The sequence below is a fragment of the Armigeres subalbatus genome, chromosome 1 (genome assembly GCF_024139115.2).
Source record: "Armigeres subalbatus isolate Guangzhou_Male chromosome 1, GZ_Asu_2, whole genome shotgun sequence".
Taxonomy (NCBI): Eukaryota; Metazoa; Arthropoda; class Insecta; order Diptera; family Culicidae; genus Armigeres; species Armigeres subalbatus.
Genome location: NC_085139.1, coordinates 314,683,143 through 314,827,321, shown reverse-complemented (window position 1 = coordinate 314,827,321; position 144,179 = coordinate 314,683,143). Strand labels below are relative to the sequence as shown.

Sequence of the window (144,179 nt, the reverse complement as noted above, 5' to 3'; positions counted from 1 at the left end):
GAAATTAATAGTGAGAAGTGAGAAGTGACTAGTGAAAAATAAGTGCTGTGAAGTTATTGGTGAGAAGTGATATGTGATATGTATATCAGGTATCAGGTATCAGTACGTCGGCTCAGGAGGTACGTTCCCCTCAATTTGGGAGATTTGTGCCATCGCCTTCACTGGCCTTTCTCATCATTTACCTGACGGAAAAGGAAGTGAAAAAGGGAAATGAAGAGGAAGTGAAGTTGGAAAGGAGAATGGAAGAGGTTTCTGGAGAAGGAGGATACATTTAATAATACATACATACTATGCGCAATGAAACACGAAGCATAAAATATACTGGACAAGGTTCACACGCAAAGACTAAAAGAGGTGCCACAAAAACACTGGAGACGTAACAATGGACGAACGTCAAAGACAAAACACAGAGTGCACTGTGAAAAACGCATAATGCAAATCCATATAGGTGACAATTTGTTGAAAAACTAAGTAAAACACATATTCATAGCCCCACCCTTATTTAACCTCAAGTTCAGATTGAAAAAGAGTAGCCGATTATCTCGGAGAAGCAAAAAGTCATGTTCCTTTTTGGACCACCCTAATAAAACCAATTTCCAGAGCAGTGCTTAGTTTGTGCAGCAGCTTGAAACTATATTTATTAGTTCAACAACGGAAAAAAGATATACAAGTTTCACTATAATTTTCATTTTTCTTTTCAGGTATTTCTAATATTATTACTTACATTTAATGGTTTTACAATAATTCTCTTTCTTCCCAACAGGTACGGCGGCTCACGGTCAGACCAACAGCGGCTTCCAATATCTTAAATAAAACTTTCTTGTATCTAGTGCTTTTACGATTTCAACTATAATTCACCCTCACCTTTGATATGATACGCACACAAAACTGCGGTTTCAATTTACTATTTACTACTCCAAACTACTTCAAATTTCTTCACTGCCTATTTTTTCAATGTCCTCTTTGTTTATGTTTTTACTCACAGTTTTTTACCTTCTTCTCCCTCTCACGCCAACATACTCACTGAGAATTATGCTCGCTATCATTTCGCCTCGTTTGACAACATCGTTTGAAGCGAACGGATGCACCACGCGCCGGGTGCGCACAACTCAGGGTTTCTCGATGCCGGGTGGTCGCGGTGCCAACATACCCTCCCCGTATCTCTGGTGGGGCCTCTGCAACGCCGGAGTTACCATCCTGGACCTCCAGCACCGCAAGCTTCGTCACCGGCCTCCTAAACTTACCCTTAACCGTCTGCATCATCGCTTGTCGAATTCGGCCGTCCGCCCTCGGGTAGACATCTAGCACGATGCCGCGGATCCAGCTCTTCCGCACTGCGTCGTCCGCGATGTACACCAGATCACCGCTTGCTATTGGTGGCACGTCAGTATGCCACTTAGCCCGATGATTTATCGACGGCAAATACTCGGACACCCACCGAGCCCATAGTTTGTCCGCCAAACGCTGTGACCGCTTGTATCGGTCTCGAAGTGCTTCGGCTTCGCTCGTAGGTGGAACAGGATGTTCCTCACCGATCGTACCGACGCCACGAACAAAATGATTTGGCGTCAACGCTTCTTCTGTTCCCGGTTCCAGGCCGACGTATGTCAACGGCCGGGAATTGATTAGGTCTTCAGCCTCCGCAATCGTCGTCAGCAACACTTCGTCGGTTATTGTTCTCCCGTCGTTTAGCACGGTTAATGCTGCCTTCAGGGAGCGGACCAATCGATCCCAGACTCCACCCATGTGAGGTGCGCTGGGAGGGTTGAAGTTCCAGCGGGTTCTGGAATCCGTGAATTCGTCCTCACATTCTTCTCCGATTTGCTTCACAATCGCCTTGCTCGCAGCTTGAAAGTTCATGCCGTTGTCGGAGTAGAATTCCAACGGTTTTCCTCGGCGGCACACGAACCTCCAAATGGCCATCAAGCACGCTTGAGTCGTCAGGCTGTGAGCGACTTTGAGGTGGACAGCTCTTGTAGCCATGCAGGTAAACAAACAGATGTACCGCTTCTCCGATCTTCTACCGACTGTGACCGTGACCTGAACCGCAGAAATCCACGCCTGTGTGGCCGAACGGTGGTAGTTCCGGCGTGACGCGCGACTCCGGCAATGGAGCCATTCTCGGTGTCCTCGCTCGGCATTTCTTCGGCAGACTTCCCGATCCGCTTCAACTCTGCTCGCAGGTTCTGAATGCTGAATCTTTGCCGGATTTCGTTGACGGCAGACTCCACATTTCCATGTGCTACTCGGTGATGGTAGTATTCTAGCAGCTTGTCAGTCACCAGATGCTGTTTCGGTAGAATTATTGGGAATCGAACGGCAGCGACGAACCTTGCGCTGCTCTACCTTCCATTCGCAGTACGTCCTCAGCGTCTAGGAAGGCACTCAGGTTGTGCAAATTGCTGCTCTTCTCTAATTGCTGCTGCTGCTGTAACGGTAGCTGCCGGTTCTTTTTGATCGTCTTGATTTCGTCGCCGAAACAATCGGCCTGGGCTGACCGCCAGAGGTACGCCTCCGCCTTCTGGTACTCTTCACGTTTCAACGGTACCGTCGTCGATCGTACAGTTTTTATAACCGCCTTCTTCACCGCTTCTGTAGTTGGAACTGCTTCGATCTTGAATCCATCTTTTTTCCTTCGACAGTTCGACGCGAACCGATAGACGCATGCCACCGTCCGCACTAATACCCTCCACTTAGAAAATCGTTGCAGATCTACTATCGACATGGTGATGGCGATATCGTGGAACTGGACACACGCTCGAACCTCCTCGGCAACGTTTGGTGCGATGCTGTCCTGCTTCGGCCAACAATCCTCCGGCTGGTACAGGAATCCAGGGCCAGAGCATCGGAATGCATGCTGTGCGCCTTCTCCCACTTCGTTAACGCGTCGGCCGCATTGCACTTAGTCGGCACCCAACGCCATTCCGCTATTTTCGTTAGGCTGTGTATCTCTCCGATCCGGAACGCCACGAACTGTTTATAACGACGGTGGTCGGAGTGGATCCACGAGAGTACGGTCTTCGAATCGGACCACATGAAACGACGCTTGACTTCTAACGTAAGAACCTCGCTCCTAGCGTTGCTGCTTGCAACTCCAAACGGGGAATGGACATGTGTTGCAACGGTGCTACCTTCGACCTTGACATTACTAGCGAGCATATCGGTCCCTAGTCTGTTTCAATTCGGATGTACGTTGCTGCTCCGTACGCGTCCTGGCTTGTGTCCACAAATGTGTGTAGCTGAAGACTGGCGTAATGCAGAGAACGTCCACCGCAGAAATAGTAACGAGGAATTCCCACTTCCTCGACTTCCGGAAGCCTCCTGATCCACTGGTACCACTTCTCTGTCTCTTCATCACCGATCTGCTGATCCCATTCGCATCCGCTTCGCCAGAGATCCTGAATCAGCAGCTTCCCGTAGAACGTAAACACGGAGAGTAATCCCAACGGGTCGAAGAAGCTCATCACGCAGCTCATCACGATCCTTTTTGTCGGCAGCTGCTCGCCGGACAGGAAAGGCACCAGGTCTTCCCTGAGCTTGGTCGAAAAGGAAACTTCGTCGTTTGCTGGGCTAAACACGATCCCCAACACCCGCTCGGAGCCGGACTCCTTATCCTCACCGAAAAGCACGCACTGATTTTCCTTACGTTCTCCCATGGCCTCCAGAAACTCTCTGGAATTGGAAACCCAGTTTCGCAACTCAAAACCGCCCTTGGAATGGACGTATCTCACATCCTTCGCAAGCGCCACTGCTTCTTCGATTGTATCTGAACTGTCGAAATAGTCGTCGACGTAGTGATTTTCGACGATGGCTTTCGCCGCCGCCGGGAATTGCCCTGCAAATTCTCTTGCATTCCAGTTCTTCACGTATTGGGCTGAACACGGTGAACTCGTAGACCCAAACGTCGCCACGTCCATCACGTACACTTCCGGTTTCGCTGATGGATCGTTCCGGAACAAAAATCTCTGCGCTCGCTTGTCTTCTTCTCGGATCCGTAGCTGGTGGTACATCTCCTTTATGTCCGCCCCGAATCCGACTTCTCGTTCACGAAACTTGCAAATTACCGCTGTTAAGGCAGTCAGCATATCCGGCCCCTTCAGCAGCTTCGAGTTTAAAGATACTCCTCTCACTTCTGCTCTTGCGTCCCACACCAGACGAAACTTCTGCTTTCTCGGATTGTAGACGATATTCAGTGGCACGTACCACACTTTGCTGCAACCTAGCGCTTCTAGCTCGAACGACGTCGCCTTGTGTGCGTACCCCTTGACTAGATAGTCGGCGATCATGGTCCTCACCTTGGCGTACAGTTCGGGATCTTTCCTGAGACGATTCTCCAGGCCAATCAGCCGCTTAACGGCCATGAGGTAGCTATCTGGGAACTCGGAGCAGTCGTTTTTCCACAGCAGTCCCGTTTCGAAGCGATCTCCTATTCTTTTTGTCGTCTTCCTCAGAATCTCTTTTGCTCTTCTGTCTTCTTCTGACTCGGGAAGCAAGGCCACAGAAATGCCGGATTCTTCCAGAGTGTACTGACTCTTCAGCAGGTCGTGCAGCTCCTGGTTAGTTACCGAGCTACAAGCGTGATGTCCGACGATTCCACCTTCCGTGGCATTCGCGCCGGTCGGTCCGTAGACAGTCCACCCCAATTTCGACCTGACTGCTATCGGCTCTTCCGGCCGGCCTATCCTAGATTCAATCGGAGCGTAAAGATGGATATCCTTCAGCCCGATCAGAATCTGTGGCGTTGTTTGGGGAACATCTGCGATCGGCAGATCTTGAAGGTGGCTGTACTGCTTCACCACTTCCGACACAGCTAGTAAATGTTGCGGAAGCTTGAGACTCTCCACCGTGTGGGCACTCTTGATGAGGAAACGTTGCGCTGATCCTCGAGCGGAAATGAACATGCTTACACACTGCGAGTCCTTCTCGACTCGTGAAACTCCAGCGGTCCACGTCACTCGTAGTGGTTGCGTTACACCACGAATTCTCAGTCGGTCGATCATCATGTTCTCCACCAGCGTATAGGAAGAACCTTCGTCCAGGAAGGCAAAGGTATTCACCGAGTAGATTCCGCTGTGCAGGGTGACAGGCATCATACGGAAAATAACGGATGGCTTTGGTTGAGTAGCGTGAATATTGCAGTTCGAGCAGCCACTGATCTCGGTGGATGCAGAAGTGGATTGTGGCGCTCCTTGCACCCGCCGATGTTGCAACGAAAATTTAACTTGCAGCTGACAGTACCGTGCTCGTTCAGACACAGCTGGCACAGCTTCCATCTGCGAACCGCTTCCCATCGCTCACTGTAGTGGATTCTACGGAACTTATCGCAGTTACGGATCCGGTGATCTACTCTTCCACAGATCCTGCACGGCCTTCTCTCCTTCGCAGGCGGACTCGATTTTATACTCTCCACCGCGTCATGCGCGTGTATGTATACTTCGCTTGCTCTGCTTCTTGGGTTCGCCTTCTTCGAACCGAGCTCTCCGGACCGGGATGCTTCTCCGTAGGCCGCCACTTCACTTGCATCCTTCACTATACGTGACAGGAAATTGGACAACGTTCGCAGCGTCACCACCTTGCTTTTTCTTCGGTATCGTACCCATTCCAGCTGCGTTCCTGCAGGCAGCTTCTCTACCAGCTCTTGAATAAGCATGGGGTTCACCAAGTGCGAAGTTAACCCTGTAGCTTCTAGATGGTCAGCGAGCTGTTGAACCACCACGCCGAAACTGATGAAACTCGCCAACCGGTCCGCTTTCGGAGACGCTGCGTTGCGCACTTTTGCAAGTAGCATGTTCAACAGACGCTCAGGTCTCCCATGCAGCATCTGCAGCGTCTCTATTATTATCGGGACTGATTTCAGCAGTAGCAACCTACTCCTGACCGCTTCCTGACCTTTCAAGCATTCCTGTAGCCGAGCCAAATTTTTCACGTCAGAAAAGCCGCACGCCTTCGTCGACGTCTCGTAGCTACTGACGAACATCGGCCATTCTTCCAACTTGCCAGAAAAAGTTGGCAACTTCCTGGACAGGAACTGACGAGCGGACATCTGCGCCCTCGTTGGTTCTTGCTGCCGACTTTGTCGACCTTGCCTGACTCCTCTTTGCTTCTGACGTGACCTCTCTTGCCTTTTCTCTTCTTCGGAACTCTCCGAATCTCCTCCTCCGTACAACCTTCTTCCTCCTCCGGAGAGCTCTCTTCCTCCTCGGAGGGAAGTCCTCCTTCCTCTTGGCTTTCCTCCTCTTCAGCGGACTCTTCTTCTTCTACTTCTTCGGAACTCGTTTCAGATTCCGACTCTTCTTCCGCTATCTGCCACTTGTTGCTACGCTTCACCTTTTCCGGTTTGGGAACCCCTGGGCGTCCGACAGGCGTCGAATTTCCATCGCGCCCGATCAGAAAACTCTCCGGCAAAGTTGATGGATCTCCAACCGACTTTGGTGCGAGTTGCTGAGCAACTGTCGGCGTCGAGTGTTTGCGGTAGGCTCCTCTCGGATCGTTGAATTTCGCAATCGCTACATCCGCTTTTCCGGGCTTTTTGTTCCCCGACTTTTTCTTCTCGAGGTTTTTCCCCAGCTTCGAATGCTCCAATTCCGCAATCTTCCTTGGGCCGCTTTTCGAGCTTCCCACTTTGACACCACTGACAGCTCCTTTCAACTTCTTTTCTCCATCGGCCGTTTCCGTTTTCCGCTTCAGCTTCAACTGCTGCAACTTTTCTTCCATTTCCATCCGCATTTCGTCCAGTTTCCTCTGGTGGGCTTCTTCTTCGGCGATCTTCTTCTCCATTTGTGCCTTCTCGAACTCCAGTTCCATGTCCCGTTTTTCTTTTTCCAGCTGCTGGCGCATCTCAAACAATTCCTGTTGGACCTCCAGGCGCTTCCGATGCAAAATCTTCTCTCTTTCCAGTTCCCGCTTCTGCTTCTTCTTCTCCTTTTCGAGCTTCTTCAACTCCTCTTGCAGCTCGGACGAACCGGAGTCATCACTTCCACCTCCACTGCACTTTTGACAGCACCAGGAAATGTCCTTTACTTCTGCTGTGACGCCAACACAGCCGAAATGGTACCACTGCTGGCAGTGGTCACAAAAAACCATTTGGGACTCTGCATCATCCGGACGATCACAAGCCACGCAACTAAAACCTGTTTTATCAGGACTTTGCATATTGGGATTTGGTCGGAACATCATTAAATTTTCAAGTTTGTTCCTTTTTGGACCACCCTAATAAAACCAATTTCCAGAGCAGTGCTTAGTTTGTGCAACAGCTTAAAACTATATTTATTAATTCAACAACGGAAAAAAGATATACAAGTTTCACTATAATTTTCCTTTTTCTTTTCAGGTATTTCTAATATTATTACTCACATTTAATGGTTTTACAATAATTCTCTTTCTTCCCTACAGGTACGGCGGCTCACGGTCAGACCAACAGCGGCTTCCAATATCTTAAATAAAACTTTCTTGTATCTAGTGCTTTTACGATTTCAACTATAATTCACCCTCACCTTTGATATGATACGCACACAAAACTGCGGTTTTAATTTACTATTTACTACTTTAAACTACTTCAAATTTCTTCACTGCCTATTTTTTCAATGTCCTCTTTGTTTATGTTTTTACTCACAGTTTTTTACAGGGGGAGAAGGCGAAGAAATAAAGCCCTACCCCGACATGTGCGACATCTGGATTTGGTTCTAAAATGTAAACAACAGTGTTAATTCTCTACCACCTTTTTGTTATGGCGAGGCAATTTTTATGCACACTTTTGTTTTCGATATTTTATCAAAATTAAACACTCAATCATGCAGCAATATAACGATGTTGTATGCTTGAGATACCTGCTTGAATATAGAGACTCCAAAAAGAATTTATTTGCAGTAACTAACCGAATATAAATATGTGCGCATTAACGATTGCGTCCTAACACCGGTTCTAGTCTTCGATGCAGAGTACACGAGCTTTGTTCGCCAGTGACAGGCGTATGAGGCCCTTGGTTTTTTACCTTCTTCTCCCTCTCACGCCAACATACTGCTCGCTATCATTTCGCCTCGACAACATCGTTTGAAGCGAACGGATGCACCATGCGCCAGGTGCGCACAACTCAGGGTTTCTCGATGCCGGGTGGTAGCGGTGCCAACAGTCAATTACGCCATAGCTCCGGTTAGCGCAGCGAGGGCTAAATACTGTGAAAGGGGCCCTGATGCTTCACTGATGCCTGATGTTCTTATTAGACCGCCCCTAACCATTCATTCGTAGGCACGGTAAGCATAAAGCCGCATTACACCGAGAATTAGGGGTCACCTGTATGGTGGACTTTTACCACTGGAACAGGCAATCCGTAATGTTATTCTTAGCCAGATAACCAGCTGCCGCACCGCACGGCTATCTAGGCTGTTCGTAGAAAGAAGTTGACATTGACTTTACGTTAACTCTCAATGTGGCTGAACAGCCAACAATTAGTTGAAATATGTTTCTGAATTAAAGCATGTGAAGTGAAAAAGTTATTGGTGAGTAGCGAAAAGAAAAAATGAGAAGTGAGAAACGAGATCTTCGAAGAACTAATGAATAGTGAGAAATGACAAGTGAAAAATGAGTGCTGTGAAGTTATTGGTGAGAAGTGAGATGTGATATGTAAGTAGTGATAAGTGAAATAGCGTGTTTCTTATGGGCCAAACATAATGGATACGTTTGCGTGCGTTTTGACAGTACGCACTCAAACGTATCAATTGTGTTTGGCCCATTACTACTTACTGCGAAGCGAGAGATAAGGATGAAGATTAAACAAATAATAATGAAGAAAATAGAAGAAATAAGGAAGAAGGGAAAACAAGAATAAAAAAGTAATAAGAAGAAAGAAGGGAAGAGGAAGAAAGAAGAAAGGAAAAGGAAGAAGAAAAAGAAATAAAAGAAGGAAGAAGAAAGACAAAGAAGTGAGAAGGGAAAATGAAGAAGGAAGAAGGAAGATATACAAAGGAAAAGCAAAAATGAAGTAGAAAGAAAAAAGATGGAAAAAGGTAGATCGCAGATAGAAGATCAAAGAAGGAAGAAGGAAGATGGCAGTTAAAGAAAGAAGAAGAAAGATAGAAGAGGTCCTTCGTAGCTTAGTTGGTTAGAGCACCAGTCTAGCGTACTGAGTGTCGTGGGTTCGAGTCCCAATACATTTTTTAAATCAATATCTTCCACATAGTGTACATATTCACATATAAGTTTTCAGAACATTGTAAAGATAGAAAAAGGAAACCCCAACAAACATTGGAAGCCGATGAAGAGCTTATTTCGTTAAAAATAAGCTTCTGCAGTCAGCCTTGCCAGCAAAGGTGTAGAATTGCAAATCCGGAGATGGCGAGTTCGATTCTCGGTCCGGTCTAGGATGTTTTCGGGTGAGAAATACTACCGACTCCCTAGTCATAGTGTATCCAATGTACTTGCCATACATGATACATACTCATGCAATGGCTATTAGAATAATATGTTGAAAAAAAGGCTAAATTCCAGTTGATATGTAGAGCTATTGAAGAATAACGAAGAAGGCAGAAGTTATCAGTTCTCAATTTACCTTTTCCCACATTTCACTTTTCACTTCTTACTTCATACTTCTTCTTCTCACTTTTTATTTTCTAACTTTTAACTTCACAATTTTCACTTCTTACAACTCACTTCTCACTTCATACGTGGCTTCGATTAAAGCCGTGGCAGCTTCGGTGGAGAAGGTATGGCAATTGTAATCCGAAAAGGTGATGTTCTGATCGTAAACTTGTGTTCGTGGTTTCTGTACGCTCCAGAGTTCTGCCACCGACCTTCTATATCCCTCTGAATTGTCACGAAAGCCCCTCACCCTATGTCAGTGGTCTCGAGCTTCAGGGGGAGAGATCGGTCATTCTCCAACGTATCCGTATTCGATCCCCTACAATAAATAGAGGGATTCTTCGATCCCTACAATAAGTACAGGGAGAGCGAAGCAATGAGAGTATTCGTTGAAGATTGGCGACAGGGTGTAGAGAATCTCCAAGTCCTAGACGAGACGGCTGATGGCTTGTCATATCCTGCAGTAACACGTCATGGAGCACATATCTTATCCGGCGAAGTATGAGCCTGAGCCGTGGTCCGGGCGGAAGGCACGTTGTCGGAAGCCGAATCTTCCATCTGATTCAAGTTTTCCACATAAACCATAACATTAACCGGCCTCTGATGGGACACGCAGAAGGTCAGCGAAATAGACTGGTATTTGGGATGCAGGTATTCGGGAAGCTAAAAAGAGACTCTATTCTTTGGGATAATTTATTCATACTTTATTTATTTATTTATTTCATAATAATCGTCATCTGACATCTGATGTCTCAATGACTATAAGAGTAAAAATGTTCCGAAAACCTAATTATAATACAAACATGGATATACAAATACTGGTAAACTTCGATATAACGTACTTATCGATTTCAAACTTGTACGTTATATCGAAGCATAGCTAATCATCCTTATTTTACACTATTTAAATGTTGTACTATCATGCAATTTATGGGTGAATAATATTTTTTTATATAAGACTCAGCTAGCAGTGTGAAACAGCTTTTCTTGTGAACAATTCCACAAACTTGTTCGTTGATAAGAAAAATGACCCGAAGAATTGAATTCTTCATTTTATAGGCTTTATAGGCAAGGCTTGCTTTTCGTTGCACCGTATGCATGAATATTTATTTATTGTGTATCCGCGACCTGTAGTGGATTTAAACAACGATGGGACACGTGACTTGTTTACGCCAACATTATTCTGAAAAAAAAAACTGATGTCACGCCAATTTTGATCAGTTTTATTCAAAATCTACGATGGAATTACTAGAGAAGTTCCTGAATAAAAGTCTGGAGAAATGTAGGATTTTTTCATCGGAAATCCTTTGATAATTTTTTCAGAGATTCCTTTAGAAATTCTTTTCTTCAATAAAACCATGCAAAATACCTGAATTCTATCCGATATTTTGTTGGATGTACTTTCCAGAAATTTTATTACTTCCTTGAAGGTATTCCCAACAGAATGTTTGAAGGAATTTTGAACAAAATAGTCAAAGATTTCCTAAAGGGATTTCCCAAGAAATTATTTATTTATAATTTGCTGGAGAAAGTTCTAAGGGAATTTTTGGAGGACTTTTTTAGAAAATCCTTATTTTTTTAAACTTTTTTTTAATTTAAAAATTAAGTTCAACGCTAACAGGAATTTCTGAAGAAATTTCTTAAGGTATTTGTGAAAGAATCTCCATAGGGATTTCCGGTGGAATTCCTGAAGGAACTCTTAAATGAATTCCTAAAAAAAATTAAAAAAATAAATCTAAAGCAACTTCCGAAGAAATTCCTACGCGAATTTTCAAAACCTTAATAATTTTCCGAAGGAATTTGTAAAGGAATTCCAGAACGAATCCCCAAAGGAATTTTCGAAGGAATATCCGAAAGAATTACCAAAATATTTTCCTTAGATATTTCTTCGGAAGGTATTTCCAGAGAACGTTTAAAAGGAATTCGTGAATATATTTCAAAATGAATTATTCGAAAGAATTCCAGGAAATTTTCGAAAGAATTCCAGGAGGAAGTTTTGAATTCCGAAGGAGCTCCTGAGGTAGATTCTGAAGTAATTCTTAAAATTAATTCTTCCAATTTTCGAGGAAACATTGAGGAGAAGTTTGAAAATTATTTTTAGATTTATTTCCGGAGATTTTTTCAAAGAAATCCCGGGGGGAATTTCTAACGGAAATCTTGAAGCAATGCCCAAAGAAATTCTTGGAAAAGAAGAAAAGAAGTTCTTTCCGGAATTCCTTTAAGAATCTTGTCTTGTCTTGTCTTAGCACATGCACCGAAATTCCTTTGCTTAGAAATGCATTCAGGAAACTCCTTCGGAAATTCTTTTAGGAATTCCTTCAAAAATTCCATTGAAAATTCTTTAAAATATTCCTCCAGAAATTACTTTACGAATTCGTTTCGAACATTTCTTCAGTTTTTTTTAAATTCCTTCATGAATTCAATAATTTGATAATTGATTTAAAACTCTTTTCGAATTTCCTACAAGAATTCCCTCACAAAATTCGCCAGACATTATTCGGGGATTAATTTAAATGCAAGAATTCTATAACGTAGCAATATCAAGTCTGTGTCTGGGAATTCCTCTATTTATAATTTTAATTGCCCAAACACAGAACATTCAAGAGTGGGACATACACAAATCCACTCAAACATTTATTACTAACATGCAAGATAAAATAAACCGTAACAAACGCTCACAGAAATATGAAAGTTATTATACGATGTTTGTGAAACAGAATGATGCGAATTGAGGTAATTAATTTTTCAATCAAATTATTTTTGGAGAAGGTGTCTGATATGGTAAATAATCATTCCCCCGAGAGGGTGGCCAATAATTCCCACTAGAGGGTGAACATAAATTTCCCCGAGAGGGTATCCCTGATAGGGTAAACAATCATTCCCCTGAGAGTTCACAATAATTCCCCCGAAAGGGTTGCAGAGGTACTTCCAAATGAATTCCTGGTAAAGTTCTCGATGTTATCAGGCAAAGATTCATTATATCAAATATTGTTATCTTGGAAAGAAGTATCAGAGGGAATCAATAAAGAAATTCTTAGTAGTCTCAAGTCCCAGATGAAATCTGAACTGGATTAGAAACAATTAGAAAGCCACAAAGTAGGGTTACGGATGGTACTCCCGGTAGAGTCCAATTCTCGGCACAGGTTCTAAAACCAACGATAGAAACATTATTTTGCCGAAACTCCTCCATAATCGTGCGTGCTGACTTGAAAATGTATTATGCAGCAAATTCAAATTGGTGCTATTGCGATTTTGGGGGGTATGCCAAAGCACAATAGCCCACCGTGAATACCTGCCGATAGCCTATGTGCCGAAAGAACTCCCTAACGACTTATCAACTGGAAACATGAAGTTTCTATAGGAGGTATTCCCGAATTACCTAAAAAGTAGCCAAATAGATTACTGGATAAATTTCTATTACAATTATTGGAAGAAATTCCAGTTAATTCCGAAGTAATAATTTCCGATCGATCTATCTTCACAAATTCAACCGACTAAGACGAGTTTAGTACTTTTCATTCAATTCCACTACGCTTTGTTATCTTTCCAGATACGTATTTCGTCCTCAACTGTGAGGCCGTCTTCAGTGTCTCGTACTTGACCCGACTAAACATCTATATTTATATATAAAAAAAAAATCTATAATAAAGTCCAATGTCACATTTTGAGTGTAACTATCCAGTCCAGTCAATGAATGAAAATCGTTAGTGAATGAACGAACTCCAATCGGCACAATTTTGAAAGAATACGCTCGCACTTCTCTCGAGGTCCCTCTCCTCGCAAAGAATAGACAGAATGGTAAAACCCCGTAAAAGATCCTCTCCAGACCAGACACTACACCAGCAGCGGTCTATTCTATTGCAGGTTTACTTTTGTACGGTATAAGGTCCCACCATGACCAGAGCTGCTATACCTACTTGGCATATTTCATATGCCCCATTCATACTCCAATGGCAATAGAGACGCTCACAAATCGTTGGGGTTTTGTTGTTTTTCATTCGACGATCAACGCTCGACCACCCATCGCCGCCGCATCATCGATCGGCTGCATGGTAACCACCTTATCGATTGATGCAACCAAGTGGCCATGCCTCTATTTGGAAGGTTCGATGAGCGGTAGACCACCACCGCAGTCAGTCCGTGGCCGATTCAGACTCGGAGCTTGGAATCGATCGAGTGTTTTGAAAATATTTACATCAACTCCCAAATAGGGATTCTGACAGAAACAACAACGTCGTTCGATTTGATTCGAGCCTCATAGAAGGCTGTGCGGGGTATTAGAAAATTGATCACAATGCAATTGAAGTGACCAGTCTCTCGCCTCGAGTCTAGCTGATGGATACGTTCGGGAGGGGGATCGGTGCGGACGGGAACGTATGGCCACTCGATGGCCAATAAATAAACATGTCACGCGTGATCTGCACCTTAGGACGGGTTCCATTTGGGCCCAGATGCGAAGGCAGCATGCATATGTAAGTAGGCGAACTACATGCAGGTAGGTAGGGAGCGTCCACTTGAAATCGACTCTCGTATTGAGTCGAGGTTCGAAAATGGGTTATTGATTTATGTGTCGATAATTTGTTTGTTCCGTTCTTCGGAGGGAATCTTTCCCGGGTATGTTTCCTGGCTGGTTAAGAGTTTACCTCAAGTATCTGTCAATTACGATATACGATGCGATGTGTACAAACGGTGCAAACACTGTATAAATATTTGAAGCTGACGACGTCGCTGGTGTTGTGGGGGCACTGCACATTGGGAATTCTTTTGCGTCGCACATGGTCTGACACATTTCAGTGACCGATGGATGAGTAGCGCTCGTAATTAAAATAGAATTTCCTAAGGAAATATAGAAGAATTTTCATTAGAATTTTTTAGGACACCTTGCTTATTATCATTATTAACTCTGTTCTGAAATAAAAGACAAGAAATTTGATTCACAATTTAGAATCAGTGTGTAGTATATCAGTATTACCAACACATATCGTATGTCGAGCAACAAATATTTGCTAAAATATATTTAATTTAGGTTTTTCGTAACCAATGTGGGTTCAAGTACACTGGAGTCGGTTTCTACGCGGGGATACGTTCCGCGTAAATCAAAACCGCATCAAAAAAACGCGTAAAAACGACTTTTAATAAAAAACCGGGTTTTCGCTATTTTTACGCGTAACCAAGGGTCTATCCACCTGTTGCAAATATTGTGCTACATAGAATAGAATGTGTATGAAGAATAACTTCTTGACCATTCAAGAAATTCCTGGAGTAAGGTCTTCTGATCTACACGCATAACCAAAGGTCTGTCGACGTGTTTCAAATATGGTGCATGCTCTTTGTACATGGAATAGAATTGGCACGAAGCATAACTTTATGGCCATCCAAGAAATTCCAGGAGTAAGGCTTTTTGATCTACACGCGTAACCAAAGGTTTATCGATCGCTTTCAAATATGCTCCTTGTGGAACATAGATTAGAATATATACACAGCATAACTTCATGGCTATCAAAGAAAAAAATCCTTGAGTAAGGCCTTTAGATCTACACGCATAACCAAAGGTCTGTCAACCTGTTTCGTATATGGTGCATGCACCTTGTAGTACATATAATAGAATGTGTACACAGCATAAGTTCTTGGCTATCCAGAAAAATCTTTGAGTAAGGCGTAACCAAAAGGTCTGTTGCCCTATTTCAAAATATGGTGCATGTCCCTTATTGTAGATAAAATAGAATGTGTACACAACATAACTTCTTGGCTATCCAAAAAAATCCTTGAGTAAGGCTTTTAGATCTACACGCGTAACCAAAGGTCTGTCGACCTGTTTCAATTCCTGCAGCAAGGCCTTTCGATCTACACGCGTAAGCAAAGGTCTGTCGACCTGTTTCAAATATATTGCCTATTCCTTGTGGCACCTGGAATAAATTCCGATATGTGCGTGAAAATAGTCACGTAAATAACGACCCGGGTCAGGGACGTTGTACAGGAGAGGAGAGCGACATCGGTATTCGACTCCAAGACCGACTGCCATAGCAGCTGCTGTAGCGCACAGTGATTAAGATTCAACTGTGTTGCTTGCATAGCTTCTTCTTGTTTTCCTCTCCATTGGGTAGAGGTGTGCGCCGGTCCGATATTTGTCGGCGGCGGCGTTTTCAGCGTCACGCCGAAAGCCATTTTAGCCAGCGGCGGCGGCGGCGTGAATCGGCGTGGCGATTTTTTAATTACGCATCTCAAAAAAAATACATTTTATCGGGATAGACTTTTATTTACAAAGGAAAAATCTTTTAAATTTCGCATGAAAAATCTAATGAACTTCTTCTTAAAATTCTATAAATTTTTCCTAAAATTGGAAATATTTTTCTGATTTTCCACGGGAACTACTTTGAAGTTTTGAGAAGTCTAGAATAATTAGGACGAATAATTTTGTTCCACAGGACACTCCAAGAAGTTTTCAAGGAAAATTTTCTGGAATATTCACGAAATTTGAACGAAATTTTCTTTAGAATTTGGTGTGAAAGATTGTTCAGAATGTAGATTTCAAAAAAAAAAATTGGATTTCAATGGAAAATTGTTCCGAATTATTGGATTTCTACGGGAATTTCCTTGTACAGTAGACGTTCGATAACTGAAAGTCATTTAAATGCAATGCTTTTAACTGCAATTCGATAGTTACATCAGTTTTGCAGTTCTCGGACAGCTGAACTTCAAAACGATTTAAAAGTCGATGATAGTTGCATTGCGCTGCACAATCGGGTGCATTTCATTTGACGTCGTCTGACAATCGTTTGACGTCTAAAATGTGTCGCAGTTATCGAATGGCATTCGCTAAGTGAAACGAAAACATGTTGCAGTTATCGAACGACTAGTGTATTGTCTATAAAAAAAATCTTAGGAAATTCATTGAACGAAAGCGACATACGGCTGAACTGGTAATTTGGCCAAAAAAGTCAATTGCCCTAACGTTTGGCCGAATAGGTCTTCAGCCCGAAAATGCCGTTTGATCGAAATGATCGTTTGACAGAATGGACCATTTGTCCGAAAATATCGCTTGGGCCAACAGGTCATAAGACCAAATGTCAATAATAGAACGGGTAATTTAGTCAAAAATATCCATCCAAAAATATCCATTATCAAACGACCGTTGAACGAAATTTCGTAACCTCTATACTTTTTAAGTCGATACTGGCTTTTAAGCCAAAAGTCATCTAACCAAATCTCATTAAACCGAACTGAGCGAAACTGTTATCATGTCGAAAATGGTTTAACCAAGAATGTAGTTTGACCGAAAGCGACCTACAGATGAAATGAACATTCAGTCGACCGGGAATTTGACCAAAAAACTCATTTGACCGAAAATGCCCTTTTGTAGGAATGGTCAATTGGCTCACAAATATTCTTTCTGCAAAACAACTCTTACGACCAAACGGCATTTTCTGCCAAATAACCTATTCGGCTAAACGTCATTGTGGCAAAATGATCAATTCAGCGAAACGACACTTTTCAAAAAAGGTTGCAGAAAAGACATTTTTGGGCCAAATGGCTCTTTTTGCCAAATGACAATTCTTACCAAAAGACATTTTTGGTCAAATGATCTATTCTGTCAAACGACTTTTTCGGTCGAACGGCGTTTTCAGCCAAATTACCTGTTAGGGCAAACAACTTTCTACACGTCCGGTCAAATGTTCCTTTTGGCTGTACGTCGCTTTCGACCAAACTACATTTTCGGTCAAATCAGTTTTGACCTGATAACAGTTTCCGTTAAAAGTTTGGTTTGCTAAGTGGTACTTGACTAGATGTCTTTTGGTCTAAAGGACAGTATCGATTTAAAAGTAGAAATTTGGTTCAATGGACAATTGACAAAAAGGCCATTTAGCCAAACGAGTGGCCATTTTTGACCATATTACCCGTTCAGTCATTGACATTTGGCAAAATGGCCCATTCTGTCAAAAATCCATTTCGGCTAAACGGCATTTTCGGCCAACAGCCAGACTACCTGTTAGGGCAAACGGCTTTTACCAAATTACCAGTTCGGTCGTCTGTCGCTTTCGGTCAATGGAATTTCCCAAGAAGTTCTCGAAAATAGAAAGAATTTTCTGAAGAAATCCAAAAAAAAATCTTAAAGTCACCGAGCATTTTTCCGTTGTTTCAAAGTTGGCTATGCCAAACTAGCCGTCTTGAATAGTCTAGATTGAGGAAGTCAACGTTAAAGCATCCTTTTCAAAGAATACTCAACAGAAACTCGATAGGAACTTTCCGTGGATATATTGAATATTTTCCTGTAGAAATTTGGAACAACTTCCCGTCAAAACTCTGAAGAGATTCTCATGTAAATTCCAAACAATTTTCCTTGGTAAATCCAAAGAGCTACTCTTGGTAATTCCAAAGCGTTCTCGAAACTTTAAAGTAGTACCCGTGGAAAATTTGAAAAAAAATCCAAATGAATATTCAGTAAAAGCTTGAACAATTTTCTGGAGAAGTTCATCAAATTTTCGAGGTGAAATTCAAAAAATTCTCCTGTCAATGGCTTCAAAATATCCAAAATGTCCCATTCAGCTATTTGGCCAACAGATTTTTTCAGCCAAAGGAACTGCTCGACCAAATGACATTCATGGCCAAATAACTTTAGGCTACATACCCTAGCAAAGTCGGAAAACATAATGAGAACATATTTTCATCTCATATTGCTGTATATTACTAAATTGAATGATACGACTTATATCAAACTGTGTACTTATTTTGTTGTCGGAAACCAATATCAAAATTAGTTTTCGATTTGTTTGCATCGACAGCAGGAATAGTTTTTTAATTTGGTTTCACCGTAAGATTTTTTTGCTATCCGTTTTGTTATTTTAACCGTTACAAGATATCAAATTAAGTGAACATAATCGATGATATAAAACAAGTTATCGATTTGTTCTCAAGCTTTGCGCGGGTAGGCTTCTACCAAATAGTCTTTTCGGTAAGCGACATATTCGGCCGAACAACTTTCAGTCTTCGGCCAAATGGCTTTTTGCCGAACTACTCTTTTCCGTTTAAAAATTCAATTCCAATGAGATTTTTTTTTGGATATCAACGGAAAATCCCTCGCAGTTGTCACACGAAGCTTTGCTTAGTTTTTACGGAGAGCCTTTCGGAATTTTGAAGAAAGAAGAAATTGTATGGTAATTGGTATCTTCACAAAAAAAAAGCCACTCCAGAGGCTTATTCTCTTCAACGTAATGTTGTAGAAATCTATCAGTAAATTATACGGAAATTCCACTGAATCTTCGGAATTTCCACTGAAAATTTTGCGAATTTCTTCAAATTTGATTCGGCGTGAAAAATTATAGATCAGCGGCGTGAAAAATTTTAATCGGCGGCACACCGACGCAAAAATGTCGGCGGCGGCGCCGTGTCAAAAACTGTCGGTGGCGGCGGCGTGGCGCGGCGGCACACACCTCTACCGATGGGACACTGAGGTCCACCCATAACGTGATTACATGTTTGCTTTTTGCTGGCGCTCGGTGTTGAACTTAATCTATAGATTAAAAAACACTTTAATAAAGAATAAAAAATAATTTGCTGGCGCAGAGGGAACCTTCGGTGACTTATCGCATTCTTACGCCTTGTGCCCTTTCACAATGACGACACAGGTTGCTACGGTCTGGGCCCTTAAAATCGTAGGACTTATGTCCCGTCTCTAAGCACCAATAGTACAAGTCCACTGAAGGTGGCTGAGGCTTGCCTATTAGTTTGTGCTATTGGGCTTACTGACCAGCTGATTCCAACATCCCTCGCTCCATGGCCTAGGGTAGGCTAGCTGCGTGCCAAATGGACGATCTTCGTACCGCACTGCTCTCTGACGGCAGAGACGACGTTGTCCGCGTTCGTCACCTCGTCTAGTTGCTTGTACTGGAAGGTCAGTTCCGTCCCCAAAGACCTCACCTCTGCGCCGTCACCCAAGATCTCTTACCGAGCAGCACAAGTCAGACAAGAATGGTTGCAGCAACTTGAGTGTGTCTAAATCTGGTCACATATGATTTGCAGCAACCTATGTGAAACATGTGTGCGTCTGACGCTTCGTTCCAGCGCCGAAAGCTTTTCGGTCGCCTGCATTGACGTCGGCGTACTTATGCTTATCAGTTTTGGCTATCCAAAAACTGTCCTTAACTTTCTTTGCGAGTCGAGATGCGCTCGACTTCCACTTTGAGCTACTGACCAGCTGCCACGGATTTTCGGTCGCTTGTGCCGATGGCCGGCAGGTACTCTTTTGCGGCCCGGCGACTTCCGTCTGGTTGGTGCCTTTCGTTTTTTTTTTTGGGCCAAGAAGTCGCCTTCTCGGGTCAACGCCCTTCGGGCTCCACTACACCCCGATCTGCTCCGTCAACGTTTAGCCTACTGTTGCCTACTGTTTGGCTTTGCTCTGAGCACCTTCGCCGGTTTGCTGCCTGAGCCATTTTTGGTTAGGCGCAGTCTCTACCTCGTTGGCCGTCAGTGCGAAATCAATCGCCTCTTCGGCCATATTCGATCTTCCAACGAAAGTTGGTTCCTCAGTTGTAGCACCTTTGTCGGCCTTCTCACTTCCCCCGGGTGGCTGATAAAAGCATCCTGTTCTTGTCTTACGACTCGAACAGCATGGCGGTGCACCAGCAGATTGTGTTTCAGTTTCAGTTTCAGATAATGTTATCGAGTTGCTCGACGACCACCCGCATCCCGGGTAGTGGTCTAAATATTGTACCCAAATCGGTCTAGATTATAGACACTGTAAGTTCTATAGACGAGCTGAGGCGAAGACGACTGTAGTCAAACGAACTCTCAATTAGTGTAGCCAAACGAGCATGACATCACGATTGCAATCCAAGCAATGGAACGTGTGACGTCAAATTCGCGTAGTACCCTTTTCACTTTATCCATTTTTTAAACTTTTTACATCTCACTTCTCACTATTCACTTCTCGCCTCTCTTTTCCTACTTCATGATTCTTGCTTCTCAATTCTTTGCTTCTCACTTTCCTTGCTTCTTACATCTCACATATTGCTTTTTATTTCTCACTTTCACTTTTCATATCTCACTTCTAATAACTCACTTCTCTCCATTCACTTCTCGGCTTTCACTTATCACTTGGCGTTTCTCACTTCTCACATCTTGCATTTCACTTCTCGTATCAAATTTCTCCTTTCTCACTTCTTACTTATAGCTCCTCATTTCTCGGCACTCACTTATCACTTCTCATTTCTCACTTCTCACTTTCCACATATCACATATTTACCTCATTTCTCACTTCTCACTATTCACTTCTCGACTCTCACTTCTCACTTCTCGTTCTTCACTTCTCACTTCTCACTTCTTATCTCCCACTTCTCGCTTCTCACTTCTCAATTCACGCTCTCCACTTCTATCTTCTAACTCACATCTTACATATCACTTCTCGTATTGAGTTTCTCACTTCTCATTTGTCACTTCCAACCCACTTCTCGGCTTTCACTTATAACTTGTCGTTCCTCACTCTCGCATCTTACATCTCACTTCTCGTATTGAAATTCTCACTTCTCAATCTCACTTCGAATTTATCGCTTCCAACCTACTTCTCGGCTCTCACTTAGCACTTCTCGTTTCTCACTTCTCACTTCTCACATCTCACTTCTCGTATCGAATTACACACTCACAAATCTCACTTCTCACTTTTAGCTTCACATTTCTCGCATCTCACTTATCACTTCTCGTTTCTCACTTCTCATTTTTCAAATCTCACATATTTATCTCATTTCTCACCTCTCACTATTCACTTCTTGCCTCTCACTTCTGACTTCTCGCTTCCTACTTTTCACTTTTCACTTCCCACTTCTCACTTCTCGCTCTAATTTCTCATTCCTACCTTCTCACTTCTCCCTTTTTACATCTCACATTTTACATATATGATCTCACTTCTCATTTCTCAATTCTAATTTCTCACATCTCACTTCTTACTATTTACTTCTCACTTTTCATTCAAAAATCACTTTCCACTGCTCACCATTTACTTCTCACCACTCGCCTATCATTTCTTACTTCACACTTCCCAAACAACACATTTTACTGCTCGCTACAGTTTTTTTACCTCTCATTTATCTCTTCCTATTTCTCACTATTCACTTCTCACTTCGCACATCTTACTTCCACTTTTTACTTCTTCCTTCTCGCTTCTCATTTTCCGCTTCTCGTTTCACACCGCTAGTTTTTCACTTCTCAGTTCTTACTTCTCACGTTTATCTTATTACTCACTTCTCACTAGTCGCTTCTCGGCTCTCACTTGTCTCTTCTCATTTCTTCCTTCGTATTTCTCACTTCTCGCTTCTCACTTCTCCCTTCTTGCTTCTCACTTCTCACAAATTACTTCTCATTTCTTACTTATCACTTCTCACTTCTCATATATCACTTCTCAATTCTCACTTGTCACCTTTTCCATCTAACCTCTCACTATTCACTTCTTGCTTCTCACTTTCTCACTTCCTCACTTCTCGATTCTCACTTCACACTTCTCGCTTCTTACTTCTAACTTCTCCCTTCACTTCTCACATATTACACCTTTTTTCTCATTTCTCACTTCTCATTCGGCCTAACGGCTGTGGCCAAATGACCTTCGGGACTGACGGCCTTCGCTCTAATGACCCAGCATCGTACCTCCATTAAATACTCCAAGTGTTTTCCCTTGAAAAAGATTTAGAATATTTTTTTGAAAACCGCGTAAAATCCGAAATCCGCGTAAAAAACGACTTTTGCAAAAATCGATCAAAAATCAACTTTTTACAATTTTCAAGACTTTTTCGAAAAATCGCGTAAATCCCAAAATCAAGCTAAAAAAAGTCAAGCAAAAAGCGACCCGCGTAAAAGGCGAACCCCAGTGTATATTCACCTTCTCCTACTAATGTTCGAAGTGAATGAAAATCGCTTTACCTAAACTAATTTCATTTCATATCCAGAAAGTAATACTTCCTGGAAGTAATCCTCAAATACGACCAAGTACGACAACATTTTTTTTTGCAAAGAAAAGTTTTAATGTCACAAAATTTGTCTGCTCAAAGATATCTAAAAAAGGATTATCATCAAAACTGAAAAAAAAAATACAAAAACCTTTTTTCCATACCTCATTTCGGGAAAGTCATTTTCACATCGTTCGTATCGATTTTTCCGGCAAACTCCAACCTAGCAATATACATTAGAAATACTACAATAAGAGATCGGCGAAGACGCCATCTTGTTTCCAATCGAACCGTCAAAAGCGGTTCCAATTCGACTTGTTTACTTTTTGCATCCATAAGAAGCAAGCAAAAAGTTCAAGTGATGCCGGTATTATTTTCACTATTTCATGCATTTTCACTTAGACAGTTTTTCACTTAGCCGGTCTCTGGTTAAAGGGTGGCTAATATACATCAGCTCTTTCGCTTCAAACAAAAGCATTTGCATAAACGATACACATCTCCACAGCCTTGAATGTATTATTAACTCAATCATGAAAATGTTTTTGCCTGGTGCCGTCCCGTTTTTGCCCCGTTTGCAGAGCTCGAAGACTCGGATTTCCTGCAACAATTTTCCACCGTCGTCCCGGAAAATGTAACATCAAAAATTCCTTTTGTCCCTCGGTTGTCGTCGTCATCGTCGCCGTCGACATCATCATCCCTCCCGTCAGGGCTTCAGTTTTTACATCCCTCTGAATATTGTGTGCTTTTCGCTTCGGTTGTATGATTTAATTATGTCGTTTTATTCCCATTAATTCCTCAAGGGAGCCTTTCAGCGTTGCCCGTGCGGACGGGGAACGTCGAGGAGTGCGAACGCGCCCGCCGCTGTTGCTGCTCGGAAGTTGTTATATTATGTTCCTCTTGTTGAACGAACCATACGGCCGGGCAACGGGACGGAACGGCGACAAAGCCCGAAAGAGGAAACAACCGAGCAGTAGCAGGAAAGAGATTGCTTTTAAAACGCTATCATAACTTCTCTCATCTGCCCCGGCCAACATCAACATCACAACAACAACAAAAACCGTTCCGTAGAGTAGGAACAACAGAAGCGATCGGAATTCGAGTGCGGGGAAGCAATTCGCTGGAATCAGGCGAGGGCAACATTGGAAACGTGTTGCAGTAGGCCATGGACGACGGTTGGGTGCTTTTATGCTGCTGCTTCATGCGAACGACGGACATAGCCTTCGAAACATGTTGGTTGGGTGCTCACAATGGAACAAGATTCCACGCTCTGTAATAGCCACCGCGATGCGCCTACCTATGATGGCCGCATTGCAAAACTGAAATATATTTCCTCACGATTCCGTATCGACAGTTAGCACGATATGTTCGTTCATGAGACCCAACGCGCTGCGGTCGGGCTTTGTTGCTCTGGGGACGCCAGTGCCGGCAGAATATCTGTTTGTCACATAAATCAAAGTAATTCATCTTAACGGTTTTGAACATAATTCGATACTTAACATAGCTGGCTAATATAATCTCAAATATGCAGAAAATTTAAAAATAAATCCAAGCGTGTAACGCTTGTCATTATGGCAAAAACTTAAATAATTCTCATCTTAGCAAATATAGATATTCTCCGTTAGCTGCAAAAGTGTTTGTTTGTTAGCTTTTATCGAGAAAATTTAAAAACCCATGAGAATTCTAAACATTCGATGATTTTTTCTATATCATACCATTACTGATGCTATATTATAGATAATTGCGACATTACCGCCTCGCAGCTTAGTGTTCATTAAGCACAGAATATTGTGGACAACAGAGCCAGTTACTAGGATGTTCAGTTCAGTTTCAAAGAAACAAAAGAAACAAAATCGAATCCGAATGCCATTTATTATTAGTGAGGAGAGAAAGGTAAGCAGTAAGAGAAGAGAGAGAAATGAAAAAAGGTCAGAGAGACTCGAAAAATGAGAAGTGAGTGGAAAAATGTAAGTAGAGCGAAGTGAAAAGTAATATGTTCAAAATGAGAAGTGAAAAATGAGTAATGAAAAAAGAAAATAAGATGTTCGAAGTACGTAACAGGTAGTTAGAAGGGAGAAATGAGAAGTAAGCGTTGAGAAGTGGAATTCAAAACGTGAGAGTGACGAGTAAAAAACAGGCTGGCCATAAACTGGCATAGCTGTCCCATGTCATTGTTTTACTATTCTTTTCGCACTGTGCTGGCGGTATCGCATATGCTCAGATAAGTTATTTCTCTATCAGACATCATGGCTAGGCTTGCCAGCAATCCTTTCTAATTCATAAATCCATTGATGTATTCTTTTATTGACCACCGTTGCATCAACTAAAAACGACATGGGACAACTATGCTTGGGACGGCAGTAATCTTCTCGACAGGTGGAAAACGAACAAAAGTTTCTTGATGAAGCAGACATTACCATCAAAACTGACAACAATAAGCATCCTCAATCCCAAGCTTCTGCGTCACAAACCAAGAACGAGTTTGTCGTTCATCTTTTTCTTGTAGTGCGTCATTCCCTCTAACTTACGCTCGAAACAGATTCTACGATTTTCATCGCATACAAAGCGTCGCTCTAGATGCTTAATGAGTGCCGACGCCTCTCCCGACGCCACACTCGCATACTGTTTTTGTTTAGCTCTTTCTCACTCTGTTTGTGAGGTCCTCTGCTTCTTTTACGCTTCCACTCATTTGGGACTTGGGAGGATGCGAACGCAGCGTTTTACTGGTGATGATTGTATGAAACTCTAGCGAGTTTCAGGAGTTTTGCAAACCTGGTAAAAAGTTAGTTGTGAGAAACAAAAGGCGAGAAATGATAATTAGGAAGTGAGTGGAAATAGAACTTCAACGAGATTTGAAAAATGAGATTTGAAGCTAGATGAAACAGAAAGAAGAAGGAAGAATAAAGAAAGATAAAGAAAGAAAAAAATGAAGAGAGAAGTAAGAAAAAAATGAGGAATAAAGAAAGGAAAAAAGAAAAAAAATAAGAAAGTGGAAAGAAGAAAGGGATAGGATGAATAAAAGAAGAAGTAAGTAAGACGAATAAGTAAGTAAAGGAGGAAAAAGAAAGAAGGATGAAGAAAGTAAGAAAAAAGCAGAAACAAGAAAGAAGAAAGTAAATGAAAGAAATAAAGAAGAAGACAGAAAAAAGTCAAAAAAAAAAAACAAAAAAAGAAAAAAAATCGAAAAAAGAAAGAGTAAAGAATTGAAGAAGAAGGAAGAAAGGAAAGAAGAAAGAATACAGAATTAGAAAGAAAAAAAAAAGAATAAAAATGAAAGCAAATTTTTTTTTGAATAAAATGGAAACCAAAAGCGAAAAATAACGAAAAGAATAAAAAGAACCAAGAAACATGAAAGTGATTGAAGGGAAAAACAGAAGAAAAATAAAGAACAAAGAAAAAAGGAAAAAGATGGAAGAAGGACAAAATAAGGAAGGAAGGAAGAAGGAAAAGCTAATAATTGATGCTAATAAGCGAAAAATGAAAAGAATAAAAAGAACCAAGAAACATGAAAGTGATTGAAGGGAAAAACAGAAGAAAAATAAAGAACAGAGAAAAAAGGAAAAAGATGGAAGAAGGACAAAATAAGGAAGGAAGAAGAAGGAAAAGCTAATAATTGAAAAAGAAGAAGAAAAGGATAATGAAGAAGAATAGTGAAAATAGAGAAAAAAAGAAATATGGAAAACAAATAAGATTTAAGAAAGAAGAAATAAGAAAAAAAGAATAGAGAAAAATGAAGGTGTAATGAAAAAGAGCGAAAGAAGAAGGAAGAAAGCAGAAAGTAGGAAAAAGAAAGAAGACAAAATAAAGGGGATAGAAAAAATAAGGAAAAGATAGGAAAATAAGGAAATGAGAAAAAAGAAAAATAAAAAAGACGGAAGAAGTAAAAAAGAAAAGGAAAGAGAAAAATGAAAAAAGAACGGAGAAAGAATAATAGAAGGATGTATAAAGCACAACGAAAAAAGAAAGAATAAAAAACGAAGAAAAAATGGGAGAACTAAAAACAAATAAGAAAGGAAAAAGAAGGAAAACTCTAAATCAATAAGGAAGAAAGAAGAAAATACAAAAACCGGAAGAAGAAAGAGGGTAGATTGGAACGGAAGAAGGAAAAAAAAGGGGGGGAGGGGAGAATGAAAAAAACAAATAAGAAAGGAAAAAACAGCAAAACTCTAAACCGAAGAGAAAGAAGGAAGAAAAAAAAAAGGTAGAAGAAAGAAGGAATTGTAATCAAAATAAAGCAAAAAAGAAAAAAAAAAGAAATAAAAGGGAGGCAGAAGACAGTAGACGGAAGATGGATGGCAGAATACAGAAGACGGAAGAAGGAAGGAGGGAGAAGGTAGACGGAAGATGTACGACGAACGACGAAAGGTGGACGATGGAACCCGGAAGACGGGAAACGGAAGACGGAAAAACAGAAGACGGATGACGGAAGGTGGGAGACGGAAGATGGAAGACGGTGGACAAAAGGCGGAAGACGGAAGATGGTAGACTGAAGACGGAACACGAAAGACGGAAGACGGAAGACGGGAGACGGAAGATGGAGGACGCACACTGGGGCAGCCCTGGTTCAAACATGGAATAAACCTCTTAGTCATTGAAATTATGAAATTAACCATGGGTGTCTTCAGCGAAGTTTCAATATACACCAGTGCCGACATTTTGGTCGATATTCACCATTTTTATCGATAATCGCATAAGAGTCCCATACGCCAAATTGTCCAAACAGCGTTTTCAAAGTGTGATTTCTTTAGAGAAGTGGCTTATCACTTAATTTCGATAAACTTTGCTAAAAATTTCAAATTTCCAGAGCCTACTGTGATGATTTGTTTGCTTATTTTGAAAAGAAAGACCAAAAAATGAAATTTAATCAGTAATTGTACTTTTTCAACACTTTTACTATTGGATCTTATTCAAAATCATAGATATTTGTAAAATACACGATTCGTGGCGGTGATCCAGTTAGAAAAAATGATTTTTGGCGATTAATCATGGAAAAAAGGCAAATTTATGGTATTTTTCACATATGCCGATTATGCGATGGGGCAGAGACGGGCAGCTTTTTTATCGGCAATGGACAGAAAAAATCATGCCCTTTCATACAAACACTTTCCCAAAGACATGATGTTAGATGATTTTTTTCAAAATTAATTTCACTGAATGCCAGTACTGATGCTATAAAAATACCTTTCAATGATTTTCGATTAGCTAGGAGGGTAAATAATTGAACAAAATGGTACGATGAATTAAATTAAAATTCGCATCGCATTTGTTAAAAATATATTTAAGAACTGATAAAATATTATTGTCGCCCCTCTGGAAGATAGGTTTATAAGACATATTCGTATCGACTTCGAAGAAAATAGGAAAGGGTTAGTTGTTTAAATATAATATGGACATTTTATTTAGTTTTTGTTTATACTAAACAATTGAATACCAGTACATATGTACTATTTTTACTATGCATTGTGATATTTGCAAAAAGTTTAATATATCTGCGTTTTTCCTTTTGTTTGTATTTTTCATATTTTACTGTTACACTTCTTTATAAAATATGAGAAAACACGCAGATACATAGGACACTTTTGCATATATCACATTATTTACTAAAAGTGAATATAAAAATAGTGGTATTGCTTATTATAAAAAGCTCATGAACAAAAATAAAAATAAATTACAAATTACAAACAAAAAAAAAATATTTACAAATCTAATCTTTATCCATTTGCCTCTGGGTTTACATATACAAAAATTTTAAATAAAATAATATCTTCCAAAGGTGCAATAACAATATTTCATTAGTTCTGATATTTTTTTAACAAATGCGATGCGAATTTTAACTTAATTCATTGTACCATGTTGTTCAATTATTTACCCTCCTAACTCTTTTATAGCATCAGTACTGGCATTCAGTAAAATTAATTTTGAAAAAAATCATCTAATATCATGTCTTTGGGAAAGTGTTTGTATGAAAGGGTATGAATTGTTCTGCCCATTGCCGAATAAAACAGCTGCCCGTCTCTGCCCCGTCGCATAATCAGCATATGTGAAAAATACTATAAATTTGCCTTTTTTCCACGATAAATCGCCAAAAATCATTTTTTTCTAACTGGATCACCGCCACGAATCTTGTATTTTACCAATATCTATGATTTTGAATAATATCCAATAGTAAAAGTGTTGAAAAAGTACAATTACTGATCAAATTTCATTTTTTTGGTCTTTCTTTTCAAAATCATCACAGTAGCAAGGTTCATCGAAATTAAGTGATAAGTAACTTCTCTGAAGAAATCTCGCTTAACTTTTAAAAAGGACCTAAGTAACATTTTTTTCATGAATTAATTTGAATAGCGCAATCAACATAAAAACATGAAAGCTTTTGATTGCAGTACACCCAGGTTTTTTTACACGGTTGGAATTCATTAATTTCTCGGCAAACCTGTACTTCCACTGCTTTTTAAATACCCCCTGAATTTTCTTTGATTTTTTGTGAATTTTTTGGTGGGGTTAACTCATTGTTTCGTTGACGCTGAAGGTCTCAAACGACTAAAACCAAACCGTGTAAAAAAAAACCTGGGTGTACTCAAATTAATTCATGAAAAAAATGTTACTTTGGTCCTTTTGAAAAGTTAAGCGAGAAATCACACTTTAAAAACGCTGTTTGGCCGATTTGGCGTATGGGACTTTTATGCGATTATCGCTAAAAATGATGAGTACTGACCAAAATGTCGGCATTGATGTATATTGAAACTTCGCTGAAGATACCTATGGTCAATTCCATCGTTTAAATGACTGAGAGGTTTATTCCATGTTTGAACCAGGGCTGCCCCAGTGTGGGACGTAAGACAGAAAACGGAAGACGGAAGTCGGCAGACGAAAGACGGCAGACAAAAGACAAAAGACAAAAGACAAAAGACAAAAGACAAAAGACAAAAGACAAAAGACAAAAGACAAAAGACAAAAGACAAAAGACAAAAGACAAAAGACAAAAGACAAAAGACAAAAGACAAAAGACAAAAGACAAAAGACAAAAGACAAAAGACAAAAGACAAAAGACAAAAGACAAAAGACAAAAGACAAAAGACAAAAGACAAAAGACAAAAGACGGCAGACAAAAGACAAAAGACAAAAGACAAAAGACAAAAGACAAAAGACAAAAGACAAAAGACAAAAGACAAAAGACAAAAGACAAAAGACAAAAGACAAAAGACAAAAGACAAAAGACAAAAGACAAAAGACAAAAGACAAAAGACAAAAGACAAAAGACAAAAGACAAAAGACAAAAGACAAAAAGACAAAAGACAAAAGACAAAAGACAAAGACAAAAGACAAAAGACAAAAGACAAAAGACAAAAAGACAAAAGACAAAAGACAAAAAGACAAAGACGGCAGACAAAAGACAAAAGACAAAAGACAAAAGACAAAAGACAAAAGACAAAAGACAAAAGACAAAAAGACAAAAGACAAAAGACAAAAGACAAAAGACAAAAGACAAAGACAAAAGACAAAAGACAAAGACAAAAGACAAAAGACAAAAGACAAAAGACAAAAGACAAAAGACAAAAGACAAAAGACAAAAGACAAAAGACGAAAGACAAAAGACAAAAGACAAAAGACAAAAGACAAAAGACAAAAGACAAAAGACAAAAGACAAAAGACAAAAGACAAAAGACAAAAGACAAAAGACAAAAGACAAAAGACAAAAGACAAAAGACAAAAGACAAAAGACAAAAGACAAAAGACAAAAGACAAAAGACAAAAGACAAAAGACAAAAGACAAAAGACAAAAGACAAAAGACAAAAGACAAAAGACAAAAGACAAAAGACAAAAGACAAAAGACAAAAGACAAAAGACAAAAGACAAAAGACAAAAGACAAAAGACAAAAGACAAAAGACAAAAGACAAAAGACAAAAGACAAAAGACAAAAGACAAAAGACAAAAGACAAAAGACAAAAGACAAAAGACAAAAGACAAAAGACAAAAGACAAAAGACAAAAGACAAAAGACAAAAGACAAAAGACAAAAGACAAAAGACAAAAGACAAAAGACAAAAGACAAATAAGACAAATAAGACAAATAAGACAAATAAGACAAATAAGACAAATAAGACAAATAAGACAAAAGACAAAAGACAAAAGACAAAAGACAAAAGACAAAAGACAAAAGACAAAAGACAAAAGACAAAAGACAAAAGACAAAAGACAAAAGACAAAAGACAAAAGACAAAAGACAACAAAAAGAAAAAAAAAACAAAAGACAAAAGACAAAAGACAAAAGACAAAAGACAAAAGACAAAAGACAAAAGACAAAAGACAAAAGACAAAAGACAAAAGACAAAAGACAAAAGACAAAAGACAAAAGACAAAAGACAAAAGACAAAAGACAAAAGACAAAAGACAAAAGACAAAAGACAAAAGACAAAAGACAAAAGACAAAAGACAAAAGACAAAAGACAAAAGACAAAAGACAAAAGACAAAAGACAAAAGACAAAAGACAAAAGACAAAAGACAAAGGACAAAAGACAAAGACAAAAAGACAAAAGACAAAAGACAAAAGACAAAAGACAAAAGACAAAAGACAAAGACAAAAGACAAAAGACAAAGACAAAAGACAAAAAGACAAAAGACAAAAGACAAAAGACAAAGACAAAAGACAAAAGACAAAAGACAAAAGACAAAAGACAAAAGACAAAGACAAAAGACAAAAGACAAAAGACAAAGACAAAAGACAAAAGACAAAAGACAAAAAGACAAAAGACAAAAGACAAAAGACAAAAGACAAAGACAAAAGACAAAAGACAAAAGACAAAAGACAAAAGACAAAAGACAAAAGACAAAAGACAAAAGACAAAAGACAAAAGACAAAAGACAAAAGACAAAAGACAAAAGACAAAAGACAAAAGACAAAAGACAAAAGACAAAAGACAAAAGACAAAAGACAAAAGACAAAAGACAAAAGACAAAAGACAAAAGACAAAAGACAAAAGACAAAAAACAAAAAACAAAAGACAAAAGACAAAAGACAAAAGACAAAAGACAAAAGACAAAAGACAAAATACGAAAAACGGGAGATGGAGGTCCGAAGACAAAAGACGGAAGACGCCCGAGGAGCACAGCTCAGACTAATTTGCTTATAGCGACTAATATAGGACTTGTTTCTGCCATACATTAGATTAAGTAACTCAAGTTTGTTGCTTGGGCGGAAAACGGAAAACGGATGACGGAAAATTGAAGAAGGGAGATGGGATGACGGAAGAGAGAAGACGGAAAACGAAGCACGAATACGAAAGACGAAGGCGGAAGGAAAAACAAATAAAGAACAAAGAAATAGAAGAAAGTAATTAGAGCTTGAGCTTGAGCTTGAGCTTGATTGACTGCTCGTAGTTGCTACTCCATTATGACCAGATCAGCTGTTCTTGCACAGGGAACCAACAGATGTTTGCTTGGGACTAGCACACATCTTCAATGTACAAGTACTGGTGATCTCATTTGTTAGGTCATACTGGCGCCTGCCACGTCAGAATGCAAGTCAATGTAGGGAAGGGGGAGGAAATGATGATGCAATCACTCGCCCACTGCAAGCCGAATATACTTCTGCACTTGCCACGAGTTCATGCGGAATTTATTGGAATTTCTGGGATAGGTTGGAGAGGCAGAGGTCCGTCTTGGTTAACGAGCTGCCAATGTGATAGATAGGAGAAGGTAACTCATGGAATTTCTAATTGGATGTAGGAAACGAGCTCTATAGTTCATTTCCAATTCTAGCAGATTACTGTTAGAATACTCAAGTTGAAGGTATAGGAATAGTAATGGAAACGGTATGGAAGTCCATTTCCAGTTCTAGCGATTGCTAGAACATGAGAAATAAAGAGAATGATACAAAGTAGGAGAATGGAACGGACCCTGGGATTGAACCCACGACCTCCTGCGTATGAGGCAGAAGCAGTAGCCATATGACTACCAAATCCGCTTCGAAAAAAGAGAGATCACGCACTGAACTGATTAGTTTTATTACCGGCCGCGCAATGCAGAACACAATAATTCGTCCGACCACGCGATCGTTCTGCTGTCCGAAACATGAGAGATCATGCACTGAACTGATTAATTTTATTGCCGGCCGCGCAATGCAGAGCCGACCACGCGATCGTTCTGCTGTCCGAAACATGAGAGATCATGCACTGAACTGATTAATTTTATTACCGGCCGCGCAATGCAGAGCACAATAATTCGTCCGACCACGCGATCGTTCTGCTGTATGAAACATGAGAGATCATGCACTGAACTCAGAAATAGAAGAAAGAAATTAGAAGGAAAAAAGTAAGAATTAAGAAGATAAAATATTGGGGGGTCCCGTAGCGTAGTTGGCTACACGTTCGCCTTACAAGCGGATGGTCATGAGTTCGATTCCCAACTCCTCCACTAAACCCTCGTCAGTGGCCAAATCCGCAGCCCATACGGTGGCGTTAGGGGTACGCGCCTTACCGTCACGGCTGCCTGATGACGACTGACAACTTATTCTTCTCGGAGGCATTCCTCCAACGTTACCCGGATAAATGGTAACCGAACAATGCAACGATCATTGGATACACGGCGTGGATAAACGGACACAATGGACTCACGATGAGATGGACTGGCAACGACAAGAATAAGGAATAATAGAAATCTAAAAATAGATTCTGTGTGGATTCTGTACAGCAGAATACCACAGTAGATCTCGGCACAGTAGCGGTTAAGAAACACAGAGTGCCTACCAAATAAAGAAAGGAATAATAAAAAAAAGGAGATAAAATGGTATAAAGAAAAAGAAAGTAAAAAAGGAAGAATACGCCAGAAGTAAGATGAAAGAAGGATGAATCAAGAGGGAAGAAGTAGGTTCGCCGTCAGAGTTTTTTTTGAGGAGCATCAAAACTAACAACAATGAGCAACCTCAAACCCGAGCTTGAGCGTCCTAAAACAGTTTATCATTCATCACTCGTAATAGCCTCTACGATTTTCGTCACAAGTAAAACGTCGCTCCGGAGGCTTGTGCTTATTCACCCAACGTCACACTCACATGTGTTTTTGCTTAGTTCTTCCTCACTCTGTTTGCTTGGGCCTCTGCTTTTTTACGCTGTCATTCACTCGTGAGGAGACGAATGCAGCATTTTGCTGAAGATGATTTCATTCAACTCTAGCGAGTTTTAAGAGTTTTGTCAAGCCTGGGAGGAGGAAGGAAGCGAGACAACGTAGAAAAAGTGAAGAAGTAAGAAGAAAGAAAATCGAAGGAGGATGGTAGAAGAAAGAAAGATAAAGGAAATAGGAACAAAGAATAATGTAGAAGGAAAAAGTAAGACGGAAGATGGAGGGCAGAAGATGGAAATCGGAAGACGTAAGAGAGAAGAAATAAGGAAGAAGGAAAAAGGAGGAGCCAATAAAAAGAAAGAAATAGGTAAAAAAAGAATAAAAAAGAAAGAAAAACACAAAAGGAAGAGGAAAGTACGATGTAGGCAAAAGGAAGAAAAAAACAAAGAAAAGGAAAAGTAAGTTGGAAAAAGAAACTACCAAAAAATAAGAAAGAAAATGGCAGCATAATAAAGAAAAAGGGTTAATGGAAGGTGGAAGAACTGTGAAGGACGAAGTAAAAAAAGAGGGAAGATGTTAGAAGAACAAAGGAAGAAGTGAGAAAAAAGAAGTTAAAAGGAAGTAGGAAGAAGGAAGAAAGAAAAAGATAGATTGAAAGCTAAGTTAATAAGAGAGAAGGCGAAATAAGTACGAAGGATAATAGAAGAGGGAAAAATTAAGAGGGAAAAATGATGAAGGAAGAAAGAAAACGCTAGAATGAAAACTAAATAAATAAGAAAGAAGACTCAATAAGTGAGAAGGATAAAAGAGGAGAGAAAAATGTAGAAGGTGGAGTTTAAAAGGAAGAGGGAAAAAGAAAGGAGGAAGAAGGAAGAAAAAAGAAGGAAAAAGAAAAATGGAAGAAGAAAGAAGAATGGAAAAGAAGATTCTTTCTTAATTTCTCACTTTGCAATTCTTCTTCTTTCTGAGTATCCACTCTTTTCTCTCTCCTTTCTTCTAACTATCCACATCTCACTTATTATGTCTCATTTCTCACTTCTCGTTACACTCTAATCTTTATTCTAACTTTTAATATTTATCTCCGATTTCTCTCTTCAAAGCTTCTACTTCTCGCTTCCCACTTCTCACTCTCCATTTCTCATCCTTTTTATTTTTCACTTCTTACACTTCATGAAGCAAAAAATCTGAATTGTTTCATTCCTCCCTTCTGATTAAGCATTTCGCAATTCTCAGCTAACAATCTGAGGAACTTTTTACAAATATTTGGCCAAATGCTGATTGGGCGAGGCAATTATTCTCACTGTACAAATTTCATTGACTCAATAAATCCAAAGATCATCGGCATCGGCCACCTCCGTACAGTCAATTAGGAAGAAGAAAGGAACATTAGTAGGTTAATTGTGTTATTTAAAGCCCTTGTTTATTCTGCGCATTCGGAAAAAAAACACAGGACGCAACATTTGTTTGAGATGTGTTATGTGACCGCAGAGCTCTTTGAACATTATTATGAGCGAGCACAAATAAATTCGATCATTTGCGCACTCACAATCGAATGTGAATTTATTTTTATTAATTTTATTTTTATGTTAATTATTTGTTTATTAGAGCTCAGACGTTTCTTAAAACTTTACGGAGCCGAATACAATTAGAATAAAATTATTCATTAATCTTGCGTGAACTCTTCCTTGGTGGAGCACGCTCGGTGAATCCTGACGAAGCGAATAGAGCTCATCGCTGGCTTCCCTCTAGCTTCCTTGTCTTTTCCTTCATAACTACCTTGAAGTCGTTTACCAGCTGCGAACAGTTGGGAATTCCGAATGTCATTTGGATGTGTTCGTCATCGATATCTGGTGTCTGCTTTTCTGGCATCTCTTCTTCCTTCTGACTTTTTTCCTCTACTTGATGATCTCCAATAATTTCTTCCTTTTTTCAGGGGCCATGCTCATTCCGTGTGCCGGTTTTCAGTTTTTCCTCAAAAGGGCAGATGTTTTGACGATATCCTGTCGCTTGGCATAAGAAGCACGAGTTCTTTAAACCGTCGTGGAAAACTTTTACGTGTCGGCAGTTAACTTCGATTGACGATGGTCCATGGTCCAATCCCAGGTTAGGAGGAAACATTCCTCGAATAGTGCGATGTACTTTTCCGTACTGGTTGAGAACCGCTGACAGTGCGTTGTCTGATACCTCCGGTAGCAGATCACATACTCGAAGGTAACGAGTATTACCTCCCGCTACAATCATACACACCTCTACAGTTTTACCACTAACGTATTTGAATTTCCGAGGCTCCGCATTTTTTTCGAAGAGATTCTAACATCATAGCCTCCAAAGTAAACTTGATGCAAATGCTTCGGTTTTCTGTCAGCTTGTAGATAGCTTCCACATGCGACACATCACATTCTAATCGCTTTACGAACTCAGCAATCTCTACCCACGAGGGTCGAGGTAATTCGATCGAGAAACGGAATTCGACCGTAGTAATAAACACATCACTCATGACAGTGCGCCTATTGACTGGTGCAAAACAAAGATAACAGGCAAACTATTGAAAAGCAAAACTAATTCCGGCACAACACACCTGAAATCGCATGCATCGTGTACGACCGATGCCGAGCAACTGTGAACGCGAATTTATTAGGAGATTTACTGGCCGCACTGAACAGAACCAAATATTTCCATGATCGTGAATCGTGATCGTTCTGTGTTCGATGATCGAGCACAAAGTTTTTTATGCACTTTATCTAATCTTAACGGACGAGTTATTACAAAACAAACCTTTAGTGAGTGATCGGTAGAACAAATTTCCTTCTTTAAAATAGCACTGCCTTATTCCACCACTAATCTGGCAATGAGCATTGGGATTCTTCTCGTCACTCGTCAGTCATTCTGAGTAATCAACAACTGCTCAATGCATTTGAATGGAAACCATTCATGTTCCCGTTTCATGTTTCATGTTCTAAAGTTCATGTTCCTCAATCCGGTATTTTTCAACATTATAAAAATAATGCTCAGAAATCGTCAATCAAACTTTTAAATAATCGCACATTATATTTCTTAGAGATTTTTTCAACTAATAAAAAGTACGCTTTCTGAGAAAGGTTACTGAAATCTCATTCTCTAGCTAATATATTGCTAACCTTGTTCAACTAATTTCGACCGTACCTCTCGCTCACCTAAAAAAAACTGCAATTTGCCATCACTGCCACCGCCATCACACAACTCGGCGCAGCACCGGGGCTGAGGTGTTTTAAAATAATTTATCACGTTTTGGCACCCCACATCACATCGCGCTCTGCTCGCTTGCCATTCACCGTACCGCTTATGCTGCCAAAACCCACTTCACACCACTTTTCCGTTGCGCTCCCCGACCCCACAATCGACCCATAAACGAAAAACTCGAACCACGCAGCATAGCATCGAGGGCGACGTCGACGACGACGACGGCGGCGGTGGTTGTTGTTTGTGCTTGTCTACTGCCTGCCTGTCTCGTCGCTTGCTTGCTTGCTTGACTTGGAAGCTTGGTTGTTGTGTATATAAACACAAAACAAGCAGAGAGTACAGATCGCAAAACATAAATCATGCTCGTTGTTTGCCAGTCCGCCCTGCCCCGAGCCAACCTCTGACAACATTCCACTTCAGTCGTCGTCGTCTTCTCGCTTCGTTCTCTCTCGCGCGTCGCCTCGTTGCGTTGATTGGCTGCCTCGACCAATCGGTGCATCGTGCTTTCGTCCGAGGGGGAGTGGCCAACAGCCGGTCGGCGGGCTACGATTGGTGCATGGCTTGTTTGCGCAAATATTTATATAAATCTTTTACCCCTCGCAGACGAGGGGGTGTTTTGACCGTTGTTTGGCATGTTTACTGCGAGTAGAATGGCTTGCAGCTTCATCTTTTCGAGTCAGTAGCTGTTTGAATTTCTCCCGACCAGAAGTGCGCGCTTGGCCGATACTCGATCACGTTCCCTGCAGTGGTGGTGTGTGTTTTTCTGAATCACAGAAGCTCTCGGTGCAAAGAAGCCAGAAGAGTTTTTTAATTACTCGATTGTGGAAGCACGCGCGCGTCGGTACTCGAGCCTACTGCGATTCGGCTTGTCAGTTGTTAGCGTGACTAGAAGAATTTGATTTGATAAAATATTGAAGCAATCCGTGACAGTGGAGGAAAACAGAAGATTTAGAACAATGCTAAACTGTGCAGATTTAGTGCAATTCGACCAATACAGCCTGCAGCTGTACAACTATGCTATGGTTGAGCGTTTTCGAACGAATCAGTTTTTCAACTATGGGAATATAGTGACCGACCCGAGAACGCTATCCCGGTTTTTTAAACCATCAGTGTATGTGAATAATCCGGCTGATGTCGGGCCCAGTGCACTACTTGCCGACGCCAGCAAACTTTCATCAGCCCCGAAGCCACAATACAGCTATATTGGACTGATTGCGATAGCGATCCTAACATCACCGGAGAAAAAACTCGTCCTATCGGACATCTACCAGCATATTTTGGACAACTACAGCTACTTCCGCAGCCGAGGCCCAGGGTGGCGAAACTCAATCCGCCACAACCTATCGCTGAACGATTGTTTCATCAAAGCGGGCCGTTCGGCTCACGGCAAAGGCCACTACTGGGCCGTTCATCCGGCAAACGTGGACGACTTCATGAAGGGAGACTTCCGACGGCGAAAGGCACAACGCAAGGTCCGTCGCCACATGGGACTCACTTCGGACGATGATATCTTCGACAACAGTTCTCCGAGACAGTTTTTCCCGGCGATTCCCGCCTCACCGGTCATGAACCCAGCGGCGTACATGCCTACGGCAACAGAGCCTCTCAGCCAGGCGGCAGCAGCTGCGGCGGCAGTTTGCGCCTATCCGACCACCATGGAACAGCAACACGCGATCATCAAGGGCGCCATGGAAAGTTTCTCCCGGAAGCGACAGTTCGACGTGGAATCGCTCCTGAAGCCAGACGATGCGAGCTCATCGTCCAGTCTGCAAGAACCACCGGAGAAGAAAAGTAGACACCTGCATACCCCGAACTCGATGCCGGAAAATGCGGCGCTCGTGTTACCACCGCTCGGTCATCACCCCCATCCGTTGGCCGCTTTCGGAAGCTTAGCGGTGGCCGGACTGGGTCCCAAAATATTACCGAAGCCGACCTAGGCCAGTATTGTTCGAGAATCCAGCAGTGACCGTTTTCTAGTTGTTTAGACATAGACGTACACACTATCGTAGAGCGTAGGTATAAGAATCCTATATTAAGCCGGTTTTTAGTAATAAAACCGAGTGAATCGTTGACTGTAATATTATAACTGTGACACAAAACTTTCCATTGATTAAACGAAAATGATGAAAAAAAACTGAATGCTACCAAGTGGAACTAGTTGATATAGTTTGAGTTGAGAACTGATCATATTCGGAATATCTTTTAATGCATGTTTTCGTGCTTTCGATATAGGGTAACTGTTCAGATTCTTCCCCTTATGGTTTCTTTATAATTTTTGTGATATTTTTGAGCAGTGTGCAGGCATGTTAGCAAAAAGATTCGATGAAACTGGTTCTTTATTTCTCCATTTCGAAATGAGATGAATTAACATAAAATGACATGGAGATGGGAACATTTTTACTATTTTATTTTATCTGTTTGTTGGTAAAAATATTTCATTTCATATAGGGAGAGCTTATGTGACGAACACAAAAGCCATTTAACAAAAAACTCTCTTTTGCGGATTATGTTTACTTTTACACCATATACACATGGTCGTTGATTATTCATATAAACTATATTATTTTGATCATTTGAAGGCCAACTGTCATAAGACGAATTTAGTACTACCCATTTAATTTTGTAATCATTGCAGATACGTATTTCGGCCTCAACTGTAAGGCCGTCTTCAGTGTCTGGTACTTGACTCGATTTGCCGCAGTGGAATTAAATGGAAGCTACTAAACTATCTAAACTAAACATCTTCAATTTTTGTTTCTCCTTATTTTTGTGGCCTTCTGATATCTTAGCAAGAAAAAACAATTGAATTGATGTAGGCTTAACAAAACAGGTGTAAAGAATGGCTATTAGGGTGTCCCAAAAACATTATGTTCGAAAAGTCATGGTGCTCAAGCCTTATATGAAAGCATTTCTGTAGAACAACCCAATGTTCTAAACAATAATTTAGATGTTCCGACAAAGCGATTTTCTTAAAAAGGTGTTTTTTGCACTTATTGTCATTAATTGGCTATATTCGTCTAACTTAAATCACTTTTTCGATTGTTTACACTACTAAAAATCCACACATATTTATTGGCAAAAATCCATAGATTTAACTTATGATGTATATCAGCGGGCACATAACCATCCTCCACGCGAACTACTAATAAAATATATATCCAAATAAATTTTATGTGTGCTCTCGAATTAGCAATTACTTAATTTATGTGTGGTTCTATATCGATTATATTAAGGTGAAGCTATTGCAAAAATTTATAATGGCGACACACATATCTTATATAGATATTTTTGGCAGTGTAGTATTTTTTGTTATTTTTCTGTGCACCACAATGACCATCATGCATAGTAATACGCTAGGTATTTTGCAGTTATGTGACCTCTATTATCTAAATCTCAAAAAAGCTTTTGTGTTCGATAATTTTCGCAGTAAATTACCTCGTGTCCGTAAATTTTTTTTTTTCGTGCATTGTCAATCATTATCTAATTTATACGGACAGTTTTCGTGAAAATAGATCAAAAAAATATAACGCGGCTGAGATATTGCAGTTTAAGTAAATCTTACCCAGTTTTCCGCGAGCGGTAATGGCCGCCAGCTTGCCTACCGGTTTGTCTCTGATTTGATGTTTGTGGAAGTCAACTGCACCCATTGTTCCGAGAATTCTGACCAATGCACTATAAGGCAGCTCAATACAAATATTTTCACGACATTTCTTCAATATTGCCCAAGGACTTCATGGAATACAGGCCTTTGCATCTACAAGCTTAACTGGTTGTCTTCGATAGATTTTTTTCAATTGGTTTAGACTTTAGATTAATGCTCCAAGAGAGCTACATGAATTCCATGTAATAAAGATTTCAAGGTTAACAAGTATACTGCAACATCATTTATTTATTTTTTATGATCATGAACATCTTCAACAAAATCATAAGTATCTCTTCAAGAGCGATTAAAATATCTGCTAGAGCTATTTTTTATCACTACTCGGATCTGTTGTACTGCAGGAACTTTCAGTCACTAAAAAACTTTGAACATCTTCTGAATATTCCAGATTAGATTAATTTTGAATAAGTCGGTTACCTTAGTTGAGTGAGCTTATCAAAGGATTCGACTAGTTCATAGCACTAATGAATATGTCATGTAAATTTTTCTATCGTGATGCTTTCCTGGCATGACGAGTCCGTTTTTTTTAGAGTGCTTGTGTTAGCACTCAGGTGCTTCTTCAGCCAACATTCCGCAAGTGATGCTGGTCAATGAATTATTATATCCCCGACATGGGCAAGGACTTTATGCACCGTAGCAGAAATTTTATACATAATCAAATACCATTCATACAGCTGCAAATACAACTGGTTGGTTACTTTGCATTTGTTGTCTAACTTTTTAGACTTTATCAGCTCTTGGTAGTTTATCGCAACCAGAATGTTCTAGAACCGGTGTATTAATTAGTTCTTCGTTAACGTATAATGTTTAACTTAACAGGTTTGGATTCGAAAACACTCGTAGACATATGTTCCCAGCTGTATCTGATCTTGCTCCACATTGCCTTGCCGTGGCTCCGAAGCTATCATAAAGCCTTTTCTGTATAAGCTGTTTTCCTTTCAAGCACTATTTCTTTAATATCTTTCATACCTGCCACTTTTCAAAATCTATTTGGTAAGATATGTGTAGAAGGCACTTAAAAAATCGCATCAATGCGAGTAATGGAGTTTTTCCATAAGTGTCCCTATCTCTATCTCTTCCCTGGGTAAATATTCTAGGAGTTTGAAAAAGGATGTACACTTTTTAGTGACTTGGTCACTATTTTGAGCCTAGTCACTAAAACGTCTCTATTTGCATCCCAAAGTCACTGAAGTCACTATTTTTGGATGGCCTGTTGTGAACAGTTCAAATTAAAAATTATTCGTACTTATCATTATCAACCAAATCAAATGTGAATCTGTTAGCAATATAATAAATTTAGGATATATGCACCAAAGAAATTTCAAGTGCGTTGTGAAAATCTTGAGGTTTATTCCTATTCATGTCTACTATAATTTTTTTATTTGCAAATGGAATTTGTTAAAATGCGAAAGTAAAGAGTACAGAATTGAGGAGTATTGGAACCAGAACCACGTCTGTTGATGAACGTTAATACTCTCCGGTGACAATGATAGGGAACAGCCTCAGTTTCGTTACACGACAATGATGTTAAATGTTCATTGTTTCTCAACGTCAGGGAGAATAATGAGCGATAAGGGCATCGATGACAGAAAGTACATTATGATTGTCAAATGGTTGTTAAATCCGTTTATGATTGTTAAATCCGTCTTGCGACCCTTGGAGATAAGTCTCGAAAAAAAATTGTAGAGCAAGTTATTCTGACACAAGCCACTAAATTAAAAACTTTAAAAGTTAGGGGTTTGCCAAGGCTAGGACTAAGCATGCAGACTTACGTTAATCTCATCCCAGGGGCTGTCCAGCCTACAGATTCTACTGATATGGCGGCCTCTAGCCGCCGGATGGTGGACGCCGGGTTCACCCTGGCCAATACCGATGCAATGGTTCAGCTTTTAGGGAGGGATTTGCGCACACTGCACTCGCTAAAGGTCGGGGAATCCCGATTTGGGAAACGTTTTAGGAAGTTCGGCTTTGGCCACACTTGCCGACACTTTCACAGCGGCGGTTTCGATGCACTTGGCTATCGCTAATCACGAATTCCACAGTTAGTGACTCAATTCTACGGCACTGTCACTTCGAGACGATTAACTACCGCATTTGGGGTTCGGACGGTCTCTCTAGGTTATCGACCATTCACTCCGGTCAACGTAGTGAGGTTTCCAACAGGCTTTCACTTGTTCACACGCGGAACACTTCGAACTCTGGGCTTCACGGTTACCAACAATCGACACGGTACGTCTATCTTTAACGAGCACCAAGCACCAAGAGAACTTCTCTGCAGTCCCGTAGTGTAATGCCGAAGCTCGGTACTAAACTTTTTCATTCTCCCTTTTTTACATCTTTTCTTCGCAACTCAGGTTTACTACCTCGGGAGGCTGGGTTACCAACGTTTTTTTTTTCGACGGCGTGTGTGAGGCAAGATTATATAAGAATAATTCTAGCTCCTATATCTTTACGCTTTAATTTTCTAATATTTATGGAACATTGAAAATGTAACAACTTTTTGATTAAAATTATTTCAGAAACATCATATTTTTATAAAAACGATTCAGTGTATTAACAATTAAAATAGATACTCAAAAAACTAGTGTGGAAATAAATGAATTGGTCGGATATTTAAAATCTAAAAGTTAAGAGGTGAGCCAGCCTAGGGCTGCAAGCCTCTTTAATAAAGAAATAAAAAAAAATCTAAAATGAAATTAAAATTAATGAGATTTAAAAGATTTTTTTTAACTCGAGGTTATTTGGCCACCCATTTTTAATTACCTTAAAAACTAAATTCATTTAGAAATTAAAGTTCATTAGAATTTCTGGATTTCTAATGACAGACCATCGTTTTAGGCCGTTTTAAATATTTAAAAACTATTCTGTCTCCACCCCCCTCAGATTTTTTTGCCCAAAAATAATATTTTGAGGGGGCAACGAAATAAAATTCGGATTATTTTGAGAATTTTCTATCCGAGGAGTTTTTTTGATTTTTTTCATTTTAATATTTATTTTTTATTATCCCCCCTTCCTTGGCCTTCCGGAGATCAATAAGATAAAACGTTATTTTAATATTTCTCGCGCTTAGATTCATAGGGGCGTAACTGTATTGATCGATGTCTTTTAATCGATTTTATGTTTTGTTTATAACTCAATTGTTTTAAAAGCTACAACCGTGATTATTGATTCTGATGCAAGATACAATCATCCTTTATCACACCAAGCCATTAAATCATAGACAAACTAGCGCAATTCGGTACAATAATAAAAAGAAAACATCGACGAAGAGAAATCGATCAATACAGTTAAGCCCCTATGAAACTGTAAGTTAGCTTACGTAGGAATATAGAACATGCGACTCACCTTTTGGACTCATCCCAGGGGCAACCTAGCTTTCCTAGCCGAGTGGAAATTTCTACGTTGGGAGAAGGGCTTCTCCTTTCTGCCGCCTGCCGCTGTAACCGTGTCACTCCGCACTATCGATCGAACTCGACCCGTTCACGTGTTACTTCCTTGGACGGGGAGGTATTCCGACATTTCACAATTTCACGACAGTTTTGCACTACGGGAGATGTGTACGGGAGATTGTTGAAGTGGGTTTTGGCACTGCCTCGTGGATCTTCAACCACGCCCTATGGACCAGTCTCTTCCACGATCGCGTGGGGGTTGTTGCGTTAGTCACTACACTCGTCTGATGAAACCCCTGATTTTGGACAATTCGCGAATAAGAGGGCTCTTCACTTGTAGGGAACGCCACGTCGGTCACGAAACGGAACGATCTCACCAGTCACTTTTGAGGATACTCGACCACTTTTCCGAGATTTTTAGAAGTTACACGTCTTATCGCACTGACGACTCGAACAGAAGAGAGTGAAATTCGTTCGCTTGATCCACTTGAACCACCCTTGTAGACCGAGTTTCATTCGTTTGGGCGGAAGACACCTCCCGAACATTTTTGGCATTGCGTTTTTTCGGCAATTTCGTACTGTCGGAGTGGGATGTCGGTGGCGGTGATACCAAATAACAATTTTTTAACAATAATAACAGTTTCCTAACTCCTAACGAATAAATTTTATAATAGGTTTTAGATAATTTTAAGTTTGTTATTATAGGACATTTGTTGAAATGTAACAAAACTAAGTGCGAGATTTGTAACCGCCTCACTGGATTTTTAAAATTTTCCTCAGAATGCCACGTCAAGTTCAAAATCTCAAAAACTTCATTGAAATTTGTTATATTTTCTTCTTATTGGCATTACATCCCTCACTGGGACATTGCGCCTCGCAGCTTAGTATTTATTAAGCACTTCCACATTTCGGTTCAATTGCCTCCTTGATTAAATCACCCGACTTGGACATTAATTTACAATGTTGTGAAAACTCATATGTGAATATGTACATTACGTGGAAGATATTGGTTTGAAAAATGTATTGGAGGTAACGGCTTTCCCTTCGTGGGAAAGGTCGTGGTCGTGGGTTCGAGTCCCATCGAGGGGAAAGTGGCTACCTTCAATAATACATTTTTCAAATCAATATCTTCCACATAATGTACATATTCACATATGAGTTTTCACAACTTCCGTTTCATTTGTTAACTGCGAAGTTTCTAAGCCAAGTTACTATTTTTGATTTGTGTATCATGCGGCTAACACGATGAAAATTTTATGCCCAGGGAAGTAGAGAAAATTTACAACCCGGAAATTTCCTAGACCAGGCCGGGAATCGAACCCAGCCACCTTCAGCATGGTCTTGCTTAGTAGCCGTGCATCTTACTAGCAAAGGAAGGCCCCGAAACCATAGTTCAATAACATGTTAAATAAAAAAAACCTTTTTGCCTTTCTCGTATACTAAGTATACGGAAAGGCTATATGTAGAACTGCTCCAAAACCGAACTTTTTATAGAAGGCTCGGAGACCCATAGTGTTATATACCAATCGACTCAGCTCGACGAATTGAGGTGATGTCTGTATGTGTGTATGTATGTGTGTGTGTATGTGTACAAAAATGTGAGACACGTTTTTGGGCATTTATCATTATCCGATTTGCTCGCAACAAGTTGCATTCGACGCGGAATGCAGTCCCATTGGTTCCTATTTAAAATTAGATCGAAAAAAAAAACTGCCAAAAAACTGTTTTTACGTGCAAAAAAAAGCAAAACGGCCAAAAAACTGTTTTTACGTGCAAAAAAAAGCAAAATGCTCCAATCTGGATTCGAACTCGTGATCTCTTGATCGTGAAGCGGCTACTACACCACAGCACCATCGATACACATAGCATGTGACAAGATACATACTAATATAAATCATCGAATTGGTCATATATTCATTACCTCTATAAGCATCAGAGTTTATCCTGCGTACCCTAGCGATAGCGATTCCTATTCTGGAAGTATTAATGGATCGAGAAAAGAAAATATTAGCTTTTACCGTTGATTATTAAAGTATACAGTTTCAATACATTAACTTAGAGCAAGATGGCCGGTGGTGAGTACTTTTCCGATCGCTACTAAACGCGCTGCTAAAACAGTAGCGCAGCGGACAGGTGATCAAATTTGGTAGCGCGATAACAGTGCTGCTATTTGATGAACTATTAAATGTCACCTGTACGGAATGCAGCCACCAAACCACCAACCGAAAATAGTGACCAGTGCGAAAAAGAGTGACTAAACTAAAATGACAGCGCTGCGAGGATGATCAAAACACTCGCGCCCAGTAATGATGCTGTAATAGATGAACTATTGAAATCGCTTGGATACGCTGTTTCTTTAATTGAGATAAAAGTAGATTGACTATTAATTTGAGGATGTTAATGCAAAATTATATTGGAACCTCTCAGGTTACGAGTGCCCTATGCAAATTACCAAATAGTAATTTGGGGTGACCTTTTTACGATAGGATATCCGTTCAATAATTAAAAATCCTCTTCTCTGCTAAACGTTAGCAAGGATGTTAACGATCATCCAATAATTTGCGTTCGATCATTGAGTAGTTTGTCAATAACACATTCCAGAGACTGAATTTCATAAAAGGTTGTATGGTGGACTTCTAGTGCGAAGGTTTTTCTACAACTTTGCCTAATGGTTCGCTATTAGAATTCAACTATTAACGGAGTTAGAGCGCTAGTTGCAGCTACTCAAACTAAATGATTGGAATTTTGTTATCATTTAGTCTAAGTTACTGAAACTATAGCTATAGCTCCGTTACTAGTGGAATTCAAACAACGAACCATTGGGCAGAGTTGTAGAAAAACCTTCGCACTAGAAGTCCACCATACAACATATTTTGAAATTTAGCTTCTGGAATGTGTTATTGACAAACTACTAAATGATCGAATGCAAATTACTGAATGATCGTTAACATCCTTGACGTTAGACATGACTTTTCTCATGTCTTATTGCTATCAAGCGCTAAGAAAAGCACAAATACCCTATATTGTGGTGTTTTTTACACTTTTATAATTTATTTCCAAATATTTCTTCCATATAATAATCCAATTTATTTAATTCCACGTATTTCATAAAAAAAACTAATTCAATCTTTTCCTCCTTTTTCCGAATCCTCACTCACTTTTTCCTCTTTCACTCCAGTCCCCAGTGGTCTCCACTCTCTTACGGAAGTTCCATCACAACGGCCCCCCCCAGCAAACACAGCGACGGGCATGAGTCGATGCGATTGCTCATGGTATTCCTTCAATTAACCACGAAATGGTTTCAGTAAGCTGATATGGAAAAATCCCCGTTCCTTTCCAGTTGAAGGATTCTCCAATACAAATACATCAGGACGTAGGACTTTAACAAACGGCCCCTCATAGACGAAGAAAAACTTTTTGGTTACTGCATCTATTGTGGACGATGAAGGGTTAGCTTTTACTAACACATAATCCCCAGGCTTGAAGAAGGTTGTCTGTGGCGGGGTATTCCTATTTCGTTTCTTGGCAGCCAGCGTCAAATGAACACGTATCTGATCCAAATCGACCTGTATTGGGTCGTTTGGTGATATGCGTAGGAAATCTTGAACCGCATCATTTGGTGTTTTTCCTAGTTGAATTTCAATTGGAGCATATCCCGTTGATTCATGTTCGGCTCCGTTAATCCAGTTGGCAAATTTCGTGAGCATTGTTGACCATGCTTTATGATTATGTTGACAATATGTACGACAGAGTCTGGAGAGTTCTCGCATTGTTCGTTCTACCGGATTTGCTTGTGGATGTCTTACAGAGGTGTGAATTAACCGTATGCTCAGCTTCTCCATCGTTTGAACCCAATAACTGGATGTAAATTGACTGCCTTGATCGCATAACACCGCCGAAGGGGTTCCGTAAACGTTGAAGTGTTTTTCCATCCGACGACACAAAACCTTGGCTGTTGGTGCTTTGATCGCATACAAGGTGACGAACTTCGAAAACACGTCGATAACCACTAGTACATGCCGTACTCCTGCTACACCGGGTGGAAGCGGTCCGAACAGATCGATAGACAACAATTCATTTACTTCAGAGGGAAGAATACTTCTTGTAGTTCCAGCTAAAGTGTTATTAACTGGTTTGGACAATTGGCAAATCCGGCAATGACGAACATATTCCTTGGTCTGTTTCCTCATTCCTTTCCAAAACACGGACTTTTTCATTCGACTATACGTTTTGTTAACTCCAAAATGTCCCAGATGATCATGAAAATATCTTAGAATTCCTTCCGTAGACGCTGCTGGTATAAGCAGTCTCCACATTCACATGTTTCACTAATAGAAGTCCGTTTTCTCGACGATAGGTACACATGGGTCTATCTCGTAGGTCTCCTTCCACCATATCGCTGAACTCTTGAAGCAGAGGATCCTCCTTTTGTGCCTTTTCCAGTTGTTTTAACACTGATCTTAGTTGTTGTTCTTCCGGGGTAAGTCTGGCCAGGGTAAAAAGTGTACTTCTGTCTCCCGATTCCAATTGACCTTCCGGATGTCGGGAAAGCACATCAGCCCACGTATTCTCGCTGCCTTTGCAATGCACGATTTCGAAATCAAACTGTTGAAGAAACAAAATCCACCTTGTGAGCCTAGCGTTGAGCAAACGACACTTCTTCAAGAAGATTAAAGCCCGATGATCGGTAATGATCGTGAAGCGTTTTCCCAATAAATACTGGCGCCACTTCGTGACAGCCCAGATTATGGCCAGTGCTTCCAATTCCGTGGCTGTATAGTTGATCTCTGCAGGTTTTAGGATGCGGCTGGCGTAGCTGACTACTCGAACTTGATTGCTCTCACCATGTTGGAAAAGGACAGCCCCTACCCCGGCGTATGAACTGTCGGTTTGCAAATTGAACTGTTTCCCGGAAATAGGGTACTTCAAGATTGTGTGTTCCAGAAAAAGTATCTTTACTCGATCAAAAGCACAAGTTTGCTCCTCTTCCCATTTCCAGCTGACACCTTTCTTCAACAGGTCATATAGTGGCTTTGCAGTAGCTGCAAAATTGGGAACAAAACGAGACACATAACTGACTACACCCAGAAAACTTTTTAAGTCCTTTTCAGACTTGGGCCTTGGAAAGTTGGTAATCGCTGAAACTTTTTTTGGATCTACTGAAACTCCATCTTGCCCTACAACATGTCCAAGAAAATCAACTTCCGATTGCGCGAAAATTGACTTACTGGCTTTTCATTATCCTTAACCAGGACTTTATTGAGCCTTCGGGCGTCCAGGCAGGTCCGCACCTCGCCATTTTTCTTCGGTGTAACCACCAGAGGATTTACATACGATGTCGGAGCTCGAGAAATAATGCCCCAATTCTCCATCTGTCGAATTTGCGCTGCTACTTGTTCCATATAACAGTATGGTATCGGATACTGTTTCACGTTGAAAGGAGTCTCATCCGTTAAAAAGATCTCATGTTCGTATAGTGCTGTACACCCCGGGGTATCCGAGAAAACGTCTTGGAATTCCTCGAGTAGTGTCCTCAGATCCTTCCTCTCTGATTCGGTCAAGTTTGCGTACTTCACACCATTCTTATCCTGTTCCTCGATCGTCTTCAACTGACTAACCAGCGACTCATTGTTCAGCCTTTGCTCCCGTTCAGAAAATGTCACTAAGACCTCATCATTCTCGGAACGTAGCAAAATATCTTTAGACTGGTGACAAATTTGGGCTCCTGTATCGTGCAAAAACATTTCTCCAAGAATGAGGTCACAATAAAGGTCCTTGACGATCACCAAAATAAGGTCAAATAATAGCTTTTGTATTTGACCTGTGACAAAAATTTGCGATGATATTTTGCTGCTTTTCTTTCCCATAGCTCCTCGAACCAATGTGTTTGTGACAGGAAATTCTTCCATTTCTACCTTTGCTGCGACCAGGCGGTCAAAGAGGTGCTGTGATATACAGTTGTTTTCACTGCCCGTATCAATCAGGCCCAGTACGGAAACTTCTCCAAAACGAACTCCAATCTTCGGCGATGGCCGATAAGGAATTTCTTCATTCGCGTCGTCTTGATCATCGTCCTCCAGTAGTTCCTTCGATCCCACAAAAACGCTTGCCGCTGTACGGAAGTTTGCTGCATTACCGTGACCCACTTCTTCTTCAACATCCACTACTGCTGTACGAATTTCCCTGGTATTCTGTCGACCGTTATTGTAAGCTGCATTGTTGTTACGTGTTGCGTTCGTTTGTTCCTCTGGTCGGTTGCGCCAAGAATTCTGCGAAGAACGATACGGTCCGCTATTTCTACCTCCATTATATTGATCCTCTGTTTGCAACAGTGAATAGGCACTAGCAATATCCACGCACGTATGTAGCAAGTAGGACACGTTGCGAGGGAAGTGTCTACTCAACTGTATTACTAGATCCCGTTCCGGAGGGGCCTGGTCAAGATATCGTGCTTTGGTGACCAATGTTAAAAAGTATTCCGTCATCCTCAAACCAAGTCGAAAATCGTATGACCCATACATTAATTCATCTCGAACGAGTCGTTGAGCACGTTGTCCCCAATATTGTTCTCTGAAGTATTGTTGGAATTTTCCGTAGTCAGCTAAGAGGTATCCGAACCCTCTAGCCCATGTTCTTGCTTCTCCTTCCAGGCATGACAATGCCATTTGTAGTCGTTCAGCCGCTTGTAGTACAAGATTATCACAATAGACGTGAAGTTCCTGTAAGAATTCCACTGGGTGGCAGTCATCGAAGTTTCCGTTAAACCTTGGTTGCAGTAGACTATTAGCAGTAATACCTCTGCCATTCACTGGAATCGACATTCCCACTGATCCGTAGCCAAATCCACTGTTCCCATCGGAACCCCGGTGTTTCCGGGCCAGGCCGAGCTATTGTTGGTGGTTGGCATTCTCCCAGTCGCTACGTTTCCCGGTGTCAAACCCGGCGTCGCCATTCCCGGAACTCCTCCTGACATCACCAATCCATTGAACTGAACACTTTGAATATCCGACAAGCGCCGGCCCAAGGATTGTACGGCTGTTGTTAATTGTTGAATGGATTGTAACACGGCCGGGTCCGTTTGTATCGCTGTACGCCCATTCTCCTCTTCTCCGCCTTCATTCACATTGTCTCCATCTATGTCGCCATCGATGTCTCGTCGCTGTTGATCGTGTTCCTCATTGGATTCGTTTGTTTGAACCTCCGTTACTGCAGGTTGTGTTCCCTGCTGACGCGCCCTAGCGTTGGTGTAACCACTTAAATGTTGATGTGCATTGGTGGACTGGTCCTCATTTCCCTGCGACGAAGTTCCCGCTAATAGGTTCCGGTAATCGGATCGTGCTGGCATTGGTGGCCGTAAAACTGCTGGTTCCACACCTTGAGGTACGAAGGGAGGCGGCAGTATGGGTTCCCGCGGTGTGGAATTTCGATCGTTCATCGGCAGGTTTTCTTGCATGTTGCCATACGCCCACGGGGGTATGCCGCTAATGTTAAAGTTGGGATTCGGGAACATTTTGCTGATCCAAGGTTCCCTTTTCTGGCTTTCACATTAGCCTTGGATAAGTAAAATTTGCTGCTCAATATTCCAATCGTTGTGCTTGTCGATGTTCTATATTTGTTTTGCTTTCGTCTTTCTGTTTTTTTTATTGTTCCATGTCACATTGACAGTTACCGCTGTCACTGCTAACTCCGAATGTCGCTTCACATCTTTTAACTAAACTGGTATATTTCCAGGTTACGTCTATGATCGCACATGTAGTCATTTTACACTTTTTAACCGTTTTCAGTACTCAATTATCTTTGTAGCATACTTTCAACTAAATCATCTGCTTTTTTTCCGAGTTTTTTTGTCTCAAACTACAAATAACTGTCAATCACTTAATTCAGTTCGCCTCATATTGCAGTCGATCCGTCTTTTAACGAATCATCTCGCCGGAGCCTCCAACTGTGGTGTTTTTTACACTTTTATAATTTATTTCCAAATATTTCTTCCATATAATAATTCAATTTATTTAATTCCACGTATTTCATAAAAAAAACTAATTCAATCTTTTCCTCCTTTTTCCGAATCCTCACTCACTTTTTCCTCTTTCACTCCAGTCCCCAGTGGTCTCCACTCTCTTATGGAAGGTCCATCACAATATAACAGCCTGTAAATACTCCTCAGTCCTCATATAGCAATTTCAAAAAGCATCGTGCTTTGTTTAACACGTTCAACGCTCTCCCATTCGAATGCGCCTAAAAGAAGGAATGGCAATGTGCCGTTGCGCAGTGGTGGTCCCCTATACAAATGCTCGACTAAATTTACGATCGCGCTTAAAATTTAGCAACAGTAATTTTGTAACGCTGAATTCATTTTGAAATTTAAATAGTTATCCAACATATGCTATGCTATCCAAAGACTTCCGGAAGCCCATGACTTAGGATCACAGCAGCGTCTTAATTCTAACCTTGAAACAGTAAATTTTCCGCTTTGGTGCAGCAAGGCGCAATTCGCCAAACTAACCACTGTTAAGTGACAAAATATATATTTCAATGCATCATATCAGTTCTTTCCGAATCTTTCCCGATACAAAATTCAGTCAAATTTAATTTTCCCATACATATATGTTTAGGAGATACTATACACCATCAACTTGAACCAAGTCACCAAAAATTAAATTTACTAACTATTATTTATTATTTATTCAGACTAAGGCCGTATGTAAGGCGGTATGTAAGAGTCTTCTCCATTCGGCTCGGTCCATGGCAACACGTCGCCAGCCACGCAGTCTACGGAGGGTCCGCAAGTCATCTTCCACCTGATCGATCCACCTTGCCCGCTGCGCACCTCGCCTTCTTGTGCCCGTCGGATCGTTGTCGAGAACCATTTTCACCGGGTTATTGTCCGACATTCTGGCTACGTGCCCGGCCCACCGCAGTCGTCCGATTTTCGCGGTGTGAACGATGGATGGTTCTCCCAACAGCTGATGCAACTCGTGGTCCATTCGCCTCCTCCATGTACCGTCCGCCATCTGCACCCCACCATAGATGGTACGCAGCACTTTCCTTTCGAAAACTCCGAGTGCGCGTTGGTCCTCCACGAGCATCGTCCAGGTCTCGTGTCCGTAGAGGACTACCGGTCTAATGAGCGTTTTGTAAATGGTCAGTTTGGTACGGCGGCGAACTCTATTCGATCGAAGCGTCTTGCGGAGTCCAAAGTATGCACGATTTCCAGCCACTATACGCCTCCGAATTTCTCTGCTGGTATCATTTTCGGCAGTCACCAGTGAGCCCAAGTACACAAATTCTTCTAGCACCTCGATTTCATCACCACCGATGCCAACTCGCGGTGGGTGGCTCACATTGTCTTCTCTTGAACCTCTTCCTATCATGTACTTCGTCTTCGACGTGTTGATGACTAGTCCGATCCGCTTGGCTTCCCTCTTCAGTCTGATGTAGGCTTCCTCCATCTTCTCAAAGTTACGTGCCATAATATCTATGTCGTCGGTGAAGCCAAATAGCTGGACGGACTTATTGAAAATTGTGCCACTCGTGTTAATCCCTGCTCTTCGTATTACCCTTCCAAAGCGATGTTGAATAGCAGACACGAAAGACCATCACCTTGCCGTAACCCTCTGCGGGTTTCGAAGGGACTCGAGAATGCCCCTGAAACTCGAACTACGCACATCACTCGATCCATCGTCGCTTTGATCAACCGTGTCAGTTTATCCGGAAATCCGTTTTCGTGCATTAGCTGCCATAGCTGGTCCCGATCGATTGTATCATATGCGGCTTTGAAGTCGATGAATAGATGATGTGTGGGCACGTTGTATTCGCGGCACTTCTGCAGTACTTGGCGAATGGCGAACACCTGGTCCGTGGTGGAGCGTTCGCCCATAAAACCCGCCTGGTACTGCCCCACGAACTCCCTTGCAATTGGTGCTAGTCGACGGCATAAAATTTGGGAGAGTACCTTGTAGGCGGCGTTCAGCAATGTGATTGCGCGATTTACTAACTACAATTAACAAATTGACCGCCACTGCGGCGGCGTTCAGCAATGTGATTGCGCGATTTACTAACTACAATTAACAAATTGACTGCCACTGTGGATCGGTCGGCTTAACCATCGTAGCATCAGCGGCAAGCCGTGCTTCTGTTCTATTTTTACGCATATGCATCATTCTTTGTGGCGTTCAATCAGCATATGGGAGCGCAGCTGGTGTGCGGGAAGACGCGGGACGCATGCGCAGTCGCTTCAGTCTCTTGCCGTCGGATGAATATTGCCGTATGAAGCATCACCAACACACATCGCATTGCGTGCGGCAATGTTCTATTTTTAGCTCAGCTGGGTTGAATGTTGATCCGAGCAAATGAGATTTGGGGAAACTGGTTCATGAGTATTACGGGAAAAAAAAGGAAAAATTTGGATGTCTGCGCGGAAATAACGCGCAGAGGGAAATCCCCGGTCTTAATTCCTTGGATATAGCGTCTGCTGCCCCATAAACTCGCAAGCTTCTAATTTGATTGAAAATTTTGTCTTTTCTATTCAGTAAGGCATCTTTTCTTTGTGCATTGAAGCAATCGAATATAATTTTCCACTTATGTTTACTATCTATTGAAACTCGGTGGGCAAGTTTAATTACTACCAAGGTAAATCAAAGGCTATTTTGTTTCTGCTAACAATCATTAAAGAAAACTGTTGAGTACATATCGATTCTCAATTTATGCATTTATGTTTCATTTCCTAACTCCTTCATCATCTAAAGTTCAGACCTGAATTCTTTCAAATATCCCAAATAATCAGATGGATTCAATTATAGAAATGTCATGAATATAAATATAAACAATACACAGCATTAGGTTCCATTGATTATTAGCATGTTAAATACAAAAATTTTGTTTGAATTTTCTAGTATTCAAAACTTTTCTTGCAATGCGTAATATTATACCACACTCCTAGAAAATATGAGTTTTGAAAAAAGTAAGATGGCTAACACGAGGACCGAACTTAAATCCTCTGATTGAGAGCCTATCACGTTACCCCTGAGCTATCTTTGTTTCTTGAGAGGGCAGTGTTCGAAGAACAAGAGGCTACGCGATTTGCAATAAATAACTATTTCACTGCATCAAGACATCGGCTGCTTGTGCATACGTGCGGTAACGCACCAGGTGCTGTGCTTTGGTTCGGTGGCATTTAATCGGGCGTTGAAAAATATAAACCATTTTGACTCAAGTCCCGAAAATGACTCATATTCCGAACACTCGCATTTAAATGGCTATATCAACCTTATTCGCGTGGTTCTTTCCATAGGATATTAATTTCGTTTGTAAAGCACTCGGATTATGTAGGAGAAACTGAGTTTTGGAAGGATTCGGAGAAAACTTTCTATTTTAGGAAGTCAGTAGAAAAAGTATCCAAACTTTTCTATAATCCAAGTATGTTTTAGATCATTTAATAGTCTTAGTTCGATCATTGACAAACTACAATGACTCATTCCAGAGGTTAAATGTCAAAACGTGTTACAGCGGAGTTCTAGTGCGAATATTTTTCTACAGCTCTGCCTAATAGTTTGTTGTTTTGATTCAACTAATAATAGAGTTAAAGCACTAGTTACTAATACTAAATGATAACAAAATTTCGATCAGTCTGTATAATAAGTTACTGCAACTAGCGCTATACATTAGTGCCATAGAAACAACAATTAGGCAACCTTCGATTTATTAAAAACCTTCGCTCTAGAAGTCCTCCACATATCACGTTTGAAATTTAACCTCTGGAATGAGTTATTGACAAACTACTAAATTATCGAACCTATATAAAACCGCTCATAAAAAAATCTACTCCTCCGCTCATTTTTGGCCGCAACGAAAAATACGCGCCTACGAACAACATATACCTCCAGAAAAAAAAGCCAATTCGATATTTTTTTTAATTTGGCCGCCACGTGGTACTTTCCGGCGGTGAATGCTTGGATAGCTCGTGCTATTTGTATTGCGGAAAAAATTTTCACATCTTTGAGAGCCTTGGAAAATGATCACGAAAGTTGTCATTTTGTTGCAAGGCACAATACTAATGATCGAAAACATCCTTGCCACAATCCATAACAAATTACACGAAGGCAAGCAACGATTTTCGATTTTCTGATAGTATATCAGGTATGTAATCATTACGATGTAAATTATTGCACAATATGAGCTTAAAAATTCTGATTTTGGTAACACTAGCTCTGTCACGCGTAATCTATCAGATTTTGTACTTGGATAGTTTACCTGTAGAGTGATCTGATAAATAGTTTTGGATGAGTTTAGAAATCAAAATAATCAATTTTAACCATACATTCATAATTACTGCGAAATGCTTTCCATATAAAGAAAAGCAACCCCAGTAGAATTCTGATCAGATTTTTTTTAAATCAGATCAAATTTATAAATCTTGTTGAAAAGTGTTTGAATGATAATGACAAAAACGGAACTACTCATTGGCAAAAATAGACCTTTCCCGTCAAAAATTTTTATTCGCTTAAGTATTTTTGCCTTTCTCGTATACAAAATATACGTAAAGGCTAGAAATACTAGAATAAGAGATCGGCAAAGACGCCATCTTGTTTCCAATCGAACCGTCAAAAGCGGTTCCAAATCGACTAGTTTACTTTTTTCACCCATAAGAGTCAAGCAAAAAGATCAAGTGATGCCAGTATTGTTTCCACTATATCACACATTTTCATACGTTGCCATTTCGACAGTTTTTCACTCCGCCGGTCTCTGGTTATAGGGTTGCTAGTAAAGGCTATATGTTCGCTCCAAAAACGAGCTTTTTATAGGAGACCCGGAGACCCATAGTGTTATATACCGATCGACTCAGCTCGACGAATTGGAGTGATGTCTGTGTGTGTGTGTATGTGTGTGTGTATGTGTGTGTGTATGTGTGTGTGTGTATGTGTGTGTGTATGTGTGTGTGCGCAAAAAGTCTAGCTCATTTTTCAGGCACTTATCCTTAACCGATTTGCTCGCAACAAGTTGCATTCGACACAGAATCCTGTCCCATTGTTTCCTATTGAAAATTGACCCGATCGGACTACGGGCTAAGAAGTTATGGCCAAAATACTTTTTTTCATATTAAAGCACGTTAAAAAGTGTAGCTCATTTTTTAGGCACTTATCTTTAACCGATTTGCTCGCAACTTGCATTCGACACAGAATCCTGTCCCATTGTTTCCTATTGAAAATTTACCCGATCGGACTATGGGCTTAGAAGCTATGGCCAAAATACTTTTTTTCATATTAAAACACGTTAAAAAGTCTAGTTCATTTTTTAGGCACTTATTCTTAACCGATTTGCTCGCAACAAGTTGCATTCGACACAGAATCCTGTCCCATTGTTTCCTATTGAAAATTGACCCGAACGGAGTATGGGCTAAGATGTTAAGGCCAAAATACTTTTTTTCATATTAAAACACGTTAAAAAGTCTAGCTCATTTTTTAGGCACTTATCCTTAACTGATTTGCTCGCAACAAGTTGCATTCGACACAAAATCCTGTCCCATTGTTTCTTATTGAAAATTGACCCGATCGGATTATGGGCTTAGAAGTTATGGCCAAAATACTTTTTTTCAAATTAAAGCGCGTTAACAAGTCAAACTCATTTTTTAGGCACTTATCCTTAATCGATTTGCTCGCAACATGTTGCATTCAACACTGAATCCTGTCCCATTGTTTCCTATTGAAAATTGACCCGATCGGACTATGGGCTAAGAAGTTATGGCCAAAATACTTTTTTTCATATTAAAGCACGTTAAAAAGTCTAGGTCATTTTTAAGCACTTATCCTTAACTGATTTGCTCGCAACAAGTTGCATTCGACACAGAATCCTGTCCCATTGTTTCCTATTGAAAATTGACCCGATCGGACTAGAGGCTTAGAAGTTATGGCCAAAATACTTTTTTTCAAATTAAAGCGCGTTAACAAGTCAAACTCATTTTTTAGGCACGTTAAAGCACGTTAAAAAGTCTAGCTCATTTTTTAGGCACTTATTCTTAACCGATTTGCTCGCAACATTCGACACAGAATCCTGTCCCATTGTTTCCTATTGAAAATTGACCCAATCGGACTATAGGCTAAGAAGTTATGGCCAAAATACTTTTTTTCATATTAAAGCTCGTTAAAAAGTCTAGCTCATTTTTTAGGCACTTATCTTTAACCGATTTGCTCGCAACAAGTTGCATTCGACGCAGAGTCCTGTCCCATTATTTGTTCAAAATTGACCCGTTCAGACTATGGGCTTAGAAGTTATGACCAAAATTCTTTTTGCCTTTCTCGTATACAAAGTATACTTAAAGGCTATATGTTCGCTCCAAAAACGAACTTTTTATAGGACCCCCGTAGACCCATAGTGTTATATACCGATCGACTCAGCTCGACGAATTGAAGTGATGTCTGTGTGTGTATGTGTGTGCTCAAAATAATCTCTCTCACTCACTGACTGACACTCACTTATCCTTGACATCTATCTAAATCTTGTCCCATTGTTTCGTATCAAAAACCGGCCCAATCGGACTATGGGCTTCGGAGTTATGGCCAGTTTTTACAAAAAAAAAATCTTACTCTCTATTTAGGCACTTCAAGACAAAATTTTCAAAACGACTTATCTGCTTTTGTAAACAGAGATTCAAACGTCGATTGCACGAATCTCATAGCACTTCGACACAAACCAACGCCATCATCAGGTAGCCAAGACCTTCACCTGCCTATTGGTAGTGATTGTTTGCGTTGGAGTGTTATCAGATTCGTTGAATCCACGTTCGAATTTTTTGTTTACAAAAGCAGATAAGTCGTTTTGAAAATTTTGTCTTGACTTACTCTCGGCCGATTTGCTCGCAACATTCGACGCAGAATCATGTCCCATTGTTTCCTATTAAAAATTGGCCAATAGTCCGGGCTCAGAAGTTATGGTCAAAATACTTTTTTTTATACCAAAAGTGCGAATAAATTACTCCCTCGCTAGAAACGAGAAAGGCACTATCACCGCTAGGTGGATTAATCTGGGTTTTTAAATTTAAAACAAAAATCGAAAAAGTGCTGTTTTTTAAGATTGGCCCGATTTTGAACGAACATCGAGTGATTTTTTTCAGGTCGGTTAACACGTGCACACGTTTTCGGTTTTTGTTTTCGATTTAATAGTTAGAGGCTTCAAAGAACCCATATTTTCTTTGGGAAAGTAGACCTTAAATAAGCCAAAGAATCGACTGAAACATTGAAACGAAATACAATTTTTGACGGGGATGGTCAACTGAATTTTTATCTATATGAAGAATCATATTATTCAAAACAACAATTTCAGCTGGATTCTGGCTTCAAAACGGAATTTTCAGAAAAAGTGTGTGTATGTGCATGTGTGTGCAAAAAAAATCTAACTCATTTTTCGAAATCTTATCTTGAACCGATTATTTAAACAGGGAATCCTGTCCCATTGTTTCACATTAAAAATCAGGCCGAACTGGGGAATGGGCTCAAAAGTTATGGCCAAAATACAAATTTTTATACTATGTCTGAAACTCGATTTGTGCAATTGCACAACCTCATCACATTTTCCGGGCACTTAACCTCATCCGATTTGTTGCAAGCAAATTGCATCCGGCAGCAATTATTACAATGTGTATAAACAAATGTGAATTTTCAATTCAATCTATCTTTATTTACGAGATTTTCGACCCTAGGCCGGTTCATCTGGTATAAACAAATGTGAAAAATAAGTCTTATTCACCAATTAGGTTCTGCAGCATGACGTCACGAATGAATGCGGTCCTCGTCGAATGAACTTTTTTGACAGTTCAGTAGTACTTTCCACTGACTTCGACAAGGATCGAGTTCGTGATTGGTTGGCTGCCCCCGAGTCCAACGCGAAGTACTACTAATCAGTCATCAGTTTGAGGTTAGATACAGACGCTGCAGAACCTAATTGTTATTTTAGACTTTTCATATATGTTTATTAACCATTTTGAACGAGCGAGAAAGGCATCATCACCGCTAGGTGGATTAATCTGGGTTTTTCTTCCTGCGGTGGGTTCGTTTTTCGGTTGCTCTTGCTTCCTTGTACCGATCTCGATTCGATCGGGTACCCGACACCAAACTTCGGCTTCTGACAACGTTCTTCTCGTCTGTCACTCTCTGACACTCCACATCGAACCAACCCGTCCTGGGTCTGTGCAGTGCCTGCCACTTCTCGTGCTGTTGTGCTCACTGACTCTCATAGATCGCTGATGATGTCGCTAACGTTGATTGCACTTATCCATTCGTCTAGCTTCTGGCGGTACTCAGCCGATACTCCTTCCGCCGACAATCGCTGGATATTGTTCGCAGTGATCTTTCGTTTGATACAGTTGACAACCTTGATCGAATTTTACTGACAACGAGGTAGTTGTGTGCTAGGATAGGATGTGACAACTCAATTGAGACTGCCTTGTTGTTTTTAGTCGGTTGCTCTGACGAGGTGGTCGCCAGTGCTGCCAAAGTAATTTGGTACAAAACCTTCTAAATATCATGTATCAAAACTTGATGTTTTTCTTCCAGTTCCATCCACTATTTATGTAAGACAAGTGAAAGACTAACAGAGAGAAGTTTTCGCTACTGAAAAAAATGACTTTTAGATCGAAAATGACGGAGTAGTAGTAGTAAAATTCTTCTTTATTTACACATTTTTTGTTCTACAATTATTTTTGACATGTACAGTGATCGGCCGGCTTGGCCCTCCAACTTCAATTTTAATTTTTATTATTATTATTATTTTTATGTTTCTACTTGATTTTTGAAATATATTGTATCATGACGGCCTTCAGGAGGCGCTAGTGTTTTTTTTTAATTTGATAACCTAACTACTATGTACACTAATATTTACAATTCGAAAATGACGGAAAGGTGTATGATATTGCTTAAAATCAACAGTTTTAAACCTGTACAACCCTTGAGAATAATTTATATGGCGTTTGCAGTTCAATATAAATTTATTTCTTACCAAAAAAGTGAAACTCAAACATTTTCGTATTTTGCTTAATTTCAACTTTAAAAACCTGCAACACGGCCAAACTAACAACATGCTGCCCTACGGAAAACGCGCCGCTACCAATCGAAGTAATCGATTGTCATATTCAACCAATCAGCAACCGGTACGATTGTGACAGCAAATCGGTACGATTTTTACTGACTACTTGTCACATCCTATCCTATCCTAGGTTGTGTGGCCCCAAATTGGCCGGAGCGAATTGTTATGACAGCAGCTCTCCGTGGGTGCGTGTGCACGCCACGAAGCACAGTAGGACCAATCTTCAAAAAGACGGTCAAAAGCCACTTTTTCAAAGTGATCCAAATCAATAACTTGGGTCGCGGGTTGTTAGTAGAATACTTGACGATGATGTAAACACAGTTTTGAGTCATTTTAATTGAATGGATCTTACCTTTACAATCAATACAAGTTCAGCATGTTGTCGATTTTCAATTCTCTAAATCTTTTAACATTTATCTAACTGCTTCAATATGTTGGCCACAACGTATACATCGCCCAAACCTATTACATTTGGTACCATTACAAAGTGTAGTCCTAAAACTAATAAAGCCACGCATATACGTTCGTAAATTATTTTTGATCGCGCAGAAAGTCCTTGGTCTTTATCATGTTATCATAAAATTATTATTGTATTATCTTCTTGCTGTCTTCATTGTGAAATTCAAAAAGGTACCCATCGCATCGGTACCCATCAATGAAATTCACACTATAGCTTCATTTTTTTTGTCAGGAATCCAATCCTGCAGGTAAATTAGGTACCGCCACCCTCCGCCCACTCAGTTATTTTGGTTTTACTGACAGTGGTCGTTTCGGTCTTGCCAATCAATTTTGATAAATGTTCACCAGGAGGTGCGGCTCAAACAGCGTCTGCCTGGTACCTGAAGGGAGAGATGTGGCCGTGAACTTAGTGAAACTAAGTCTATAGACTTAAGATAACGAATGGATGTCTCTTTCGACCAGCACTGCGAATGATAACGTGAAACGAGACGCGCCAAGATTATTTGTTTCTACCGAGAACTGACAGAACCGTAAATAAAAAAACAAATCGCCAATACAGTTCTTCCCTTTATTACATTCAACAATTATCCCCCGGAATAACCATCGGGGGCCGCCACATCGAGTGCCGAACTCCGAACGAGTATTGCGGTGCCGTCGCTCCCGGTTTCAGCTCCATCAACCCGTACTTATTCGGACCCGGTTTGGGGCACTTGTCCTCCATAATAGGGCACATCTTTCGCATCGAGTACCGAGGATACCGCTTGTGGGTGATGTTTCGATCCAGATCGCCGTACTTGTTCGGTCCAGGTCCTTCCGACGCATACGGTAAAGTCGTTCGGTCCCGCATGCTATACAGGGGGTTGCGATTCTTGTAGACGTTCAGATCGTACGCGTACTGATCCGGACCTGGAATTTTATCGCGTGGGGCTTCTTTCAGGCGGAAACCAAAGGAATACGCAGGTAGGCGATTTCCTTTCATAGACGGAACCTTATCGTTGTTGTGGGCACCCGGTCCGGGTACGTTGTCCTGTTCTGCTCGAATAAGTTGATTTTTTTTATCAATTCAAGAAATGTCGCATTTGCACTTACTGAATGTCGAGAAGCGTTTCGCAAGAGAATATGCCGGATTATGTGGTGGACCACTGCGAGTCATCTTGCCCGGGTCGTGAGCGGGACCAGGTCCGATGGTGTCGTAACGGGTTGTAGGTCTTTCGCGCATGCTGAACATCGGTTTGCGATCCTTGCGAACATCATGCTGGTCAAAGCCCACCGTTGGAGGGAGTCCGTAACCAGCTGGGCCGGGACCTTGATTGCGGGAGAGGGATGAAAGAATATGAATACAACGGACCACATTATTGTACATGTTACATACCTATTCTCGACATTTGATACATTTTTTTCAGATTTTCCAAAACTTTTTAAAATCTACTAAAATTTTGCGTCCTTCCTCCACTGATCGAAAGATGAGAATGACATTCGAACATTCTTCGATGCAGAAGATGTTCATCAGAGACTGCTTGGATCGCTATGGTTGGAATAAACAATTTAATTTATTTAATAAACAATAATAGAGTTGTTTTATGAGGTTTTAGGCTTTTTCTGGGTCGATGGTATCAAGGTATCAAGTTTCTTGAATAAAACTTGCAGAATAGCGTGTGTAGCTCAAGACGAGGTTTCTATAGTCATTAGAGTGGGGCGCAGTTGTATGGAAAAACGCAAACTTCGTCCGATCAAGTGAGATCAAGGTTTTTCTGAATCGTTTTGGGACCCCAATCAACTGTGCAAAATATGGGCTCGATTGATTGCAAACTCGCATGCTGCATCGCGTTTTAAATTTACATGGAGATTAGTATGGAAAAACGTACTTTTTATCATTTTTGCTCTTAGCGGCTTCAATTTATCATCAGTCACGTGACTCAATACGTTAGCATATAGTCTGGAAGATGCCGAAAGACTTTGCCGAAGAAGATACGTAACTGGAAGGTCTACAAAAAATGTTATTACGTTTCGAAAATTGATTGTTTAAACCATATGCAAGAAATCAATGTTTCTGCCAGCACTACCGGACAACCTATGGTTATAGAAGGGCAAAACTCATCTTCCTTCTTGTCGGATTTTTTTCTTTGTTAAATAATTCCGGATAGCTCCCATTAGCTTAATAGCCCTATAAGATCAATTATTTTGAAATAACACTCAGTTAAATTATTGGTCTACGTAGTACGGCAGTGCTGGCAGAATAAATGATTTTTTGCATATGGTTCGAACACTCAATGTTCGAAGCGTTATAACTTTTTTCGTGGACGTTCCAGCAACGTGCCTTCTTCAGCAAAATTTTTCGGCATCCTTTGGGTTATACTTTAACGCAATGTCCCACTTGGTTTACGATGAACTGAAACCTCTAGTAGTAGAAATGCAAAAATACACGTTCTCCCATACTAATTTCAATACAAACTTCAAACGCGATGCGGAACGCGAGGAAGCAACCAATCGGTCCCAAATTCTGCAGAGTTGTTCAGGACCCAGAATGGCTTCGAAAAACCATTGATTTGAAAAAATGACCATGACGCCCCACTCTAATATATAGCCAAGTGGCCCTCTCTAGATAACCACTATAAACCTATTATAAGAGTATTTAGAAATCCTTTTTAAACCACCCGCAAAAAAGGGAATTCGGCAGCGGCAGCTATTGCTTTTGTAAAATTAGAAACAAAACTTTGCTGAAAAATAATTTTAAAAAAAATTGTTGATGACAATCATGATGAGGATGACTATAATTTTTTTTTTAGGTCTGTTTTCAATTCACTTCTATCTAAATGAAGTGAGCGTTAAATTTCATGGTGAAAGCTAGTAAAAAAATAAGTTTTCGCACTAGAGCTTTTAATGCCACATGGCATTAAATTTCAATATGGCCTTCACAAATTTCGATCAGAAAAATGTTGCTCTTGTTTAATACCACCATAAGCTCGTTGCAATGCAAATATTCTTATTAGGGTAATTCATTTGAATACATTCCGACCAAAAATTGTAGCTTTTATCGAGCTTTGAAAATAGGATTTATCACGCTCTTTATCACGACAGTAGAGCTACTCATAAGGTCAATAAGCGTTTTGTAGGTTTCTAAAGACATACATATAAGCAATCTCGTGTGCACACCTTCTTATGATTTATCCATGAGCTCGAACAGACCTACGTATAATGGGAAATTGGAGAGTTTACTAATAGTATGGGAGAGTTGGAGACAGGGAGAATTGTATTGAGCCGTGAGCGAGGCGGACGTGTTTCTGCTGTGACGAGGATCAGATTCGGGAAAAGATAAGCGGATAGTTTTGGAGCATCGGTGTTCATATTTGAGCAGTGAGGAACACTATACGTTTGACGTTTGAAGATTTTTCAGCATATTCATGAGAGGTTTATTGATAGCAGTAAGATCGACAATAAAACTGAGTAACTAGCTACGGCTAAATAAATCCATGAAGCATGGACATTGTTACTTGGGATTGCTTCCACCTGAATTTAAAGTCAGATATATTTTTTTTGCACGTGCACACGTAACTGCAACTTACATAGCTAAAATGAATACTCAAAAGCTTTCACTCAGTGAAAACCGCATCTTAATTAATCGTTCCAATAATTAGTAATCGAATTTATCTATACCATGGTTTTCTGGAGCGATTTGCCTAACTAATCAACAAGCAACATTGCTGCTCGTGGCGCGAAAGATAGCACACACAAATTCAGGCTACTAAAGCTCTGTCCAGTTAGAATCCGGAATCATTTATTGTATTGCAGCGGCACGGAAAGTGACCACTGCAAGAATTATTTCACAGCGGTATGTCTACCTAGGCGCCCACTTCCTGTGGTATAAATTTCATGGTGTTTCGTGCAGCGAGTCAAAAATTATTCCAGATGGAAGCCGAGAGGAGAGAAAAAATTCTGCAATTCGTTTTCATTTTCACGTAAAATCAAATGATTTGTTTTCAGTACAAAGTGGCGTTATTATGTTATTATGTTATTGTAGATCCAGTTGCAAACCGAACTGAGCTCTCGCGACAATCGCATTTTCTCCCATTTCGAATGTCGCAACTACATCGTGAGTGGTGCGCATGATGACGCACGGCTATGGCATAGATGCGCACTACTCGCGATGCAGTTGCGACACCCGAAAATGGGAGAAAATGCGATTGTCGCGAGAGCTCAGTTCGGTTTTCAACTGGATCTACAATAGGGTAACCAACTTGATTTGGACCCCTACACATTTTGGACCCTCCTGGCGACATTTTTCTGATTTCTGAACTAAAATCAATGCCGCTGCTAATTCCCCATTAGCTTCAGGAAATTAATATTGTTCACTGGTTTCCCGTACGAAAAAATGATATTTAGATAAAATTTCGAGGAAATTAGTTTGTTCAAGAAGGCAAGTGTTACAATGCGTTACGCTTAAAAGCATACATCACTGAAAATCTCAGAACGTACACAATAAGTTTTTGTCGGAATTGTGAATTTAAAACGCAGGAATTTTCTCATTAATGCATGCCAATCGAAAGATAAGACTTGGCTTCGGCTCAATTGACCAGGGTATTTTATTTCGTAGAAATAAAAATAAACACGTTTCGAGAGGACAACTTTATTTCACGTCTCAACCGTGCGCGAGCAAAGTAACAACTTAAATCTATATGACACATCGGGGTTGTTCATAAATTACGTTCAGAGGGAGCGATCATAAACTACATAATATAACATCTTCCCCGTTTTGTTTATGAAAATAATTACTCCATTACATAATCTTGATAACGAATCGGTTGTCTCGTGTTTCTTCTCGGCCTGACAGCATGTTCTTCCGGTTGGCCAGATGATTCATTCGCAGGCTTTTGACTTGCTGCTGTCTCAATCGTTTCGTCACAGTTTAGTGTGTCAAAAACAACCGAGGATGGCTTCGTAGATTTGTCCGGAACGACTGCTGGTAGTAAATCTGGAGCGCTTGATGGCTGGGTAGGCGTGGCTACCGGTTCCTTACGTGGTTTTAGGTTTACCAGATCCCGTCGATAACTTGCACCGTTCACATCAACAATATAGGAACGCTCATTCAACCTGCTGTCGATGCTTGCCGGTGTCCACTGCTTCGAAGTTTCCGGATGGAGTTGCACATATACAGGATCTACTGTTTCCAAAGTAGGTAATTTCCGAGTCTTCCTGTCATAATAATACTTCGCCTTTCGTCTGTTTCTTTCAATAGTCTCCGGAACGCCAGACTGTGATTTTGGAATGAGGTTCTCTGCCGACATTGGTATTCCGCATCGCGTACTTCGCGAAAACATTCGCACCACAGGGCTCGAGCCAATTTTGTTCGGCACGTTCCGCCAATGTAGCAGTGCGTACCAAAAGTCCACACCAGATTCTTTGGATTTTTGAAGCAAACGTTTGGCAATCTTCACTGCTGCTTCTGCTTTTCCGTTAGCTGGTTGATGATGTGGAGCCGAAGTTGTGTGCTGAAAATCCCAATCTTGAGCGAATTGCTTCCAATCTTTGTTGATGAAATTTGTCCCATTATCTGTAACGACCAGGGATCGTAATTCTCGCTCATTCTCACGAGCATAGAATGCTCCCTCACGCTGATTTTCGCCGAGAAATCGGTTTGCGGGAAAAGAAAAAAGGTGTGATGAGAGATAACAATTTCTCCCTCACTACCAGTGCCGCGAAAAGTTGATTTGCTCGTTTTCTCACTCCTTTCTTCCTTTTCGTGCCATCACTAATTGCAAAACGAGTAGCATTTATGGAACAAAAAACCTATTTCCTACATGCAGTCAATGTGGTGGTATGGCTATAGTGACCGCATCCTATCGCAATTTTTGTTGATGTTCTAGGTTCGAATCCCGTTGCGGCCATAAAATTTTTGTAATTGCTTACCGAAAATTTTCGCGAAAAGTGAGTGAGGCGTAAAAGTGATGAAACGAAAAAAGAAATTCATCAAGTAGGCACGATTTTCGTTTATCTTCTAGGTTTGCTCTAGAAAAAAGAGGGATGGGAGAAAGATGTTAATCACTACAAACTCCGAAAAAAGATTCTCCTCCGACCCGAAAATCGCTTGTTTTCGTCTCATCGAAACGAAAAGTACGAACCCTGGTAACGACCAATTGAGGTCTACCGTGGCGAGAGAAGTTAGTTTTGCAAACCTTGATTTGTGGGGTGAGGTCCTTCAGAATATCGACTTCGAAGAAGTCAGAAAAATGGTCTACTGTTACCAAGAACTTCTTTTTATCCCCCAGATACTCCGCAAAAAATACATCCATCGAAACTACTTGAAATGGGTGCACAGGTACAACATGGCTTTTCATAGCTGGTGACAATTGTGAAGGAGCAAACTTAGCACAAATCTCATATTGCATTACAGCATCTTTTATTTGACCGCTCATTCCTGGCCAAAACAGGTTCGCACGGGCCAACTTTAAAGTACCCTCAATTCCATTGTGGCTTAGATGGACTTTTTCCGTTAGTTTCTTCCTCAATGTGTGTGGAACGACAATTCTGTCATTCCTAAAAACTATTCCGTCTTGTGTACACAGCTCGTCGCGATGCTTAAAGTACACTTTAGCCGCATCAGGAATTTTATCGATAGAAGATGGCCAGCCTTGTTTGATGTACTGGATGAGTATCTGCATGGTAGGATCAACACTTGTTTCCGCTATCACTTCGTTGAGTCGTTCATCGGTGATACTGAGATAGCTGCTCATGTTTAATGACTCCATTTCATTGAAAACGCAATAGATATTTCGCTTATCAAAACAATCTTCTGAGTGCTTTTCGTTCAGTGGAGCTCTTGATATGGCATCAGCTATCACATTGTTTTTACCAGTGACAAATTGCAACTCTAGATTGTATCTCTGCAAGCTAAGCAGCATATGCTGTAGACGACGAGGAGTAGACAGCAACGGTTTTCGAAATACAGCTAACAGTGGCTTATGATCTGTTCGTACTATGGTCTTCGGATTTCCCACGATCAACTGGTCAAAACGAACACACGCAAAAACGAATGCCAGCAGCTGCTTTTCTATTTGAGCATAGCACTTCTCTGTAGCCGTTAGTGTCCGTGATGCATATCCAATGACTCCTTTTTCCTGGAACACTACGGCGCCCAGTCCAAACGAGCTTGCGTCACATTCTATCACTAGTGGTTTGGTCACGTCATAGTATTGTAGTGTGCCTACATCTGCTACAATCGATTTCATCCGGTTAAATTCCTCTTCTTCAGTTGCCGTCCAAGTCCAAGGTTCCTTCTCTGAAATCAATCTCCACAGCACAGTACTTTCGGCACTAAGATTTTTAATGTAGCGCCCGAGATAATTCAACATTCCGATGAATCTCTGCAGTTGTTTGCGATCCGTTGGTGAAAGACATTCCTTTATCGTTGCTATTTTGCTTTTATCCGCCTTCAAACCCTGGTTCGTCAGAATGTGACCGAAAAACTTGACCGATGTTTCACATAGTTTCACTTTATTTAGGTTCAGCTTCACGTTGCTTTTCTCCAGCTGCACTAACAAGATTTCGATTATGGTCCTCTAATGCCTCTTTCAAAGTTTCACCAGATCCAAAAATCAAAACATCATCAGCCAAACAATCTACTCCCTTTAGTCCCTGAATTGCTTCCTGTAGTTTAACCTGAAAAATCTCAGGTGCCGGCGCTATTCCAAAGGGCATTCGTATCCATCTATACCGTCCGGAAGGAGTCCAAAAGGTCGTCAGTCTGCTACTCTCTTCATCCAAAAGCACGTGCCAAAAGCCCTTTTTCGTATCGACTGTCGAAAATACTTTCGCTCGTCCTAGCTCTGGTAAGATTTCATCGATTGTAGTGAATTGAAGATGGGGTCGTTTGAAGGCTTTATTAAGTGGAATTGGGTCTAAACATATACGAACTGACCCTGTTTGACCACCTCTTTTAACCAGCACTATATTGCTAACCCAATCCGTGTGCTGATTTTCTTTCACAATAATACCTTCTTGTTCTAGCTTCTTCAATTCATCTTTCAGAGGTCCACGCATTGCAATGGGAACTCTTCGAGGCGACTGGATTGATGGGACAACATCGGGATCAACTTCCAAAGATACAACCCCTGGGAATTTTCCATATCCCTCAAAGAGCGTCTTATGCTGATTAATGATCTGCTCAGCTTCTATTCGAAAAATATTAAGGAGTTCCTTCTCCGATTTCGGGGGTTGGAGCATCACAGAGTGGCAAAATTTAACAAATCCAAGCTTTTTACATACCTTCGCTGACAGGAGTGGCATATGATTGACGTCTACAACTTGCAATGCCAGAGTGTACCTGCGGTCGCTTCGTCGACACGGGATTCTGACTTCTCCAAGTACTGGGATCGAGCCTCCTCCAAAACTTTGCAGCCGGTATTTTGATGGAAGCACTTTGGGACCGTTTTCACCTCCTATCTTCTTCAACCAATTGACTCCTACGAGGCTGGTATTTGCGCCGGTATCCAGTTCGCAACGCACAGACTGCCACTTATTTCCGATGAACACTTCCAGATCAGCGAGCACGTTGCCTCCAGTATCCGAAGAATCAACACTTTAATAAAGTTTAAAAAAAAATACACTTTTTCAATCACCGCTTCTTCTTCGCTATCAGTCGTTGAATTGTCACTGCATTCACTCGGGCTGGAACCCGAGAAACTGTCATTATGCACTTTTTTCACTCTTCTCTTGTTCTTCATCTTCTTACCATCCGCCTTGCAAACTTTTTCAAAGTGATTCCTACCACCACACTGACGACACTTTTTTCCCACAGCCGGACACGATCCCTTCGCAAAGTCATGCCAATCGCCGCAGAATTTGCATTTTAAATTTTTCTTCCTGGTTTTGACCATGTTCACTTCACCACTGGAATGCCCTGCAGCAGTAGCATGCTTTTCGGCAATTTCTTCCGCGCGACACATATCGATAGCTTTGGCCAACGTAAGATTTTGGGTCGTCAATAATTTGGCTCGCAACTTCGGCCATTTATTGGAGGTCACCACCTTGTACATAACTAGTTCTTCTGCTAAAGCACCGAACCGACACAATTTGGCTAACGGTTTCAACCGAGCCACATATTCATCAGTACTTTCTGACATTAGTTGTACCAATGACAAATAATCGTACCAATCAACCATTTTGTTTCTCTCGCGAACCACTTTCCGCTTGATTGCCGCAATGGCGGCGGTCGGATCTTCCTGTTCTGCGTTTGTCAACTCAAAATTAAAATACTTTTTGAGCGCAGATTTTCCAATCACTGATAACAATACACTTGTCTTCTTCCTGTTCTGATCCGCAGGCCACTTATCCATTCCCACCACACTAGAATAGTTTTCCCAGTTACGTAAAAAAAAATCGAAGTTCTGCTCCATATCACCTTCCAGCTCTAGCGGTGGAGGAAGAGGAACAGGAAGAGCTGCAGATTTTTCTACTTGCTGTGGGGCACCTATTTGATGCAGTGCAAGCACCATTTCTCTAAACACACCTTTTTGTTACTCCATAAATCGAGAAAATTGTTCGGAATTCATTCTGAAACACAATTTTCAACACTGTCGGGAAAATCACACGAAGTAGGCACAGCGAAAGAAATATGGCCGCCAGACAGAATTCGACTTATTTGCTACACGCGCACTGCAATTATCTATCTCGGTCGCGAATGATTCTTCCACTGCCCGAGCTCGTTTTTTCCTCGCACACTTCCGCGATGTTTAATGACGCCGGAAACACTTTCAGAACACCACGATGGCTTCTGACACCATGTTTTATTTCGTAGAAATAAAAATAAACACGTTTCGAGAGGACAACTATATTTCACGTCTCAACCGTGCGCGAGCAAAGTAACAACTTAAATCTATATGACACATCGGGGTTGTTCATAAATTACGCTTAGAGGGAGCGATCAAAAACTACATAATATAACACAGGGTAAATTAGAAATTCGACTTTGAAAAGACTAAATTAGGGGTGTCCAAAATGTGTACATTTGGGGGTCCAAAATATGTTGCACTGTCCAAAACGAAGAATATTTTTATTCCAGCAAATTGCAAATTTCACTGATTTATCAATAACTGAAGCTCATCTCGAATTTCTATTTCATAAATAAGACTTTCATCTTTGGAATAGTGTCATTTCCTCCAATATCGAATCTGTATCCTCTAGGGTCCAAAATAGGACAGTTACCCTAGTATGTCAGGCTTTGTTTTACAGCTCAAAGCATGAGGTAATTGCGTGGATAACAAATGACAGTTGTCAGGAGGCTATGTGAATTCGCATAGCACATATGTGGAAACACACATAACCCTTAGGGGCCCCATACACGCTCCGACATGTTGTACAACTTTGACTCCACCCCCAGGAAATTTGGTTCGGTCGGAGTAAAGTCGGACCGTCTGTGGACAAGTTGTACGACTGTTTGACATCTTTGTTTATGTTTCAGTGTCAATTTGACATTCTATTTACAGATATTTGCATTGCAAAATGTACAGCGTTGCCTACTTAGGCATTCGCCTTGACGAAGCCGCGCTGCTGCCATCTCGCGGAGATGGACGTGTGCGTGAAATCACTGTATTTCGACATGGTGAAGATAGGAATTATTTTTGTGAACGCTTTTAAAATGTGTTTAACAGAGTTATACTGAAAAATTTTGAAAGCGTAGGGTTAGAAAATTGGAAAACTACATGTTAGGCTACTTATCAACACATGTTTTTTTAATCGAATTAATTCAACTTTCGTGTTGCCGATCTAAAAGAAAATCAAATTTCTAACCCGAAAAATCTAACTATTTTTGGCTAAAACGTGTTTTAACGTATTAATAAGCATTTTCAAATTGACGTCCTATATGCCTGGCCGGGTGAAATAAAAAAGCATCACCCAGCCCCCATTTTGTTTTCGCGCTGCCGTCAGGGCCAATAGTATTGTTTTAAACTTTAACTTAAGGTTATTATACAATAAAGCCAGAAATCGGCCATTTTGTAAACCACGTGCTTTTCCAATATTTTTTTCATGAGCACGAGATGAAAAAACCATAACGCGTATGTAGCTGAAATAATGGTGGATCGTTTGCTTAGTTATGCTGAACAATCATAATTTGAGTTTCGGCACTGTACGAAAACTATTACGCCAGATTTGGGCTTTTGGAAATGTATGTAGATAGACGTGTGGTGAATTTGAAATTCACCACGGGCTTTATTCTATAATCACCTTAAAACTAATAATTTGATAGCCTAGCTACTATTTACACTACAAAAATTTAATAACCTAAATTGGAACTAGCGCCCTAATCGCTAAATGGTCCGAAAAGCCGCAACGAACCCTAAACCTCTCCTTACACTCACCAAAGCGCTCGTGCAGTGTTTTAATCCCGGCCAGACGATGGACATCAGATGTTCTTGTCCTGGGAGGGGTGTTGAGGATCATCCTCAGGAATTTGTGTTGGACCCGTTGAAGTTTGAGGTGGTGGGTTTTAGCGCAGCTCTCCCAGACCCGCATGCCGTATTCGATCACAGGGAGGACGATTTGCTTGGAGTTCCACTTTGTCACCGTCTTGTCAACCTGTTGCCTGAAAATAGGCTTGCTGTCGAGGGTCAAGCCAAGGTAGTCGGCCTCATTGGCCCATTCCACAGTCGTGCCATTGAGGATGATTTTACAGTCCCCAGGCGGAACATGTTTAGGGGATTTAGAATGGGGAAAAATGATGTCCTGGGTCTTCGGCGCGTTGATACAGATCTTCCAGCTGGTGAGGCACTCTGTCAGGGCATCCAGGCCTCGTTGGAGTTTTGCAACTAGCGCTCTGACCACTCTACCGGTGTAGACGATGGAGGTGTCATCTGCGAACAGAGACAGAATGCTGAGAGAAGGCTGATGGGACGATAACTTTTGAGGGAGGAAGGATCCTTCCCAGGCTTCCGGATGAGGATGACTTTCGCTGACATCCAGGATGATGGGAAGTAGCTGAACCGGAGACACTGATTAAAGATCAGCGAAAGGTGCTTAAAGAACGGAGCACTCATGTGTTTGAGCTCGAGATTCAGGATGCTGTCGAAGCCTGGGGCCTTCATGTTCTTCGACGATTTGATATAGGCCGTCAATTCGTCAGCTGAGATCTCCAACTCCTCCGAGAAGTCGTTGGGAATAAGTGACGACCTATTTCAGCTACCTTCTCTGCAGGAGTTATCAAGCGACCCTTAGAGCCATTATTGTGTAGTGGGATCAAAGGTGGAATGGATCGAGGCTTGGGTTTTAGTATTTTGGTCATTTTCCAGAACGGCTTAGCATGATCTGGGAGAGTGCGGATCTTATTCGAAAAATCGTTATTTTTGAGGTCCACCATTCTGGCCTGGATAATTTTTGTGATTCGATTGCAGCGTGCCTTAAGTTCAGGCAGTCCAGTTCGCTGGAACTGCCTGCGAGTGACATTCCGCAATCGAATCAAATCTTTGGTGAGTGTATCGATGTTTGAGGAGTTGCTTATCTGAAGAGCCGTCGGTACATGTTGCTCCCGGGCCACCGAGATCGCCTCCTCGATAGCGCACAGCTGGCGGTCGATACTTTCAGGCGTCTCCGGACGCATCTCGTAATCAACGGTGTTGTCGATGCACTGCTGGAACCGCTGCCAGTTCACTCGATGATAGTTTCGCCTTGTTAACTCGTGCCGATTTACTAAAGTTCCAACTTCCGCCACCACCGGAAAGTGGTCCGAGCTAAGCTCTTGGAAGACGACCGGCTAGGTGACATGATCGTGCATGTTCGTGATGAAGATGTCGAGCGTAGCATGGGCCCCGGATTGTGTCAACCGGGTAGGGCTGTCAGGGCTCAGGATGGTGTAGTGGCCCTCTAGTTCGTCGTTGGACCAGACGACTCCGTTCCGGTTTGAGACGGTGTTTCCCCACGATTGGTGCTTTGCGTTAAGGTCTCCGGCGATGATGAACTGCCCCTGCCGCCGAGTGAGCTTGACGATATCCCTTCGTAGCTCGGCCGACGTGCCATCGTCGACTTTGGCTTGTGTGAGACAGTAAGCCACGATGAGAGTGACGACTCCGACGGAAGTGGTGACTTCTACTCCAATGGCTTCGATGAATTTGAGCTTGAAGTCCGGCAGCAACCGGCAGGCGATGTTGCTTCGCAAGGCGATTGCCACTCTTCCCGCTCTGGAGCTAGTTCGATCGAACCTCACCAGCCTAAAACCCGGAGTTGTTGCACTTACCTCGGACTTCAGGTGGGTTTCGGTGATGAAAGCCGCGTCAATCTCCTTCTCCTGAAGGAAATCGCTGAGCTCGATGATTTTCCTCTTTAGTGAGCAAGCGTTCCAATTGACCAGACCCATGCTGCACCCTAGCAGCCATTTTAAATGTCGAACATACCCAGGGTGAAGATCTAGTCGAAACGAGTTTTGCAACCGCGTAGTCGCGTTGCCAGTTGGGTGAAAATCGGAACTAGCTGCTCCAATGTGTAGAGCGGTAGGTCGCCCTCGGCCCGAAGGACCAGGGGGATGCCAGGGGGATGAAGCGGGGGCCATTCGCTGGTGGATGGGGCGTGTAGTGTTGGAGCTTGAACTGATGCTGCAGCGGCCGCCAGCCTTTTGTGTGGCTGCAAAGGTGGAAGAATTGGTATCGCACGTCGGGGAGCCGGGATGGCCGGAAAGTTCACCTCGTTGAGAGCAGGAACACGGTTCTTTTTCGGCAGGGACCTGGTGGAGGCCTTCTTCCTGATTTCCAAAAACGCCGCCCGCTTTGGGCAGTCCTTGGTTGTAGCCCGATGTTTGTCGCCGCAGTTGGCGCATTTGGGATCAGCAACCTCCATCTTGTCGCACTCTTCGGTCGGATGGAATTCGCCACATTTGTTGCAGCGTGGCTTCATGCGGTGCCGTGCCCAAAGTTGAAGCAGTTGGTGCACTGCGTGACGTCGCGGTGCACTGGCCGATATCGCTCCCAGTCGACGACGGTGTAATTTATAACGCCGACCAGCTTCACGTCCTTCCACGAGGTGGAGTCGTGCTCCAGGAGGACCAGGTAAAGCTGGTCGCGATATCTCCTCGTCTTGTCGTGACCAGCGATCTTGTGCACGGCTACTGGCTTCAGTCCGCCACTTTCAAGCTCTGCTTGGAGCTCTTCCTCCTTCATGTCGTGGAATCCTCGCAGCAAAGCCTTGAGCGGCTTTGTGCCGGGGTGGTCATGAGTGTAGTACTCTTACTTGTGGACCACTTTCACGCCCTCGCTGCAGAGCCGAAAAGTACATTTCAGCCCCTTAGCGATCAGCTGGCGAATTTTTGGGCGTAAATCTGGCGGATCGCCCTTCACAAACACGGGCGGGCACTTCTCCTTCCGCTCCGGTTGCACCTGCGGCAGCTGCGATTGCTGCTTCTTCCTCTTTTTCGGCGGATTCCCGGCGTCATCAAGCGGCAACGGCGAGAACACTTCGATCTGCAAAAGCTGCTTGGAGGGGTTACCCGCACCTCCAAGAGCAGTGCGCTTAGGCACTTTTCCCGCGACCGAATCTGGAAAAGAATAGTATGTTATTTGGGAAGGAAATCTATTGGAAATCACTATGGTAAGCGACTAATTATTTCTTTTGAACGACTCTATGTTCATGATGTAAAAATCACGTAAATAAAGCTTAAAAATATATAGAACTCACGATGACACAAAAACGAAAACGCAATGTGTGTAACGTATTTCATGATGACTAAAACACGCACTGTACTTACTTGCTCGATGGCTACTCTATATACGAAAAAGTACTACATATACGTAAAAAAAATTATTAAACAAGAACCCAAATCATTTGCCACATCATACAATGCAGTACCGAAATCTCAATGCTTAAAGGACATGAAATGGAAAAGGAAATTGTAATGCCGATTAAAATCGATGCATAGATTCACGACTTCAAATAAATATGTTCCCAACCAAGGAGACACCCAATCATGCAGCATTCTACCAAAAAATAAAACAATCAACAAAGCGCAATCTCCATTGTAGCAAAACTTGACAACAAAAAGCGAACGCGTGTGTTCTTAGTTCATTGTTTCCGATTTTCCCGACAAATCGCTTCCTTTTTCTTCCATCCACCAACGAACGGCAGCAACAACGGAGACCAAACGGAACAGCAAAGAAGCCCAGCAGCCGGAAGTGTCTCGTTAGGGAATTTTTCTCCCGTCCGATTCGGTGCGCCACTCCATTATGCATTGTTGTGTGTCCTCCGAGCACGCGTGTCGAGTGTGTCCTTCGTTAGACGAAGCCACATCAACAAATTGATTATCGACGACAACAACGAGGGATTATTGCTTCGATATAACGCTGGACGTTGGGATGTTTTATTTGCGTTGGGAGCTACATTAGTGATAAATAAAAAAGACAAAATAAAAAAAAAAATCACAGTCATTTGACAATTTTTTTATACATACCCGCATTTACATTATTTCTAAGCAAACATTTGAGACATTTCTTCCCCTGAAAAATAATAAAAATAAGACACATGAAATTAAAAAAAAATCTTAATAAATTTTGGACCATCTGAAACTCAAACTGATAAAAATCTTGCTTAACCTATTTCGCTTATCACCCTGCATTTGTAATAGCTACCAAACACTAATTTTTAATTTGAAATTTTTCAATTATACGGAACAGACAGAAAATTTGGATCCGTAAACATTTAGGTCAATTTCTCAATACATCGATTAAAGGAAGGTAAATGCAACAGGATAATCAGGGCTGGCATTGTTCCAAGGTGTTCCGAAGTTAAATGCACTGAATGTAGTCGCGTAGCGTGTGAGAAACTCTCTTTCGGTGGAGTGCGTTTTCCTAATGGCATTCAATGGTGCATTGTTCGCGGCGGAAAGAAGCGAACGAAATAGGGCGCGCGCGTACGTACGCCTTCTCCTGATCCGTTTTCCCCGGAGGCGAGGGTAACTTTCGATGGGAAGATTAAAAAATATCAAATGGGATTATTATTTGTAATTTCTCGTTTCGTGCGGTCTGAAAAGGTGCGGTGCTGTTTAAGAGGATTGGGACTTTGATGGGGTGAAATTAATTTTCTGTTGATATCACTATAGCAGCATCCAAACAGGACGGTAAGAGATTGCTTTCCTCGGTTTCGATTATGATATCCCTTGCTGACGGCTGCTGGTACTAGAGTAGAAAAAGTCGAGAGGATTAGGTCCTTCAGGAAGCCGGAAACGTTGGAAACGGAACATTGATCAGTCCCTGTCAACAAGTTGGAAAATATTTTCCTGGAGATTAAGTTGATTAAAAGGCATTGTTTCGATGCATTTCGAAAATTGGGAAACCGAGGGATATATAATAAATTTTACCAAAAGTTGAATCGGACCATGTGGTTCTCGTTTAGAATTCATTTGATTTTTAAGGTAGGCAAGGCGCCAGGTCAAGATGCGATACTGACATCAATCAAGGAAGTCTCAGAAATGTTCCGAATTTATGTGCAGCTTTGTTTGGCTGCGGTCAACTTTTCTTATAATGGAGACAACAGCAACTGCGGCTACTGCTTAGGCCAAGAACCCTGGAAAGACTATCCAACACCCAACTCGGGTTTGGGTCTGCCACTCCTCACAATCCACGATATACTATCAGTCACCAGAACGGTGGGGATGACACGAAAGTGCAACAGAACAGACCTCCGGTGCCTTCAATAATGCCAAGTGGGATGCTGTTACGAGTTTGCTCCATCAACTGAAACTCTAAGGACATCTGTGCAAAATTCTAAAAAATCTACTTTCATAATAGGGTACTATTTTATGATACAAAAAAAATCCTGATTAATCCACCTAGCGGTGATGGTGCCTTTCTCGTGCAAATAAAAAACGAACAGTGGGTAATGTCTATGACATAACCGCTAAGTGGACGTAGGACTTGACTTGACCATGCCTTCAAGATACATAATATGTCCAAATTTCTCACATCAACTATTTTGGATAAATAATCGGCGTTGCATACCATTCCTTGGCAAAATCTTCTCATCAAACCGACACAGAAATCAAATCTACCTCGAACAAGAATCATCAAAAAATATTCAGGAAGTATCTGTCCGGTCACGAAATATTAGCCTCGACAGTGGCAATCTTCCCACTGAAGGACTGCCTGAAATAAACCACAAGTTGGCTCAGCAGGGGATGTAGACTGTATCTCAGCCTTTCCACTGAAGGGCCTTCTAATCCGTGCGATAGCGACTGAAGGAGAACATTATTTTTAACCCTTAGAGCCTTGAAAAGGCTGTTTGCTTCGGCTAAGTGCAAAAAGTAAGAAAACGATCTTTTCAAATAACCGCGAATTACTAGTGATGGTATAAAAAAGACTGAATGCTCTGCGAGCGAATGCACTTTTCTTTTATACCTTATTTTGAATCTTCTCTGCTTCCCAATTGGTGGGCCAATCAGCTAGTGTCTTGTATCCCGCTTCTTTGTCAGCCAAAGCGTCATCATCATCAACGCGTTCGAGAAGGGTTTCTTCTTTTTAACGCTTGTTTCTCGCTGCTGGCGTCTATTTCCTAACGGGACTTTTCGCTAGATACAGGCCAATAAGCCGGGCAAGCGAGCTTAGAATTGCAGTTCAGGTGGGAAGTACGTGTTCTTTTCTGAGACAACATTGTTAGAAGTAGAAGGAAGGAAACACCCGGACATGGGATTTCGGGTGATAAGATTTAGAATTGGTAACATGGGACGATCATTCAGTCACGTTCGCTTTGTGTGCGGTCAGTAGCAAACAATGTTTATCTACATATTTTTTTTTTATCAATGCCAAAAAATCCAACATTTGATGAAAAATCGGTTGATAGTTTATTAATGTTTTAGCTGTAATCGGTGTTTTCTTTATCCAAATAAGATTAAGTGAGAGATTTGGACATCTTATGAATCTTTAAAGGCATGGTCAAGCGAAGTCCTTCGTCCACTTCGCGGTTAAATCAGAAAAAAATATCTTCTGTTAGTTTTGACGCTATTTATGAAAATCACGCATAAAATCTTATCTCTAGAATATTGGATTTGGCACCCAAGTACAATTTCTATCCCGAAGGGTATTGAAAGCATTGATATTGATCTCTATTATTGGCTCTCTGAAGAACCGTTTGTTTTTTGGACATACATGCTGCATCATGTGGCTTTTCTTCAGTCTGTCTGGGTCTGTAGGGTGGACTGCTGATGTGCTGGCTAGGTTTCGGATGATGATGGTCACTTCGATGGTGACGAGCCGAAAAAGCGGTCGGTGCAGACTTCATTCCCTACTAAAAGTGCTGTTCCATCGATGATGCAGTTGCTTCGCTTGTCCCGGTCAGAATGAAAGGAAAAAATCGCGTTGCGCTATTTTATGGCTTCTCGGCAGACCCAGCGGCTGCTCATTCGCTGGTGTCTGCACCAATCAGAACGTGGTAATGGAATGATGCAAGAATTATGCGGTACCCATATTTATAGGTTCCCTTGAGCTCAATGTTTTTCGTTGAAAACAGTTTCATGCCTATTGAAACAAGTTTTTCGGGTCTTATCAAGCATGGACATGGAAGGCATACTTGAAATCTGTCGATTGAGGGGCTTACCGCAGAAATTCGTCCACTGAGACGAACGCTATTAACGTTTGAAATCTTTCAACACAGCGTAACGCGGTCGATTTGAATATTTTGAAATTACACCCGGTATAGTAAAGAGAGACGTAAGTCCTACGTCAAAAAAATGTCCATAGCTTCCGAGCCCATGGTCCGATCTGGCCAAATTTTTCAATAGGAAATAATGGGACAGAATTCTGCGTCAAATCTAAGTGAATCTAAGGGTTAAAGACCAGGGCGAGATCACCGAAGTCGAAGAGCTCGTCACGGCACTGCGGCGACATTGTGAAGTGGAGACGCCCACCGCAGCCGTTCGGCTACGGAAAGGTCCGGCAGGGACGCAGGTAGCATTGGTTCGGCTATCTGCAGCGGACGCCTCCAAGGTAGTCAAGTTAGGGAGCGTCAAGGTGGGGTGGTCGGTATGCCCTGTGGGCATATACGAGCAACCCGAAGTTTGCTTCAAGTGCCTGGAACCGGGGCACAAGCAATGGGACTGCAAAGGCCCGGACAGAAGCAATCTCTGCCGACGCTGCGGACTGGAGGGACATAAGCCACAATGCTGCACGAACCCTCCCTATTGTTTGATTTGTTCCAGTGAAGCTGCAAAAGGAAGCACCCCATGGGGGATTCGAAGTGCCCGGGGTTTAAGCGTGCTGCAAAATCACAGTACAGGTAACGCAGCTAAACTTGAACGATTGTATGACATTTGCCAGAAAACCATTTGCCAGAATCAATTTGCCAGAACGATGGTTGCCAGAAACCCATTTGCCAGAATGGACCATATGCCAGAAAGCCATTCCCCAGAATAGACCATTTGCCAGAATGTAATTTGCCAGAATGTACCATTCCCCAGAAATAGTAAAACTGGAAATTCCAATTATTATTGATGGCTGAAGAATAGAAAAAAATATAAAGAAGGTAATTTTGCATTATTTAGTGGATTTGGCATCATTTTGTGATGAAGGGATTTGCGGTATAATTAATTTTCATAAAAGGGTTTATTCAACATATTAGACAATTTTCAGAAAGATTGATACTGTTTATAAAAAAATACCAAACAAACTGTTTACGAATGGATATCATATTTCTTCGTCTCATTCCACACGCAGACTTCATTATAAATTAAATCATATCTACAATTAGATATATCATTTTAAGTCATACTAGACGCCATTTGCTTTCATTGAAGAAGTTATATCTACAAGTCTAGGCAAAATGTCTATTTCTAAAGAAGGAATCATTTCCACAATTGACATATTCAAACACGGACACTGGCAACCACCTACGTTTAAAGAAGGAATAACATCTTCTTCTTCATTGGCATTACATCCCCACTGTGATATAGCCGCCTCACTGCTTAGTGTTCCTTCAGTACTTCCACAGTTTCACTGCAAAGGCCCTGACAGAAGCAATCTCTGCCGACGCTGCGGATTGGAGGGACATAAGGCACAATGCTGCACGAACCCTCCCAATTGTTTGATTTGTTCCAGCAAAGATGTGAACAGCAAGCACCCCATGGGGGGTTCGATGTGCCCGGCGTTTAAGCGTGCTGCAAAATCACAGTGCAGGTAACGCAGCTGGCTTACTCGGCCTCGCCCGAGTGTTTGGTGTGCCCTACCTAAGCAAACACTGCTTTATTGTCTTACTTGTAACGCTATTCATGGGTATTTTTACATTACGCATCAGTTAAACAAGTTGGCTAATTGTTGCCATTCAAAAATTTTCAAATATCTCAATCATATTGATAATATTCACATAAAAAAAAGTGGTGATATTCTGTTGCCGGAAAACTCATGAGGCAAAACGCATTTTAGCTAGCAGCTCCTAGGGAACAAAGTACCACGCGTCGGCGAACCAGCATTCTAGTATGGATAGTCCGTGGAGACGCAAGTACTTTGTAGGTTATTGCCACTAGGGCGTTTTGCCTCGCCAAAATGTTAGATGTTTCTTCAAAATGTGGAAATTTTCGGTTTTTCCGACCTTCCCATGAACTTTTTTGAAACTTTCTTCGCCTATCCTACATAATTTTAGATCTAGTTTTGTTACGGACATCTTAATGTCGGTAAATATGAGGGAAACCACAAAAGGCGTTTTGCATCGGGGGGCGTTTTGGGGCCTCTTCCCCTACGTCAGATTTTGCAGAAATGCCGCGAATACAACGTGCCCACACATCATCTATTCTTCGACGTCAAAGCCGCATATGATACAATCGATCGGGACCAGCTATGGCAGCTAATGCACGAACACGGATTTCTGGATAAACTAATACGGTTGATCAAGGCGACGATGGATCGGGTGATGTGCATTGTTCTAGTCTCAGGGGCATTCTCGAGTCCCGTCGAAACGCGGAGAGTGTTACGGCAAGGTGCCTTTCGCATATGCTATTTGACATAAGTAATACGAAGGGCAGGGAATGACACGAGTGGAACGATTTTCACGAAGTCCGTTCAGCTATTTGGTGTCGCCGGAGACATTGATATTACGGCACGTAACTTTGAGAACAAGGAAGAAACCTACAGTTGACCGAAGAGGGAAGCAAAGTGCACTGGAATTTTTGTTGCATGGATTTTAGGAGACCATAATATAATATTTTAATATTTTTTTAAACACCAAGACCTAACTCGTTTATTTTATCTCCATCTACTATTGGGAGTTACTTTAATCCCGTCTATATGAGCATGAATATATATATCTTTTTTATTTAAATATAAGCATTCAGCGTGATTTTTGATTGTCAAGTAAATTGTGTGAAGCTGCAGAAGGAGTTTCTCTGACATTACAATACTGTCTTCGGTTTTTTTTTTATTTATTATTGCTTTTTAAAAATTTATTGTTTGTCTGATAAGTAAATAATTGAGAAAAGCTTTAATTCTATGCGACCAATAATCATTTAATGAGGGTAAACAACTTAAATATAAATTTACTTGGTTAGGAGTTTGAACTTAAATTTTACTTTCTCTCTAAAACAGAGTAACATGAAGTTCAATAACAAGAAAAGCGTTTACGATCAAATACGATGCAATAAGAGCCGCCATACCGCCTTCGCAGGATTGCCATTTCGGACGTTTCCTCAGCAATATCGAGATGCCTTTGTTGAATGACTCATCCGTTGTGATGCTATTGAACATGGCTCATCACTTTTACGCGACTGAAACGATACTTATTCTAACCAAGAAAATAGAAATCCTGAAAAGAAACTGGTTATCCTGCAAAAAAGCATTTAAAAAATTTCCTGAAACATTGAAATTATTTTGTCATTTGATGAAAACAATTCAAGCCCACACTCTCGATTAACGCCCAATAATTTTCAGTAGGTAAAAGTCCTGTTGGCCAGCGTAAATTCAAACTGAAACGAAATGCAAAGTGCTGGTAAATACCACCTTGTGTGATGCTCCACAGCTCGGACGAGGTGAAGACGCCCGTCGGTGCGATGAAGTCGTACGAGAAGGCCTTACTGCTCCCTTTGGAAAACTTGCGCGAACTGTTGTGCGATTTTTCCCCCTGGTTTTCCTCATCGCTGCACGGATGGAATGGCGTTTGGTTCGGGTGGGGCGTTCGTGCGGGTTTAAAAATGGGTGCACCAAATCGAAGAGACAACAAGCGAAAAGAGAAGAAAGAAAAAGAAAACAAATAAAGCCCTTATCAGAAATCGATCGTTCCAAACACAGCTTGTTAGAATGGAAAACTAACTAAAATCTAAAATATTTTGGTAATTTGAGAAAACGCCATTTCTATAAACTACCACAAAAAAATAAACACTAAGCTGAAGGGGGTGTGTACAACTGAACATCGAAGCAGGCCGATTTTGCCGTGGCTTGCTACTGTCCTCCTGCTGTCGCACGTGTCTCGAAAATGTATTATTCTCTGAACAGTATTTCGGGAGTGAGCAGTGTCTAGTGAACAAAAAATCAGTTAACTTAAAAACAAAGAATTTGCGATAAAAGTGCCAAGTAGTGCCAGCTTGAAACGAAAAACAATCCTATTCAGAGCAGATTTTTGCCTACAATAGTTCGTTCAGGGATTGTACTTTTTTTCGCTTCATGTTCATGAAGTTGTGTCGTTTCAAATTCGGTGCAACTGAATGAGTGTGAAAAAAAAGTGTTTTTGTGTAGTCAAGGAAAAACCAAGGACTTACCTGAAACCTGTGCGAAGAGAAAGACAAAAGAAAGTCACTTTAGCGAAAATTTGCCTCTCTGCAGTGGCGGGCTTTACTTAAAAGAATGAATTTTACAATGAGGTGCGTGACAGATTGTATATTTCGGGATTTTATTAAGGCTTCCATAATATGGTTGGATTCAACGCAATGGCAAGGTGGCTTATAGAAAAATAGAGATTGAATGCTCTGTTTCATTAGACGCAGATCCAGTTGCTCAGCTACATTCCACACTCTCAAAAGCCTACTGAAATTCGATCAAGCTCACCCTTCATGTACTGTGTGTTTGATCAGGAGTTTTACAAATAATCGCGTGTGAAGATCGGTGTCTGAATTTCCCTTTCGAATGTGGAACTTCTGGGAATTCCACTCTCAGTTTCGGAAAGATTTGCTTTCAAAATCGTACTCCCAGCCAAATATTTACCATTTTGGAACATTCTTTGCAACCTCCGTCGAAAAAAACTCCCAAGAAGCCCGATAGAAACTGAAGTGAGAAAAGAGTTAACCGATCTGTGCGCGGTCAAATTTCAGCCCATTATGCTCGTTGCGATCGATGATCTTCGCCGATCTTGGTCCGAGCAGCTTCCTTTTGTGTACCGTCTTCCAAAGATAATACCTTTATTGATCCGGTAAATATTGTTCGGTACAGGAAAGCAAATCAATCGGCCTTTCTCACATTTCGATTTCTCTGCAAACACCATACAGTCTGGCCCGGTCTGCAACAGAACAGAAGAGCGATCGAGTGGGCATTCTTCGGGAACAATATGATTGAAAGCGGGTGAAAACAAAACAAAATCAACCACCTCCGCTCGCTTTCAAGTGGTCAGTTTCTTCAGGTCTCTCCTTGGGAAAAGAAGAACAGCACGAGGTTGGACCGAGCCAGACTGAAAGGTGAACAGAAGTAGCACCCAACTCTTGCAGCTCTCAGCCATCAGCTCACAAAAGCGCTATTCTGGTTAATGTTTTTCTTTTGTAGACAACACAAAACCCGAAAACTCAAACAACGTTCAAGTTTCAATAAAATGGATTTCAGGAAAACAAAATAAAAGACTACAAAATTATCTGGTCATCACTTTGGATAATTGTGGAAGGCACACTGTAGCACAGTCGATAAAATTTGTCAAACTAAAAAAAATCAAAGCAAAATTAAAATCGTAAGTTATTTACAAATACAGCATTTGTTCGGCAATTATAGATAACCGCGAGAAACCAATTACTTGAAAAATTCCTAAAAGATTAAGTGAATTAGTAGATCAACGAATAACAGATGTGAAATATATTTTATCCCACTATCCCAAAGAAGAAAACACAAAGCAACCCGGGGAGAAAATTGTTTCGAACTGCGGCGGGAGCCAAAAAGCGCCAAATCATCCCCTCTCGGCGCGTTACTTTGGGTGATTGTCGACGGACGGTTGGGCGATCCACTCAAAAGCCTATAAATAAAAACAAATCCAAAAACACATCACTGATAGCCTGTAGTTTTGTTCTTTTTGCCTCACTTTTGCCGACTGGTGGATCGGATGGGTGAAACAAAACTACGTTCTCCATTACAGAGACCCGAAATCCGCCGGCCGCCGGCAGGCAGGGGTCGTCCGTCGCTTAGAGCCTTCACTTGGGTGGATGATGATTTAATAAAACTGAAGCAAGCCATGGAGCGAAGGGAAGGATATTAGATGGCTATCGTGCAGCGTATCCATGGCGCAGCCAAGTCGAATGGGGTCCACGAGCGCCTTTATCGCTTCTCCATCACATCAGTTTGCTTGGATGTGTTTGATGCAACCGACCGACCGACCGACGGCGACGGTTGCGATTCGGATCGGATGACCATCGCGCATCAGGATTCAAGGCTGATGAGACGTCGACTCCTCGTTTATTTATTTTTGGCAGCCAACGACCATTTTTGTGTTTGTATTCCCGTCGCGTACGGCGGCGCTGGTCGTTGGTTTGGTCGGATAGATAGATTTGTTATTGTGTTGCGTCATCCGAGGGACAGGGAAGGTCGAACTAGACTAGGCGGCTAGAAAGCGTCTGTAGTTAGACCACACCCAGATCGGTATCATCGATGAAAGCTATACCACTTAACGACTAGTCGGAACAGTTGTTGGCTGGTATCGGTTTGCTGGAATCTTTGAAGGTATCATTTTTGATGTTATTTCAACCATAAGTAAGGAAAAATTAGTATCATGAAATGAAGGAAAATGGGGTTCGAACGTGTTTTATCGCGGGAAAAATGCTTGGTATGGAAGTCATATAGTATGGTCTATTCCATTTTGTGTATGTATTAGATAATGGTTTATATTATCAAATAAATTTCTGACGAAAAGTTGTGATATCTGAACCGCATAAAGCATGGATCAAAATTACATTTCGAAACAATAAAATAACCGCCACTTGGTCTTTCCATTTTTGGCCAACGTATTTTTTTTGTATAATTTGTATAATTGCGTAACCCACATGGGTCACACGTTTCTCGGAGGTCAGTGCCGTCATAAAATGTGTACGACGCTCGGATGTGGCCAGTGTGGAGTCAAGAGAGAACTCTCTGTTCATTTCGACTTATCTTATCATGAATTGGCATTCCTGTTCGAATGGAAGCATCCACAAATGACGTAACAATCCATACACAAATTTTTAATGATTCATACAAAAAGGTGACATAGAAGGGAAAAGGGGTTGAGAATTGCAAATTTTTGTGTTACGTAGTAAATGGATCTTCCCTATCACAGTGGGCGCATCAAGCTAAAAACGCGCGTTTTTTTATTTGCGTGCAAACGGTTGATTTTACATGAGTGGTGTCTTCGGAATAAAATTTCACCAAAAAATAAGTTATCTTTTGAAACATTGGGATGATTAAATAATGTGCGCTTAGGCTGGTCTAAACAATTTTTTTTTCATTTCCGTTAAAAAAAATGGAGTTCTAGAAAATGAACAAGCACATTAAATTACACGTTTTTCTGAAAAATATGGGCATATAGGAGGTATATAAGAAAAGTTATTTGATTTTTTAGTTTTATTTTTTGCAATTTTACTATGTATATAATTTGAAGAGAGGCAAATTGTGGCAGATGAAATACATCGCATGTAAAAGTACTAGCTTTCAGTTGCGCAATGCACTTTGTTTTGTTAGGAGGAATTCGGAGGAACTAGATGAACTAGCTAAATCAATTATCATGTTACATGTACCAAAGAATGATAAGGAAGGCAAAATAGTTCTCCCAAATTCAAAGTATAGACAGAAAATTATGTAAATGGTTGATAATAATCATTTACTAATATTTACCAATGGCAGTCATCGCAACCATCGTTTCAACAATATTGAGTAAATGATTGCATAACAAAATATCTTGTCTTGCTATGAATCGCGTAGTAGGCGTTTATAAATGTTCAACAGTCACTACAAAGCAGTTTATTTAATATTCTTGTTTCTACAATTGCGATTATAGTTAAAAGAAAGTGTTAAGGTGCTCAAGTTCTAAGGGACAATAAAATGCTCTGAAATGCAGTCCGAAAATCGCAGTTTTCTGTCAGGTGGGTAATATTGATGATTGGATCTTTAGAGGGAATAAAACATATGATTGTTTACTTAGATAAAGTTGACAAACGCTCTCTGTTTCTTACGTGGAAGAATACTAATGGCACGGCAAAAGAAAAAATTGAATCTGTAAGCGAGAATATCATATCTGCGTTCAATATATGTACAGAATCAATGCCACATGTTAGAACAGATATTGTGCATACTGCTGCTCATCTGTGCAAATACTTTGAAAAGCTTTGGATGCGGCATAACCGCACAGCAGCTAAAGCCTTTAAATATCTCGTATTTCGTAAATATAGTATTTCGATCAGCCGTTTCAACTGCCTTTAAATATAATCTCTCAGATTCCATCTACTTCCAATGACAAGACTCGTGGTCGTAAGGCGAAACCATTTGATGCTTATTCAGAAAGCGTCAAACGACAAAAAGTGTCTAACTTATTGCAAAGTTTTAACTCAAGCGAACTTAGTTACGCAATTCAGATGAGCCTTCGTGCCAATAACAAAAAACATAAAGCTTCAATTGTTTGACAACCGACATGCACTACGCCTACTCGAGCAAAGAAAATGGTTTCTGCCTTCAAAGAAGTAGAATGTCCGAACATTATTCTATACACGGCAGATGATTTTGGAAACTAATTCGACCAAATCACAGTACAACAAAATACGAACAGGTTCCATAGCGAGAAACGGTGGCTAGCTGGGATACTAGAGCATCTAGAAAGCTACATTAGATTGTTACCCATGTGGTAGCGGGATTGTTGTGAATGAATTGGCAATAGAAGTAAAACTCCAGGATTTGCTGAATCACATGGCAACAAGAATCCCATCGGCAAATTTGGACAAACTAGATTTGTTTACAGATAGTGAGATATTGAATGTTGTATTGGTGGTAAAATGGGGATTTGATGGCAGCTCAGGACATTCCGAGTATAAACAGAAGTTCAGTACGGATGACGTAACCATAACTGAATTCTCGGCCGCAGTCAACGCGGTACTGTCGTCCACTGGTTAGTGAGACTTCAGAAATTTCGCTTCAGGAGAAAGAATACGTTGAAAAACAAATTGACAACTTACAGCCAACACGTGTTTCATTTATCAAACGAAACGTGGTCATAAACTTCGAGATGCACATGACTATGGTTGATGGCAAAGTTTGTAATTCGGTAACGTCGACAAAATCCGCCCAAAGGTGCTACATATGCAGCGCTACACCTCGCCAAATGAACTATATTGAAAGAGTAAAAAACCGGACGGTAAGTGAGGATGTTTTCAAATTCGGATTGTTTACTCTACACGCGTGGATCAGGTTTTACGAATATTTTCTCCATCTGTCGTATCGCTTGGAAGTGCAAAAATGGCAAGCAAGAGGAGTGGACCATGAGAATATGATTCAAAGAAAAAAAAAACATTCAGGATAAATTTTGAATTGAAATGGGCCACATTGTTGACAAACCTCTAGCTGGTAGAGCTGGAACATCTAATGATGGAAATAGTGCTCCTCGTTTTTTCCAAAACTGGGAAATATCATCGTCAATCACAGATATAAACAATCTGCTGTTGTACAGATGCATACTTGAAGCTCTTTCGTCTGGATTAGAAATCGACGCTACCAAAATCCAAGAACATTGCTACGAAACAGCAACAATGTTGATCAACGCTTATCCTTGGTTTTACTTACCAGAGACCGTTCATAAAATTTTGCTCCATGGTTCTAAAATAATCTCCTCCTTTGTTGTTCCGATTGGAAAATTATCAGAAGAAGCGCAAGAAAGTCGAAATAAGGACATCAAGCGGTATAGGCTGAACCATACCCGCAAGACATCAAGAATTGCGACAAATACTGATCTTTTAAATCGACTGCTGGAATCTTCGGACCTGCTAATTATAAGTCTACGAAAACTTCCTGATAAAAAGAGCATGCCATTTTCCGATGATGCCAAATCTCTTCTCGTTGAAAAAATGCAAATAAAAAAAACGCGCGTTTTTATCTTGATGCGTCCACTGCTTCCGCGACCTTGTATTTGTTTCTCAGTAGGCTCAGGGCTGCGTATTAGATGAGGAGGGGTATCAAGTTAGCCTTGCGTACAAAGCCGTAGGACTGCCAATCCGGAGATGACGAGTACGGTTCTCGGTCCGGTCTATTATGGTTTCGGGTGGGAAACATTCTCGACTCCCTGGGCATAATGTATCCATACTTATGCAATGGCGGGCATAGAAAGCTTTCAATTATTGACTGAGGGAATGCTAATTTAAAAGCTGGACAAGTTCCAGTTGGAATGTAGAGCCATAGAAGAAGAAAAAGAAGTAGAAGAAGAAGAAGAAGAAGAAGAGAAGGGATTTTAGATCCGTTTATTCAAGCATAATTTTTGAAAACGTCGTATGACTAAATCTCTTTCGGGGAAGCGCCAAAGGCCACTAGGCCGAACATTGTTTGGCCGAATACACCATTTGATCGAACAAACCATAAGGCCGAAAATCATTTGGTCGAACAGGTCATTTGCCAGGATAGGACTGGTGGCGCCAAAGCTCTGGTAATGTTGGACACCAGCATTTTTGGCGTGATTGGTTTATCTATAATTTGGCGACAGTAGTAAAAACTACAATTGGAAGCGTTAATCAGTGAACCGATAAAGATCAATAAAAAAATGTCAAGCTATTTCAATTATGTATTACGTATGTATGTATCAAACCTGGAAGGCTCCTTCCAAGTGACCGGAAGCCTTATTTTAAGAGGTTCGGAAACTTTCTTCCGAGAGGTTTCTTCAACTTTCTGTATCTATTCTCCACTTTTTCAGAAGCCTCGAAAGGCTCCTTCAACAGGCTTCACAGCCTCCAGTTAAGAGACTGGAAGGCCCTAAAGCCTCCTTTCAATGGGCCTGGAAGCCTACTTTCTATAGGTTCGGAAGCCTTTAAAGCTTTTTCTTTAAACTTTTTTTTTTCTTTTCTCCTTTTTTCAACGCTTCGGAAGGGTCTTTTCAAGAGGCTCGGAAGCTTTTAACACGGAACAGGCTCAAAAGGCCTCCTTTTAAAAGGCTCGGAAACTTACTTTCAGCAGGCCTGTGAGCCTCTTTTTAAAAGGCCCGGATGCCTCTTTCAAGAGGTTCGGAAGCCTCCTTTCAAGAGGTTCGGAAGCCTCCTTTCAAGAGCCTCGGAAGCCTCCTTTCAAGAGGCTCGGAAGCCTCCTTTCAAGAGGCTCGGAAGCCTCCTTCCAAGAGGCTCGGAAGCCTCCTTTCAAGAGGCTCGGAAGCCTCCTTTCAAGAGGCTCGGAAGCCTCCTTTCAAGAGGCTCGGAAGCCTCCTTTCAAGATGCTCGGAAGCCTCCTTTCCAGAGGCTCGGAAGCCTCCTTTCAAGAGGATCGGAAGCCGCCTTTCCTAAAGCCATTTCCAAAAGAAATCATGAAAAAATGGCTGAAGGAATTCTCCTAGGGGAATATCGGAATGTTTCCTTGAAGCAATTTCCATAGGTATTTCCGAAGAATTTTCCGTAGGAATTCCATCCAAATTTCTAACGCAATTTCCGATGTAATTTCTAAAATAATTTCCGTCTTAAAGTCTTAAGTCTTAAAATAATCCGCTATGGAATATTCGAAGAAATTCGCAAGATGAAAGTATTCCTCAAGGATTTTTTAAAGCATATCTTGATGCACTTCCAAAAGAATTTCTGGATCTATCTCTAAAGTAGTTTCCTGAGAATTTGCCGAAAGAATCCTTGGAAGAAATTTCGAAAAAATTCACAGAGAAATTCAAGTATTTCGGAAATTCCATCAGGAGTTCCTTCGGAAATTCCTTTAGGAATTCGTTCGTAAATTCTAAAAGGACTCTTAGACAAATTATTTCTAGATTTATTTGCGGAGGATTTTTGAAGAAATAGCTTGAGGTGAGAGGTGAAATTTCACGAAGAAATTCCTGAAAGAATTTCTGGGTAACTAACCGAATTAAATCCTGGGGAAGGATTTCCGAGCAAACTTTTGAATAAATTCATGAAATATCTCCTGAATGATTACTGAAGAAACTTCCGAAGTAACTCCTGTTCTATCTACCCAAGTCAGCAAGTCACTTTTAATCAATGGGAAGCCAACTAATGTATCACTGAGGAACGAGCTAACCCCTCTATCCTTGTCATTACTTCGAAAAATGCGCGAACATCAAAGAGGTCTAGAGATAAAATTTGTTTGGCCTGGGCGAAACGGAGAAGTTTTGGTAAAAAAGAATGAAGCATCTAAAACGGAGCTCATCCAAACTAGAGAAGATTTGAATCGTCTTATTGATAAATATGCGATATTACTCAAGCAGCCTTCAGTATCAAATTCAAAGAATAATGCTAGCAAAAAATAGAATAGATTATAATATTACTTTAGTTCTTGTTATTCACTATTTCAATGGATCCAACAATAAACTATTTTCACAATCACATTGATGAGTTCAATGTGGCTCACAATAAAGAGAACTTGAAACATATTCGCGTACTACGAGGAATGAATGATTTACATAAATTCGATGAAATATCATTAGCAATCGATCATTTTGCAGTGCCAGTTGATGTTATTATTGTTGGTGAATCGTGGATTAAAACAGGAAATACTTCTTTATATGAAATCAAAGGCTATAATAGCCTTTTCTCATGTAGAGATAATTCGTCCGGTGGCTTAGTGATATATATTAAGAAGTCTATTGAGTACAAAATAATTAAAAATCTTTCATATGATGGTTTTCACCATATTTCTGTAGAATTAGTGCTAAATGGTATATTTTCTGATATCCATGGTATGTATCGTCCACCGTCCTTCGATTTCAATGTTCTTCACAACATTTTAGAAAGTGTGCTGAATAATACCTGTACAAATCGCAGTTGTTTGATATTTGGTGATCTTAACGTACCAGTAAATTTGTCCAATAACAATGTTGTCCTAAGGTACAAATATTAGGGTGGTTCAAAAAATCGATTTTGCTCCACAGTGCTCATCTGATTCTTTACCATGTTCTGAGTGTCCTCTGAAAATTTGAGCTCATTTGGATTAAAACTGATTTAGCACAAGCCGTTTCAAGTTTGCATGCAAATTAGTATGGGGGAATTTATTTTTTCATTATACTGTTAATGACGCTTCCCCATCAAGCGCATGTTAAAAGAAAACCTACATAACTAAAAGGAATACTCAACAGCTTTCACTCAGTGAAAACCGCGTCTTAATTAATCGTTCCAATAATTAGTAATCGAATTTAATCTATACCGTGGTTTTCTGGAGCTGATTGCATAACTCATCAACAGGCACCATTGCTGCTCGTGGCGCGAAAGATAGCACACACAAATTCAGGCTACTATGTTGCACTGCACATCTCAGTGATGCCCTCAAAGAAGTTTAACGATCATGACTGAAGATTCGCTACCTGTCTTAAAATCGATTACTAATTATTGGGACGATTAATCAACATGCGGTTTTCTTTGGGTGAAAGCTGTTGAGTATCCCTTTTAGCTATGTAGGTTTTCTTTTAACCTGCGCTTAATGGGGAAACGTCATTAACAGTATAATGAAAAAATAAATTTCCCCATACTAATTTGCATGCAAACTTGAAACGGCTTGTGCTAAATCAGTTTTAATCCAAATGAGCTCAAATTTTCAGAGGACACTCAGAACATGGTAAAGAATCAGATGAGCACTGTGGAGCAAAATCGATTTTTTGAACTACCCTAATAAATATCTTTTGCAGTCTTATAGTTATCTTTGTTGTAATACATTTGTTACTCGACCTGTTAGCTCAAATATATTAGACCATGTTCTGTGTAAAGTTTCCGATGCCTATCGTCTTGTCAATCATACTATTCAAAATGATTTGAGCGATCACTCGTTGATACTATCTGAATTTGAATTGGCTGCTCATTCGAGCCGTGTGGTTTTAACTAAACGCGTGTACGACCATCAAAGACTTGGAGAAGAGTTCACGAATTACATTAACAATATTGGTCCTGTCCATAATGTTAATTCATGTTTGGAATCAATAATTGCAAAGTACAACGCTATTCTTGAAGAGTGTACTCAAACTGTGACTAAAACGGCAAACATTAAAGGGACTTCGTGTCCTTGGATGAACTTCGACTTGTGGACACTGATAAGATTAAAAAACAATTACCTCAAAAAATATCGCAGAAATCCAAACGATGATCGTTTAGGTGCACTTTTCAAGCATATTTCTAAAAAACTCGAGGTATCTAAACAAAAGGCCAAACAATCTTATTATGAAAACCTGTTGAACAACACTTCGCATTCTAAATTTTGGAAAAATATGAATTATATTTTAGGGCGCACTACAAACACACCAAAATTATCATTGGTCTATGATGGGGTTGCTACTTCTGATGCTAATACGATCTGCGATGTATTTAACAAACATTTCTCCACTATAGGACCGAAACTGGCGGAAAAGATTGGTGCTACCAATAGTAGTCCTCTACGCTATATACATCCAATAGCCTGCATCTGTTAATGAAGTCATTTTAACAATTGGCGATCTGAAGTCCAACAAAAGTCCTGGTCCAGATAATTTACCCGCAAAGATAGTAAAAAATAATGCAATTTCCTTTTCACGACTACTGTCCGAATGTTTCAACTTGATCATCCAAAATGGTTCATATCCTGACTGTCTTAAAATTGCTAAAGTTTTTCCGATATTCAAGTCTGGAGATCCTTGCTGTGTTGATAATTACCGCTCCATCTCTACATTATCGGTTTTTAACAAAATTTTTGAAAAATTGTTGATGAGTCGTCTAATCAACTTCTTAGAAAGGCATAATGTACTGTACTCACTCCCATACGGTTTCCGCAATGGTAGCAGTACTGCTATAGCGATTACGGAACTTGTCGACCAAATAGTCATAGACACAGATTCGAAGAAACTAATTGGTGGCCTGTTCCTGGATTTAAAAAAGGCCTTCGATACTCTAGATCATGGAATCTTGCTTAATAAGCTAGCACTTTATGGAGTCCGGGGAGTGGCAAATGATATCATTGGCAGCTATCTGGAGAGTAGGAACAATTCGTTACTCACGATGGTTTAAATAGTTCCCTTAGGCAAGTCACAACAGGAGTTCCTCAAGGAAGCAATATTAGGCCGTTATTGTTTCTCATCTACATCAATGATATTGAGAAGTTAAATCTTTTGGGTACTCCCAGACTATTTGCTGATGACACAGCCTTGTTCTATCCAGACACTAGTGCTCCCCAAATTGTAATGAATATGCAACATGATTTAGGACTGCTTCAGAATTATTTCAAAGAAAATCTTCATACCTTAAATGTGCAAAAAACCAAATAGGGGAACTGTACCGGTTTTGGCCATGTTCCTAATTTGGCCAATTTTGCAAATAACTCCTAAAATAAAGCAATTCGGGAGGGTTTTATTAGTTCCAACAAGAGATATATCCCTCACGATTCAACGCTGCTTTTAACTGATCGATTATTTTGGCACTAAGTTGGCCAAAACCGGTGCACTTCCCCTATATGATTTTCAGATCTTCAAGAAAAAGTGTTCCAAATCTACCACACCTAATTATACTTATAGAGAAAGACTTAATAGAGAAAGTTGAATGTTTCAAATACATCTTGTCAGATATCGTGCATCTTCTAATTTTGGCCAAAATCGGTTCTCTTTCATAGCTCCAACAAAGTACAACAAACTGCCTAGAAATCTCCAAGAAATGAATAACTATAATTCTTTCAAAACTAACATCAAAAGTTTCTTAAAAAATCAAATTCCTCAACTTATAATTTAGTATACCACCACTTTACAATTTAGATCACTATGTAAAATACGGTTAATTAACTACTACGTAAATTAGAAATCAAATATAATTACGTTTATTCACTTAGTTTATTATTTGTATTCTTTCAAAGGGTAACAACCCACTAGAAGCACTCATTTGTTTAATATGATAGCTTTCCTTATCCTTAATTATTGCTTTTGTTTTGTATTCTCAGCCATTTAATTTAGTATTTTTTTTATTGTTTGAATTTTCTTCATGGCTAAGCATTGAGTGAAAAAAAAAAGAAAAAAAAATTTTCAAGGAATTCTTGAGAATATCCGAAGAAGCATGATGACGGATCGATTGCAATCCCGATATATTTGGATTTTTTTACATGCCTTAATTCCAGACTCAAAACAGGGTTTCGTTTTACTACACACTCAGTTTTTATTTCTGCAGCTCGGCAAAAATCCGCACAGCCGTCTGCCCAGCAAAATAAAAACTGATATCCCGGCAAAAATGGCGTTTGTTAGCTGATTTTCGGCAAATTATTTGCTGGTTTTCAGCAACTTTGACAGAAATCTCAGCAAAAAACATGTTTGCTGGGGCACGGCTGTGCGAAACTCGGTAAAAGTTTAACATTTTGCTGAGATCCCGGTAAAAAAAAATTAAGTGTGTACTGTCCGAATTTTCGGAGAACTTCCTGGAAAAATTCCTGGCAGAATTTCAGAAAGAATTCCTTTAAATGTTCTTGGAGGAAATCTTGTAGAAATTCAAAAAAAAATAAGAAAATTCCAAGAGAAATTTTTTTTGGAGATTTCATTGGAAATTCTTTCGAGGATTCTTTCAATTCGTTAGAAAATTCCTTCCAAAATTCGTTAACAAATTCTTGTCCTAAATCTATTCAGGTTGTTCTTCGGAAATTTCTTCTGGAATATATTTGAAAATTCCTTCAATTTCTTCTAAAATTTCTCCAATTTCAAAAGACAATTCAATCATCTTGCAGGTCGTTACCAAAGGTTTACTATAGATGGGCGGGTATCGCACACGGAGGGGTTTTCGTGACAAAGGGTACAAAAACAGTACTTATATCAGAAAATCCTACCCATTTTAAACTGCACCTTTTTCAAAAAGGTTGTGCAGGAAGGCGTGTGCTTTTACGTGAGGTATTGATTAGTTTAGTACTTGGCCGCTAGGAAAACTTTCGGTGGACTCTACCACAACATTCATGTTTGCTAAAAATACTACGAACCAAAATACATCAGATCTCACATGGAACAATATAGTCAAATATAACAGTTTACTAGCGCCGCATCTTGGAAGAAGTTATAATGAGCACCGCTTTGTAGTCCTGGTTATCCTGAACAATGTTGCCGAATAAAACTTGGGTGTAGGTACGAGGGATCTCAAGCTAAAGCAATATTTCAAAGATGCAAGAATAAGTACACTAGCGCCGCCTATTTGTAAATTTCTTAATTTTTTTTCCGTCACAAGACAGTCCATTCCCACCAGACGAGCTTTGAATATTTACAATGTTGAAAATTCCATATATCGGAAAATTTTAAGTAGTCTATAATAATGATTTTATATATACCACCGTCTAGCGACAAATTTCTTAAATAACCAATGGCTTATGTTGAAGCATACGCCTTTCTGCATAGTCTTTTTGAAAAGCTGCAGTTCAATATGAAGAGGTTTTACATATATAAGTAAATAAGCATAAAAAATCACTGCTTTTGTACCCTTTTTCACGAAAACCCCTCCCCGCGAGGTACCTATAGTCAATCTTATGTAACGTCCTTAAAGATGAACAAATTATCTTTCGAAACAGCCCAAAGCATCCCGAATTGGTCAAACAATAAGAAAGTTGCAACCATGTCAATTTGGGGTCAACATAACCCCAGAGCACAGAAAACGTAAGTTTTTTGAAAAAAGTACACTGTAGCGCTTATTTTCAAGAATTTTGCACCTAGGGACCAGATCTCGGCGAGTTATACCAAACTAATGAAAATTAGGAGAATCGGTTGAAAACTAAAAAAAATGGCAGCCTTTCAAAGTGGCCTGGGGTCACTTATTTTCTGCCAAACCCTGAGTATGGAATTGATGCTTTGACCCACATACGGTCCATTGTGTCCCATGGATTTTTCCCTAACAAATCTTGAACAATATCCTAAGGAAAGTTCCTAAGAATGATCTAATGTAAAGATTCTGAAGAATTTCTAGTGAAAACTGCAAAAGGCTTTCTCGTAAGAATTGTGAAGAAAATTTAATTATAACTCCAGAGTAAATTTTGAACATTTTTTATTAGAAATTCCGAATAATGTTCATTGGTAATCATTAATAAATTGAAAACTATTCGAAATTTCTGAAGAAAATTGTAAAAAATTTCCACGGGAGTTTTCACAAAAAAAATATTCTCAATTTTCGCAGAAAGGCCGGAAAGGAAAATTTACAAGGAATTTTACCAGAAAATGTTTCGGGATTCGGAAAAAAGTTCTTTGGATTTCATCAGATTCTGATTCCGAAGAATTTCCCATGGAGATAACGAAGAATCTACCACCGTTATTTCGAAAAATTTCCTGCAGAAAAGAAGGAGAATTTTCTATGCAACTATCGAAGAAATAGCTGCGGATTTTTACTTGGAAACTTCGAAGAATTCCCTTGCGAATTCTAAAAAAAATCCCTTGCTAATTTGAAAAAAAAAATTCCGTGGTAATTTCGACGAATATCCTAATGATGTTCTAAAAATAATTTTAAGCTACAATTCTTTACGTGAAAATTGAAAATAGAAACAAATCTGCAAAGAAGTTATTGTGAAAATTCTTAAGATTTTACAATGGAATCTCCAAAGAATTTCAAATGGAAGTAGAGGAATTTTTCAAATTTTCAGAAGAAATTTTTCTGCTTAACACAGAGTAAATTCTTAGGAAACTCCAGAATATTTTGACGCCAAAATTCAAACTTTGACATCGATGAAATTCATTAGATTTGCAGGACGAAGTCTTGCAAAAAGTCCAGAAAAATTAAAAAAAGAATAGCTTTAAGAAATAAAATTTTGCACATAGGTGCCGTATTTTTTTTTTTTTTTTCTAAACAAATTAAAAATGAAAAGTGTACCATAGCTGGTCCCGATCGATTGTATCATATGCGGCTTTGAAGTCGATAAAAAGATGATGTGGGGGCACGTTGTATTCGCGACAATTCTGCAATATCTGACGTACGGCGAACACCTGATCTGTGGAAGAACGTTCACCCATACATCCCGCCTGGTACTGCCCCATGAACTCTCTTGCAATTGGTGTTAGTCAGCAGGATAAAATTTGAGGGAGTACCTTGTGGGCGGCGTTCAGCAATGTGATTGCGCGGTAGTTGCTACAATCCAGCTTATCGCCCTTCTTATAGATGGGAAACACAACACCTTCCAGCCATTCCTGCGGCAGAACCTCATCCTCCCAAACCTTGGTAATAACCCAGTGCAGCGTTCTAGTCAGTGCCTCACCACCGTGTTCAAACAGCTCTCCTGGTAGTTGGTCAACTCCAGGGGCTTTGTTGTTTTTCAGCCGGCCGATCTCCTCCTGGCTTTCCCGGAGTCCTGCGTGCGTGCTCCTTGGTTCATTACCATACCGCCACCGTTATCTGCCACATCGCCATTCAGGTGTTCTTCAAGTTTGCTGCCGCCACCTTTGGATCACCTCACGCTCGTTTGTAAGGAGGTTCACATTTATGTCCTTACGCATATCGGGCTGTGGCACGTGGCCCTAACGTGATCGGTTTAATTTCTCATAGAACTTTCGTACGTTATTAACGCGGTACAGTTGCTCCGTTTCTTCACGGTCTCGATCTTCCTGCTGGCGCTTTTTCATCCGAAAAATCAAGTTTTGTCTGTTCCGCACCCGTTTGTATCGTGCTTCTTTCGCCCTTGTGCGATGTTGCAGCAATCTCGCCCATGCTGCATTCTTCTCTTCTACTAACTGTTCACATTCGCCGTCATACCAGTCGTTTCTGTGATCCGGGGGCACCGTGCCAAGTGCAGCGGCGGATCGAATATCTCTCCAGCCATCTTCAAGAGACGCTGCGCCTAGCTGCTCTTCCGTTGGGAGTGCCACTTCCAGCTGCTGCGCGTATTCTTGGGCTAGTCTACCGTCTTGTAGCCGCCCAATGTTAAGCCGCGGCGTCCGACTTCGACGCATGTTGTACACTGTCTAGAGTTTTGAGCGCAGGCATACTGCAACGAGGTAGTGGTCGGATTCAATATTCGCACTGCGGTAAGTGCGTACGTTCGTGATGTCGGAGAAGAATTTACCGTCGATTAGAACGTGGTCGATTTGGTTTTCCGTCTCTTGGTTAGGTGATCTACATGTGGCCTTGTGGATATTTTTGCGGGGAAAGAAGGTGCTTCGGACTACCATTCCGCGGGAGGCTGCGAAGTTTATGCATCGTTGACCGTTGTCATTCGATACGGTGTGCAGACTATCCGGTCCGATGACCGGTCGATACATTTCCTCCCTTCCTACCTGTGCGTTCATGTCACCGATGACGATTTTGACGTCCCGCAGTGGGCATCCATCGTATGTCTGCTCCAGCTGTGCGTAGCACGCTTCTTTCTCGTCGTCGGATCTCCCTTCGTGTGGGCAGTGCACGTTGATGATGCTATAGTTGAAGAAACGGCCTTCCTCAGCTTGCACATCCTTGCGTTGATTGGCTGCCACCCAATCACACGATGGCGCATCTTACCCAGCACTATGAAGCCGGTTCCTAGCTTGTTGGTGGTGCCACAGCTTTGGTAGAAGGTAGCCACTTTCTGTCATGTCCAGCAAATCTCCTGCAGCGCCACGACGTCAAAGTTGCGGGGATGTAATTCATCGTAGATCATCCTGTCGCAACCTGTGAAACCTAGCGACTTGCAGTTCCATGTTCCAAGCTTTCAATCGTGATCCTTTATTCGTCGCCTAGGTCTTTGCCGATTATATCGAGTCGCATTATCTCTTATATTGTTCGTAATGATTGGTTTTCCAGGCGGCTTATTGGGCCTGCGCAAACCTCCTGTCTCGTCGGAGGGCCGTCGTGTCAGGGCTGTTTAGCGTCCCACCTAACACCAGGACTTGGGCTTGTGCGCTTTAAGCGGCACACGGTCACTTTGGTGGGGCCTACTTGCGGATACATGCAGCTGTTTATTGGAATTTAACACGGCCCACTGTAAAACCCCACCACATCCTAGGCAAGCCCCACAACTCGCAGATGGCCTGGGGAGGGATCGTCAAGCCCTTGGACATAGTCCCTGCTGCCCACATTTGAGTTATACAATTCTCAGTTAGTTTCCTGGGATCTCTTTTGGTTGATTTCCAGCCTCTTGAAAGGAGGCTTCCGAGCCTTTTGGAGGAGGCTTCCGAGCCTCTTGAAAGGAGGCTTCCGAGCCTCTTGAAAGGAGGCTTCCGAGCCTCTTGAGAGGAGGCTTCCGAGCCTCTTGAGAGGAGGCTTCCGAGCCTCTTGAAAGGAGGCTTCCGAGCCTCTTGAAAGGAGGCTTCCGAGCCTCTTGAAAGGAGGCTTCCAAGCCTCTTGAAAGGAGGCTTCAGGCCTCTTGAAAGGAGGCTTCTGAGCCTCTTGAAAGGAGGCTTCCAGGCCTCTTGAAAGGAGGCTTGAGGCCTTTGGAGGAGGCTTCCGAGGCCTCTTGAAAGGAGGCTTCCAGGCCTCTTGAAAGGAGGCATCCAAGCCTCTTGAAAGGAGGCATCCAAGCCTCTTGAAAGGAGGCTTCCTGAGCCTCTTGAAAGGAGGCTGAGCTCTTGAAAGGAGGCTTCCGAGCCTCTTGAAGGAGGAGGCTCTTGAAGGAGGCTGAGCCTCTTGAAAGGAGGCTTCTGAGCCTCTTGAAAGGAGGCTTCTGAGCCTCTTGAAAGGAGGCTTCCGAGCCTCTTGAAAGGAGGCTTGAGCTCTTGAAAGGAGGCTTCCGAGCCTCTTGAAAGGAGGCTTCCAGCCTCTTGAAAGGAGGCTTCCGAGCCTCTTGAAAGGAGGCTCTGAGCCTCTTGAAAGGAGGCTTGAGCCTCTTGAAAGGAGGCTTCTGAGCCTCTTGAAAGGAGGCTTCCAGGCCTCTTGAAAGGAGGCTTCTGAGCCTCTTGAAAGGAGGCTTCCGAGCCTCTTGAAAGGAGGCTTCTGAGCCTCTTGAAAGGAGGCTTCCGAGCCTCTTGAAAGGAGGCTCTGAGCCTCTTGAAAGGAGGCTTCTGAGCCTCTTGAAAGGAGGCTTCCGAGCCTCTTGAAGGAGGCTTGAGCCTCTTGAAAGGAGGCTTCTGAGCCTCTTGAAAGGAGGCCTGAGCCTCTTGAAAGGAGGCTTCCAGGCCTCTTGAAAGGAGGCTTCCGAGCCTCTTGAAAGGAGGCTTCTGAGCCTCTTGAAAGGAGGCTTCCGAGCCTCTTGAAAGGAGGCTTCTGAGCCTCTTGAAAGGAGGCTTCTGAGCCTCTTGAAAGGAGGCTCTGAGCCTCTTGAAAGGAGGCTTCCAGGCCTCTTGAAAGGAGGCTTCCAGCCTCTTGAAAGGAGGCTTCCAGGCCTCTTGAAAGGAGGCTTCTGAGCCTCTTGAAAGGAGGCTTCCTGAGCCTCTTGAAAGGAGGCTTCCGAGCCTCTTGAAAGGAGGCGTCCGAGCCTCTTGAAAGGAGGCTTCCGAGCCTCTTGAAAGGAGGCTTCCGAGCCTCTTGAAAGGAGGCTTCCGAGCCTCATGAAGGGAGGCTTCCGAGGCGCTTGAAAGGAGGCTTCCGAGCCTCTTGAAAGGAGGCTTCCGAGCCTCTTGAAAGGAGGCTTCCGAGCCTCTTGAAAGGAGGCTTCCGAGCCTCTTGAAAGGAGGCTTCCGAGCCTCTTGAAAGGAGGCTTCCGAGCCTCTTGAAAGGAGGCTTCCGAGCCTCTTGAAAGGAGGCTTCCGAGCCTCCTCTTGAAAGGAGGCTTCCGAGCCTCTTGAAAGGAGGCTTCGAAGCCTCAGGCCAGACATTCTAAATACTCACGCTCCTCTAATGTGAACATGTACTATACACATGTGGAAGTGTTGGCTTGACAAATGGATTGCGAGTGATTAGACTATGCGTCCAATTTGGGAAGCTCGAGATTATTCAGTAGCCGCTAGGTTGCGAAGGCCGACGGAAGTCCTTCGTAGCTTAGTTGGTTAAAGCACCAGTCTAGCGTACTGTAGGGTCGTGGGTTCGAGTCCCATCGAAGGGAAAGTGGTTACCTCCAATACATTTTCCAAACAGTATCTTCCGCATAATGTACTTATTCACATATGAGTTTTCACAGCATTGTACATTTTCTATTGTTAATAATTATTTTTTTATGTTTGTTTATATATTTCGGGAGAAAAAGTAATTCATACTCAAATTTGGATCAGTTTTTTATAAAAATAAAAACTTACGTATCTCGAAGACTTCGATTGTGGCCTTGTCATAAACCTCGTGTCGTGTAGGCAGATAATCAAAACCATTGGAACCAATTGAAAAACATATTTAAAATAGGCTACTACGATCTGGATGTTGAACTTTTGGTTGCCAAGGGCGCCAAAAAAAAAACTTTTGGTTAAATTTATGGTCTACGTAAAAATCTGAATATTGTGTTTTAACAAGTTTTTCAAAGCTATCTTGTTTGTAGTTTGTGCTACTATCAAATCGCAATTCTTACCGCATGTTATTGATCTGATATGTTCACAAACACATTCGCACGCTTTAGTCCGAAATGTATGGCTGCCATTGTTCGATAGTGAATTATATTACACGATTTCATTTTATATTAGGTTTAAGCAAATAGTGAATATATTTTCCTTTCTTGTGATATAGAAGTGGTGATCATGTGTATAAAGCTATTTACATAGCAAGTTCGCCGTATTAGAAACAATATGAAGGAAAAACATACGCTGCAAAACGGTATTGTATACTTGCGGGATCCAACAAAAATGTACCACTTATGAACATAACAGAAACACGATTTAAAGTCTACCATTAGAATTGAATAAGGTGTTTGAGGAAAAGTAGGCGTCTCTGAGGAAATAATATCCGAAACAAATGTGCCCCTGCGAAATCTTTGCTGCTGAAGAAAGCAGCACAAGTTGATTCAAAAGTATAAGATTGCTAATGTCGTTTCTGTTCGCGTGACTAACATTGAGGTTACTTTGACCTGGCAGCCAAAGTACCGGTACTACAAGTGTCAAACCGAAGTTGGTGATGGAATTAAACATGCATTACAATATGATGCATACATTATGATGCTTGATGATGCATAATTGGCAAAATAATTTGAATGACTACAGCGCCACTATCGTTCTAGTACTTATGCTTCTACTGCAGCACACGAATGGCAGTAAAATATAATTTCCATTAGTAATAAGAAATTTTCCATAAAAAATTGCCAACAAAGAAATCTATGCAACAAATATATATGAAGTTTCCACAAATAATGCAAAATTTCCATAAAGAAATTAAAATATTGCATGAAAAAAAACACAACAATCAATATTAGAAGTAAACAAATATTTTTTCCCTAAAAAATAAAAAACTTTCCACAAAAAAGAAAATTTCTATAATATATTAATAAAATTTTACTTTTTTAACAGAAGGGGTCATCTATGAAAAAATGCTCAGTTTTATTGCTTTTTTAAATTTTACAATTTTTGTTATTGCTTTTTATTGATTTTTTGTGGAAAATTTTAATTTTTTTGTGGAAAAAAATATTTATTTTGTGGAAAGGTTTGAAATTTTTTATTGCTAATATTGATTTATTTATGGAAATTTTGTATTTTTTTTTTCAATGGAACATTTTGCATAATTCAGGGAAATTACTATTTATTTATTGCTTATACTTTGATTTCTTCATTGGCTATTTCCTTTTTTTTAATTCTAATTTTTTAGGAGGAGTTTATATTTTAGTCGCTTGCAAGCATAAATGAGGTACGGCTTAAGGATCTAAATTTCAGTGGAAATTGTGGCAAGCATTCACTGTGGAAATTTAAAAAAAAAACTTCCTTCAAAAATTTGAATGAACTGTGATCTGCACTTCCCGACCTAATTCAGAAGAACTTATCGTGGAAAAAGTTTGAATGTAATTTGCCGTGATTAACATGGCAAATATATTGCACTTAAATATTTCCAGGTAAAAATAATAACGGAGATAGTTTGGGAAATAATTTCGACGATCATGGTTCAAGCGATAAATGCTCTTTTTTCGTGAAGGCAAAAAAAATATGTTCTATTTTTGACACAAAATTTTCTGCCTCCGATAGGCTCGATCAGATTCCGACAAAATTATTGTGCAAACTCATCTAAACACCATCCCGATATCTCAAAAGAAGAATCACTTGAAAAGTCCAAAAATCATCTATGGTCGTGTCTTTTTTTTCAGCGTAAAGAATCCCTATCAGAGCTCATTCCCCTCATACCGAGAACCACCTCACTGATGCTGCCGGATTATATCATACTTACATCGGATGAAGTTGGCCAGATAGAGATCCAACTCCTTAATTAATACTTGTATGTGGTACGGATTGATGCACAGACTGGGACTGGTGCAAAAGCAGGCTTTCTCGAGCCGTTCGCCGTCGGTGCTTTCCAGGGGAATCGCCTTGAACAGGATCACCATCACCAGATCCAAACGCCAAACCTGGTATTGGAGAAAAAGAAAAATGATCGGAAAACGAGAAAAAAAGATAATCTTAGTTCCCGTATGGCAGAGCAAGAATTGCATTCAACGGGGATTTACCTTGTCCGCCTGTCGGAGGCAGTCTATTCGGCGCATTTTGCCCTTCTGGTCCGGATTCGATAGGATGCACATGGAGGTCTTCTTCTTCGAGATGCAGTGGACAAAGTTCTCCCGGCTGTCGTGGGTGATGTCCTTGCGCAGTTTCCCCAGCAGACGGGCGGCCCACTTTTGCTTGGTTTCCGGATTTTCGTTCTGCAAAATGAGGATAGGTGGGACAATGTGAAAAAAAATTCGGAACGTCGGTTTAGGGTTGTGAAATGCGGCTCCGTGAATTCAAACTTCCTGTAATGTAGCCGTCGGATGTATGCAGTGTGCATTTTATCAATGCAGATATGGATGCCAATCGGAAATGCGTGTACGTGAGAAAGATGCATTCGATGAATGCAGAATGAACTGACTGCAAATGTTGCAGTTATGTACCCCTCCAATTGTGCCATCTCTTGCCCCAATAGGGACATGGCCGTATTGTAGCCGAATGTTTATTAAATGCGCTCATAATTACTTACCCTGAGAGTGAGTATGTTCTTAAGTATATTATAAATTTTATTAATTTTTCATACAATCGTACAAATGTCTACTCTAAGAAACTTTTTATTAACAGTTATAAAACTGTTTAAAAGCCTAAAATGTTAATTAATTTAGAACAAAATCAACGCAATTGTACAAGAAGTCATATAATATAAAAAACAAAGCAACAGTTCACTCATCATTCGACATTTAAACGGCAAAATACAACTGGTCATTCCGATAAAGACATTCAGTTAGATTGAAACATATAGTTTTTAAAACCTATATTCCATAACAAAGTCCCCGAGCAATACCGCACCACAATTATCACGTACAACCTACTGCTCGCCGGAGAAATCCGATTCCAAATCCCAAGACACGCCGATACCAGCAAATCAACCAAAAGTTATACGCACAAATCTCCCGGGACCAACCCGGTTTGGCATAATAGAAAATTACCGCATTTCGGTGCACAATTAGCCCTAAACACAGTTGCTCGTCGGCAGTTCTTTTACCGCTTCAGGCTATCGCCGCAGTACAATGATTGCACGTGCCACCGTCCGCCCTCGCCATCTCATCAAATCGCACAAAACGACCCACGCTGAACGAAGATAGGCCTCCGCCATTATCCGGTGATTAGCGATTGTTGTATTGAATTAATTTTCGGCGGGTTGCTGCCTACGCGTCGCAGCCCCGGTTGTCATCGTTGCGCACCGAGCCCGCACAATAGATAGAAGGTGATTATCTTGTTATTGTTTGGGCTGGTTTTATTAATATTTCATATGTTTTCCGCAAACAGTCAGGATTTTCCTGAACAACACACACCGGACGATAACATCAAAGGTATCGGATTCGGATTAGCCCGTGCCGAGCTCGGGAGGGGCTGATGACTTGTGGGATTTCATGCTGAGTAAACTCATCTTCAAGATTGATAAGAAACCTGAATCGGGTTTCTCCTCACGCACACCTAATTGAAAGTCTAAATTTGGACACATGTTTTCCTGTTTGCAATGCAAATTTTGCGACTCGCTGCCATTTAATTGGAAAATAAACGCTTACTTTTTGAAGTCGATAACGAAATTAGCTTCCACCCTCCCCGCAGCGGACGGGCCGGCGAGTCAACAATGCATGCACTTCACAACCCTCCATTAGTGCTGGCGATAACTTCATTACAATCCAGTTTCAGCAGCGCTTGGAAATTTTGAGCCGCCCTGCTTTTGAAGTCTCGCGCGAATGCGTTGGATGTGGGTACCCTCTTTCCTGCGGGAATTTTTCCTCGCTGTGTAAATTGACACCATCGGAGCACTGTGGGCTGACGACATGAAGTTGACGCCAAAAGTTGCACTTCAAATCGGGCATGGAATGGAATACTGATAATAATCAAGTGGGCAAATCATGAGTTTACTGAGGGATTAAGGTCCATAACGGACATTCCCGAAGCAGATCGGACCGCAGCACATAGGAATACGCAGTGCAAAAGCTTGGCCAAAACTATGTGAATCATTTTGTCATCTGTAAATGCATTCAATAAACATCAAAGTGTTTTTTATGCTCTTTGCATGTCAGATATCGGTATTTTATAGAGCACCACATGACGCAAGAACGCTGCCTTTGAGAACTATAGCGTGCTTGCTACGAGAGGTACCCACCTTTGGCTTCGCCAGTGAGTATAATCTTTCTTATGTTAATCTTCATTCTTTGATTGAGCATGAGCATGAGCATTATGACCGTACAATTCGTAGTTGCTACTCCGTGATTGACTAGAGCTTGCGAAATTGTACAGAGAACACAATAAATGGGGCTTGGGATTAGCTACCTATTCTGAATGTACACGTTTCGGGAGCTCAAATATTATAAGTCAATAACGGCGCCGACCACCAGTTGTAGAAATCTGTGAACCTTACTCATAAAACGAGAAGTAGGCAATGCAAAAGACACGCGAACATTTGAATCATTTGTTTGAGAAATTACATAAGTCCATTTTACACAATTTCGAGAAAGCAACAAAAAACTGTTTTTGAACAAATTAGCACCGAATCTTTCGATTTCTTCGATACAGATCAATGGTTTTTGGCAAAATTCAACACCCTGGGGTACTTCTGGTCAGTACTGCTAGTTTTCGTGACTGTCATGTGAAAGCGAAAACAGTTGCGTTTTCATTTTCAAGAGACCAAATGAAAATGTAGCCGTCTCCCGGTCACCTGTCACATTACAAGCAGTCATGATGGGAATGTGCCATGTTTTGAAATCTAAATTTCTAAATAGTTTTAATAGATTTATGCAAATAACAATGACTAATCGATACAATGATTGTATTGTTTTTGATTTTCGAGTTAGAAGTAACATTATTGAAGAAGAAACAGCTTGTTTACACTAGTTTGATGCGCTTTCATGAAATAAAAATCTGTGAAAATTTGGCAGAATTCCTTTCATTGTTTATGTTTTCTATGAAAGCGGGAGAGAATAAAGTGTAAATATCGCGTGACCTCTCTCAATGAAAATGAAAATCTCAGTACTGCTTCTGGTGCAAAAACTGTAAGCAGTACTCCACAATTGCTTTTCAAAGTGCGTGGACATATGTAGTTTCTCAAACAAACGAAAAAAAATTCATACATTCCTGAACAAAAATTTGTTTTTCGTGTTTTTTGCCAGAATACGTAATTTTGGACGGGGATTCATAATATATAAAAATCTCATTTTGGCCAAAAATGTTACATATGCAGTTTCTCAAACAAACGGTTAATTTGTTTTGCCTTTTTCTTGCCTACCTATGGGGGAGGTTCCTTCATCAGTGCTGCCACCTGGAGAAGCTTAGAGAAAAAGTAGAACCATGGAAATTTGACATAGCATGATATAGAACAGCGGTTCTCAACCTGGGGTACATGTACCCCTGGGGGTACCTTTGCCGGGCCTAGGGGTACCTCCTACAAAAATCCGTAATGGCGGATGAATTACATATTGATATAGTTTTGATAATTTAGAATTTTTGTGTTTCAAAACATTGTCTTTTACATAATATGCATGGCGATCAGCAAATCACGGTCTACTGAATCCTGCCCTTGACAACCAGTACAATGAATGAAGGGCTGTGGGACATAAAGATCAAAAAGACAAAACCTCGAATAAACAAATTTTAAAAATCTTCTATGCAATCTACCTGATAAAAACAGAATTTTGAATAATTTGTTAAGAATATGCTTCTTAACTAAAATATAAAGTCTAAAGATGCGGAAGCCTTCATTTGAGAGACATGAAAGCTTTTCCCGAGAAGCTCAGTTGCTTCGTCGGAATCATCCTTCTACGCTTCTCGGAAGCCTCCTTCCAAGCAGCTCGGAGGACTCCTTTCAAGAGGTTCGGAAGCCTTTTTTCAAGAGGTTCAAAATTCTCCTTTTAAGAAGCCCGGAAGCTTCCTTTCAAGTAACCCTGAAGCCTCATTTTAAGAGATCTGGAAACATTCTTATAAGAGGTCCGGATGCCTTCTTTTAAGTTTTTTGATAAACTAGGGCTCGAAGGGGCTCGGAGGGCATTTTTAACAGGCTCGAAAGCTTCCTTTTAAAGGCTCGAAAAATACTTGAAAGTCTACTTTCAAGAAGCATGTAAGCCGTCATTCTTGAGTCCCTGAAGCCTTCTTTTAATCTATCTTCTTTAAACATAATTTTTTATTTTCTTTTTTTTTTTTTGAAAAGCTCGGAAAGCTCTTTTAAAAAGGCTTGGACGGCTCCTTTCGAATGGTTCGGAAGCCTCCCTTTAGAAGGTCGGTATTCTTCTTTCAAGAGGCTTAGAAGCGTCCATTCAAGATACTCCAGTGCCTCCTTTTAAGTGCCTAAAAATCACCATTCAAGAGGCTCAAAAGCCTCCTTTCAACAGACTCTAAAGCAGTGGTGCTCAGCAGTTTGGGCGTTTTTTCCTCAATTTGCTTCTCACACAATGAAAATGAGCTTTGATCATACAAATTAGCACTTGGTCGGTATCTGCAGAGGTAAGAAAACGGATATTGGTGTTAAATTCACTTCGTACGAAACGAATTAAGCAAAACAAAGGTGCGGCCGCAGGGTAATTTCACTTTGATAAAGTCGTACGGAGTGATTTCACGACCAATATCCGTGTTAATACCCTCAGCTGATAGATATGTTTAAAAGCTTTCGTCCAAGTACTACTAAGCTCTTTTTCATTGTGTGACAAGCAAATTAATGGGAAAAACGCCCAAAACGCTGCACACCATTACTCTAAAGCCTAAGATGCTCTAGAGCCTCCTTTAAGAGGCTCGAAAGCAAGAGGCTTGGAAGCCTTATTTTAAAAGGCTCGGAAGGCTACTTGCAAGAGGCTTGGAAGCCTTCTTTAAAAGGGCTCGGAAGACTCTTTTAAATAGACTCGGAAGGCTCTTTCAAAAGGATCGGAAGCCTCCTTTCAAGAAGCTTAAAAGCCTCCTTTTAAGAGGCTCCAAAGCATAATTTTAAGAGTCTTCTTTTAAAAGGCTTGGAAGACTCTTTTAAAAAGGCCCGGAAGGCTTCTTTCAAGAGATTTTGAGGCCTGCTTTCAAGAGGCTCGAAAGTCTAATTTCAATAGGCTTGAAAGCCTCCTTTCAGAATGCTTGAAACCCTTCCTCGAAGGGGTTTAGAATCCTTTTTTCAGAGGCTTGGAAGTCGGAAGCCTTTCTACAAGGGGCTTGGAATTCTTTTTCCAAGATGCTTGGAACTATACTTTCAAAAAGCACGAAAGCCTCTTTTAAGTGGCTCAAAAACCGCCTTTTTAAAGACTAGGGAGCCTGTCTTCAAGAGGCTCGGAAGGTTTCTCTTGGAAGAGGATCAAAACTCTACTTTAGAAAGGCTCGGAAGCCTTCAATAGTCAAAAAAGTTCTGTAGGAAGCTCGATGTATGAACTTAATTTGAATTGGAAAGTTTCACGGAAAATGAAAATTCCAGAAAAGTTCATGAAGAGCCATATATTCCGTTAGTTTTCAGGTCCATTTTTCACATATCTTAAGAGATACGCTTACTTTCATTTACAGCAAAAAAAAACATTGGGGGTACCTCAATCAATGCAAAAGTTTTAAGGGGTACCTCTCAAGAAAAAGGTTGAGAACCGCTGATATAGAAAATAAGATTTAAAATGTCTCTAGAACGTTTTAGAATATTTTTTGTTAACAATTTTTAGTTTGTGGGGTTAGAAATTCAACAATCTTAAGCACTAACTGCTTATTCGAGAAAATTATAAAAATCGATATGTGTGCTTTTAAAATTCTAACCCCGTAAACCAAGATTTTTTTGAGAAACGTCCTTAATTTTTGTTATATAACAAAAATATACTTCATTTCCTATACCACACCGTGCGAAATTTCAATGATTCTACTTTTTCTCTCGATGACAGCTGGTGGTCTTCTCCTCCCATATTGCGAGAACAGAGAAAACTTCTAATTTTGCGGAGCAAAGAAGAAGAAGAATACTGAGTGTCGGAAACTTCAAATGACATGCACTGTGCGAAAAGTGTTGATATTCCTTGATATCAAGAATATTCAAGAAGTCTAAAATGTTTCAAAAACACATATTTTCTTTGATTTCAATAATCAACATTCACACCGAAAAAATCAACCAACATTATTTTCCGTGCATCAACTGATTTGACCATTGCGGAACAGCTTTCCAACGGTCGACCGTCGGATCCTCGTTCGAATTTTTCTATCTTCTCGCAATACTACTCGCAGAGAAAACAAAAAATGTTCGTGAAGCTTCACGAGTCATTCGGGTTAATTTTCAAAAAGTCATAAAGCATCCTCAGGGCATGTTTCTCACTAACGGTCGAGCAAGAACACAATTGTTTATTGTTATTGTGTTTATGTCAAGTCAATTTTATCCATTGTAGGGTTTCTTACCCCATTCCCGGCCTAACATGCATACGACTGCATTATTTAATTGATATTTATGACAGGAAGCAACTTTTCCTGAATTTCGTGGGCCGTGCAATACTGCAAAGGAGATCACTTCTGCTTAAAAATAGCTTTTCTTGGTAAACATCGTTTGAAATAGCTTTCATTTGATTTAAATTAATGATGTGCAGCACTCATTTCAGTCATAGCGATTGCATATCCGGCCCACTTCCTAACCAATTCCCGGCCTAAGCAAAATTTCGCTCAATCTCTCAACATCTTACTCTCATTCTCTCTCGGGACGGTAGAAAATGCAACGTAAACAAAAATATGCACGTTCAACGCCGACATGATGCCAGATGGTATTATTTATAATAGTTTTTATTTGGTTGAAAAGATATATTCACTTATCCAAATTACTTCCAAACGCTTAAAAACCATTTTTTTTTCACTTTTCGAAATCGAGAGAATTATAAATAACATGATAGCGTCAACTAATTAGATAGTTTTCCTATGAACGATGAAGGATTATTTTCATACTAGAAAAGACTCCTGGCCTTCTGACAGCACGGTGCGGCTAGAAGTTCTTAGACCGAGGTGAATTTTTGTTCGGTTTGAGGATACATTTTTAAATGTATTCTAATATGTTTATATTAGTTCTAGTGAAACGAACAAATAGAAAAGATTAAAGTGCGTGAGTTTAGAATTCTGGTATGGTGATTAACAGATTGAAGCAATGATTGTATCGAGAACTGTGACGATATTCAGGTAGGTGTTTATATGAAAATACCGTTTTGTAAAAGTGGAAAGATTCACTCCGGCTCAGTGGTGTAGCAACGGAGAGCGAATGTTCGGAATCTACATTTTTATTTTCTATAATTGGACCAATTAGGAGTGAAATAAATAGTTGGAAAATATTGAGTATTGTGCGAAATAAATGGGAGACTTTTTAAAAATTATCAATCATAAACCTACGGCTTCCAAAAAGCATAAATCCTTAGTTTTCTGTGCAGTGAGCCGGGAATCGGGTCCATACGCCCAAGTAGTGATTTACCCTATTCGAAAAAATCACAAATAATCGTGACCGTGATTTTTACTCCCGAACAAAATACTGCCCTGCTCTGCCCGTACTCGCGAACAAAGCAAGCGCTTGAAAAATGCAGGCAGTAGGTTCGCGCGAGTGTGGCATTTTTGGTAGGCTCAATTACACTCTTTTCTTACTCGTGAAGCGAGTATTTCCATCACTGCCGGCCACGTCCTTACGGTCATTTAGGAAGGGAAGTTAGTTAGTCTGACTCTCGTTGCTACTAGAGACCGAGAACACCTCTGCATCTCCACGATTGTCTCAGGATGTGGTATTGTGTTAGTTGTATAGGATATTTTATCTGGATTCACTTTTATAAGTGATGCGATCTATGGGATGGGAAATAACACTAATTCGCTGTCTCTCCACGAGAAAAAAAATTTAAACCATGCACGCTCGGTGGCATATGAAAACTGAGGAGAATCGCGTTTTGGACGACCTAACGGACACGTTGCACTGTGTAATTATTAGCCAGATATGCCAGCTACAGCTAGCTACAACAAACTATGGAAGATCGCGCTTGTTTCGACCATGCGCATGATCCACCGACACCAAATAGGTATTTTGTTATTTTTCCGACGAATAAAACAAGCACTGCACTTAATTGCTCGATGGCTACTCTTATCTTAATCTTCATTCTTTGATTAGTAACTTACCTAGTTTACCGATGAAATGTTTTTTTTTCTTTGACTATATCGTCATCGGATAATATCAAAATCACTGGATAATGTTTCTTAATATCAAATGGAGCAGAGTCAATAAATGCAAAATGCAAATCAACCGCTTTATTTTACATAGGAAAATACTTGTATATGCTTTTTATTGATCTAAATGTGTTCATCAAAGTGTCACTTTTCTTTGGAAGCGAAACTTTTTTTTTATCTTTATTAGTGTGTTTTTTTTATTTATTTACTAAGTTCAACACAGGAATATTGGAAGGAGGGGTTTAGAAGAAACCCCCCTTTGCGCCCAACCTACACGTAAAAAAATAACCTTATATGTTATGGCAAAAAACCATTCCAAAAACCAAAACCAAAATACTTATACTCTTTATTATGCCACCCAATGAAAAGTATAAGTTTCGGAATGTATGTGATTAATGCGATGTATAAGTTTTTTCTTATACATATCATTAAGCGCCTGTTTCGGTGTAGGGATCGCCTCAAAAACCATTTAACACATTAAAATTGTTTTGATTATTAATTAAACGAGGGTCGTGAGATCGTCATTTGGTAATCCTAATCTAATTTAGCCATTGGTCTGTGGTTAACAGTTTTTATGTCGTTTGAAATTGCCTCTAAAAGGATTGAATATTTGACTTTATGGTTGGATGATTAAGGGTATCTTACTTAACGAATCCCTACCCCCGCGTCTTTCTTTTGATGCTTTTCTATTATCTTGCAAGCAGTCACGGTGCATTAATTGGTTTGCATATATGCTGAGTTTTCCGGTTTCGTTCGTTCTCGCTATTTAGTACCCGGTAAAAATCGTTTACTCATTAATGGGTACTTTTTCTCTGCTATCTCTTTCTCTCTGCTGAAAAATTCACCCATTTTGGAAGAATAAGTGGATTTACTCATTTAAATGAGTAGATCCACTTATTCTCCCAAAATGGGTAAATTTTTCAGCAGAGAGACAGAGATAGCAAAGAAAAAGTACCCATTAATGAGTAAACGTGTTTCTCCGTGTAGGCATTGTACGATGACGTCATCAAAAAAATTTGACAGTTCACAGAGCTTGTTTACAAGGTGTAAGAATTTCAGTGCGATTTTTGTTCCGAATTGTTTCGTTGTAAAAAGAATTTGTTTAAATCGAGTTACTATACTATAATGTACCCGAAAGTAATTGACCGGCTTTCAGCGCACGCAAACGCATTGCCCACGGAAAGCAGAAACCGATATGTACAAAAAATTCCTCCTATCGGATTCGTGGACCCGTACGACGTACGAATGAATACGGAAGAATTTCCTACCACGGTAACTTCAGGTCACATCGTTGACTATCTGGTGAACCACGTATCCCCTACGTCAAAAGTAGAGTTCCGCAAAGATAAAAGCTTGCAAGCCTACCGGAAGTTTGAGGCTGGTTTCGTGTCCACCGTTCATAAATGACCATAATAAATGAGTTGCAAGTAATCAGAGGAAAGATAAAGTAAACATGTATGCACGTTATGTCTGGTATTTCTATATCTCCAGGTTTCCCATTCTATGAGGCTAAACCTGCAACCCCTAGTGGCCTGGATGATAATTGATCGAAACGGAAACGTCCGATCTGCACACTGCAATTGTGTAGCAGGATTGAGTGAAGCTTGCTCACACGTTTCGACGATTCTGTTTGCATTGGCAAATTTGCATACAATGGTGTCAACATACAAAGTAAGTTCTTAATTTTAATCATTCTTATCTTATGTTATCTTATAATGATTTTTACACTTGCAGCTAAGTGTAACGGAATTACCATGCTACTGGGCAAGGCCTTCAAAAAAAATCAAAGATGATTTAAATCATCCCGTAAAGAACATCGATTACGGTTTTAAAGTTATGAGGATGGATGACATAAAAATCTGTTGCAATCGAAATAATTTTTTAACCTTCGTGAGGGATTTGAAGCATACAGCAGTATCGAAGAAATTCTGCGATGGTATTAATATCATGTGTCAATCTTGCGAAGATAATATAATTCCGGACTACGTATTTCAACAAAGAAATATACTGCTACAACATTTATTCGATACAACGATGGAAGGACAATCGATGCACATTATTAACCAAGCTCTCCCATCCATATTGACAAAATTATCGATAAGCTATGACGAGATTGAAGGTGTGGAGTGACTAACGAGAAAGCAGTCGAGATCGGATTTATGGAAATTAGTAAGCATTGGACGTATAACTGCATCTATTATGAAAGAGTACATGCATACATCCACTAATACCGTGTCTTCAAAAATGACTCTTTTGAAGAAAATTTGTTATCCGAATTCTGTGATGTTCGATAGCGAAGCAACATCGTATGGACGACATCATGAACATGAAGCAAAACAAGCTCTAATGAAGAAAATGAACTGCCATGATGCGGTTGCTTTCAACGAGTGCGGGATTTTCATTTATAAGACCCAACCATACATAGCTGCCACACCACCGGACCTAATGATGACCTGCAAGTGCCACGGAAAAGTTAGTATTCAGATCAAATGTCAATTTCGACTACGAAACAACACTAGTTTCAATCAACAGCTATCAATTAGTACACTAGTTGGTACATCTATCCCGTTTTTAGATTTTCTGAATGGAGAATACAGTCTGGTGAAAACTCATACTTACTATACTCAAATTCAAACTCAGATTCATGTAACGGATACTGACTTCGGTATGCTTTTTGTCTGGAGTAAAGGAAAACAGCTTTGTTTGCTCATCGATAAAGATCCTATATTTTGGGAAGAAGCGTGTGAAAGGTCTTAAATTTCTCTCGCAACAATCCAATGATTCTCTCAATATGAATACGAAGAGCAGTGATTTGTTTATCAGACACTAGCTCTGTAGGGGTGAACTGTGTTTTGTTTTTCAAAAATGTTGGTTTGTTTAAAATAGCCTTTTGCTCTTTTACCAGTTCTCCGATATTAAAGCCTTTAACGGCTAGAACAATATCATTCTCTTTCAGACATTTTAAAAATCCACTTTTTTCAAAAATTTCACGATCAGTGCACCGTCTACCATAACCGGTCGAAACAAAACATATGGTACTGTCAGGATGAGCAGCTAATAGAAATTTTACTGTCTCGCACTTCTTATAATTGCTGTAGTGGCATGCAGCAGCTTTAAAATTTCCTGGGGTCTCGCATCTGACTTCAAAACAATCTACGATGAAGGTTGTATACTATTTCGCCGAAAACCATTTCGCGGAATTTTTTTTTCGCGGTACGACATTTCGCGGAATGTATCAACTCACCGAAACACATTTCGCGGAATGCACCTTTTTTCCGAAAGACATTTCGCGGAATGTACCTTTTCACCGAAAGTCATTCCGCGGAATGCCATTTGGCGGAATTCAGTTAGAATAATTATCATTCAATTACCGATTTCTGCTTAATTACATTTTTTTTTATTTAATACAAATCCGAACCCGACCCGTTCTCGAGAATTTCGATTCAAACACGACATAATTTAATTATTTTAGCCCGCACACAATTTTTCCCCGAAAAATTCAAACTAGATATTTTCTGGTTTCCTTAAAATTGAAAAAAAATGTAAGCCCAAACAACAAACTAGCCTCACAATTAACAAAACTGAATAAAATAATTTGCAGAATTTTATTTCTCAAACCCGTACCCGATCCGAACCCGATATTGTAGTAATTTTTCAAACCCGACCCCATCGGGTACGGGTTCGACTCGACCGTATCTACCGCCCGTTATAAGGCGAAAGGAGTTGCTAATGTTTTCTTTCAAAGAACACGTCTTCCCGGTATAAGGCGAAGGGAAGGGTAACGCCTTCTTTAAATGGATGCATCTGCCCGGTATAAGGCGAAAGGAGTTGATAATGCCTTCTTTAAAAGGAGTATATAGGTATAAGGCGAAGGGAGGGGTACCCGGGCAGAAGCCATGAACACAATAACAAAACATGATATGAATTTGATTGATATAAGAGATAAAAGAACAGGCAACAATATCAAAAAATTGCACCGAAATATAATTTAAATATCAAGATATGCTATGGATAAGAACAAACTAATGGGAAATGATATTGATCACTTCTTACAAATAGCATAACTTGATCTCCTTATGATATGTTAGTGAAAAATATTGATATTGTCGTCTGATCTTTATCTCTTATATCAATCATGTCAACGCCTTCTTTAAATGGATGCATCTGCTAAAGGAGTTGGTAATGCCTTCTTTAAAAGAATGCTTCTGCCCGGTATAAGGCGAAAGGAGTTGATAATGCCTTTTTTAAATGGATGCATTTGCCCGGTATAAGGCGAAAGGAGTTGGTAATGCCTTCTTTAAATGAACGCTTCTGCCCGGTATAAGGCGAAAGGAGTTGATAATGCCTTTTTTAAAGGAATGCATCTTCCCGGTATAAGGCGAAGGCAGGGGTAACGCCTTCTTTAAATGGATACATCTGCTCGGTATAAGGCAAAAGGAGTTGATAAGGCCTTCTCTAAAAGAATGCGTCTGTCCGGTATAAGTCGAAGGGATGGGTAACGTCTTCTTTAAATGGATGCATCTGCCCGGAATAAAGCGAAAGGGGTTGATAATGCCTTCTTTAGATGAACGCGTCTGCCCGGTATAAGGCGAAAGGAGGGGTAACGTCTTCTTTAAATGGATGTATCTGCCCGGTATAAGGGGCAATTGAAATTTTGAAAACTACTTCTAAATATTCTGGGAGGCGTCCCTTAGCCGTGCTAGAAGATGCGTGACTGCAAAGCAAGCCTATGCTGAAGGATAGTCTCGTTAATCTCGTGTTAAACGAATGCAAAACAAAATGGTAACTTGGCTTAGAGACCTCGCAGGTAATAATGTCGGAATGCTGAATGAACAAAAGCTATTATTATTAATATTCCGCGAAATGGTGCATTCCGCGAAATGGTACATTCCGCCAAAAGTCATTCGGCGAAAAGGAACAATCCGCCAAATGTCGTACCGCGAAAAGTTACAAACCGCCAAATGTTATTCAGCGAAATGTTCAACCGCGAAAATGAATTCCGCGAAATAGTTTTCGGTGAAATGTTATACAATCTACGATGAAGACTCGTCTCTCTCCGTAAAGTTGCTTGAATGTGAGCGGTGTATGTCGCATCAAATTAGATACACACGTTGGCTCAATGGTACAGTAAAGATCTGATCCGTTGTCGAGCGGCCGTCAACGAAGCCGGCTTGATAACTTCCCACGAACTCGTTCACTAATGGTGACAGACGACGGAAGATGATCTGGGATATCACTTTGTAGGCGGAATTAAGGATGGTGATCGCTCGAAAGTTCTCACTCTCCAGCTTGTCGCCTTTCTTGTAGATCGGGCATAAAACCCCTTCCTTCCACTTCTCAGGTAGCTGTTTAGTTTCCCAGATTCTGTAGGATTGTGCAGGCAAGTGGCCAGCTTTTCCGGGCCCATCTTGATGACCTGAGCTCCGATACCATCCTTACCAGCTGCTTTATTGGTCTTTAGTTGTTGGATGGCATCCTCAACTTCCCTCAAGGTGGAGGCTGGTTGGCTTCCGTCGTCCGCCGAACTGACATAGTCATTTTCTCCGCTGCCTTGACTTTCACTGCCTCACAGAAAAAAATAATGAAAAATAAACAGCGCGTAAAACTTGACATGCGGAAATTTACGCTATTTTACGCTGAAATTGACTTCTTCCTAACAAGATTGCTTACAACTTGTATGCAATATTGACGTTTCACGTCTAATATTGTATACCTTTAGGCTACATCTCGTGTGGATGTACGCTAATAATGACGTTCCATTTATGTGCATTATTTTTAGCGTAAATTTCAGTGGATTTTTCTATCTGTGCTGTACTCTCTGCGCCATTTAAATGTTCCTCGTAGTGTTGCTTCCACCTTTCGAGCACCACACGTTCGTCCGTCAAGATGCTCCCATCCTCGCGGCACGAAGCCTTTGCGGGATGCGTTGAGCTTCTGATAGCACTTGCGTGTTTCTTTAAAACTACACAGCTGTTTCATCTCCTCGCACTCCGCTTCTTCTAGGCGGCGTTTCTTCTCCTGAAAAAGGCGGGTTTGCTGTCTCCGCTTCCGTCTCATGACATTCTGTGATCATCTTTACATCTGAGATTTGATACAAAATGCAAAATACAAAGAATGTAACACAAAATTGTTTTGGGTGTACGGAGTACCAAGCAAGATGCACTCGGACAATGCCACGAAGCAGCGAAAAATCTCCGAGAATTATACCAGCAGATCGATGCTAACGAGCACGGGAACGAAATTAGCAGATTTCTCACCGTCAAACGAGTTCAATGGCTCTTCATACCTGCTCGCTCTCCATACCGGATTGTGGGAGGCTGGTATCAAAGGGGCTTCGCAACAAAATTGGAGGTAACTATAATTACACATTTGAAGAACTATGCACTGTTCTTGCTCAGATATCTGCTTGTATGAATGCTCGCCCTATTTTTTCCGATTTTGGATGACCCCAACGATCCACAAGCATTGACACCTGCACACTTTTCGATCGAACGTCCTCTGGCTCTGGGTGTTCAGCATATAAGTACATTTTCGAGATGGAGCTACGTCCAGCGTATTGCCCATGATTTTCGTGCTCGGTGGCAATCTGAGTATGTATTAGCACTGCAACGGTTATCGAAATGGCAATCGTTATCCCTTTGGAGCTTTAGTAAAAGATGTGTATGCTGTTCAAGTTGAGGTAAAACTATATTCAATGTTCTATTGTACAGGGCTTATATACTATCTGTGGATGGTCAAACTATAAAGGCTATACCATTTCCATTTAACTATTGAATTCAATTTGAAAACATCGTGCAGTAATTAGAAAGGTTATACAATTTCAATAGAGAATGATCGAGATTGTCGCCCCAGCGCTATCGTGTGCTGCTGATAACGACGATAATGACGATGATAATGCTACAGCACTCCCCTGCTTGACTAGGTGTCCTAGCGATAGCGGTCTGGGATGACCATGTGTCGGCCAGAGCGAATGACCCTAGTCGGTGGAACTGCGGCGGTAATAGTAGCATCTGGGTTTGTGGCAATGCGTTCATCACTCGTTGTGTAGGCTGGCTTCAATCGGTGTATCGAAACGTTCAATCCGCCCATTAACAGCAACAGTGTAGTGCTTATTGCTTCACCTCACCACCTCGTAGGGACCATCGTATGAAGGTGACAACGACGGGCGCACCGAGTCGTTGCGGATGAATACCTGCTTACACCTGTTGAGATCCCGATGTACGAAAACATTTCGATTGCTGTGCCACGCAGTATCAGTTGGGCGCTGTTGACGCATGGCTTCTCGCAGGTTGACGACGAATTCATTTTCGTTAGTGTTTGCGGGACCAAGATGAATACACAGCTAAGTGTTGCAATGTGCTTAGTGGAACACCTAGTGGTGTATTCATCTTGGGCGGGACTGTCGGCAAAATAGTCTGACGGTATGCGAATCGTCGCGATGACGCGTCGACCCGTAAACCATCTCTGCTGGCGACGCTTCGATGTCTTCTTTGTACGTGGTACGCAAACCAAGCAGGATCATTGGAAGATACGCAGTCCAGCGTTCGGTTTCGTGATACATGATCGATGCTTTAAGGATCCTGTGCCACCGTTCTATCAGGCCGTTTGACTGAGGATGGTACGCCGTTGTACGTAGATGTTTGGTACCTAGCAAGTGAACCAACTGAGAGAAGAGCGATGTCGGTAGTGATGTAGGTAGGTACCTACTCGAAAACGAGCAATTTACCCAGCAACGAGAGCTTCGGCAATGGTGTGAGCAGTCATCTCAGGAACTGGAATAGCTTCTGGCCAGCGAGAGAAGCGGTCGATGCTCGTTAGGCAGTATCGGTTTCCCTTGCTTGGCGGGAATGGTCCAATAATGTCGATGTTAATGTGCGAGAATCGCACGTTCGGTATCGTGTATCGGAAAACTGGTGATTTGGTGTGTCGAGTTACTTTGGACCGTTGACACTGCACACAATTCTTGGCGAAGGCGATGCTGTCTCTCCTGATGTTCGGCTAAACGAATCGCTCTGTCATCAATTTGGTCGTACCACACGTGCCAGGATACGAGAGTGAGTGTGTTACTTGCAGAGCAGCCTTGCGAAATCTCTCCGTATTATTAATTGCATATTATTCGGCAACTCGGCCTTACGAAAACCATTTTTTTGTTAAATATCTTGGCTGTGCATATGCACAGCATATGTTTCGAAATGGACAAATTGATATGAAATTTGCGAAAAAGAATCCACGTGTCTTGGAGGGACTCGAACCCTCAACCTCCTACTCTCTAGATAGGCGTGATAACCCCTACACAACAAGACCACTTAAAGGTCACGTTTGCGGAAAAGCCATCAGAATCCGAGTACCAACCTCCACCGCGGTTAGCTCTCTTTTTTGCAAATTGAATATCTTTCGGATGCTTGATTTGCCCAATCTCCACATTTGCTTTACTGTTGTATATCCACAGCCAAGCGAGTGCACATTGTTTATTAAACGAGAGGATCGCACTCCATGCCCCCCAGCAACGGACTGGGCGGGACGGTATAGAATGCGAATTCAATCGCACTCTGCTGTGCCAAAGGCTTGCTTGGCTAAAGCATTTGATGAGTTTGATTGCCTTTACGTAAACGGTCGCGTGTACTCAGACGACTAATGACGGTGAAAGACCGACACTTGATTACAATTAATTGCATATTATTCGGCAACTCGGCCGTACGAAAACGTATTGCCCAATGTAGTCCAACTGGCGCGCTTGTCGGTCGGTAGCTTTCTCGGGCTTTTGGATTGTGGTCAGAGGATCGGCTTGTGGTCAGTGTAAATGTGGTAACTCCTGCCTTCCATCGTAAATTTAAAGTGGCGTACGGCAAGATATATCGCTGTCAGCTCTCGTTCATATGTGCTGTAACGGAGCTGAGCCGATTCGAAGTTTTTGGAGAAGAATCCAAGCAGTTGAGCTGATCCATCGACTATTTGATGTAGCACGGCACCTGCTGCAATGTCGGAGGCGTCGACCCAGAGAGATAATTCTGCGTGTTTGGAAGGATGTGCTAGCAGTGCAGCTTAGGCCAGCTGCTGTTTGCATTGATTGAACGCTGCTGTGTTGTCGTCGTTCCAAACTATGGGTGAACGATCGTTTCTTTTATTCCCCGGGGTCATCGCCAGTATTGGTATTTGTGCTTCGATTGCGTTCGGGATGAATCTGCGATAGAAGTTTATCATTGCGATGAAACTTTTTAACTCCTTAACCGTCGATGGTTTCTTGAAAGTTTGGATCGTTTTCACGCGCTCTGGTAGCGGACGGAATCCATCGGAGGTAACCAAATGTCCTAGGAACGTTATTTCAGCTCGACTGAATTTGCATTTGGCAACGTTGATTGCCAGATTGTTCTGCTTGAGCCTTTCAAACAGCAGACGTAAGTGCATACGATGTTCCTCTGGCGAAGACGAATGAACAGATCATCGATGTAGGGTTGATGATGCTTTGTTTTTGAGGGATATTAACTCAGGCGATCATTCATCCCTATATCGATGTAGGGGAAAATAAAATCTAACCCACGGACGACTTCATGAATGAGCCTTTGTAAGGTTTGCGCTGCGTTTCTCAATCCGAATGTCATGAATGAAAATTTGAACAGCCCAAACGGTGTGGTGATGGCTGTTGTAGGGATATCGTCGGGATGGATTGGAACTTGATGAAATGCCTTCTGCAAGTCAACCTTGGAAAAAAAATGGTTTTTCTCTGCAGTATGGCCGGGAAATCTTGGAGATATGGTAAAGGGTAACGGTCGGGTACCGTCTGGGCATTCAGGACTCGATAATCTTCACACGCGTGCCAAGATGCGTCGGCTTTTTTTACCATATAAAGCGAGCTAGACCAATTGCTGCTAGACGGCGTGCAAATACCAGGCTTCATTAGGTGCTCGAATTAAGTGCGCGCTGCTTCCAGCTTGTCGAGCGACAGTCGTCTTGGTCTAGCGTACACAGGTTGGCCGGTGGTCTCGATGCGGTGTACAATTGTTGTTTTGCTCACTGTATCAGGCGGCGCGAGTCGGGTAATCGACGGATATTCGGCCGCGGCCGCATACGGCGATACCGAATCAAACGTTCGGATGGAATACTCACTGGTTTGCGTAAGAAATCCGACTGATTCGAGGGTCGTCGTATTATCGATGAGGCGGTTTCGCTTCAATCTATCAGCAGATCGTAATTGCAAATGAAGTCGGCGCCAATGATTCCCGTGGAAACGTCGGATATCAGGAATGCCCACAGAAACTCGCGACGTAGGCCAAGATGCACCTTCAACAATGATTCTCCGTACACTTGACTGCGTGAGCGGGCGCGTCCACGAAATCCGTCACAGGAAGAAAATGCTTTGTCCAACTTACTAGCTAGTTGTGCGATTTCACGTTGAAGAGGCCCGATAGTGACGGATGCTGGTTTTTCCTAGATGTTAGATGATGATCGTGGCACTTGCAAATCGACGAAGTTTATATTGCGAAGCCCCATGGAGTCCACTATTGCATCGGCGATCGTGGTTCTATCGGTGGCGTCGCCCTTCGATGCAATCACAGCAGCCTTTGCGTGTGGTGGCAGTCTCGAAGCCCACAGATCAAGTAGCACAGCATCACCGAGTGAATTCCCAGCGACGCGCTTCATTTCGTTGAATAATTGGCTAGGTTTCATGTCACCTAGCGGCATATCCAAGAGAACTCGTTGCAGGCGTCTCTGCTGGCTATTGGCGAAGTGTTCCGTGAGCTTCGTTTTGATGTACGTGTACTTGTCGTTGGCCGGTACACTGTCGATAATTGCACGCAGCTCCGAGCGCTTATTGGGTGGAACTTGTGCCATCACATTGTTATATTTGCGCGCGTCGTGAATGTTTGCACTGATGCCCGAAGCAGCGAACCAAAATTCCAACGAGAGGAAATACGGCTCGATATTTGATTCGCTCATACTCGGCGGTTGGAGGCGCGGTGCAGTGATAAAGGTTAGTTTTGGTACACAATATTTGTGGGGGGCCGTAGCCACAACCACACCCCACACCGCAACACCACCACACCCTAAATATGGCCTAGCGTTAGCATAAGCGTGAGCGTTCTCGATAGTTAGGGGTGATGTATTGCTTAACCATCCGCAACTCGCTTCAACTTTAGATATCTCGGGATCTGTGGGAATTAGAAAGTTGCCGTCTTCTACAAAGTTGTTCGAGGATTGGAATTCAATATGTTGAGAAGCTTATTAGTTTGAAATTCATCCGCAATGTGGCGCTACTGTATATAAGAGATCAGTTTGGTTTGATATCTCAGGATCTATTGGTTTTGGAAAGTTGTCATTTTCTATAAAGTTGTTTGAGCATTGGAAACTCATATGTTGAAAAACTGTTTAGTTCAGAATTGAGCCATAAGGCGGCGCTAGTGTATATGAGAGATCAGTTCTTCGATATCTCGGGATCTGTGGGATTTAGAAAGTTGCCGCCTTCTACAAAGTTGTTCGAGGATTGGAAATCAATATGTTGAGAAGCTTATTAATTTAGAATTCATCCGCAAGGTGGCGCTACTGTATATGAGAGATCAGTTTGGTTTGATATTTCGGGATCTATTGGTTTTGGAAAGTTGCTATCTTCTATAAAGTTGTTCCAGCATTGGACACCAATAAGTTGAGAAAATGTTAAGTTCAGCATTAAGCCATAAGGCGACGCTAGTGAATATGAGAGATCAGTTTAGTTCGATATCTCGGGATCTGTGAAATTTAGAAAATTGCCGTCATCAACAAAATTGTTCGAGGACTGGGAACCAATATGTTGAAAACCAGAATAATTTAAAATTCATCCGCATGGAGGTGCTACTGCATATGGGATATCAGTTCTTCGATATCTTGGGATCTGGGATCACATCCCAACAAAGTTTTTTTGGCTGAAATAGCTTCATTTTGGCCAAATAAGACCAATATCTCTCGAATTTCTAATGTGGTTATTATCATCAATGACTATTATTTAGATACTAGTCGACCCGGCAGACGTTGTCCTGCATAGTAGGCGAAAATGTGCGATGAACGCCCATGCAAAATTTCTATACAAATATTAGTTTTAGTTTTTCACGATTTACTCAACTTTACTCGTGGTTTTAGCGTTAGGAAATATCATATAAACCCGTCGGAAACGATAACGAACATGTCTGCTGAAGAAATGGAGAAAATTCATCCAACCGTTTTCGAGTTATGCGGATACGAACACAGACCATTTCATTTTTATTATATAGATTATTATGATAAAATTCATTATTCATTTCTTTGCGTAGTACATATATTTTTGGGCTATTATTATACCTTTGGCGAAGGTGGAAAACTCTATACAATATTTGATGGTGAAGAGCATTGACCAACTTCCTGGTCATTATCAGAAATGGTTTAGAAGAAAATCGCTGGTCTAGGACGAACTGTACAAAACGAGCATTCACGGACGTTCCAGATTTGCGGAAAGGCCGTCTGATAGCCACCTGCGCTCGTTGCAGAGTAAGGACTGTGAATTAACACTAAGATCACCATCAAAAATGTCTTAGAAAAAATTGCGCTACTCTAGGTCGAACCATCCAAAATGACCATTTTACGGGTTTTTCAAATTATTCGGACGGCCGCCTGGTGGCCACGTGCAGTCATAGCTGATTAAGACTTTGAAATATCTCCAAGATCACCGTCAGAAAAGGTTTAGAAAAAAAATGCGTCGCTCTAGGAAAAACTTTCCAAAATCATCATTTCTACGGTCGTCCCGGATTATCCCGAAGGCCATCTGGTGGTCACCCGTGGTCATAGCAGAGAAATGACTGAGAATTTCATCCAAAATCACCGTCAGAAATGGTTTAGAAAAATTGCGCTGCTCTAGGACGAACTTCACAAAATTACGATTTTTACGGATGTTCCGGATTATCCGGAAGGACGCCTGGTGGCCCCTGTGGTCGTAGCAGAGCAGGAGCTGTGTATTAACTTGAATATTGCCGTCAGAAATGGTTTACAAAAAATTGCGCTGCTCTAGGATATACTTTTCAAAATTACCATTTTTACGAACGTTCCGGATTTTCCGGAAGGCCGTCTGGTGGCCACCTACGGCCATAGGTGAGTGAGAACTGCGAATTAACTCCAAGGTTATTGTCAGAAATGGTTTAGAAAAAATGCGCTGCTCTAGGACAAACTTTCCAAAATGACAATTTTTACGGACGTTCCGGATTATAAGGAAGGCCGTCTGATGGCCACCTACGGTTATAGCAGAATAAGAACTGTGGAATATCTCCAAAATCACCATCATAAATGATTTAGAAAAAAATGCGCTGCTCTAGGACGACCTAGGACGACGACAAAATGACCATTTTACGAACGTTCCGGGTGTTCCGAAAGGCCTGGTGGCTACCTATGGTCATAGGTGAGTGAGAACTGCGAATTAACACCAAGGTTATTATCAGAAATGATATAGAAAAAATCGCGTTACTTTAGAATGAATTGTTATTGAAATAAATAAATAATTCATTACTGGTCACTTTTCCCAGTGCACCTGAGCCTTTTATTTAACTATATTTAACCGAGCCTTCTATCGAATCACTTTTATTATCTTTTCAATTGATGAAAAACTAATTTTTGAGGAATACATGGTGGTTTGGTGCAAATTGGTCAACAACTGACTAAAAAGTTATTACATTTTTGCTCAATGTGTTGTTTTTTTTACAACGGTGCGAGTCCCGGAAGGTTAATTGTGGGCCGAGGAATAAGGACTATTGAATGGGTTTTAGTTTTGATGGGTTGGGTATGAGGTACATGACATTCCCATCCTCACACTACCTGAGTTAACCTCCTCGGGTGTCTGGTTGCAGATTTCCGTTTACCCTTACTCAAGAAAAAAGAAGCACAGAGAAGCCTAGGGTCGAACGTCGTACAGAGATCAGAGCTGCAAAGCCATCCCTTAATAAGACCAATGAAGATAATAAAAGCACGTGATTTGACAGCATCTGTCAGAATGACGGCACTCAGGAGGGCTAACCACCTACGCAAAAGGATTACCTTCAGGGTCTGCGAAGCGGCCATGTTTTTGATGCCAGCATCAAAATCATCGATCAATTTAATAGGAAGGCGTAATTATAGTCATCGAAAACCTACCATTGAAAATATGTTTCAAATACCATGATATTTTGGCAAAGTAGAGCGTTTGGTGCCGATCGAAATATGAAAATTTATGATTAGCATACATATTCTTGTTGAAACACACCTCGCTTTCATACTTTCGCACAAGTTTTCGAAAAATGGTGAAAAAGTCTATTTGGAAAAAATCAGTTCGGAATAGTGGTTTGTTTACAAAATAGAATTGTCAGTGGGAAACCCAATTTCAACCGAACAATGGGAAACTCAAAGATGTTGGCTATTGTCAAACGTAGTGGGTAGGATTGGGGGGGGCCAGATACCTGATTACCTTAGACGTCAAAAATTCCTACAACAGCGCAAACTGGGAGGCAATTACTCTATCCCGGATGGTGTCCAACAGCTCGGCGAGACTCAAATCTATTCAATCGATGATATTTTTAGTCAGATGTCTGGTCTCTAACGTGGACGAAATTCTGAATACAAATGTCTATTGCAAAAACAATTAATTTGATTTTCCGCATGAATTACTGTGTGTGGCCCACAGTGTTGCATACGCAGCCCCGAAGGGATGCACGAAACATTTTTCCCTCAAGAACCGCTCGAATGTCGACATTTGCCGCTCAATTGAGATGGTATCACATTTCTTCTGCGAGCAAGTTTCCATCTCCAGCAGCAGCACCAACTCCATGAGCACATGGGCAAAGTAATTGAATAATTGGCGCTATCAGTGTGTATCGTTTGTAAAACATATCCAGCACGCTCGAAGTGTTACCCAACCCGACGTCCTCCTCCGCTCCGCTGCTCGCTCGAACTATCTTCCCTATCCCGCAGCAGCGCAGCAAACCTTGCGCTCGTAATGGACCATGGCAATAACGAAGTTAGCCAATCGACTTTCAACAAATAAAGTGTCTATCATCATCACCATCATCGACACCCACTCGTAATAAAATGCTCTCGGTTCCTGCCGGAGGACTAAGTGGTAGGGGAAGAGGCCCCAAAACGCCCCCCCGAGGCAAAACGCCTTTTGTGGTTTCCCTCATAATTACCGTCATTAAGATGGCCGTAACAAAACTAGATCTAAAATTATGTAGGTTAGGCGAAAAAAGTTTCAAAATAGTGTCTCGGAAGGTCGGAAAAACCGAAAATTTCCACATTTTGAAGAAACATCTAACATTTTGGCGAGGCAAAACGCCCTAGTGGCAATAACCTACAAAGTACTTGCGTCTCCACGGACTATCCATACTAGAATGCTGATTCGCCGACGCGTGGTACTTTGTTCCCTAGGAGCCGCCAGCTGAAAGGCGTTTTGCCTCATGAGTTTTCCGGCAACAAAATATCACCACTTTTTTGAAATGTGAATATTATCAATATGATTGAGATTTTTGACAATTTTTGAATGGCATCAACTAGCTATCTTGTTTAACTGATGTATAATGTAAAAATACCCATGAATAGCGTTACAAATAAGACAATAGAGCAGTGTTTGCTTAGCTAGGGCATATTGCCCCCCCTTCCCCTACGGTAACCGGTTTCGATTCTTGCCTATTGGGTCGGAATTCTCTGTCGGCGTGTTTCAAAAGAAGTTGATTGTAGTTTTTACCGGTCATTATTATTGTTTGATACAACAGCTTTTGTTCTGTAATTGAAAGCTCTCGCATCAGGTGGGACGGATGACTAGATGGACACTCATCGTAATTACGCACGGAAATGCTCACAATACCCAAGGCATCACATCATCAAAGTAACCTTATCCTTTTATATGGAAAAATTAAATTGCAATTTGCTTATTCTTTATGAAATCAGCAAAAACTCACAAGTCTTTGTGGAAATTATAATGCGAACTCGTTTTTAACAAGTGAAAACTGAATTTTTAACATTTTCTCGAGATAAAACCGTTCGAAACTAATAATTTCATTATGAACTATGGTACAAATATCTAACTATCAAACCTACCTGAAAATCTCGTTTGCACTTGTTCTCCTCGTTGTGGGTCATTTTTTTCTCGTGCTTCTTGAGGTACCGGCGCTTCGCCGCCTGCAGGTTGAACCACGTGTAGCTGAACGACTTGACGTAAGGCAGCAGAGCTTCGATGAACGGGTGGAAATCTTCCTGTTGCTGTTGTGTGGCACCAACCCCGGAACGCAAACACGATCACGTCGTTCGATTGTCAAAAGAATACGACTCGAGTCAATAATTGGATTACACAACGATAAGTAAATGTAAAGTGGAAAGTGACACATCATGGATTTGCATTCCATCTCAATCATCTCGCGCCCAGAAATGCACCGAAGCAAATTTGATTTTTGTCCTAAACAATTTCGATTCCAATGATTTTTTTGTTTCTTCTCCATGGAGGTGGCAGAATTTTGTGCCGGATCTGTTTCTCGAATTGCCAATCGATCGCAGTTGGCGCAGATTTTGGGATTTTGGAACTTCCTGGAAGAAGGGTAACCAATCAGTGCCTACTGTTGCAATGTTTTCGTTCTTCGATTGCTATCGAATAGATGTGCTGTTGCTCGATGGAATGCAGACGAGAAAAGCCGAATGAATGGCTCGGTAATGTATGTCGGAACAAACAATGTGCTTACCTGTGTCAGAAAAGGCCCTTTAATTGAAGATTTGTTGTCCATCGTGCTCCTAAACTTCCTGTGCGAATGGAAGAAGGAAGCATATTGAGAAAGGGAAATATCGGTGAGTGAACTTGTCAGCAAGATCTAATGACATGTGTTTATTTTTCACAGCATTGAATATTGTCGGTGTATGGTAGGGAGAAATTGAAAAAAGGCATAATTTTGCACTTGCCCTGATTAAATATTGATCTGAGGTGTATAAAACTGACATCCCGGGTTTTGTTTCCTTATGCATCTGCAGAAACAATGATTCAAACAATAAGCATTATATGAAGTATTGTGGATTGTAGTCATTTAAAATACACATGTTTATATAAAGGAGTGAGGAGGGGATAGTAAATGCAATAACCGTAATAAACGGTAATGAGGTGAAAAATATGACAAATGCACACCACCAAATCATTGAAAGCATAGCAAATTTTTGGGTTCTTCGACGATATTAAGGATCATAAGTGTGTTTGAATTTGAAAAATTTTGAATTCAGGATCTTGAGGAAGCATGGATGACTTTTTGAACAACGTTTGAATATCATGAAAAAATAACTTTTGTTGATTACGAGACGAGCCAGCCTTATAAAATGTACTAAAACAACTGAAACATATTGTCAACGCGAAACAGTTTGTTTGAGATCCCTTTCCCCTTTCTACTATCATCGAGCAACCGCGAGAATATCGGCTTCGGTACCAGCCTAATGCCTACCCTTTCTCCCCACACACCACATCGTTTGTGCTTGGTTTCCCGATCACGCCGTTGTAAACATGTCAGAACATGCACCCAAGAAGCCGTGAGTCTAGCCAACGACAACGAGTGATAAGCCACGCCCAGTTAGAGTTCTTCCTCAAAACCAGCACACGCAACACATGAATCGTTGTCTACCTGCCAGCTATTTAAGAAGTGTCATTCAAGATTTTGTTAATTCAGTTTTCTAATTTTGTACAGTCCACATCGAAGAAGAAAAATATAGCCTAAGTCAAAACAACCCGCCTTTCAATCCACCGGAGGAAGCCAGCAACAGCCTTTATTAAGGCTTGAGTTAATTAAAGCATAATTTTCCATCGAGCTACCGGTCGTGCCCCGGCGTTCCTTCAACCGAAGGTTCTGGCCATCATCAGCCAGTCTTACACTTAGGTCTCTTACTTAGGTCCTTTTGAAAAGTTAAGCGAGAATTGATACGTTTGCGTGCGTTTTTACAGTTTTCCCATGGGAAAACTGTCAAAACGCACGCAAACGTATCCATTGTGTTTGGCCCATTAGCCATCTGTTAATAAGTTGCGGACTGAAGCCAGTAGCCGTTCACAAGATCGTTCGTCACGACAAGGCGAGAAGATATCGCGACCAGCTTTACCTGATCCATCTGGAGCACGGCTCCACTACCTGGAAGGACCTGAAGCTGGTTGGTGTATGGCTCCAAATGGCTGCAGCGAAATGCGATGACAGCAGCTCTCCGTCGGTGCGTGTGCACGCCACCGAGATCGGACGAGAAGAGGCCGAGTCATGGCTTGCTGCTCACCGATTGACACGCTGAGGTGGTAATATATAATCACACGCTGATTGTAACTTACTCAAACCCCACATTCTCCTTCTTCTCTCACAAAAAAGGAACAAACAAATCCTTTAGCATAGGACGAGTGTTTTGTTTTTCAAAGTCATTCTCGTAAGACGAAGTTGAACGTTGAATATGTTTCATTTGAAAACTGAACTCCAAAATAAACTTGACTTAACCACGATTTTAAATTGCAGAACTACGTTGGTATCTGGTTGTTATGATATTGATCTCTCAAGACACGTTATAGATCGCAGCAATAATCTAAATAACTTATTCTGCCCGATAAGTCCAATATCAGCCTCGTGTATAGTAACATCATCAAGCTTACCTCCAACATGTATTTTTTTTTTACCTCCAACATATTTATTTTAAAAAGATAGCGATACCTCAAATTTAGATTTTTGGTAACTAGTACCACATAGAACATTAATTGAAAAAAATCGGTTTGCAATGTTAAAAACAGATCGAACATGTTGCCGTTATTTATTAATGTATTACACGTTGCCATGTGTAGACGAAAATTATTTATAAAAGATCAGTGTGAGCAGGGTTCGTTCTTTTCGGTTTGGTGAGACGAAATCAAGCGATTTTCTGGTCGAAGGAGCATCTTTTTTCGCAGTTCGTGGTGAGGAACATCTTTCACTAACCCAACTTTCATATAAAAAAAATATATAAATTACACCGTCGTTGACTGGGAGCGATATCGGCCAGTGCACCGCGACGTCACGCAGTGCACCAACTGCTTCAATTTCGGACACGGCACCAGGTACTGCCACATGAAGCCGCGCTGCAACAAGTGTGGCGAACCCCATCCGACTGACGATTGCGACGAGATGGAGGTGGCCGATCCCAAGTGCGCCAACTGTGGCGACAAACATCGGGCCACCACAAAGGGCTGCCCAAAGCGAACCGAGTTCCTGGAAATCCGGATGAAGGCTTCCACCAGAAACCTTCCGGAGAAGAACCATGATACTGTAGTCAACGAGGTGAACTCTCCGACCATCGCGGCTCCCCGTCGAGCGATTCCAATCCTCCCACCGTTACAACCGCACAAACGATTGGCAGTAGCAGCTGCGTCGGTTCAAGGTCCAGCACCGCCGGCTCCATCCTCCAGCGAATGGCCCCCGCTCCCTCCTCCTGGATTCTGCCGACATCAAGAGCAGCAACCTCTACTCCCGGAGGATTCCACTCCACTCTACACCCCGGAGCAGCTGGCTCCAATATTCAGCCAACTTGCGGCTCGGCTTCGAAGTTGCAAATCCCGGTTCTACCAGATCTACACTCTGGGCCTTTTCGTCATTAAAAATTGCTACTAGGTTGGGTCTGGTAAATTGGAACGCTTGCTCACTCAAGAGCAAAATCATCGAGCTCAGCGATTTCCTTCAGAAGAAGGAGATTGACGCGGCTTTCATCACCAAAACCCACCTGAAGCCCGAGGTAAGTGCAACAATTCCGAGTTTTAGGCTGGTGAGGTTCGATCGAACAAGCTTCAGAGGGGAAGGAGTGGCAATCGCCTTGCGAAGTAACATCGACTGCCGCCTGCTGCCGGACTTCAAGCTCAAATTCATCGAAGCCGTTGGAGTGGAAGTCACCACCAAGTCACTTTCATCGTGGCTTACTGTCCCACACAAGCCAAAGTCGACGATGGCACGTCGGCCGAGCTACGAAGGGATATAGTCAAGCTCACTCGGCGACGGGTGCAGTTCATCATCGCCGGAGACCTGAACGCAAAGCACCAATCGTGGGAAAACACGGTCTCAAACCGGAACGGAGTCGTCTGGTCCAACGACGAGCTGGAGGGCCACTACACCATCGTGAGCCGGTTGACACGTTCCGGGCTCATGCAACGCTCGGCATCTTTATAACAAACATGCACGATCACGTCTCCCAGCCGATCATCTTCCAGAAGCTCAGCTCGGACCACTATACGGTGGTGGCGGAAGTTGGAACTTCAGTGAATCGACACGAGCTAACCTGGCGAAACTATCATCGAGTGAACTGGCAGCAGTTCCAGCAGTGCGTCGACAACACCATCGATTACGATGTGCATCCGGAGACGCCGTAAAGTATCGACCGCCAGTTGTGCGCCATCGAGAAGGCGATCTCGGTGGTCCGAGAGCAACATGTACCGACGGCTCGGGAGGTAAGCAACTCCCTAAACATCGATACACTCACCAAAGATTTGATTCGGTTGCGGAATGTCACTCGCAGGCAGTTCCAGCGAACTGGACTGCCTGAACTTACGGCACGCTACAATCGAATCACAAAAATTATCCAGGCCAGAATGGTGGAGCTCAAAAATAACGATTTCTCGAATAATATCCGCACTTTCCCAGATCATGCTAAGCCGTTCTGGAAAATGGCCAAAATACTAAAATCCAAGTCTCGGCCCATTCCACCTTTAATCCCACTAGACAATAATGGCTCTAAGGATCGCTTGATAACTCCTGCAGAGAAAGGTGGTGAAATAAGTCGTCACTTCGTCAGCTCACACAGTCTTGGGCAGAGCATCGTCAGTCCACACAAAGAAGCCGTCAACGAGCAAGCTAACAACATCCATTTGATTCCCAACGACTTCTCGGAGGAGTTGGAGAACTCAGCTGGCGAATTGACGGCCTATATCAAATCGTCGAAGAACATTAAGGCCCTAGACTTCGACAGCATCCAGATTCTCAAGCTCAAACACATGAGTTCTTTGAGCACCTCTCGCTGATGATCAGTGTCTCCGGCTCAGCTACTTCCGATCGTCCTGATTACTTGAGTCTGCCGAAAATCTCAACATCTTGCTCGAGGAACAGTTTGGTTTCCGACGCGGTCGGTCAACTGTACACCAAATGACTCGAGTTACCAACGTCCTCAGACGGAACAAGTTTGTCCCAAAAACATCCGCCATGGCCTTACTCGATGTCGAGAAGGCATTTGACAATGTATGGCATGATGGGCTGGTGTACAAACTACAACGCTACAATCTTTCCAGCTACCTGATGAAAATCATCAACAATTATCTGTCGGCATGGACATTCCGGGTCTCAATCAGCGGAGCGAGTTCCAATGCGCACAACATCGTCGCTGCTCGGGCCTCGGGCCCCTGCTTTTCAATCTGTTCACCTCCGACATGTCAGAGCCTCCAGAAGACGGCATTCTGTCTCTGTTCGCAGATGACACCTCCATCGTCTACAACGGTAGAGTGATCATAGCGCTAGTGGCATCCAACGAGGCCTGGATGCCCTGACAGAGTGCCTCACCAGCTGGAAGATCTGTATCAACGCGGCGAAGACCCAGGTCATCATTTACTCCACTCTAAATCCCCTAAACATGTTCCGCCTGGGGGCTGTAAAATCATCCTCAATGGCACGACTGTGGAATGGGCCAATAAGGCCGACTACCTTGGCTTGACCCTCGACAGCAAGCTTATTTTCAGGCAACAGGCAACAAAAACGGTGACAAAGTGTAACGTTTTGTTGAAACTACTGTACCCTTTGATCAACCGTCGCTTGTCATTATCACTGAAAAATAAGCAAATCATTCTCCCTATGATCGATTAAGGAAGATCCATTAATTACGTAACGCAAAAAATGGGCATTTTCAAAAATAATGAATTAAAATTCCTTATGTAGCTGTCTGTGATTTTTTTTTCTAATTTCCAAACAGTGTGTCTATGAAATGACTATACATACACACTTACACACGAATATACACACATACAGACATCAGCTCAATTCATGGTGTTGCAATATACTATGGGCCTATTGGTTACCTATCAAAGGTTAATTTTTATTGTGCTTCAATAGCACTTATATAAACTTAGTGTACAAGTAGAGCAAAAAGTGGGTCAATTTTAAGATATAGAGCTTCGCAATGTTCTACAAAAACTTGTATTTTTGTTAGCCAAACACCTTTGAAGAATATGGTAAAGATTCCTGAAACATAAAAAAAAAGTTATGCTCAAAAAACTGATTTCAGGGACCTTCCACAGAAAATGTCACATATCTCGTACTCTATAAGTCATAGGTATGGGGTCTATTTGGCACAGTGGCTTGAAATACCATCCGCTAAAACTTTCCTTTCCAATTTGTTCGAGAATCCGATAATGAAAGAATACGGACTGATTTTACGGCGACGACTCTTAGCGCGAAACAACGGACACGAATAGGAACATGGAACGTTTTAACCCTAGCCCAGAAGGGTAAATTGGCACAACTTGCCAATGAGGCACGCCCAGGGAATCAATATTCGAGCAACGCCTAACAATATACTCTTGACTCTAAGTCGAGTCAAGTACGAGACACTGAAGACGGCCTTACTGTTGAGGTCGAAATACGTATCTGTCAAGATACAATTAAGTGGTGGAATTCAAGGGGATTGTACAAACTCGTCTTATGACAAGTGAAGACATTCCACTTAAAAGCTCAAAATAATTTTCTTAACAATATACTCTTTGTCATCAACAGAGTTTGTTACTGTTTTTTTTTTTTCTTTATTTGAGTGAGAGTTTGTTACTGACAAACGCACCTAGCGACAAACCTTTATCAGAACCCGCACACAATATGACAAGAATCATTTGCCTTGCATGCTCTGATATTTCCTAAAATACGATGCTAATTTTGTAATCATTGTTCGATTCTCGAATATTTCCATAAAAGCAGAAACTATGATTGCGTAAAACCGAAATTTGCTCTAGAAATTATGCGAAATAACGAGATGAAAAGTTAGCAACAAGATTGTCTTCTTTTTTGTTGCTGACAAAATTTTTCGAATCTTTGTCATTATTATCTCCGACAAAAACGGTGTCAGGCCATTAGGCCGAAGGCCGTTAGGCCGAAGGACATTTGGCCGAAGGTCATTAGGCCGAATGGTCATTAGGCCGAACGGTCATTAGGCCGAATGGCCATTAGGCCGAATTAACAAAAAGAAGCAAAAAGTGAAAAATGAGAAGTTCTTTCTTCACCTTACCCATTCTTCTTTCTCCCTTCTTGCATCTCCCTTCTTCTATCTGTCTTCTTCCTTTTCCTTCTTCTTTCTTCCTTTTTCGTTTTTCCTTCTTTCTTCTTCCTTCTCCCTTCTTCTTTCTTCTTTCTTCCTTCTTCCTTCTTCCTTCTTCCTTCTTCCTTCTTCCTTCTTCCTTCTTCCTTCTTCCTTCTTCTTTCTTGCTTCTTCCTTCTTCCTTCTTCCTTTTTCCTTCTTCCTTCTTCATTCTTCCTTCTTCCTTCTTCCTTTTTCCTTCTTCCTTCTTCTTTCTTCTTTCTTCCTTCCTTCTTCTTCCCTCTTCCTTCTTTATCCCGTCTTCCTTCTTCTTTCTTCTTTCATCCTTTTTCTTTTTTCCTTCTTTTTTCTTCCCCTTCCTTCTTTCTTCTTCTTTCTTCCTTCTTTCATCTTCCTTCTTCCTTCTTCTTTCTTCCTTCTTCCTTCTTCCTTCTTCCCTCTTCCTTCTTCTTTCCTCCTTCTTCCTTCTTCCTTCTTCATTCCTCCTTTTTCCTTCTTCCTTCTTATTTTCTCTTTCTTTCTTCTTCCCTCTTCCTTCTTTCTTCCTTCTTCCTTTTTCCTTTTTCCTTCTTCCTTCTTCTTTCTTCTTTCTTCCTTTTTTCTTCTTCCTTCTTTCTTCTTTCTTCTTCCTTCTCCCTTCTTTCTCCCGTCTTCCTTTTTCTTACTCCCTTCTTCTCCCTTCCTCCTTCTTTCTTCCTTTTTCTTCCTTCCTTTTACCTTCTTCCTTTTCCCTTATTCCTTCTTCCCCTTCCTTCTTTCTTCCTTCTTCCTTCTTCTTTCTTCCTTCTTCATTCTTCCTTCTTCATTCTTCCTTTTTCCTTCTTCTTTTCTCTTTCTTCTTCTTCCCTCTTCCTTCTTCCTTCTTCTTTCTTCTTTCTTCCTTCTTTCTTCTTTCTTCTTCCTTCTGCCTTCTTTCTCCCGTCTTCCTTCTTCTTACTTCCTTCTTCTCCCTTCCTTCTTATTTCTTCCTTTTTCTTCCTTCCTTTTCCCTTCTTCCTTCTTCCTTTTCCCTTATTCCTTCTTCCCCTTCCTTCTTCTTTCTTTCTTCCTTCTTCTTTTTTCCTTCTTCATTCTTCCTTCATCCTTCTTCCTTCTTCTTTCTTCCCTCTTCCTTCTTTCTTCTTCCTTCTTCTTTCTTCTTTCTTTTTTATTCCTTCTTCCGTCTTCCTTCTTACTTCTTCCTCCTTTTTCGTTATTCTTCTTCCGTTCTATTTCTTCCTCACTTCGCACTACTCACTTCTCACTCCCCAGTTCCCATTCGGCCTAACGGCCTTCAGCCTAATGACCCAGCATCGACAAAAACAAAGCTTTGTCGTTGGTTCTCTTTTGTCGCTTGTTTCGCATGCGCATTCCAAAAAAAATGAATCCCTGGGCACGCCACATGAAGCTTGAGATCCTGGGACTGAGTGAAGTCCGTTGGCCAAACTTTGGAGAACACAGAACGCCGTCGGGACAAGTTCTGCTATACTCTGATTTACGAGGTGAACACGAACCCCGGCATCGCGGAGTTGGCTTCCTACTAAGCGCTCAGGCACACTCTGCGCTTAAGAAGTGGGAACCTAAAAGTGAAAGGAAAATCGTTGCCAGATTTAGAACACGGGTCCGAAACCTTACTCTAATCCAATGTTATGCGCCAACCGATGCTGCCGATCTGCAAGACAAAGAGAACTTCTACAGTCAACTCAATGCCGTCGTAGATAGAATTCCGAAGGGTGATATCAAGATCTATTTGGGCGACTTCAATGCGAAGATCGGATCCGACAACTCGAACCATGAGCGCATTATGGGACGCCATGGTCTCGGAAAAATGAGCGAAAACGGAGAGCTGTTCGCAGAATTTGGTGGTAATAACGACATGGTGATCGGGGGATCGCTCTTCCCTCATCGACCGGTTCACAAGGTCACGTGGGTCTCCCGTGACGGCTTTACAGAAAATCAAATCGACCACATCTGCATCAGCCGAAAATGGAAACGGAGCCTTCTTGATGTACGGAATAAACGTAGTGCCGATATCGCGTCTGATCATCACCTCCTCATCGGCGGAATACACCTGCGCATTGCGCGGATTCGTCGGCAGGAGGAAAGAGTTGGACGACGATTCAACACACGCAGATTGGAAGATGCCACGGTGAAACGGTCCTTCGTTGAAGAACTGGAGACGCGAGATATTCCGGAAGGTGGCAGCGTGGAAGACCAATGGACCGCCATCAAGAATGCCTTCATCGCCACCAGCGAGAACAATCTGGGCGAACTACGCACCCAGAGAAAACAATGGATCACCGATGAGACCTGGGGGAAGATAGAGGAGCGAAGAGAAGCCAAAACCGCAATAGAGCGATCGGAAACCAGAGGAGCCAAAGTCTTAGCCCGTCAACGATACGCAGCTCTTGAGAAGGAAGTAAAACGCTCATGTCGACGGGACAAGCGAGCGTGGACAGACTCTATGGCCGACGAAGAAGAGAGAGCCGCCGCAACCGGAGACATTTGCCTCCTCTACGATATCTCACGACGCTTAAGCGGGGCGAAGATGAATGCAACGATGCCTGTGAAAGACGCGAATGATCAGTTATTGACCGACCCAACTGACCAGCTGAAACGCTGGTTCGAGCACTACGAACAACTTTTTCAAGTGCCAGCCACCCAGTCAACACAAAATCGTATATGATGCAATATAAGATGCTAAAGTGGAGGCGATATACGTACATATTGTATGGGGAAGTACCTATATGGCCTCCACTTTAGCATCTTATGTGACATCATATACGATGTTGTGTTGACTGGGCAGGCCGTCACCACCTCGGCATGATCTGCCTAGGATCCGACGTATAACACGCGTCATTACCGAAGCTCCATCACTGCTAGAGATTGAAACAGCCATCCAAAGCATGAAATCGAAAGCCCCATGGGACCGCATATCAGCCGAGATGCTCAAAGCTGACCCCATGACATCCGCTCAACTACTGCATCGTTTATTTCGTAATATCTGGGACACCGCAACTTTCCCGGTCGACTGGATGCAAGGTATCTTAGTGAAGGTGCCCAAAAGGGTGACCTAACTGTATGCGATAACTGGCGAGGCATTATGTCGCTGTGTACCGTTCTCAAAGTTCTGTGCAAAATTATCCTAGCCCGGATTCAGGAGAAGATCGATGCGACTCTCTGGCGGGAGCAAGCCGGATTCCTTGCCGGAAGATCATGTGTGGACCATATTGTCACACTCATTTTGGAGCAGGTCAACTAATTCCAAGAGTCCCTTTACTTGGTATTCATTGACTACGAAAAAGCTTTCGACCGTCTCAATCACGAGAATATGTGGGGCGCCCTGAGACGCAAGGGGGTTCCTGAGAAAATCATCGGCCTCATCGAAGCACAGTACGAGGCCTTTTCGTGTAGAGAGCTGCACAATGGGGCCCTGTCCGACCCTATATGGGTCGTGGCTGGTGTGAGGCAAGGATGTACTCTATCACCGTTACTGTTCCTCATCGTAATCGATGAGATTCTGGTAGATGCGATTGACCGTGGGTTGTTATGGCAGCCTATAACCATGGAGCACCTAAACGACTTCGAATTGGCTGATGATGTTGCACTCCTCGCGCAACGGCGCTCTGCTATGCAGAGTAAGCTCAACGACCTTGCCGAGCGCTCCTCCTCGGCAGGTTTAGTCATCAACGTCAACAAAACCAAATCGTTGGATGAAAACACTGTGACTCCTTCCAGTTTCACAGTAGCCGGGCAACCAGTGGAGAATGTTGAAAGCTTCCAATATCTTGGTAGCCAAATGGAGTCAGACGGCGGTACCAAGATCGACATAGGCGCACGGATCAAGAAAGCAAGGGCTGCCTTTGCGAGTTTAAGAAATATCTGGAAAAACAGGCAGATAAGTGAACGCACCAAAATACGAATTTTCAGCTCTAACGTGAAATCTGTGCTGTTATACGCTAGCGAAACATGGTGTGTATCAGTGGAGAACACTCAACGGCTGCAGGTGTTCATTAACAGATGCCTGCGGTATATAATTCGGGCCTGGTGGCCTCACAACTGGATCTCAAACAACGAGCTCCATCGTCGTTGTCACCAGAGGCCGATAGCAACAGAAATTCGGGATCGAAAGTGGGGCTGGGTCGGCCACACTATACGTAGGGGCGGAAATGAAATCTGTAAACACTGGAACCCAGCGGGACATCGCAGCAGAGGCAGACCCAGAGGATCATGGCGGCGAAGCCTCAATAAAGAAATAAAAGAAGTCGACCGAAATCTAACCTGGCAACAGGTTAAAGCGATAACCGGGCAACGTTCAGGATGGAGATCTTTCAAGTCGGACCTTTGCACCACCGGAGGTGTACAGGATCCATAAGTAAAAGTAAGTCCAACTTTCCTGAAGACACTAGGATCATATCTGGTTAAGCAAAATTTTTATCTCACTTTTAGGTGGATTAATCATTTTACAGATTTTCTCAAAAAAGGCTTTTTTATATATCTAACGTCTTCTCCAAACAAACTACATCGAAAAAATCAACAGAAACGATGATATTAAAAAAACGCACGAAATCGGCAAAAAGCAACACTGTGCATTAATACATTTGATACATTTACATATGTTGGTGCTGTCATCGTGCTGATTGATTCACTTCTACTTTATCGGCCTCGTAGGCATCGTAGAAGTGAATATCGTACTTCCTCACGCTGTCGCAGTCCGGTTGTCCATCCAGAGTAGTCCGTTTTGTGTTCAGTCATAGTTCGGTTCTTCTAGAAGAATATACATCTGAGGAGGTTCATATGTCGCAGTTACTGGTTGACGGTCGAGCGTTGGACAGGCGTCCCACATAGCCTCATCCGATAACCACGTTTTCCAGTGAGTGGACGAAGGTTGGTGAGGGAGCTGGGAATCGAACCCATGACCGTCCGCTTATAAGGCGAACGTGTAGCGCTAACTACGCTACGGGAAAAAAGGAATTCCAAAAAGCATTTCTGAAGGAATTTCAACATGAATGATTGCATAAAGAAGCATTTCCCGCGATTCTTAAAAAAAAAAACTTCATCGGAAACTTTCGCATTCGCTGAAGCAGTTTTTAGAATAATTCTAAAGGAATTATCAGAAGAATGGCCGAAATATATTTTCCATGACGGGAATTTCTAATAAATCTAAAAATCCGATAGAATTACAAGATGAAATGCTTTTAAAATTCATGGATTATCCGATAGAAATTTATAGATTTCAAAAAGTCATGGATACTGGTTAATGATTTCTTTGCGATAATATTTTCTTCGTATTTCAACAGCTTTCCAGGATTCCGAGAACGTATTTCTTTTCACTCATAAACAATCCAATCCATTTAATTTATTTTACTAACGGATGGAATAGACATCAGTGTCAATAAAACAATGCGTTAATCTCACGAAGAAATTCACAAAAATCATAGAAAATTCAGAAGGAATTTAAGAAACTGTGAAAGTTCAGGTTAACCAATAAATCAATGTATTCCAATCGCGTAAAAAACTGGGTGTATTTGCTAGTCACTTCAGTTAAATATATTAAAAAATCCAAGGTTATAATCTACATCGCGTTTTTAAAAGCTGACCCTAGAGTTATTATTTGTAAAAATGTATTAACATTCAAACAAATATATGATAGCTTACTACCAGAAAATTCATAACAAAATAAAACTATTTGCTCTGCCCCTCTTCATAGAGCGAACCTCATTAAATGCATCATCGCCATCGTACACCGAGCAGCAAAGCATCAACTAAAGAATCCAGAACATTTCCCTCAGAACGAGCCAAATCACTTTCATTCACGACATTCCTTGTTTCCTGGCCAACGTCCCAACCTTTACCTCACCTCGGTGCCCCCTTCCCCTGGCTGACCCAACCACTTGCCGCCTCTTACAAACCAATCATCACCTCAGCCAGACTTTTCATTCATTCATTCATGATAACACGCTCGAGTCTTGGCAAAGTTCTAAAATAGTACTACGCTCCGCTACTATTGCTGCTGCTGGCCGTTGATGCTGCTTGCTACCGGTTTGGATAGTGGCTGTTACCATACTACTTTTGGCGTTGACTTTCTTGGCTCTGGGCTGCTGCTGGCAGGTAGAGCCAAAAGCCGAACCGCGGCAGCGAAAGTGTTTATTTGCAAGCCAACTATGCGGCCAGCAAGCGAGACTCTTGAAGAGCCCGGCCTGCTGACACCTCAGTCCCAGACTCGGTCTCAGCCAGCCAGTGCCAACTAGACCAAAGGAGTGCGCGGCTTCGATGACGTCGACGCCGACAACACACCACACAGCAGTCCATGATTCTGCGAAACTTTGCTCTTGATGTCTTCATTCATTTTTTTTTTCGTTTCGATTTGGCTCGAAGAAAGCGTCTTTTAGAAAATTCTTGGCACGAAACTAAGTATTTTGTATGTTTTGATACAACATGTTGATCATCGTCGTCATCACGGGATCCCGCGGCCAGCTGCGACCGGCTCTGTTTACATTGGATTTGTGTACAACTGATCGGTAGCATAATTTCAAGTTGGGTTTTCCTTTCGAAAATCACCAAAATTTTCACATGCTCCTATAAAGGGTAATGAATCAAGAACCCCCGTCGAAAGCGCATGGTTGTCTTGCGTTACTGCACACACTGCACAGACAGAGTGCACCCCGCCGATAGAAAAGGGACTGAAGTTTGCGTGGAAGGAGGCGCACGAGAGAGAGAGGAAAAATCTGGGCCTCTTTCGTAATCACACCAGAGAGCTGCGATGAATTTTCTTTTTCATCATAACAACCACCCGCTTTTTCCGAGCGCATTCGCTCGCCCCTCGGTTCTGTTGTTGATAAGAGCTGATAACAGACAGAAAGGCAACTATTCACTACCAACCCATCCACCCTTCAGGCATGTTTACGTACTCGTTCTGGTCCGTTTCAGCAGGAAGTTTCTCGATATCTAACACAATAAATCAACCACTGACACTGGGAAGGATCAATGCGAAAATGGGAAAATCCTTGAAAAAATCGGATTTTTCCGTCCTACGCTTTTGGCCTCCAAACGACACGGGGCTCAACGGCACATACAAATTCGGTCTAATCACATAAGGCTACTTGTAACATTAACAACTGAACAAAAATCTACCGAAAACTTAAAAAACTTCACAGTCTAGACACATTAATCACAGCACACATTGGATGAACACCATCGGGGTAGCCTTAGACTACTGTTGGAGTTTTCCTCTGATTTCCTTTTGCACGCACTGTGTGACAACTCGAAGGGTCCCTACGCCAACAAACACTGGCTCACTGCGATCGAGTCCGACCCGATTTTCGGACGCCAATTTCACCGATTTTCCGTCATCATCACAGCCTGCTAGTTTTCCTAAATTGTCGTGTGAAATCTTGCGGACAGAGAAGACAGACAGACAGATTTTAGAAGGGAAAATTTCAGACGGGAAATTATATCAAAATAAAAACCGAACGAGAGGAAAAAGAGGTGTGCGTGTCGCCTGTCGTTTGCACTGAAGTGTCGGTCGGCCGCGAGGATGGAGCTGATGCTGCAGGGCGAAAATGCAGCTACCCGTCATGTGGTCGCCCGTGAAACGTGCCCGGCTCTCCTCGGGCAGATACCGATGCATCAGCTAGATGGGATGCCGTTTGCCTATTCGATCAGTCGGATGCTGCGGAAAATTTCGCCAGGCGCAGGAGCGAAGGAAAATTGCGAATGCTTT

The 144,179-nt window shown here is 41.4% G+C and overlaps 4 protein-coding genes across 5 annotated transcripts; 1 reads left to right on the top strand and 3 right to left on the bottom strand.

Moving 5' to 3' along the window:
- Positions 1–5,922: 5,922 nt before the first annotated feature.
- Positions 5,923–7,152, bottom strand: LOC134207577 (DNA ligase 1-like). The gene has a single exon (XM_062683285.1). It carries the CDS (start codon positions 7,150–7,152, stop codon positions 5,923–5,925), a length of 1,230 nt encoding a protein of 409 aa, XP_062539269.1.
- A 30,327-nt stretch (positions 7,153–37,479) lies between these two features.
- LOC134217915 (protein lin-31) lies at positions 37,480–38,919 on the top strand. The gene has a single exon (XM_062696754.1). It carries the CDS (start codon positions 37,732–37,734, stop codon positions 38,710–38,712), a length of 981 nt encoding a protein of 326 aa, XP_062552738.1. The 5' UTR covers positions 37,480–37,731; the 3' UTR covers positions 38,713–38,919.
- Positions 38,920–61,904: 22,985 nt separating this feature from the next.
- Positions 61,905–62,871, bottom strand: LOC134217904 (ciliary microtubule associated protein 1A-like). Its single transcript, XM_062696745.1, has 3 exons — positions 62,730–62,871; positions 62,447–62,662; positions 61,905–62,389 (listed from the first exon to the last, which is right to left on the bottom strand). Exons 1-3 carry the CDS (start codon positions 62,749–62,751, stop codon positions 61,935–61,937), a joined length of 693 nt encoding a protein of 230 aa, XP_062552729.1. The 5' UTR covers positions 62,752–62,871; the 3' UTR covers positions 61,905–61,934.
- A 19,867-nt stretch (positions 62,872–82,738) lies between these two features.
- LOC134217891 (nuclear factor 1) lies at positions 82,739–143,974 on the bottom strand. 2 transcript variants are annotated; one of them, XM_062696727.1, is made up of 7 exons: positions 143,368–143,974; positions 129,907–129,964; positions 129,272–129,433; positions 105,058–105,249; positions 104,781–104,958; positions 84,054–84,060; positions 82,739–83,435 (listed from the first exon to the last, which is right to left on the bottom strand). In XM_062696727.1, the coding sequence occupies exons 2-7, from the start codon at positions 129,946–129,948 to the stop codon at positions 83,165–83,167; spliced, it is 852 nt and encodes a 283-aa protein (XP_062552711.1). In that variant the 5' UTR covers positions 129,949–129,964; positions 143,368–143,974; the 3' UTR covers positions 82,739–83,164. The 2 variants fall into 2 exon arrangements, with proteins under 2 accessions (XP_062552711.1, XP_062552718.1); XM_062696734.1 differs by lacking the exon at positions 84,054–84,060.
- Between the last annotated feature and the right edge of the window lie 205 nt (positions 143,975–144,179).

What these genes read in the sequence shown, in the direction of transcription:
- LOC134217891 (XM_062696727.1), bottom strand. Translation starts at nt 129,948, where the DNA reads ATGGACAACAAATCTTCAATTAAAGGGCCTTTTCTGACACAG. An exon ending in AAGGGCCTTTTCTGACACAG is followed by an intron (nt 129,434 to 129,906) that starts GTAAGCACATTG and finishes GCCACACAACAG; the next exon opens with CAACAGGAAGATTTCCACCC. An exon ending in AGTGCAAACGAGATTTTCAG is followed by an intron (nt 105,250 to 129,271) that starts GTAGGTTTGATA and finishes CTCATTTTGCAG; the next exon opens with AACGAAAATCCGGAAACCAA.
- LOC134217904 (XM_062696745.1), bottom strand. Translation starts at nt 62,751, where the DNA reads ATGTATCAAATGTCGAGAATAG. An exon ending in GTATCAAATGTCGAGAATAG is followed by an intron (nt 62,663 to 62,729) that starts GTATGTAACATG and finishes CCCGCAATCAAG; the next exon opens with GTCCCGGCCCAGCTGGTTAC. An exon ending in GAAACGCTTCTCGACATTCA is followed by an intron (nt 62,390 to 62,446) that starts GTAAGTGCAAAT and finishes TTATTCGAGCAG; the next exon opens with AACAGGACAACGTACCCGGA.
- LOC134207577 (XM_062683285.1), bottom strand. Translation starts at nt 7,152, where the DNA reads ATGCAAAGTCCTGATAAAACAGGTTTTAGTTGCGTGGCTTGTGATCGT.
- LOC134217915 (XM_062696754.1), top strand. Translation starts at nt 37,732, where the DNA reads ATGCTAAACTGTGCAGATTTAGTGCAATTCGACCAATACAGCCTGCAG.